Source organism: Erpetoichthys calabaricus, chromosome 4 (genome assembly GCF_900747795.2).
Source record: "Erpetoichthys calabaricus chromosome 4, fErpCal1.3, whole genome shotgun sequence".
Lineage (NCBI taxonomy): Eukaryota > Metazoa > Chordata > Cladistia > Polypteriformes > Polypteridae > Erpetoichthys > Erpetoichthys calabaricus.
Window position 1 is genome coordinate 66,400,532 of NC_041397.2, and position 139,990 is coordinate 66,540,521.

At 38.1% G+C, this 139,990-nt stretch overlaps 2 protein-coding genes across 4 annotated transcripts in view; one reads left to right on the top strand and one right to left on the bottom strand.

Annotated features, from left to right (window-relative positions):
• uggt2 (UDP-glucose glycoprotein glucosyltransferase 2) overlaps positions 1 to 55,118 on the top strand; it is a 638,028-nt gene extending 582,910 nt beyond the window's left edge. The window contains exons 33-40 of the mRNA XM_028799549.2: positions 13,624 to 13,719; positions 14,041 to 14,125; positions 27,511 to 27,693; positions 28,170 to 28,330; positions 44,685 to 44,799; positions 46,054 to 46,170; positions 53,334 to 53,478; positions 54,767 to 55,118. Coding sequence (XP_028655382.2) covers positions 13,624 to 13,719; positions 14,041 to 14,125; positions 27,511 to 27,693; positions 28,170 to 28,330; positions 44,685 to 44,799; positions 46,054 to 46,170; positions 53,334 to 53,478; positions 54,767 to 54,789 — 925 coding nt within the window. The 3' untranslated portion in view covers positions 54,790 to 55,118. The remainder of the gene's footprint in view (positions 1 to 13,623; positions 13,720 to 14,040; positions 14,126 to 27,510; positions 27,694 to 28,169; positions 28,331 to 44,684; positions 44,800 to 46,053; positions 46,171 to 53,333; positions 53,479 to 54,766) is intronic.
• Positions 55,119 to 60,407: 5,289 nt separating this feature from the next.
• dnajc3a (DnaJ (Hsp40) homolog, subfamily C, member 3a) lies at positions 60,408 to 120,965 on the bottom strand. 3 transcript variants are annotated; one of them, XM_028799551.2, is made up of 12 exons: positions 120,773 to 120,965; positions 105,710 to 105,820; positions 102,543 to 102,667; positions 96,510 to 96,584; positions 79,413 to 79,565; positions 76,985 to 77,166; positions 74,445 to 74,564; positions 73,419 to 73,524; positions 72,887 to 73,007; positions 67,132 to 67,264; positions 66,278 to 66,426; positions 60,408 to 65,760 (listed from the first exon to the last, which is right to left on the bottom strand). In XM_028799551.2, exons 1-12 carry the CDS (start codon positions 120,852 to 120,854, stop codon positions 65,603 to 65,605), a joined length of 1,515 nt encoding a protein of 504 aa, XP_028655384.2. In that variant the 5' UTR covers positions 120,855 to 120,965; the 3' UTR covers positions 60,408 to 65,602. The 3 variants fall into 3 exon arrangements, with proteins under 3 accessions (XP_028655384.2, XP_028655386.2, XP_028655385.2); XM_028799553.2 differs by having other exon boundaries at positions 120,916 to 120,943; XM_028799552.2 differs by lacking the exon at positions 120,773 to 120,965 and having other exon boundaries at positions 105,714 to 105,820.
• Positions 120,966 to 139,990: the final 19,025 nt, after the last annotated feature.

Consider the following 139,990-nt stretch of genomic DNA (forward strand, 5'->3'; position numbering starts at 1 on the left):
CACAAGTTGTTTTCTGCCTGGTGTTTCTTGTGGCCATAGAACATGTTAAATACAGTAGACACCTGACTTTGTACTTATTTGCATCCTTTAACCCATAAAAAATTCTGCATATGACATTCATGGTATATGACATATTTAATATCTACTATCCCTTTCTTAGCAAGTGGGACAAAGGCAACCAAGATAAAGCAAAAATCACACCCCACTCCATTTTTTGAGTACTTTTAGTTTTCCTGGAACAAAAATTAGCACAAAGGAGCTAGCCAATGTGAATGAGCAGATTGTAAGGCGGATGATTGTTATCTGTCTCTGACCCCTGAGGATACTCACCAAATTGAGTCCCTTACTGACTGTTTTAATGAGATCAAAGCTTCCTTCAGGTTAATGAAAACAAAACTGAGCTGGTAGTTTTTGGTAGTTTTGATCAAGTTAAGAATTTGAATCCTGGCTTTTGGAAATATATCAAAGTTGGCTGTTAAGAGATCAGGTTTTATTCCTAAGTCAGAGCTCAGATTTGTGCTTCTGATAAATTCAATTGTCAGGAGCAGCTTTTCTCATTTCATGTGAATTTCCAAGCTTTTCTTACTTTGAGGGATTTAGAGATAGTTATTCAAGCCTTTATTACCTCACAATTCGATTATTGAAATGCACTTTGCATGGGTGTTTATTGCTCTCCATTACACTGGCTACAGTTAGTGCAGATAGCAGCACTAGGACTATGGTACTACGAAGAGGCATGTATTTCACCAATCTGGCCACTCTCTTGTTACTTTCTGTGAGGTACAAAGCTCAATTTAAAAGTTTGTTGTTAGTTTACACAGCTCATCATGGTTTAGTTCTCACTGAGCTTCTTTGTGTGGTATCAGCCTCAGGATCTTTAAGGTCTTATTCACAGTCACTTTTGACTTTTCCACATTCTAAGCAAAAAGAGCCCGGGCCTTTTCATTAGCTGCCCCGTGGCATTGAAACAATCTATGTCTTTTCAAACAGACTGCTTTTACCTGTTGGTACCGTTAAGGCATGTTTGTTTTCTAAGTATTTCTTGATGAGTAAAAGTCAAAGTTTGCCAGTATTTTCACTTGTTAATTTAGATTGTTTTTCAGTATATCCATGCAAATGTGTTCTTATACTGTTTAATACTCAGCCCAGGCTGACTATTAACTTGTAATTTGGTATCTTTCCGTTTACTTACCATTCTGATTTAAGAGTGTGCATTTTTTTTAAGCCATTGTGTATCTGTTTTTACTTCATTGGTCCTCATTTATGTTTTATCTAACGTCTCTTTCAAAGACAAGCAGTGCTTATTGGTTGAGTTTTGTAGATCTGAGACTATCCATAAATTCTGAGGAACTGTTATTAGAGTCTCATGGTTGTGGCATATATCCCTCTGTTGAGGAGCAAATCCATTATAACAAAATAGTAAAAGGTTTTAGGAGGTGAAAAATTTACATTATGAATGTGATAATTAAATGTGATATAAAATGATGAAAAAGACGTTTAGGACCTGTTATAATTCAGAAAAACTCTTGAGTAGTCAGTCAGAGGTGGAAATTTTTGTAGAGGGTATTCTTTTTAGGTTCGATGAAAGTGTTAGTAAAGTACCTGTCAAAACAAAATGTAATACAAGGTAAACTTTATGGGTTTTTAATTGAATAACTTTGATGTGATATGAACATAGTTTTGTGAATTCTGCTTCTTGTGAGAGCCTCTTTTATCGCCTGGATAGGTGTACCTGTATTGCACTTGTGTCTAACTGGTACAACTCTACTTGCAAAGGAGCTCTCGTTTTTGAACATTTTGAAGAATGAAAAAAAAATGCTTTTCTTTGCTTTCTTTTGTTTCATTTGTTTAGCTTATCTTCCACATTGTTCTCATTGTCAGTGCTTTGAACTTGAGATGGTGTACTAGGACATCCAACTGCAATCATTTTGACAGACACTGATTCACATTAGTATTAGAGCTTTAAAGCTTTCCTTTTATAATCTATATGAAAGTTGTTTAATTTTCATCTTTCAGGGACACATTCCATCAGAAATAAGAAAGGCAGGTAGCAGAGCTACACAGCTATAAAAACAAATTAATACAGGTTTATTTAAGTTACCTATAAAGACTACTTTATCACAAGTAGTAGCTAAGTAAGACAGGTTTCTAAACTAACAAACAGTGATAAATATGGTCCTTGGTATATTAATATTTAACTTTAGCATTGCATACAATGTCACAGAGTAAAATGAGTATAGTAGGTACATTGTTGGGCTTTAAAGCACAGCATTATAATTTTGGTTTCCATCTGGGACACATTGTATGACCCTGAACTAGTCACTTAACCTGCCTCTGCTTTAATTGCAAAAAACTATGTAAGCAATTGTAGTGTGCGCTGATCTTGTATGTTACCAATGGTGAAGATATTAACCAAATGTATTATAATGCAACAACAATGTCATCTGCATGCAGGGCTGCGAGATGGTCTGCAATGAGGAATGTTTTTCTGTCATTTCTACAACCTGTCTAAATTATTTCAGTGACTCTTCAGTATTTACTGTTTTTTAACTTTTATTTTTTGTATTCGTCTTTGTACTTGCCGTTCTGATTATGGTCTGTTCTTAATTGTAGAAAGGCTGATGCATTCTTTCTTGTTTCTTACAATAATCACACTGCTACTGCAGCAGAAATGAAAAATTTTGAGTTCACATTCATGACTTGAGTGGTCTTTTCTTATTTTTTATATTAATTTATATTCAAATAATTTAAATCACATTCTTCAGCAATACTGCCACCATGCCAAGTGACAGACAGTACATTTTGTATAAAACAGGCATGAGGAAACTTTTCTAAAAGATTATGAAAGTCTATGCATTATCTATAATTAGGTTTTCTTTATCTGTATTTGTAATAAAATGTGCTTGTTGTAGAAGAAACTCTAAAGCCACATCAGAATAATGTACACTAAACTTAAATTAAGTGTTCATTAAAGTGGTGTTCAATTGCTAAATAACACTTTAATTGCACATTAAATTGTTAATTACCCTCTTCAGCTACCTTACCTAAAGCCTCAGTGTAAATCATATGGGAATTAATAGTGCGGTTACTAAGACACAGAGCCACCAGCTGTCCCGAATGTTGGTGAGTGTGTGTGGATTTTTCTTTTTTGTTTACAATATCTTTTTAAATCTAAGTGATAGTGCAAATGACGGATTTTACATGTTACCCATCTTCATTAAAAAATCCCAGATAATTTCTGGATGCTCAATATCCCAGAGTTGCCATTGAGCCTGTTATTTGGGTTAATCCATCAAAACCACTGTTACAAAGCACATTTAGACATCTTGAATTTAATTAAAACTATCATGAATAGAGAATATATTTTACTAATGTCATAATTTTTACCCGCATTTTATAAGATGTGTTAACATAGATCTTTGAATCATTTTCTAGACCTTTGAATCTGAATCATAGTAGTGTGTTGATGTTAAATGTTTGTTAATGTGCTATTATGAAAGAATAAGGTTTTGAATGCTATCTAATATTTAACACCATATAATCCTGTTCAGGTTGGTGCTTTTCTCTTTGATGCATTGCAAGGAAGGCAAGTGAAGTATTCTATTATAAAGTTTTGGTATAACAGAATCTCAATACTGTCAGTCAGTCAGTCAGTCATTTTCCAACCCGCTATATCCTAACACAGGGTCACGGGTGTCTGCTGAAGCCAATCCCAGCCAACAAAGGCGCAAGGCAGGAACAAATCCTTGGGCAGGGCACCAGCCCACCACAGGGCACACACACACCCACCCGCACACCAAGCACACACTAGGGACAATTTAGGATCACCAGTACACCTAACACCTGCATGTCTTTGGACTGTGGGAGGAAACCGGAGCACCTGGGGGAAACCCATGCAGACACATGGAGAACATGCAAACTCCATGCAGGGAGGACACGGGAAGCAAACCAAGGTCTCCTTACTGCGAGGCAACAGCGCTACCACTGCGCCACCGTGCCACCTCTCAATACTGTATGTTGTTTAAAAAAACAAAACAAAAACAAGGATACCCCATTTATTAGCAGTTCAAGCTAAGCCAAAGTAATAAATAGCTTATGGCAGACAAAATTGTCTGCTTATCCCCTGCTGTCCTCTCTGTCTGCTTATTAAATGATGATCACTTTTCGTGTTGGTGGCTTTTTTATTTCGTGGTACTGGAATATGCAGCGTCAGAGGTGGGGTTTGAGATGACATAAGTGTTCCTTATCTGGGTCTTTCTGTTGAGATCTGAGGACAAAACAAGAAAAAGGATTATTGGCTGCATTACTTGCAAATCCTTCCCTGTGCACTCATTAAATCAGTCCCCCAATCCGACCCTCCAGGTTAACATATTTGACAATGTCAGCTGACAGCTGAGTATATAGTAATCCCTCGCTATATCGCGCTTCGACTTTCGCGGCTTCACTCTATCGCAGATTTTATATGTAAGCATATCTAAATATATAACGCAGATTTTTCGCTGCTTCACGGGATTCTGCGGACAATGGGTCTTTTTAATTCTGATACATGCTTCCTTAGTTGGTTTGCCCAGTTGATTTCATACAAGGGACGCTATTTGCGGATGGCTGAGAAGCTACCCAATCAGAGCACGTAGTTAAGTTCCTGTGTGCTGATTGGCTCAGCGACGGAGCACAGAATTCAATTCCGCTGCGTTAACCAGGAAGTCTCGTCTCGCTCATTCAGCATCAACGTGCTCCTGCTACTGCTTCATTGGCTGTGCCCAAGCGCCAACGGAAGATGCTAACGATTTCCAAAAAGGTAAAAATTTTGGATATGTTGAAGGAAGGGAACAGCTACACCGCTGCAGGATGCCATTACGGAATCAATGAGTCCACGATTCTTTTTTATTTAAAAAGGAGGAAAAGAATATAAGATCTATGGCCACAGTGTCCTTTAACCAGGGTGCAAAACGAGTTGTAAGTGGATGTAATAAGGCAGTAGTCTGGATGGAATCTGCTTTAGGGATTTGGATTGAAGACTGCCAGAAGAAGAACAACTGCGGTGCTACACAGTCGCCTGAAGAGGCTCCTTTAGAAGAGCTGTAACGCTATCCTTTGTTGTGCAGTAAAATTAAACTCATCGTTATCGTACAAGTCGTTGTGTCATTGTTGGTGAGTAACATGATTAATTATCTATGTACAGTACTTATTACATGTACATAGTTTAGTATCACTGTACACACATTTTACTGTATACAATTTTTCTTGCATTGTACGTATTTATTGCTGGTGGCCTGCCTGTCGTAATGGCTGTAACATATGTGATATCGGAGACGCTCGATATCTTTAAAATAATATTTGGGTTTTACTGTATATAAACAGTGTGTTTACATACATAATTTCAATGAATCTTACCTAATATCTAAGAGAATACAAAGGGTTTATGCTGTATAATTGTGCGGGAAATGTTTATAAGAGTGTGGGTGAGTTTATAAGGGCTTAAAATATATAAAAATAACCATATGAACATATGGTTTTTACTTCGCGGATTTTCACCTTTCGCGGGGGGTTCTGGAACACAACCCCCACGATTGAGGAGGGATTACTGTATCATTTAATTTAATGCATCATTACATCAATCATGTTTTTGAGTGTATTATTTCATTTTTACTATAGTCATTAATTTTTGTGTTTTTTTTTAATGAACACTATTCTAAAACATTTCATAAAAGCTTTATGATAGCATTATATGGAGAAGGTGGAAAAACAAACGCATTACCAATGGCACATTATATGGAATGAATACATACACCATCCATTAATCAAGGTTTCAAAAGTTGCCAGATCAATCATCAATAAGTACACCTTACTTCTATTTCTTACAAAGTCATGGAAAGTATAATTAGAAATTTACAAGATCTACATGAAAATAAAATACTGCAAAAAAGTCAGAATGAGTTTATATGTGAAAAACTCTGCCAAACCGATTTGTTTTGAGTTTACAGTTTAGTTTAAGTAAGTCAGCCTTTTAGCAGAACAAAGTTTTCCATTGAACCATTAAGACGTTGTTCTCCTAACAAGAGATATTTTCTCCAACGACCCAAAGACATGCTGTTCAGGATGACTGACAAATTTGAAATGTACCCCGGCCTGAGTGAGAGTGTGCATGTGTTTGTTAGTGATCCATGTGATGGCCTGTGCCCAGTGAATTGTGTGAGGCTCAACTGGACTAAGTGCGTTTGAAAATGTCATGTTACATTCGTACTAAAGGAAGCCAAACAACTCCTGGTCACAGAATTCTTTGTTGTAAAAGCCTTGCACAACTCTGCATAGTACCACCACTGACCTACTTCATGTTTAGCCCAGTATTAAGCTGTAATTACTGTAGCCCATTTCATTTCATCCAGTCAAATAAGCATGAAAAGCAGGGGATTACATATTTAAACAAATATTATATTGTTGTAGTATCCCAGCACCAGGGCCGTCTTAACGCATGGGCATGCTGAGCAGTTACCAGGGAGCCCCGCAAGCATAGGGGCCCCATGCTAATCTATGTATGTTTTGACTTGCTGAGTGTTTGCGTACATGGGGCCCCAGTGCACTGGTTTGCCCAGGGGCCTATAATGCTGTTAAGACGGCCCTGCCCAGTACATAATAAACACAAAGCATATTTCGTTAAAGTATAAAACTCCCCTAGTCATTATATATAGTAACTAACAATGTATCAAATGTAATTCATGTCTTTACCAACTCAACTGTGAATATCTTATGATTTTGTTCCAATTATATGGATCAGGTCCAAGAGATCTTCCCAGCTTTAAATCCCAGCTTCACTTAGCTGTGGTATAAAGCCAACTTGGAGGAGTTGTGAGTTTCCACTGCATATCCCTCCCTCTCATTCCTCCATGCTGGCTGGAAAGATGGCTCTCCATATGTTGGCATAAACAAGCACAACATCCGAATGCTCTTGACACATGCTACTTGTAGGATAAACGACAAAGGCTGTAGCAGAGCCTCTGAACTGCATGACAGATTAACTGCAGTTGGCATATGAGTGCCACCCCCTGAAAAACAAGCGAGGTGTCTGTGATACCAGGAAGAAAAGCAATTAGATAAGTCAGCGCGTGTGTCAGTACTATTCTTCCATTTCTTCAAGGAAGCACACTTTCCTCACCTTATTTATTTTAAAACTTGATATCCTTTGAAGAATCAACAAGATACTCCTGAGGTTAGAAAAAACAAAGATTCCTAATCCAATTCCCATTTGGATTTTACATGCTGTTCATCTTAAAAAAATTCATAATTAATCACTTGATTTCATATTTTATTCTAGTACACTATGTCTTCTGTTTTGTAATACAGTACTTTAGACCAGGACCAATTCATGGTAGTACTGACTATAAAATAACCATAACTACACATTCCTATCTAATATTCATTACATAATATTTTAGTTGAATATCACACAACACTGATTTATAACTTCTTGCAACTACATGCTCTTCAGACCTATGGTGATCATTTCATGGAAATCAAGTCCCAGTGACAAAAAAAAATGGCCAATAAAGCATTTAACATTTCTTGTGGTTATTTTTGTGAGAAACATGTTATTTATTAAACCAGAAAAAGTTTTTATTTATGTTTATTGCTTTATTTTCTTCAGATGAGTCTCCACTGGAAAACTAGTGCATTTAGCAAAGGCATATAATCCTGTCTGTTTGTTGAGTCTGTTATTTGTTATTATATGAGGAGAAAGATTCAAACAGTACATGCTGTAGGACAAAGGGGGTATTGCCCTTTCTGCTGGTTTTTAGTGGCAAACAAGGCCTTTAACACAGCAGGTGTAACAGGGATGCAGAAATTCAGCTGCACCCCTGACCACTGCATTCCTAAATGAATGGTGGAACTGCAGCTTGTACCAACACTTTGGTCAGCGCTGTACTTCAACTGATAACAAAAGTGTAAATAAGAGTTGAGCCAACACCTTGGAAGAGACTACCACAGACAAATAGGCACCTAAATGGAAATTTGTCTTATGTTTGCAACCGAAAACTGAACTGAGTCTGAATGTGACGGACAAAATAACATGCCTATGATCAGGCACTGGATCTGTGATTGGAAATGATTTTAGTGTAATCACCAGAGGTTACACCTACCTTAACAACTAGCTACATTCATCTCTTCTCTCTCTTTGGGGACCTTGAAGCTGTCAGGCTACTGTCTTGGGGTGAGCTGAACCCTGACAATCTGCTCTCTTCATGAGTTGAAAGCGAACGAGTCGCTTTGTCAAGCTAAACTCTATGCCACTGACTGGGCCGAGTCTGAGAAGACTGAAAAACAGCATTACTTCGAGAAGGGAACTTCAAAACCTACACTCTTGTGCCAGAAAAAGTAATGCTTTTAACTATGAAGTTGCAGAGGACCCAGAAAAGAGCCTAACATCAAGCCACGGTAGGTATCATTACACCACAGACAAAGGACCATGTAACATAAACCTCCACTTGAACTTGGAGCAACAGCACTTCACTTCGCACAACATCAGACATCATCCTTAAAGCCTTGGTATAGTAAAACTGTTTGTCTGTGTCAAGATAAGTTAGAACTCTATGCTTGTATGTCTCGTCTGTCTTGCACCCTTCTTGTATGGCAATATATATGCAGTTATCATTTTTGTATAATTCTTGTGTTTATGAATAAATTGTATTATTCTGTTTTTTTTTTGTTTTTTTTTTAATAAGAGTGCTTCCACCCTAATATAAGTCTAACAGCCAGAAACCCCTCTTATAAAAAAGGGTAAGGAAAATACAATGATAGATAGATAGATAGATAGATAGATAGATAGATAGATAGATAGATAGATAGATAGATAGATAGATAGATAGATACTTTATTAATCCCAATGGGAAATTCACATTCTCCAGCAGTAGCATACTGATACAATAAATAATATTAAATTAAAGAATGATAATAATGCAGGTGAAAAACAGACAATAACTTTGTATAATGTTAAATGTTAACGTTTACCCCCCCGGGTGGAATTGAAGAGTCGCATAGTTTGGGGGAGGAACGATCTCCTCAATCTGTCAGTGGAGTAGGACAGTGACAGCAGTCTGTCGCTGAAGCTGCTCTTCTGTCTGGAGATGATACTATTTAGTGGATGCAGTGGATTCTCCATAATTGATAGGAGCCTGCTGAGCGCCCTTCGCTCTGCCACAGATGTTAAACTGTCCAGCTCCATGCCAACAATAGAGTCTGCCTTCCTCACCAGTTTGTCCAGGTGTGAGGCGTCTTTCCTCTTAATGCTGCCTCCCCAGCACACCACCGTGTAGAAGAGGGCGCTCGCCACAACTGTCTGATAGAATATCTGCAGCATCTTATCTCAATGGGAGCATTACCAAATTATTTAATTAATTACTAGCATTGCCAAAGGCAAAACTGATAATTAATTACCTGATTGGTTAACATGAATCTATCAGTTCTTTTTCTCACATCCATGCACAATTTCCTACATTTATTTCTGGGTCGGCCAAGAAACAGAAATCCCTCATTTTCCAACATTAATTTTGCATCTCCGGATGGAAAGTTAAAATCCCTCACATTTCCTACAAAGCAAAGCCTGAATTATGCTTGGAAACATGTCTGTATGTTAGATCACATGCTGTGGGTGTAAGTGGGTTGTTCAGGCAACACTTCGAGACAAGTCATTGCCACTGAGCTCCTGAGACAAAACCTCAGATTGGCATCCCACAAAGAGTATGAAACATCATGTCTTAAGCCAGCGTTTCTCAACCTTTAAATATTTGCGAACCGAGTTTTCATAACAGTTTTAATCGCGCCCCCCTAACGTTTTTTTGAAACCCTAATAAAATGTATTCCTATATTTTTTGCTGCCGATACACCACTACAAGTTTAAAATTTCCCTATGAATAGTTAAATTACACAGCATATGGCAACATTTGTGCCCCCTTTTTTGTTATGCCCCACAGTTTGAGAACCGCTGTCTTCAGCAGTTGAGCAAATAGAGACATGGCTCTAGAGACTACTTGGGCTTTTTACTGGTGGGGTGTCTGTTCTTTGCAGTGGGTTCACATTCCATACACAACCCTGCTCCATACAGTCACTCCTTAGCAAATCCAAGTCACAGTACCAATGTAACCAGGTTAGTTTCCTTCAGGCTGCATTTCCAAGTAGGTCATCACAGATCACAAAGTCAAGTTTGGAATCCACTGTCTTAGTTAATTGAGTTAAAGGAGAACTCGGTTCAAGTGACTAGCTGGACTTTTCCCTGTGAGGGTGTCAGTTTGAGCCTCGTTTCATAGGCTTACACACACTAACATAGAAGATCATTAGATTTATTGATGTGAGTGCTTTACAAAAGACCAAAATAATATGTACTATATATGGAGAGCCATGTTCAGTGGCCGTGTGCAGATGGAATATCCCACTGGTCATGGGTGGCATGGTGAATTACTAAATAAAATGCTTGCCATAATTTTAACATCCCATCATCTGTTCTGATTCATTTCCAAGTTTGAGCTCTATAGTTTCAAAATCATACATGAAATTAATGAATATAAACTTTCAATAGTCCATAATTATTGTGAATATGAGAATAGTATTTGTTGGGAATACAAATAAAAAAAGTTTGTTTTCCAGTGGTGATAAGCAATATGAGGAGGTAGGATGCCAGTTTTGTAAAAGTGAATAACCTCAGTATTAGGGAAAAGCATATTTTTACCTCATGATCTTCTCTTTAGAATGTGTGGTTTTTTGTTTTTTTTGAGAGTTTGGATTTGGTCCCCATGAGGCTATCTTTGTGCAAGATTTAAGAAACTGAGTTCCCTTCATCTTTTGTAGCAGGAAACACCAATCGATTTTACTTGGACAACTTTCTTCCTGTTAAGTTTACTTTTTTTTTTTTTCTCTCACATACTACTTTGAAGAAATCCTATAATGAAAACGTAGGATGTTTTAAGTTTTGTAAAACTTAAAATTGAAAGTGTATTCTACATGCCAAATGTGTTTTCTTTGATGTAAAATCCATTCAAATGTTTTGTATCATTAGGAAGTATGAAGTCAGTATTTTCTTGCTTATTTGTTCTTTCCAGTGTTTAAGATTTTAATTGGTGATGTTAGGAGAAAAACAGTTATAAAGGATTTTTTTTTTATTTACACTGTGCAAATATACTATACCCACATATTACATCATTTAACTGTATTTATAAAAGTAAAAAGGTATAGTAAAAGTGCAATGCTAACAATAGAATATTGGTAGCTTTAAGAAAAGGGGAGCATTTATCACAACAAATATCAATACCAAGTGAAACATTCAAATTTAAAAATGATTGCTTAAATTGTATTCATATATTCCTTGCACAGTTAACCCCATATACACATCATACACACCCTTACATTCATCTTGTTTACCCAAAAATATTTGTCACCCATATCCAAGCCGAATCTAGTATTCTAGTATTATACTACATTGTGTATATGAGACAAGTGCTTTGCTTGGACAGTCACACTGTTTGCTATAATGACTGGAAACTCTCTTTAGAAAGTGACCAAGTCTTCTGAGGTGTTAACAGGAGATGTAGGCCGCAGTCACTCGTGTTTTGAAAAAACATTTTCTGAAATAGTGCTGTTGCTTACCATCTCTTTGCTACTTAGAGTGATTTACATACAGGCTTAGTTAATTAAAAGTGCTCATGTGGTTTGGTTATATTATGTTTACTGTGAGGATTGCAAGCTGTACAATAAAGTGTTTATAGCTTGATTTCATTGCTTTTTTTTAATCTGTTGACGGTCATATGGATGATCCATAAAATAACAATTTCTTAAATTTTACTATATTTTGAGAAGGCTGTCCAACTCATCTACAGTAGAGTACAAAAGTTATTTCAACTGTCACAAATCCCAAAGACTTGTTTTTTCTGTTGCTTACTGATTGTGTTATGTTTTTGGCTATCATTTAGATATTTTAAGGTCATCTTCTTAATATTTCTGCATGGACTTTGGCATGTTCTTCATTTTTTTCAGGCATAGTCGCCATTCACACGTTCTTGACATTCAATGAGTAATATAGTGGCCCTGTACGCAGTAAAAAACATAGCAGCACGCATTTGTTATGTCTGAGTTTTGGGGTAAAATATAAAATGATCACCTGCACAGTTCTTACAGTTTTTTGCAGAAAATTAATTCAATTAAATGTTTGAAGGGTTAGGAAATTTTTCCTCAACTTTGACTTTCATTTGTGCTTTGGCTAAGTTTGTTCTATCTTCCCACTTTTATTTGTGAATTTGAACATTATTTCTTCCTGTCTCATGATCTGGTTCTTTCTTGGAATATGTACTTGTATGCACATTTTTGTGTATTTTGTGATTCATTATGTCAACCTCCCATCATTTTTTAACTCATTTTGTGTCAGCTTGTTTCATTTTTCCAATATGGAACATGTCATTAGGCTTCCACTGCGACTCCTTTTATGTTACAGCCATTGTTTGTTCCCTGGCTTATGTATATGTTCCATTTTATTGTTATTTAGGTTATTGTTAAATTATTGTTTTGCATATGTTTTTGTTGTTATGTAAATTGTGTTAATATTGTTATGTTTATTTATTATATAGTATTTAAGTATTGTCTACTTTTTATGTTCCTTGTGTTTCAGGGTGAAATGATCAGGGTTACCCAGATATCACTGCTGCTGGGATGGCCCTCCACCTTTATATTCAGGTGAAGGAGAAGGTCCCAGTAGAGTTTCCTTGAGAGTTGTTAGCATGATTGTCATTTTGAGTATTATATAGGTTTTTCTGGTGTCTAATTATTTTTTGCTTGGATTCTGTGCTGGGAGGCACGGTGGCGCAGTCGGTAGCGCTGCTGCCTCGCAGTTAGGAGACCTGGGTTCGCTTCCCAGCGTGGAGTTTGCATGTTCTCCCCATGTCTGCGTGGGTTTCCTCCCACAGTCCAAAGACATGCAGGTTAGGTGCATTGAGGAAATTGACCCTATTGTGTGCTTGGGGTGTGTGTGTGCGTGCCCTGCGGTGGGCTAGTGCCCTGCCCGGGGTTTGTTTTCTGCCTTGTGCCCTGTGTTGGCTGGGATTGGCTCCAGCAGATCCCCATGCCCCTGTAGTTGGGATATAGCAGGTTGGATAATGGATTAATGGATGGATTCTGTTCTTGATTTACAGATTTGGACTTGTTTGCCTTGGGTTGTCATTTTCGACAGGTCTTTTTTGCTTAGTTAGGACAAAATGTATTGAAATTTGGTGGATATTCTCTGTCCTACTCATATCTATACATTTGTGAACACATATGTATTCTGACATACTGCACACTCAGAACTGGTTATCTACCAGCTGCAGTGATCATTATAAAGGACCCTCTGTAGTTTTTAAAAAGGAACACGAGAGCTGGGCACCCTGAAGACCATTACTCCTGACCTATGATAATGTGTTGAGTGATCACTCAGGCCTAAGAACGCCCTTGGAACTTGGAGGTTAACTACCATGACAATTGGTGGAGAAAATAAAGGTTAACTGATGGAATTAATTTATTTCCTCTTTCTTTGTGTCTGCCCAGAAACTATGTGAGTTCAAATATGTATGTTAATTTTTTTTTTACTAAACTTAACTTACTGTTCCATAGCTTTGAAGAAGAATCAAATAATTTGGAGAAGAAAAATGCAGATGTTCTGAATGTCTTCTCAGTAGCATCTGGGCACCTTTATGAGCGGTTTTTAAGGTGAGTCCTTTCTGTCTTTATTTTTACAACAAAACTAATATATTTTTATGGCAGTAATTAATATAGACATTGATTACTTTTTCTTGTTTTTATCCACTGTTATTTTGTCAGCATTTAATATTTCAGTCTTCACTAGTATAGACATTTAATGTACAGTATCTGATTTTAGTGCCAATGAAAGTAAATATTATATTATGCAAGCATAGTTTAAAATATCTTCATATTTACTTTGTTAATGTAAGAAAAGGATCTGTTTCAAGTACTGTGATATCTTTAAAGTACTTTCATAAACTATGAAATCTTGTCACACCTTCATTGCAGAATAATGATGCTTTCTGTTTTGCGGCACACCAAAACACCTGTGAAATTCTGGTTTTTAAAAAACTACCTCTCCCCAACGTTTAAGGTATGTTAGCTCATGTTACCTCAGATGTAGTTACTAGAAACTTCATTGATAACAAATGAGTCCTTATAATCTGCCTTTACAACTCATCTGTAAATGTATGCACTCTGAAGTAATTGTGCTGAATGAGTGGTGAAGACAGCAACATCAACGATAAATGTGGCTTTTCAATAGCTTCTCCTGTTGCCTCTCATTCTTTACTTATGCTCTTCCCTTTTGACAGCAAAATGGCATTATTTGGTCTTTATCCTTAAAAGCAAATACTCTTTAAAGTGTAAATCTTAAGTGCAAAAAGGATACCACGTTCAATTGTTTTTTATTACTGTAAATGTCTATGTAAATGTTACTATTTTCAAAGAATGGATACATAAGGGTTTCACTCAGCAATCTGAATAACCAGACTGCTTTCTCTTTAAATTCTATCATGTTTAGGCCTGTCATTGGGGACACTAATGCAAGATAAATCTTGGAATGTAGCTTTTTTAGTATATGGTATTTTTTGTTTTTTTCTTGCTTCTCTGATAAACTTTTTAGCTGATGATCAATTTGTTGTTTTTCACTTTTATATTGTTATAGTCATAATACTTTAAATTTACTGTGTATTAAAATGTTTTGCTGATTGAATGATTGAAAAATAATAAATACACTTTTAGCCACACCATGCCACCTTTGGTAATTCATAAGTTACAATCCTGATCACCATTATTGGCATCCATGAAATTTAAGTATAACATGTAGAATATCTCCTGGGAAAAAAAATAATATACTGAAACAGCTATGGTCTATAGACATTCATGTTTGATATAGAACAGCAAATGATCAAACAACAATTTTAATAAACAATAGGAGGAAAAAAGTAGAAGAACTGAAAGACTGTCATGACACTGGTATTGGCACCCTTTAAATCAATGTGAGAACAATTATTACATTTGACTCATCTGAAATTAATTGGAAATTAGACTCACCTGTGATAAATTCTCAGTGCCCACATGCCTTGAACTAGCCAATGAATGATGACTTTGTGCTTTAAAACGCCTCATGTTATACCCTGTTCCTTTTTCACAATGGTGAAGACAAGGGAACACTCTGAGAACATCAGAAATGCTATTATCATCAAACATAAGTATGCTAGGGGGTATAAGGCCATCTCCAAAGACCTTGGTATCCCCATTTCAATAGTGCACAACATTATAAAGAAGTTTGCTAAGCATGGATCTGTCAAAAACCTCCATAGTCATGGAGGAAAGAGAAAAATTGATGAGAGAAGTCTTCAAAGGTTGGTGCAAACTGTTGAAAAACACCACGTAAAGCATCCAAAGACCTAAAGGCTGAACCAGAATTATCTGGTACCATATGCTGCACACTAAACCAAGAAGGGCTTTATGGGAAAAGGCCAAGAAGGACCCCACAGCTGAAGAAAACACACCAAAAGGAATGACTGATTTTTGCCAGAGAGTGCCTGGACAAGCTACAGTCCTTCTGGAAAAAAGATCAGTGGACAGAAAAAAAACAAACTACAGCTTTTTGGCAACGCACACCAGCAATTTGTTTATAGACAGAAAAATGTAGCTTTTTAGTAAAAAAAAAAAAACCCTACGTAAAGTTAAGCATGGTGGAGGATCCATAATGTTGTGGGGCTACTTTGTTGTCTCTGGTACTGAAGGCTGTACCAGATTGTATCACAGGAAATATGAAATCAGAGGATTGCCAAGGTGTTTTGAGTGAAATGTGCCAACCAGAGTAAGAAAACTAGGCTTGAGTCAAAGATTATGGGTTCTCCAGCAAGATAAAGACTCAAAGGAAAATGATAAATGTGTATTGGGATACTTAGATTACAAAACAGTATAGGGAGGAAATAATATACAATTATATAATTTTAATATAATATGATTTATTAAGTGATATGTTTATAAAAAATCTGTTATAATTTTATATAGTTTTAAAAATGAGGCCCTAAAGCAGCTGAGAAAGTAAAATCACTGTCTTTATTTATAACTTCCCATTTTCTTTTTAAATTCACAAGGCTCTTTTTGACTACTGATGAAATGATTTTCTGCAGACATAAAATGCTCTTGGTCACATTTGACCTCAGAGGTGCCATCCACTTTCTCCCCTACAGTACTAAAAACTCTTTCTAATGGTTCACTACTGAAAAGAATTCACAAATAGTCAATTAACAAGACTAGAAAATAGTGACGTCTCTGTCTCATGAGTATTTTCACTATGTCATAGCAGTCATGTTAAAATGGAGTGCAATTTTTTTCCTCAATATTTGGAGACTTCTTAATTAGCCTTCTCCCTTGAACACTTCATGTAGTGTGTGTTGTTAAAGGTGTCCCATTAAAAGCTTATCCAGAGGTGCCTTTTTATTTTTTCATGAAAAAGGTATAAATTTCTGAACTGTTAATGCCACTGTATTGTCTCTACTGCATTCTATTAAAATTAATTGTTTATAGGAAGAGGCAACTTGACAGAATCATTGCTATGTAATATTGTTTTTTGCTTCTGTGGTACAGTAAGTGTTCCACACTCTAATAAATCTGGTTCTGTAAATGTCGTTATAATACCGAATTAATAGCTTATCAAAACCTGCTTAAAACTATGCATTCTATTATTAAATAGCTTCTTAACATTGTAAAACTAAATACTATTTTTCAAGAGTTTCATCTGTAAATGTTATGTATCCATTTTAGCCAACTAAGGAAAAAATAACCTTTTTGTTGTGACCAATTTCTGACAACACTGTGTTTCCAAGGTCATTGAAAAAGATTATGAACCATAATTTAGGATGTAAATCATAATTACTAATACATGCAGTTTATACTAAGATGCTGCTCAAAAAAACTTACAATAAGTTCACACACTTTGATTTTTCAGATGTTTCTTAATTGCCAACAAATGGTAAATCAAATGTTTTTAAGCACATCAAAAATCTACAGGCAATTCAACACACATTCAGCATTAAGTTATTGTATATAGTGTATGAGGCAAAATCTCAGTATACAATGCATGCATGTCATTATGTATTGCAGTGGCAGACCTACATTTTTGGGGCCCTGAAGCCTGAACTGTTATGGGGCCCCTTCACTACCAGCAATGAGGTCTGGGTAACTACTGTTATCTTCTTCAATGGGGTCATTCCATGACAGATTACCACAATGTTTGTTTAATTTAACCACTGCATCTCAGATTTTGATTAAAATTGCTGTACACAATTATCTCACATGTCTGTGTCATGGGTGTGAATAAAAATTTCCGATAGATTATGTTATGGGGGATAAAAATTAAAGTATCTTCTGGAGCCCTTTTGGGATTAGAATCCCTGAAGTTTAAGCTTCATTAGTTTCATAGTAGATCTGTGCCTGATGTAGTAAAAGGGCGGAGTGGTGGCTCTGAGGCTAGGGACCTGCACTGTCATTCGGAAGGTTGCTGGTTTGAATCCCGTAAATGCCAAAAGGGACTCTGCTCTGTAAACCTTGTAATAAATGTGATCTCATAGGCAACAAGCAAGTGCCTGCAGGGTGTAATCATTAAAATAAATAAAAGTAAATGAAGAGCTTGGTCATGTTGGATGTTTGGAATGCACTCAATACCTGAAAGTATATTTATTGTATATAGCAGTGGAGTTAGTGTAGGGCTGTGTCAGTGAGCATTTGCAAAGGGGAATAAATATATGTATTTTAAACGGTATGTACAGTATATGTGTATGGGATTCTCAATCAATGATCATTCTCCACCAGTGATTGTAAAATTTCTAATAAAGTGTCACATTTTGTGATAAAACTCTTGTCTACCTGTAGTTAATTGTTGAAACTCAAAGGTCATGAAGATCCAGTATTTCTCACAACAGCAACAGTTGAAAGAAAGAACCAACAGCTGATGATCACACACACTCGTACACTTCTACTGCCTATGACCAGACAAATTTAGCATTATCAGTCAGTTCCGTTTCTATAATATGGGTACACTTGGAGTACACAGAGAAAGTCAGTAATGAGAGAATGTGTAAATGCAGCATAGACAGTGACTAGCCTGAGACTGTAACTGGTCTTTTTAAGCAGAGGTCCTAAACAGCGTACCCTCTTACAGTCCTCAGTATATTCATTTTCATTATGTAAGGAAACTATTTTAAAGTATATGTGAAAATAAATTACTAATAACAATAGTATTTTTATAATGAGTAAACATTGTGAATAGATTACTGTTGGCTAAAATCTATGAATAGAACACTTTAGGCTATGTATTTTCTATGTATTTGCTCATGCTACTGTACAGTCTTTCAAGTAACAATCAATATTTTAAACTCTTCTGTTAAGCTCTTCTCCTGCTGAAATTGTTTTACTGTGATTGATCTCTTTCTAAATTCAGTCTCATGCCAGACTTGAATGATCTCACTCTAATGTCTTTGTAAAGAACTTCTCACTGAATTCATTCTCAAGCTGAGGTCTTCATTGTGATACCCCATACCAGCGGTTCTTGGCACTGTCCATTGTTGGAGCATCTAGTAGTTCATAACCAAGGATGAACCAGTGGCAAGTGAAGAGATATAGGCTGTCACTTGGTGTTTCAGAAAAGGATATACTTATTGAAGAGCAAGGTGCAAAGACTCAGTAAATAAATAGTTTGGGATGAAATCTTATATATTGTTCAAAGATTTTAAAAAAGACACGAGCAATACTCCAGGCAGAGACAACACAGAAGATCCCAATTAAAGTTCAATGCAATTCCGGTTTTCACCAGACACATGCCCTAGAAACTCTGTGCACACAGCAACAGTCACTGTGCTCCTGCATTTCTTGTCCTCTGTCAGGAAAGAAACTGTCAGCGTGCTTCACAGTAGTTGTCAGCTTGAGAAGCACATAGCGAAGCTTCTCCGGCCAGCACACAACTCTGCCCTTTCTGTCTTACCAGTAGGAGCAACCAGTCAAGAAAAGCACCGTGCCTTCTCTGCTAGATTAAAATATATCAACAGGACCAGGTATTGGCTTTTTTCGAGCATCAGGACTTCTCATTGGTCCATCGATGCCACTCTTGCACTCAAACTTCTGTCATCATTGTTTTCACCTGCCACTTATTGCTTCCCCCTTCTCCAGAGTTCTGGCTGCTTTAAAAGTCCATGAGCTGATAACAATCACTCTGCAGCCAATGCCTATGGTGCACAGATATGTGCAGTAATCAGCTTCAGTCAACTTGGGTGTCACACTCGCAGTAAGGTTCATCTCCCATTAAGGTCATCATAGTATAGGTCAGGGGTCGGCAACCTATGGCACGCGTGCCACACTTGGCACGCCAAGCAATTTCAAATGGCACGCAGACTCTTCACGTTTCCTGTATAAAGTTGATTATAAATCGATTAGCAGGGTTTCCTCGCTCATTTCGGCACTTGGGCGTAGCAGGGTACCAGCCACAGACTTATCCAGACTTGTTGTAACAGCAGTCTAAGTAGGTCAGGGGAACAGTCTATATGCGAAATCTCAGAAACTAACGACAGTAACGCCAACTAGCGAGATCAAAATTCTATTACATAAAAAATTGTGGCGCATTTGCTTTAAAACCTGTTGTGTGTATATCTGGATTTCGTTGTATACAAGCACAGATATAATTTTTCAGGTGATATTCTAACGATACCCACTATAGAACAACGTTGGTTTTTGCATTTTATAAATGTTTTCTAATATGAACATTGGTTACGACGTTCCGGTCACGTGCTGCAAATATGCAGATCTAGATCTACAAAGGCCGGATGCCGGTAGTTGAATAATATATATGGTTCATATTGATTAATCTAAATATATCCATTGTATAAAAAAACTGAGATGGTCATATTTTTATTAGTTCCTAGATCTACTTAGAAAAAACGTCAATATAATTAAGGCCCACGCTTCTAAACAAGCTGTGTACAGCGATCGGCATTATAGTGTCATTATGACTAGTTATAGCTGACAGTTTACTGACGGTTTTCCTCTCATATGCACGTATGTAGATCTATAATTCTGCGTTTACACGGACAAATTTATGTGTGTATTTATGTATTTAATATCTGAAAATCTGAATGACTCGGTAATTTAAATAAATATGCATGTGAACCGGATGTGTTTGCTGAGTGTGCTCTTAAACAATTCATAAAAAAAATTTATATCTTTGTAAAGTTTTTTGTTGCTTATAAGTAGTGGTTTATATGTAAATATTGGCATTGATATTTGCTGATTTATTTATATTTCCAGAAGATCATTTTTGTTAAATATGGCTGCAAAGAAAAGGAAACTTGATCATCGACCATTTCAAGAAAATTGGACAAAAGAATATGGATTTGTTGGACAAAAAGATCGTGCTGTGTGTGCTTTCTGTTGTGAAAGTGTTGTGTGTCGCACATCTAGTGTACAAAGACACTTTTAAACAAAACACCAGTCTAAGTTTAAAACCTCAGAAGAGAAAAGTGAAGCTATCAAAAAAGCTATTTCTGGTTTCGAAAAACAAACTAGTATTTTGAGCAAAGCAGTTGGAATGAAGATTAAAGCTACTGAATGTAGTTATAAAATAGCTGAATGTATTGCTTTGAAAGGGAAACCGTTTACAGACGGAGAATACATCAAAGAAACTTTTTTAAGCAGTGCTGAAATTTTATTCGGTGATTTACCAAATAAGGAGATTATATTCACTCGTATTAGAGAAATACCAATTTCTGCAAGATCAGTTGAGAGGCGCATAACTGATTTAGCTGAAAATGTAACAACTAAACAAATATCTGGATTAAAACAATCTCAAGTATTTAGTGTTGCGCTTGACGAAAGCACTGATTTAAACGATTTGTCTCGCTTAGCCTTGGTTGCAAGATATCCTGAAAATAATCACATTTATGAAGAGTTGTGTTGCTTATTACCACTTCATGACACAACCAAAGCAGAAGACATTTTGACTGCATTTATTAGTTATTTTGCTAAACATGACATAGACTTAAACAAGTTATTCTGTGTGACAACCGATGGTGCTGCTGCAATGGTTGGCAAGAAGAAAGGATTTGTAAAACTTCTTGAAAATCATGTTGGCCGCAAACTTTTGAATTTTCATTGTATTATACACCAGGAGAGCCTATGTGCAAAGACCTCATCTCTGAATTTGGTCTCTGTGATGACAACTGTTGTTGAAATAGTCAACTTTATAATTTCTCATTCTTCACTGGTTCACAGGCAGTTCAAGTTTCTTTTACAAGAAATTGAGTGTGAATATGGAGATCTTCTGCTACACAGCAATGTTCGCTGGCTTAGTCGAGGCAAAGTTTTAAATAGATTTGTCAGTTGCCTTGGAGCTATTAAGGTGTTTCTTAATGAAAAAAAGAAACATTTTCCTGAACTGAATGATGACAACTGGGTGTTAAAGTTGATGTTTCTGACTGACATAAGCACACATTTAAATGAACTTAATCTGAAATTACAAGGACAGGGACAAACAGTACTTGATCTTTACAGCTATTGGAAAGCATTTACAATGAAACTAGACATTTTTTCCCGTGATATCAACATCAAAGCATTTAAGTACTTCCCGAATGTGAAGAATCTCTCAAATCAATTTGAAGTAAATGTAGATGAGCTTCAAGAGTACATTGAAGCACTCAAAGCAGAATTTGATAAACGAAGTAAAGACTTTCACATTCATGGATCCTTATTTTCGTATCTCATTAAGCCTGATATAATTGATTTGGAAACTACCCAGTTGGAACTATTTAGTTGGATGGATATTGATGACTTTGAAATGCAACAGATTGACTTCAGATCTTCAGAATTATGGACATCAAAATTTGTTGAACTACGGAAGTCTCTGGAAAATGAAAATCTAGAAAAGTCTGCAGCTATTCTCAGCTGTTGGACATCCCTTCCGAATTATTTCATCTGTTTGAAGAAAATTGCTTTTGCTCTTCTTTCAGCTTTTGGATCAACCTATTCCTGTGAGCAAATTTTCTCTCACATGAAAGCAGTGCTAAATCCACAACGTAGTCGCCTAACGCCTGAACATTCAGAAAATTGTGTCAAACTCAAAGTGACAAAGTATGTTGTTGATATTGAGCAACTGGCCAAGACCATGCAAGGGCAAGGCTCCCATTAATAATAAAAAAGTTTTTTTAAAAATCTTTCAAGAAACTCTATTTCTTTTAATGTTGTTTACAACTTTACATATTATTGAATATCACTATATATTAATTAATTAAAATATAAAAATAAAATATATGGTAAAATAAGAATATTGACCTCGACTTGTATAAAATAATATGTGATGTTGGCACTCTGAATAATTTGAAACCTTAAGTTGGCACACAGTTAGCAAAAGGTTGCCGACCCCTGGTATAGGTCATGTATACTGAAGTCTTTACACTCTAATGCTGTCAGTATATTCAATCTCAAGTCAGCTGCTCAATGCTAGCTGATCTTACAATAAGGTCTTCATGCTAAAGTTGCTCTCATGCCAAGTTCTTATTACAAAAGGTCTCAACTTGAGGTTTTCATACTAAAGTTGATCTTGTACTAAAACCTTTATACTAGAGCTGATCTCACATAAAACACTATTTATTAAACTCACTCACAGGTTGAGGTCTTCATGCTGAAATTGATCTCACAATAAGATGATCTTATTAAATTCATCACATCCTGATGTCTTTATATTTCATCATTGATTTGTTTGACGTCTTCATGCTAAAGGTGATCTCACATTAAGGTCTGCTCATAGCTGTACAGAACTGATGCCTTATGAGTTATCTACAAAAGCCTAATAAGGCATCCACTGTATAAATGTTCAATGGCTAGAATTAGCCTCTGAATATAAAATTAGCTGCACAAAAAACAGATGCTCAAGTAGTTCCTCTTACTTTCTCTTGACCAGTTTGGAAGCCCCCAGTTGTGATAATTAAGAAAATAGCAATATAAGCACTGGAGATACTGTATGCTGTACCTTTTCAAAAGAATAAAAAAAATTAAATAATACGAACAGAATTTGTGCTATCACTACAAACCACAAAATGTTGAAGAAAGTGCTGTATTTCTGAGCTGCAGAAGAAATGTCTAATGCAAAGTGTTGAGCTACTCTAGTGGTCATCTTTTGATAGTACAGTGATGATGTTCAGGCACAGAAGCCAATACTAAAAAGAAAATTTATTAAACTTTGCAGAACTACTTTAGTTTTAGTGTCATCTTTGGCTGCACTTGTTTCTCCACTGTAATAAACCACAAACCAGTGTTTAAGATGGCTATCAATCAAAGGGCGTATTTTCAGTTTAATAATTGAATTCAGGTTTGGTGAGTCAGCATGACTATTTTACAATAGAAGTCCTGGAGTCTATAAAAGTCTGAGGCTGTCGAAGGATTGTGAGGGGGGAAAAAAAAACCGCTATAGCTTTGTATTTAATCCTGTGAGGTTTTATTGACTTTAGATGAATACTATATCAAGCCGAAAGCTCCTCGATTTGATGTTTAGAATATCTCTATGATACTCTCTGCCGGTAAAAGCTATTAAGTGTGACAGGGTGGGATATGCTAGTCTACTGTTATGTCAAGAATAACTGTAAAGCATCTGCAGTGCTGTTTTAAAGGTGCATTGATCAGTGGAATAAATCATAATGTTCCAGATGATTCATGTTTTAATATTTGGATTTTAAATGTGAACTCCTTCAGCCTCGAGTCTATGCAAACAAAGAAATGGTATGAGAGACAGAGAATGTTTTTTTTCAATATTATTATTTATGAACCCAAGAATCTTCAAAGCAGGAGAACTTTGTCTTGATAGTATTGCTTTTTTACTGTAGTTACTTTTTCACACTGTTCTTTTGTGTCTTTATAATCTTTCCTTTAATAATTGGAAATGCATCTATGAAGATAGTAAGCACAGTTATATAATTCCTACAGAAGACAGGGTGGCCTTGTCACACACCATGTAGGTTTTCTCTGGCTTCTTTAGCTCGCCAACCACATCTTAAGGTTATTCATGATGGGTTGGCATAATGACGTTGCTATCTCATAGATCCAAAGACCTGATTTTCTGTCACATCCCAAGACATGAGTGTCAGATCCATTGATATATCCAGCTCACCACAGCCCAAAAAATTAGATTGAGGAGCCTAAATCAGTATATGAATGGCACCATAACCAACCTTTGCTGTTACACTGTTTTTACAGATTTCAAAATGTGGGCAAACTAGTTGTAGTAGTAGTAGTGGTATTGTAATGTGTGTACAGTGACTTCGTAATTACTAGTTCAACCAACATGCAACATGTCACTAATCTCCAGCGTCATGATAAACTTCATTTAATGTAATAGAAAGCATAACTTGATTAATGTGATTTCTAAATATTCTACCAGTTCATGAAACCTTGTGGAAAAATTTCTGAGACAGGACACCTACATAAATGGAAATTTAATGCATTCAAAGATTTGCTTAAGAATTCCATCCATTTGCTTTTCTCAAATTGTTTTATCCTATTATAGATTTCCACAGGATCAGAGTCAATCAATTCAGTACCTATAACAAATTCCACCAAATCTAATATTTTGTATGGCCTCCAACATTTTCAAGAACAGCATCAACTCTTCTAAGCATGGAATAAATAATTTGGTGACATGCTACCATGTCCCTCAAAAATGTAGTAGTGGCCTTGGATGTATGTTTTGGGTCATTATCATGTTAAAAGAGTGCTTGGCAACCCAGGATACAGGGGAGATGGTATCATCTTCTCCTTCAGTATTTTTCAGTACATTTGTGAATTCATGATGTCATCAATGTAGATCCAAGATGGTGCTGCTGAGTTTGGCTGATATCCTGGTCACGGAGTGGTGGCTTTGAGGCTAGGGATCTGCACTGGCAATCGGAAGGTTGCCGGTTCGAATCCCATAAAATGCCAAAAGGAACTCTGCTCTGTTGGGCCCTTGAGCAAGGCCCTTAACCTGCAATTGCTAAGCGCTTTGAGTAGTGAGAAAATAATTATTATTAAAGAATTTATTAAGACTGTGTGTTTACTTAACTTCTTGGTTCTTTTTCATCACATTGCTTGCATAAATTACCACTGCTTTGATTATGTATGACAGGGGAACACTTTTAAACACTGGGAACCAGCTTAACTCACCTATTTTGAGGCAATCTACCTGTTGACCCGTTGTGTCCAGGTGAGATTCTCTGTGAGATTGTAAGTGATGAGGGGAGCAATGAGGGGTACAATAAAAAGGTGCTACATGAGCCAAACCGCAACAATGGAGAAAGAAGCACCACGGCAAATAAGCCAGTGTGCACAACCGACTGAGGAATAAACCATGTCATCCTCCTCTGCCATGTATCCTGCGAGCAAATGTCCAGTTACTCGTAAACAAGATGGATGATGTCCAAGCCAGGATGAAATTCCAACAGGACATGAGGAACTGCAGTGTTCTTTGTTTGATTGAAATGTGGCTTTCACCTGCAATACTGGACCGAGCAGTAAACCCATTTAAGTATTTCTCTGTCTTTCAGATGGACAGAACAGCTGAAGCATGTAAAGTAAAAGGTGGATATGTCTGTTTTATGAAAAGCAATAAATGTTGTGATCCTAGGAACATTTCAAGTCTTTCTCACTCCTGCTCTGCTGATCTAGAACATATGACACTTATGTGCAGCCCTCATTACTTGCCACATGAGTTTTCAGCTATTATCATCACCTATGTCTATATAAAACCTCAGGCTAACATAGGTAAGGCTTTGTCTAAACTCCACAATGTGCTTAGTGAACAAATAATCAAGATACCTCATACGGGTCATGCCAAACTTTGACCAGCATTTCACATGCCCATCCAGATGGGGAAACACACTGGACCATTGTTATACTCAGTTTAAGTCAGGCTACAAAGCTCTTTCACAACTGGCTTTCGGTAGGATGGGCCATGCCGCCATTTTCCTTCTCCCCGAGTATATACAACATATCATGACAGAGCTTCCAGTGACAAGAGAGCTCAAATGCTGGTATGCCCAATCAGAAGCCATGCTATAGGATGCACTTGATGATGTTGTCTGGGATGTGTTCCGGTTGAGCTCTAACAATGTTAACGAGTTTGCAGATGTAACTGTCAGCTTTGTTGCTATGCTAGCGGAGCTTATTGTTCTCAGTACAATAATCCTCAATTCAATAATAATTGTAACAATAATGGTGCAATAGAAATATTACCAGTACAGAGCAGAATTCAACAGTCTTGTGATATTTCTGTTCCATATGGTGCCATTAATGTCAGCTTTGAATGAGAGGGGGATTTTATTTGTTAAATACCTCCTTTAATGATCATGTATCTGGCGGTCACCTGTGTGAGGATTGATTGGACTCATCTGTTGTTGAATTCCTGTTAATTAGTATTTTATCAAGTGTTATTAAGAAGACCTTCACTGGAATTTTTTGTTAAAAACAGTTCAGTTTTGTTTTTTGTGCTGTACTGATAAATCTCATTTGCAACTAATAAATCAAATTTGCTGGACTGTTTTATGGAATAGGATCCCATAGAAAGCATTCATTCTAAAGGGAGATTTTTTTGAAAAACCTTTGGAGTGTTCTCATTTAGGCTGGGCATTTTAGTTACTTTTTAATCTAAAGTACACTTTTCATTGGATTGTGTTGGCTTTCCTCAGCTCCTTTCTGATCCTACTCATTGTTTTTATTACCATCAATGTGCAGTATTTTGATAGTCAATAACCTTCAATAAATATGAATCATTGTGAATCAATATTTTCCTTCTGCCCCCGAATCATACATTGAAGGAGAAATATGGCTGTTGCTAAATAGAAGATAATTCAGTCTACACGAATGACACAATGATGAGTTTTAATCTTTGTTAAGGCACTCAGTTTTAAATTGGTTGTAAAATAGTATTTTTCTTGTGGAATTTTCAGATCTAGGCCTTGAATTTTGATAATGCATAAAATATATGGGTTACAAAGAAATGACATCCTTAAGCACAATGTGTTTAGAATATGAACAAAGCAGCTTCAACAATGAAAGTGTTCATTTCACACACGTGCACAACTACTAAGATGAAGGGAAACCTTGAAACCTTTTTTTTTTTTGTGTGTTTGCTGACTCTGTGGTTTAATGCAAGTCCAATACTTCTGTAAATGTCATTACTTTCTTTCCTCTTCTTTTCCTTTACATAATGTACCAGTTGTAATGAAGGTGCCCTTTTATTCACAACTAGGCCTTACCAGGAATAAAAGGTCACATAGTTTCTTTGTATCATAGTCTTACAAAGGGGTGTCTTAACAATTTTCATCAATTTACACATTAATGAAAAACAGAATAAAATATGTTAACTGAGCACAAGAGTACAAGTACCATTTTAAAAAGAGCCCAGAGGTAAAGTGTTTGTGGTTTTATTTTGTTTGTTTGCTATTGTAGGAGACGATTCCTCACATGGCCCAGGCATATGGTTTCCAGTATGAATTAGTGCAATATATGTGGCCCCACTGGCTTCACCAGCAAACAGAGAAGCAACGAATCATCTGGGGGTACAAGATCCTTTTTCTAGATGTGCTCTTCCCGCTAGCTGTGGATAAAATCATCTTTGTGGATGCTGACCAGGTAAAAATAACAACATCACAAAAATAGATTTGTTGGTAAACTCACAGATACCAACAAAATGATAGAAACAACAATAGAGAATAAGAAGTGGGCACACATGGTATCATACGCCATGGGATTACAGATATAACTAAAGGGGTAACAAAAGTGCACCTAAACAACTTTCATTTTGTAGAGCAAGGACTTTAAATGATTAGTGAAATTAAATTATCATGTATAGTTAAGTAAATAGATACAGTAGAAAATGAACAAGCATGGTCAAGGCCACACAGTGAGCCACTGGAAGTGAATAACCCTACTGCCTAATCTAATCACAAATCTTACCTTCTGCGCTTTAATGCTCATTAATCTACCGTGGATATTTTTCTGCTGTTTAAAAACAATAAAAGCTATTTTCTGTCTAAGTTTTCAAGTGTTGCCATATTCTTAATTCATTTTATGAGACACCATCTCTGTTTTTGTTTTTGTTTGTGTAGATAGTGAAAGCTGATTTGAAGGAGCTGAGGGATTTCAATCTGAGTGGAGCCCCTTATGGTTACACACCTTTCTGTGATAGCCGTAAAGAAATGGATGGCTATCGCTTTTGGAAATCTGGATACTGGGCATCCCATTTAGGAAAAAGGAAATACCATATTAGGTAATGTGAAGCAAGCCAATGCAGTTTAAACTGTAAAACAGATCCTCTTGCCTCTCGATTGCTTGTTTTGCCATCGATATCTGCTATGAAGGCGTACAATACACTATTTCCTTTTTGCACTGTAACCTTTGCTGACTGTCAGTGTTTCTGTCATAGTGAGGTCAGTGAAAGATGTTCTGTATATTGTCATTTGACTGCAGATGGGCATGGCTTTTAACAAAAAGATTGTTCTTTTGGGTCAGTGATTCACTGTAAGCATTACTACCAAAACGTTAGTAGCTTAAACTCATCAGATCACTTGCAACGCAGTAATGGAAATCTGAGTTTGGTAAAGAAGTGAAAACAAACAAATGCAAACAGATTTCAGTGCAGTAAAAAATAACAGGAGTTTCTTTCATTTATTGGTTTAATTTTTCATTGCTGACCTGAAACTGGGTCGTGGAGGCGACAGTCCTAGCAGTCCCGTTCCCCAGCCACACTTGCCATACTGTGGGATGCCAAGGCATGCAAGCCTTGGATCTTTCCTGGAGTCTCCTACCAGCTGGTCATGCCCGTAAAACCTCCATAGGTAGGCATCTGGGATGCATCCGTATCAGATGTCCAAACCACCTCAATTGGCTCTTCCTGAGGCAGAGTGTCTGTGGCTCTACTCAAAGCCTGTCCCAGATGTCTGCGCTTTTCACCCTATCTCAAAGGAAGAGCCCAGACACCCTGCAAGGAAAGCTTATTTCTGATAAGTAGCTTTAAAAGTATTTTTTGGCAATCCTTTTTCATATTTGTAGTGTCTGTATGTGTATGTACAGTGCATCAAGGAAAGTATTCACAGCGCATCACTTTTTCCACATTTTGTTATGTTACAGCTTTATTCCAAAATGGATTAAATTCATTTTTTTCCTCAGAATTCTACACACAACACCCCATAATGACAACGTGAAAAAAGTTTACTTGAGGTTTTTGCAAATTTATTAAAAATAAAAACACTGAGAAATCACATGTACATAAGTGTTCACAGCCTTTGCGCAATACTTTGTCGATGCACCTTTTACAGCAATTACAGCCTCAAGTCTTTTTGAATGTGATGCCACAAGCTTGGCACACCTATCCTTGGCCAGTTTCACCCATTCCTCTTTGCAGCACCTCTCAAGCTCCATCAGGTTGGATGGGAAGCGTCGGTGCACAGCCATTTTAAGATCTCTCCAGAGATGTTCAATCGGATTCAAGTCTGGGCTCTGGCTGGGCCACTCAAGGACATTCACAGAGTTGTCCTGAAGCCACTCCTTTGATATCTTGGCCCTGTGCTTAGGCTCGTTGTCCTGCTGAAAGATGAACTTTCGCCCCAGTCTGAGGTCAAGAGCGCTCTGGAGCAGGTTTTCATCCAGGATGTCTCTGTACATTGCTGCAGTCATCTTTCCCTTTATCCTGACTAGTCTCCCAGTTCCTGCTGCTGAAAAACATCCCCAGAGCATGTTGCTGCCACCACCATGCTTCACTGTAGGGATGGTATTGGCCTGGTGATAAGCGGTGCCTGGTTTCCTCCAAACGTGACGCCTGGCATTCACACCAAAGAGTTCAATCTTTGTCTCATCAGACCAGAGAATTTTCTTTCTCATGGTCTGAGAGTCCTTCAGGTGCCTTTTGGCAAACTCCAGGTGGGCTGCCATGTGCCTTTTACTAAGGAGTGGCTTCCGTCTGGCCACTCAACCATACAGGCCTGATTGGTGGATTGCTGCAGAGATGGTTGTCCTTCTAGAAGGTTCTCCTCTCTCCACAGAGGACCTGGGGCTCTGACAGAGTGACCATCGTGTTCTTGGTCATCTCCCTGACTAAGGCCCTTCTCCCCTGATTGCTCAGTTTAGATGGCCAGCCAGCTCTAGGAAGAGTCCTGGTTGTTTCGAACTTCTTCCACTTATGGATGATGGAGGCCACTGTGCTCATTGGGACCTTCAAAGCAGCAGAATTTTTTCTGTAACTTTCCCCAGATTTGTGCCTCGAGACAATCCTGTATCAGAGGTCTACAGACAATTCCTTTGACTTCATGCTTGGTTTGTGCTCTGACATGAACTGTCAACTGTGGGACCTTATATAGACAGGTGTGTGCCTTTCCAAATCATGTCCAATCAACTGAATTTACCACAGGTGGACTCCAATTAAGCTGCAGAAACATCTCAAGGATGATCAGGGGAAACAGGATGCACCTGAGCTCAATTTTGAGCTTCATGGCAAAGGCTGTGAATACTTATGTACATGTGCTTTCAATTTTTTTTATTTTTAATAAATTTGCAAAAATCTCAAACTTTTTTCACGTTGTCATTATGGGATGCTGTGTGTAGAATTCTGAGGAAAAAAATGAATTTAATCCATTTTGGAATAAGGCTGTAACATAACAAAATGTGGAAAAAGTGATGCGCTGTGAATACTTTCCGGATGCACTGTATATATATATATATGTTTACTACACATTTGTCTCTTTTCTCCAAACATTTTTTTAAATGCAAAATACTGCTTGAGTAAACACAATACACAGTATTTAAATGGTCATTTAATTTACTAAAGGAAAAATTTCACAAACCTTTATATCGCCCATGTGAAAAAGTAACTGCCTTCTAAACTTAATACTTTGTTGTTTAACCTTTAGTAGCAATAACTGCAATTAAATGGTACCAATAACAGGAAATCAGACTTTGGCACCTTTGTAGAGAACTTTTGGTGCACTGTTTCCTACAGAATTGTTTTTATTCAGCCATATTGGAGGAGTTTCAACTATGAACTGTTCATTGAAGTTTCCACCACAACATCTCAATGGTGTTCATGTCAGGGCTTTGACTAGGCCACTTCCAATTTTTTGTTTCACCCGTTCAGTGTTAGACCTGCTCTTGTGCTTCTGATCTTTGTTCTGCTACATAACCCAATTGCGCTTGAGCTTCTGATCACAGTCTAATGACTTGACATTCTCCTTCATTACTTTCTGGTAGAGAGCTGAAATCATGTGCCCCTCAGCTATGGCAAGTCACCCAGGCCTGAAGCAGTGAAACATCCACACACCATTACACTACTACTACTACTACTATGTTTGACTGTGGGCATGATGTACTTATTGTGGAAAGCTGTCTTAGCTTATGCCAGATGTAACAGGACCCATGTCTTCCTAAAAGTTCCACTTTTGACTCAAATGTCCACAGAACATTATCCCAAACATTTAGGGGATAATCAAAGTGTATTTGTCAAATTTAGCAGTGATTTTCACTGGGTAACTCTCCAATGGATACCATTTTTGCCCAGTGTCTTCCTAATGGTGGAATTGTGTATGCTGAAATGAACTGAGCTGAGAGATGCCTACAGTTCCTTAGATGTTCATCTGTATGCTTCTGTGAATCCTTGGATGAGTTTTATCCATTTGGAGATGATGGCTCTCATGGTGGTTTGCTGGAATCCCAGAGTTTTAGAGGCTGCTTTGTAACCCTATCCTGACTAATATATTTCCAGTAACTTTCTATTTCAGGTGTTCTGGAATTTCTTTTGAATGAGGTATATTATGCTTCTTGTTGAGTCCTTTTAACTAACTTCACATTGCTGGAAAGGTTCTATTGAAGTGATGTTTAGATTCAATCTGATTTGATCTGTTATCATTTACAATAAATTCAGCTAATTGGTTGATTGAGTGACTAAGGAGGAAATTAATTTTTCTCATGTTGGTTATATACTGTAGATGTTGGTGATTTTTTTTTTGCTATAATTTAAAAATTGTGTAATGTGCTTACTCAGGTTGTCTTGTATTATTTTAAACTAGCTGAAATACCCAGCGTTGCCCGGGAGGAAAATAAAGTTTTTTTTTTTTAATTGTTTGAGAAAAATATAATAAGAAAAAAACACAACTTTAAAAATAAAAATAAATTAACAATGAAGACTCACTAATGTGCTTGTCTTGCGGTCTTGTATGTATTTATGTTATCATCCAAATGACGCTCTGAACCGAACAGCTCTATTTAATTTCAAAAGCAACAGGGGTGCGGTGGTGCTCAAACAGAAAGAATGCTGGCAGTCACCTCTAGGTCGCCCTCTGGTGGTCGTTCTGAGTGTCAACTGGATGATAATATGCATACAAGACTGCAAGATCACTCCCCACCCTACCCAGAAGGGGGTGGGTTAGGGTTGATTTCACCCTACAGTATTTTTAGTCGACCAATGAGAAACGTGTACCAAGTTTCATGAAAATCCCACCAGCCGTTCTGAAGTGATTCTGGAACATACATACACACACACATACATTGTCTTTTATATATATAGATTTAAATTTGTTAGAGAGCAGAAACAAATGTTCAGAATAAGCACAAATAGAGGAAGTCACGAAAGGGCAAATACTTTTTCACAGCACTGTATATAAAAAAAGAATTGTCTGGTAATACCCTCAAAGTTTTAATTCATGATCATGTAATTGCATTTAACTCAAGAAAGGCTTAGGCGGAGTGGTGGCTCTGAGGCTAGGGAGCTGCACTGGCAATCGGAAGGTTGCCGGTTCGAATCCCGTAAATGCCAATATGGACTCTGCTCTGTTGGGCCCTTAAGCAAGGCCCTTAACCTGCAATTGCTAAGCACTTTGAGTAGTGAGAAAAGCGCTATATAAATGCAAAAAATTATTATTATTATTAATTTTCTTTGCCAAAAAAGTAGAGAGAAACCGATGTCTCTAGAAAAATGTTACATTGATATTAAAATATCTTATGAAGACTTACTGTGCTTTGCAAGCCCATTCACAATAGTATCTGATCCATTTCATTTTTATATTGTGAAAGGAGATCTCAGAGGAAGACAGGAATAGTTCGATCAGTCAGTCTTTATTCAGTCACAGATGAGTACATGGATTCTGTGTTGCAACGCAGAAGAGCAAAGTTCCTCTGTTTCAACCGGCTTTTAATATTTTTCCTCCCTCCCCCTTCCCCTTACTTATCAATAAACACAATATGTTTATCTAAGCATTTAATCTTACATTGTGTAAATCGGCTAACCGTTTCTGTTTTGTGTACATTGCAAAAGGAGCCCTAAAGAAGGAAAAGTTGAGTTCCATAATAAGAAATTGTCCTTGGTCAGCTTACTGCACCCTGTCTTATGACAAACACCTGTATGAATAACCTGCCGTTATAGAAAAAACTGCTTTGTAAGTTTATTTGTTTGTTTTTTTTTAATCTCTTAGTAACTTGCAGTTAATTTTTTTTTTTTTCAGAATATATATATACATAAAGCAATATCGAAATTTTCCACTACTCTTCAAAGCAGAGCTGTAATGCAGAGCCTAATCCTAGACACAGTAAAAGTACTCGTACACTCAAAACATCTCTCACTTATGCCGCACTGAGCAAATTTAATGTCTCCATTTAGTCCAACATACACATCTCACAGATGTGGGAGGAAACTGGAATATCTCGAGGACATTAAAGTATCAGAAGATAAAAGGAACCTAAACTACAAATAGACTACAGATCTGGGAAGATATGAGCAATTGTTGTATTTTTAACACTTTGGCAAAACAGTGTTATGCTCAGAATTCTGTTTTAAATATATCTTACTATCAAGTTTGAAAACCCTTTTTTTTTTTTATAAAAAAAAAAAGGTTTGTGGTAACACATTTAATTGGCACAACTACCACTTCTTTGTGGGTCTGCTGTGTTCTCCCACTACTCATAGGGGCTTCATCTCCAAGTTTTAAAAATGTTCAGCTGACATGGCCTGAGTTATCACTGGGTGAGTGGCCACTGGATGGGACAGTCTGCTGTCCAGTCCTAGGTTTGCACCCATTACGGTCAAAACACTGCAAAACCAAACAAGATTTAGGAGTTCTGAAAATGACTGAATGGTGTTACATAGCAATTTTTAAGAAAAAATATTAATGTCCTGGTGAAAAGTTAGAAGCACAACATTGCAGCCTTCATCGGTTATGTTCCAAAGAAAAGACAAATATAGGCAAGAGAGGACACATAGAGGAAAAACAGTGTATATTAAATAGGAGGAAACAAAGCAAAGGCTAGAGCAGCAGAAGATATACAGTGGCAGTCACTTGTTCAGTACAGGAGCCATTTGTGAACCAAGCTTCGCAGTGATTGTGTTCTGACTGCATTCCATTTTTGGTGTATTTGTGTAACGGATAATCAGCACAATCAGGGAAGAGCGAGGTGAAATGTGGAGCAACTGCCATTGGGAGGTCTTTCATTTTCACTGCTCTTTTATATTCCTCTGGATCAGTCATATAATATCGTTTATCATTGGGGGCTTACAATGGTGATGGGTACAACTCCTAGAGGAGTTTCAGTTGCATTTTTTTCTTTCCTTGGTTGGGGGTGCCAGACCTTTGCTGGGTATCTCCGCACCCTCTCATTGTCGCAAGTGCAGCAAATTATTGTTTTCATGTGCAACTTTATTTTTTCCTTCTGTGAGGTTTACAACATGGTAGTATGTACAGATATTTTGGTCATTTTTGCCAGTAAATGGGGGAAAAAGTTTTTGATCCTATAATGAAAAATGAAAGAATAATTAAACAGCTTTTTAACTTGGGTTGTATTTATTTTGCAGGATAGATGGGGAACAAGTTGGATACATTTCTAAGGCTCATTCTGGAAAGAAAGCAATACTTATACTGTCTTATTTTTCAGTAAATCTTGCCCAGCAAGCCCACTTTCTCTGTAGACTGTTTATACTCTTCTGGATCTGTATTACTTTAGCAAGCAAGATATAGTTAATATCATGAAATGTAACATCTGCCAACACCTGTATACACATTTTGTGTTGTCTCTGGGTAGCTGTGTGTCATTTAAAAATACAGTAGTAATATGTGGTTTACACACATAACCTAAAAGAGGTAAATCTATAATCTGACTGTAGTAGTCCAGGGACACTTTGACCACAGTCTTAGGTGATGGTTGGTGCACCGCACACGGTAACAGCATTGCCAGCAGAGCTCATGCACAATCATTTTTCCTCTTTACCTTGAACTGAAGTAGCCTAATCTGTAGCTCACTGGCCATTTATGCCAGGATTAGGGGATTAAGGAAAGTGGCATTAAGTCATACCAAATCCAATCACATTTTATTTGTCCTGTACAAATTATACATACAGTACAATATGCAGTGAAATGCTTATTATACCTGGTGACCTTTGTAAATCTCAGGTTTTTAGAATAAGAATAAGACAGCTGCCCGTTCTTAATATTTTAGGTCTCTGTTGTCATTCTCATTTAATTTTGATGTTGGTTCTCGGCATGGAATCTGATGAAAACAGTCCACTGAGCTTCAGAGATTAAGGTGTAATAGAGTTCACTTTTGGATCAGTCCTACTGCTCACTTTTTGTGATCTTGTGCTGACTTTTCATTATAACAATCTTTGCTCATGCCGAGATGTGTTTGGCTCACAACCAAGCCTTTAAACAACATTCAAAGTGATAAAACTTCCTGTTTGAGAAAGGCAGCCAATGTAAATGCCTTATTTAATGGTGCCATCTGGAGAGCTTCCAAGCATAACAACATAGATAAACAAGACACTCTTTCACTCAGGTAATTATATCTGTATTCTAATTAAATGTGTTTTTTACTTAAATAATCCCAGTACTAAGACTGCCAAGAATCTTTCATTTTTGTTCTTTAAAAAAGATTGAATTCTCTTCATAACCCACCATTACATAAGTGATCAGTAAAATAATATGTTTAGCAGCAGCGTTTCTTCATTAAGGGCCAGCAGGGCACAGCCTCAGTAATTTAACTCATTAAACTTAACTATTAAAATGTGTATTACAACCTTAAACATTTTTTTCTGTGCTCAATATAATTACTTATGTAGGAAAGTATTACTATTGTAGTGTGTCATTTTGTGTGTGTGTGTGGTGAGTGCTGCAACTCTTTGTTTCTGGCTGAGGAGCTGAAGCTGTTGGCCCTGCAGTGTTCTCGGTAGCCCTGGGTGTGTGTACACATGTGCAGACCTGAACTGTAAGGTTTAGTAAGGAGGCCATCGCCTGGATTAAAATGTGAAAGTTTGTGCTTCTTCAAATTCAAGCTTTTTCTAGTTAAGGCTATACAGCACATGACATCGAAAAGGTGTGAAGAGTCCAATACCATTTTGCCCCTTAAAGAAAGAGATCGGTTAGGAGCACGTGCTGATAGGGCGCATTGCAGCACCCACCACATGACAAACCAACTCGGGATCCCAGATTAGGACCATGCAAGCCATGCAATGGGTGACACCTCAACACCACACAAATTCAGATGGAATGGAACAGTGTGAGGAAGCCTCAATAATATGAAAAAAGATCAATTCACAAGACATTATACGGCATCCTGATTTTCATCAAGTGCTTTAGAGGACAAAACAAAAGAAGAAAGATTACATGTGCTCCTGTATGATGCTCACGTTTCAAAGAAGCACAGAGTCATCATGTAGAAAGCGCAGATCTGTATGTAGAAATTGTTCTTTTAATTTTTTGATGGCCTTGTCTTGACCAGCAAGCACTTACCTGCACGATGGCTGGTAGTGCTACCAGATATGCATTTTGCAGATCAAAGCGGGCATTGCAGTGTAGTATACGTGTTCCTTCTGTTTTATTGTGTCCTATTTCACCTCAGACCTGTCAAGCTCTAAACTGGAGATGTTGTTGTTTCAGCTCATAGCTAATAGATTTTCCTGAGCAGTGAGTGGTTGCAAGAATCTCATTTTACTTAACGTTTAAATTTAGATTGCCATATTTTGTCAGATGATGATGTCAGACCAGGCATCAACATCTCATTGTTTGATTGATTTTTTTGTGATGTAAAAGGTATGTGATCTCACATATCTCATTAGTCTTTAGCAAAACAAGCACATACAATATATTATTAGTTAAGGAAGTTTAGGTAAACATCAGAGAAGTGTGCACACAATTGGGAAAATTCTAGTACGGCCCCACCAGACTTTTCATGCCATAAACACCACTGATGTTTATATTATTATTAAAGCTCATCTTACATGATATAAAAAGTGTGAATGTTATTTATATTTGGAGTATGCAAAACTAAGTATAAGATAGTAGGATGGGACAGTGGGTAGCACTGTTGACTCACAGATCATGGCTTTGATCCCCATGTCCAGTCGTACTTTGTGCACATTCTCCCCATGTGTGGGTAGGTTTAGCACCAAGTGCTGCAGTGTTCCTCCCACATTTCCCCAAGACATTCATATTCTGGTGTTGCTGGCAATCCCATACACTGTATGTGTTGTGTGCTTGGGGTCGATGGACTGGCACCTTGTCCAGGACTGTTTCCTTGTGTATGCTCAGTGGGATAGGTTTTAGATCCTGTGACCCAGACCTGGATTTAATATTTCATCTTTTACCTAATTAGCACAGTGATCAGATACTGTTAAGAAAGAAAGCCAAGTGACATTTTGATATACATGTCATGACAATATTTGTGTGTATATTTTATACTAAAGATTAACATAAAATAAACAGATTCAATTGCACACCTCAGTATTCAATTGCATTTGACCTCTTTATTTTTCTTATGATATTCCATATTGTTTCACACTAGTGAGATATTAAAAACACAAAATGGTTTGTTATTGAAGATCTGCCAGTAAAATAAAAACACTCATTATACAAAAATTGGAAAATATTGGCTGGTACTCATACTGATGACTTGCATTCAGATGTTTGCGATTACATTCAGTGCATTAAAAAGTCAGTTTGATTTCAACAGCCTTGTAGGATTATCTGTTGTGTGCCCATTCCTTAAAAACCTGGTGAGTGAAGAATGTGGATTGTTCACAAAAAATATTGTCAAAGAATAATAGCACAGAGTCCTTGGCATTTTTGCAAAAACTGACATATTGTACAATTAGTTGAAGCCATACCTTGCAAAGTCAACTCGTTGCAGCAAATGCCTGGCCATTGTGCCAATGGTTTGTATCAATTTGCTTTTCTTTTATCTGGCGCTTTTCAGTCCAGTATTGGTGATCCAGAAAATCTTGTGTGTTGGGAGGGTCACAGAATCCCCTGAGTTGAAGTATTTTTCATATAATCAAGAATAGTAGTATTGGAAAAATGCCTTAATGCCTCCTGTATATATTCAGATATAGACACTCAAATAAGAAGAGCTACTGCCATACCCAGAGACAACCTTCTGGAATATAAAAACAAGGACAACAAGAACTGCATCCCCCTTGTTGTCACCTATAACCCACATCTTGAAACACTTCAAAAAATTATAAAAGAACTTCAGCTAATACTAAATAATGATGAAATGCTGAGGGATGTATTCCCAGAACCTCCCCTCCTGACATACAGACAACCACCAAATTTGCAGCAACTAATTGGCCCGAAGCTCCCTGAGTGAACCAACAGATAATGATACATCTCCCTGCCTACAGAAAAGATGTGCTCACATTTATAATACAGATTGTGTAGTTATACCACACTGCCGACTAGAGCATCTCATAAAGGGCTCATTTTCCTGCAGATCATCCAATGTGGTCTACCTATTTCTGTACATGAAAAGTCCCGACGCTGTCCTCTAATTTGGGAGAAACGGGACAAACACTCCGCCAAAGAATATATTTACACGGGCTCCACATTAAACATGGCAACAGGGATGTTCCTGTAGGAAACCATTTCAGCAGTAACGGACACTGTGAGAAGGACTTTGAAGTCACAGAGCTAATGGGCAACTTCAAATCACAGTAAGAGAGAAAGGAATGGGAAGTTAAACTGATGCTAGAACTGAACACATTACAACATGGTTTAAATAGTTTTATGACAAGATTTCAGAATTACTTACATTTCTCTGACTGATCCAGGCAGCCTGACTAAAGATCCACATTGTATGCAAAAACTCATCAAAAACTTCAAAAGACTTTGTTGGACAGTTATCAAAAGATCTTGACTATATATTGTTCTCCTCTCCTACAATTCAGCAGCTAAATGAATCTTAGACTAGAGAGACCTCTTATTTTTTTTACATTGAAGGTGACCCACTTAAAGGTTTTCCAGTGCTCTCTGTCCGGGTGTCTACAGTACAGTATATAAACACAGGAAACTCCAGTTTCTGTATTAAATCTTACCTGAAGAACGGGCCTGAACTAACTAAGTAAAATATGAATCATTTCATAGCATCAATGCACAGGTAGGTCTTTGTCAGTGACAATAACATATGTGGTCAGTCAGATTGCGCAATTAGCCATTCGGACGAGACCAAACTCTTCAACAAGAGTGGCATTCAAAGTTGCCCACCACACCAGTGACAGAATCTGTAGCTTTTTTGTTGGTTGCTAAATGCGCAAATGTCTTCATATAAATGTTCAGTATATTCTAGTAATTCTGAAGTTTGTTCTTGCATATAATTTTCACTTTCTGCCAGATGCACTTCACATTGCTACTGAATACATAATTGTTTGAAGTGTGACAATCACATACTAGTACAAATTTAGTCAAACTTGGCAATTCAAAGAAAACGTTTTTTAATTTGAATAGTGCGATTAATATTTAATCATGCTATGCACAAATTCAGTATCACAGTATACTGCTACAGCTTGCCATACAGCCTCTCTTTCTTTCTTAAACATTTCATGTTTGTGTTATTATTGATCCGAGTATTACTTCTTGTTTAACTTCTGAAAAGACCTCCACTGTCTCTGTCCACTGTCTCTGTTATATATTCTTCTATTTTATATTAAATAGTAAGTAAAATTATTATAGCTATTATAAACTCTAAACTTTTCCAAACTATCCCATAATAAACCGTGCACCCATCTACTTTACATTTAAAGCCACAGGCACTCAATCTGTAAATGTTACACTCTCATCTGTGCTTCTTGGATGTCCTCGATGTTCCTTTCGCGAGGCTGATTAAATATCCTGATTGTGTGTCTGAGCCTGTCTTGCATTAACAAGAAACATTTGGGGTTTGTGGAGCCAACTGGCCTGATAGTAAAAGGAGGCTTATTCAAGGAAGACTAATTCAGCTAAGTCTCAATTTCATAATCCCATGGTTCTCGTTAAATCTTTTTCATTTGTTAATTACATTTCTTTATTGGCTTGTGTTAGTTTAATACATTTCACTGTGTTATGTGCTAATTATGTTATTCATTTTAACGGTAGTGGGCAGGAGGAGAACCCTGAAAAGCTAGCAACTCTCAGGTTCTGTGGTTAGTCAGAGCGCATGTCTTGAGGGCCACTTGATGCTCAGACGCCGTGGCATTCATTTCTAAAAGTGTGTTCTGTTTATTCAGTCTTCTGTACTATTTAATTTTGTATTCTTCTTCTAATTTAGGCTTTTGTTATTTGGATTTCTTTTTATTTTAGAATTTAGCTTAGTTCATCTCTCTTTTGGTTTTATTGCCTTTGTTTTTTATATTCTTTTTTCTTTGGGTTTCTGCATTTTTAATTTTGAAGTTTTTTTTGATATTTTGAATTCATAAATGAAGAATGTATCTTATATACAGTATAAACATCTGCGCGTGGAAATGTGTGTGTCTGTCCGGCCCGGAAGTGAGAGGTGGAGTTGGGCTAAGGGCTCCACCTCTGAGGATACGCAAGTGCGGCCATCACGTCGGCAAAACGAAACCTCCGAAGAAAGAGTCACTCGCTTAACAGTTAATACAGGAGAGAGGCGAACACATCGCCAAACGGTATCTCTTTTACTTTTCCTCCCGCCGCTAATACACAAGCGAGGCGAGCATGTCTGCAAAATGAAACCTCCGAAGAAACTTTCAATTACCTGACATCTCGACATTTCAGTTTTTTTTTTCTGACAATTTCAATAGTTTCTAAGACCCTGGGCTTTTTACAGCACGGGCTTACACAGCTAGTTATTTTATATTTAGAATTTCATATATTTTGTTGTACTGAATTAGCTTTAATTATTCCTTTATGTTTGTAGAAATGGTTTTCTGACAGTTGTGATAAAATTCATAGCGCACAACTCATTGTTTCCAGCTTCCCTGATGTCTGTCTGTGTGTTGCTCTTATTTACCTCTAAGGGTTTTAAGTCATGTTGAGCACCATCAACAGGCCAGACTATGTGTGGAGCATAAACTAATTCAAAGAACTAAATTGTGCAAAGCATAAACTAATTAAAGGACCTGGAAGAAGTTCTTAAACATGATTGCTCATTACAAGAATACATTCTTATTACCTGCATGATATTATGGTATGAAAACAATTTATGATTGTAATATCAATGGGACCTCAATGAGGCATTCTGTATTAGTGCAGATTCCACACCCTGAGTGGGAGTTAATCGTGCCATGAAATTTAAAGTTTTATTTAGGAACTTTTGGGATAAAATATAGTTGAAATAAAACAGGAATCAAGTTTAGCATTGCTGCTCTTAGTTCCTGTGTAACAGTGCACAAGTAATGGCTTCTTCAATGCTCTTCCTTGTAGTAAGATAAGACCCATAGTCATGTGTCACCCTGGTGGTGGTTCCTGCCGCTACTTCTAATTTGATTTGATTGTGTTTTTTCCTAAGCCATTTTTGAGCAAGGTTGGTTTCTGGTCTGTCACCTTTGTTGGACCTTTGCTAGTCTGGTAACCCTTTACTGAGGTTTTAGTGACTTTGCATTCCTAGAATGCTTTTGTTCCATGTCATCATACATCTGATAAGCTTACAGTTAAATCTTTATTTCTCCAGCATTACTAGCATTAACTGTTTGGATTTGTTGTTCTAAAACCGATAGTCCTTGTCTTGATAAACTATAGTTATTCAGTGGACAGAAGAGTGAACCAGGAATGAGTGGGGTGTTAAGATCTTTAAGAATTTATGTTTAAGTTTAGAAAGGCAGAATGTCTTTACAACAGGGACGGTACCTGTGACTTTTGATGCAGTGCCCACTACTCTCTCCAGGCTACTCATCGTCAATTGATATATCAGACATGCCAAGGGTCCCCCAACAGAGATTGAGACAGTCAAAACAGTTTCTGTAAGGGAACGCTAAAGGAGCAGAATATTTTCAGAGAATTTTGCAGTCTTTGTGTACTAGGGTATGTTGTACCAAGGCCTTGACATTTACGTCCCTGGTATCCTGCTAGTTGATAAATAAATGTGAGAGAAAATAGCATGGCATGATTTTTGTGTATACACATTGATGTTGTCTGACAAATGATTTATGTAGTGTCTGATGAGTTCTTTAAGATTTAAATTCATCTAAATTACACCCATTAATGGGCAAAAGTAGATGGCATTTTAACATGAATTTTCAGTATAGAATAGCTGTACAGTAATCCCTCCTCGATTGTGGGGGTTGCGTTCCAGAACCCCCCGTGAAAGGTGAAAATCCGCGAAGTAGAAACCATATGTTTATATGGTTATTTTTATATTGTCATGCTTGGGTCACAGATTTGCACAGAAACACAGGAGGTTGTAGAGAGACAGGAACGTTATTCAAACACTGCAAACAAACATTTGTCTCTTTTTCAAAAGTTTAAACTGTGCTCCATAACAAGACAGAGATGACAGTTCAGTCTCACAATTAAAAGAATGCAAACATATCTTCCTCTTCAAAGGAGTGCGCCTCAGGAGCACAGACTGTCAGAGAGACAGAGAGAAAAAAGCAAACAATCAAAAATCAATAGGGCTGTTTGGGCTTTTAAGTATGCGAAGCACCGCCGGACAACGCAGCTGCAAGGAAGGGAGCAATGTAAAGGTAGCCTTTCAGCATTTTTAGATGAGCGTCCGTATCGTCTAGTGGTGCGAACAGCCCCTCTGCTCACACCCCCTCCGTCAGGAGCAGAGAATGTCAGAGAGAGTGAGAGACAGAGAAAAACAAACAATTAAAAATCAATACGTGCCGTTCGAGCTTTTAAGTATGTGAAGCACCGTGCGGGAAGCATATCGCTTGACAAAACAGCCACATTTAAGCCCAGCAAAGAAGAGAGCAATGTGAAGGTAATCTTTCAGCATTTTTTGAGGAGCGGCCGTATCTTCTAGGGGTGCGAACAGCCCCCATGCTCACAATATATTTGAGGAGTTTTATTTAATAGGTAATACGCGCTCTGGTTGCGTAGCTTCTCAGCCATCTGCCAATAGCGTCCCTTGTATGAAATCAACTGGGCAAACCAACTGAAGAAGCATGTACCAGAAATTAAAAGACCCATTGTCCGAGAAATCCGCAAACCAGCAAAAAATCCACGATATATATTTAAATATGCTTACATATAAAATCTGCGATAGAGAGAAGCCACGAAAGTCGAAGCGCGATATAGCGAGGGATTACTGTAATGCAATAACCATCAGAATTGGCTAACATTACACTCTTAAAATTGAAATAAACTCACTACACCAATTACACAATTAAACTCGAATCAAACACCATCCTTAAATATTGACCTGTGAAACCTGTTTAATGTCTCCACACCAACATATGCTGAGAACACAATTATCGCCATCCACTCGGTGTGCACTCTTCAGAGTTTTTGAAATGAGAAGCCAATTAGAGAGAACTTTTTAGTAACTCCCAAGCGAACATCAAGACTCTTATCAGTCAATTCATATATAATAATAAACAAAGGATAATATTGGTGAGCTTTAAAGGAAGGTTTTAATGTCAGCCTTTTTGGAAGAGGCTTATAGTTTGAGATGGAATTAAACACATTTTTTGCAATGCATTTTACTCCTAGAGTTGAAGTTTCGTTGTCATGTTGATCATTTAATTTTATTTTGCTGCATCTGTTTCTCTTATGCAACTCCTGTTTGAGGATTATTATTATTATTATGGTTGTTGTTATTGTTTTATGAAAAATGAAAATATGACAAAATAAGTTTTAAGGCCATGACTTTATATCAATCTAAATAGCACAAATTGAAAAACAAAACAAAAAAAGATTCCAAAGTAGCTTACAATGCTTTTTGACAAGCATTCAGAGTGTGTGTTCCATTACATGTTTATGATGGGTTCAGAAAGATGTCAGAGTTTTTAATGCTTTGCTTAAATTCAGAAATGCTTACGATCCTCTGCTCAGTCGTTCAATAACAACGACTAATCTTTGAACTTAGCATTGTCATTGATTTGCTACCAGAATTGTGGCCAAACTGAATTAGTATCATTCATGTTTTAGCCTATTATTGTTTGCCCTCACAAGTTTATAAGAAGTCAGCGCCCTTGGGTTTCATCTAGAATGGTCTAACAGCAACTGGAGTCTCTACTTTGAGACAAGATGTCTTTTTGTATCACATCTTTTGTTGGGGGAACACTTGAAGGTAATACTCAGCGATTATGGCACCAAAAAGTGGCGACACATGCAGGTACAAATGTCACTATACTCTGTACATATGACATTATCTATAAACCCATTGTAATTTCTGTGTTATTCAGCTTTAATAAATGGAGATATCTTTTTTCCCCCCAGTGCTTTATATGTTGTTGACCTAAAGAAATTCAGGAAGATTGCCGCTGGAGACAGACTCCGGGGTCAGTATCAGGCCTTAAGTCAAGATCCAAACAGTTTATCTAATCTGGATCAGGTATGAAGAACATTACTCATTTTCTTGAAAGCTTTTATTTTTTTAAATGTTGATAATATGAACCAAATATTCTCCACAACCATCATAGTAAGAGTAGAAAGTGTGTTCTATGTGGGAACCAGTAACCACTTCACTTGAAAATGTTACGAATGTTTGGAGTTACCTACAGAGTACTACTACGTAGGTCACATGGATATCTTTTAATTATGATGGCATATCGTCGTTAGCGAGCTTCCTGGACTAAATGGTGTGATCTCACATTTGTAAAAGGTTTTAAATAACCCTGAAAGGGATGTCACTCCTTGGCATAGTACACTGATCTAGTCAATGGACAAACTTAAAATTGTCAATCTGCTTAAACTGAATGCCATTTTTAATATGGGAGAAAAAGCTACACAGTGATGGGAAGAAAGTGCAATAGCTGTCCTGCCATGCATCCCTCAACCCTCTGGAGCCCTCTAGAATTACGACAAACAGTGTAACACTTCAAACCTAAAAACATTTTTGAAAAACAAATGTCAAAAAAGTTCTGCAAGGTGTGGTGATTTGGTGAATTTGACTGGACTGCTTTCTGTGCCAGTGTTGCACATGACTGCTGCAGTGCAGCTCGACTAGAAGTCACTAATTGAACTAGCGCTCAGTTCTTGCATTTGTGGGAGTGTTTGTTTAAAGTACATTTCTGTAACCAGAAGGTCCGGATGCAGTCCCAGTTTTCCCGCAGTAAAACTGATTTGAGGGCACACAGTGGTCTACTGGTTAGAACTGCTGCCATTGGCTTACAAAGTCCTGGGTAACTACCACAGTGTGTGTACACACGTTCTCATGTGTGAGTTTACAAAACAGATGGATGAAGGGAAACAGTATTTGATTTGCATACTTACACACTGTTTATATTCTAAGTTCAAACCAGTGGTGGCTGAGTACATGTTTAAGAGGTGTCCCTACAGAACATTTTACACATATGAGGATTTGATTACAGCATCAGAATTTCTGAAGGTCCGCAGGTAACAAACTGAAACGACTGTGTGCCAAGTGCCTATGTTAAATCATTCCACATTGACAATTGCAACGCCTCCGTGAAAATTACTTTCATTTTGGGTTAGATTGTTAGGTGTTATGACAAGTTTTGACACAGTTATATAGTTCTAAGTACACCATGTATACTGTAAGTTTAAGTGATCTGCAAATAGTCAAGTACGGGTCTGATTTAATACATTCAGTGCTCAAAGACTTTTTTTTTTTTTGCTTGTATAGGATCTTCCCAATAACATGATCCATCAGGTTGCCATCAAGTCTCTACCTCAAGAATGGCTGTGGTGTGAGACCTGGTGTGATGATCAATCCAAGACAAAAGCAAAAACTATAGATTTGGTAAGTATAAAACAGTGATTTGTGGTTTAAAACCTTAGTGTGAAATGAGGTGGTAAAATGTGAAAGAAAGATGAGATTCTAATAACTACTGAAGTAGTTTCTTCATGTTTATTCTAAACTAGCTGGCCCCTGCGGCTCCACCGGCGTGGTAGTGAAACAGAACAAACTTTAAAAATCAATAAACAAACAGGCATTGCTAGCTAAGCAGATACACTCCAAAATGTAGAGGTACACCGACTCAAATGGAGGCTGGCGAGTGAGTGAGGAGGGCCCTGCCCGACTCCCTACTCCTGACGTCACACTTCTCCCTCCCCTTGGCCCGCAGCCTCTGTCTCAGATTAGCAGAAATATATCACTCCTGCAAGTGAACTATGATTCTTAGCGTGATGAGAGAAGTCGCAAAATCAATCGGAATGTTCAAACAAATTATAGAAAAAAAACAATCTAAATCCGTTAAGTAGTTCTCTCGTTCACTAGCTAAGCGGAGGTAAGGTACACACCCCAAGGCTGGTGCGGCAGTGAGGAGGGCCCCGTCCCCCATCCCCTCAGCCCGCTGCATCTCTCTTGGATTAGTGCAAATAAATCAGTACCTCAAGTGAACTATGATACGTAGCGCAATGAGAGAAGTCACAAAATCAACTGGAATGTTCAAACAAATTATAGAAAAAAACCCAATCTAAATCTGTTAAGTAGTTCTCTCATGAAAAGCGAACAGACAGACAGAGGGTGGATTTTATATATAGGGAGATAACTAGTTAATAATCTATGTTGTCTATCTGAAGATATTAGAGATCCTATGTCACAAGGCTGCTTTTGGTCCGCTCTGTCTGCACTGGTTTCCTCTGACTGCTCCATGGCTCAGTGTGAGTGGGGCTGTACACATACTGGTGGTCTTTATAGTGGACCAGGGTGCCATTCAGGGTGACTCCCTCCCAAAGCAAGTGTCACGTCCATTCTCTAATTATTTGCTTCCAGTTTCATTTTTAGCAGCCCTTTTCTTGTCCTTTCATGCTAATTTTTTGGTTTTGCAAAATAACATTTCATGTGCCCTGTACTGGATTGAACAAGTGAAGACATTGGAGGGGTGGACATGTTTAGACAGTGTTGCCCCTGTTATCAAACAATACTGCCAGTCAGCAATTCAGACAACATTGCATTAAAATAAAACAAATACATATTACCAATATTTGTACCCATTCAGATTTCTTGCCACTGCCACTAAGCTCTCTTCCTCACAAAACTTTATAAATTTGATGTCACAATGCATACATTTCACACTATAGCTAGTTACTAATTTATCAAGCAGACATTTTAATCAGCAGACAACAGTACAAAAATATTCCAAGTACATGGAAGATTTGCTCATTTTTCTTGTACAAGCATGACACAGAATGAGTATTTCAAAGACAGTTTAAATAAAGTTGCCTTAAGGATAGGTGATACTGTAGACCGATATTTGTGTAACGTCGAATGAAGTGTTATATTAGTGCAAAGCATCATTTGAGCAGAGCAGACCATAAACTAAACGTACGCTGTACAGGAAATCAGGTCACCCTGTTGCACTGCTGTTTATACATCTATCAATACAAATTTACATATGCATGGAGCATTTTATACAGTACATCTGCAGTGTATTTTAAAGAATCAAAGGGAGTTCAACACAAGAACAAACCCTGGGATGATAATCAGTTGCATAACACAACCAAGTACACACAAACAGACACTCACCCATATCAGATCGGCAAAGTTTTACATTTCCATGTATTTGCTTAGTCGACACTTTTATGCAAAGCGACTTATGAAAGAGGGCAACATAATCGAGTAAACATCACTCTGGGGGACTGTTTGGAAGCAGGTGTTACAGGACATGGAGCAGACGTGAAGAGCTCACAACAAAATACAAGTGAGTTACAATTCCTAAGTTACAAAATGTAACTGACTGATGTTCAGTAAGACTGAAATTCACCAAACAAGAGAGTCTTTAAATGCTTCTTACACACGTTGCGGGAGTCCAGATTTCGAGTGGAGTTGGGCAGCTCATTAAACCTTCTAAGAGCTACACATGAAATGGGTCTGGACTGAGATGTAATACCACACAGAGATGACATCAACATCATTCAACAGAAGACCTAAGAGGTCAAGCAGGAGCACAGGATCTCTGAAGTGTCTGCATGTGTGTGTATGTATATATGTATATATATAGTATATAGGTGCTGTCCCATTGGCTACTGTGTAAGCAAGCATGAAGGATTTGAACTTAATACGTGCCACCACAAAAAGCCAGTGTAGTAGTCTGAAAGGAGTTGTGACATGTACCCACTTAACTTCACCCCAGACGTGCCACTGCATTTGAAATCATCTGCAGCACCTTGGTGACACATGTTGGTACTCCTGCCAGCAGAAAGTTACAGTAGTCCAGACATGACATAAGACCAGAGCCTGGATCACGAGTTATGCTGCATACTCTGTCAGATACAGTTTGATCTTGTGGATATTGTACAGTCAATCTGCAAGACCAAGACAGAATAGCAACATGGTCCCTGTAGGACAAGTGGTCATCAATTATCACCCCAAGGTGGTGACTTAGCAGGTGATAGTAATAATGAGTCAGTCTAAACAGAGATGGGGTGCTGAACAGATGGGCATGCTGGGACAACAAGAAGGTCTGTCTTTGCCAGCTTGTGCTGGAGATGCTGTTTGTTCAGCCACGTTGCAATATTAGTGAGGCAAGCAGAGATTCTAGCTGATACCATGTGGACCTCTGGAAGGAGTGGCAGGTACAGGTGCATATCATTGGCATAGCACTAACAAGAAAATTCATGGGACACAATGAAAGGACCTTGTGAGAAAATGTATAGAGAGAAGAGAGGAGGCCCCATCACCAATCCTCAGGGCACCCCAGTTTTTACCTGGTGCACCTTTGACATCTCGTCATGCTTGGACTCAAGGTAGGATCTGCCCAAGAGGTAGGACTCGGACCACCTGAGGGTAGTCCCAGTGAGGCCAAGGACAGAGAGGGTAACTAGCAGGATCTGGTGACCATGTCGAAGCCAGAGGAGTTAGAAAAATGAGGATAGAAGGTATGTTGATAGCTCTAGCCTGCCGTAATGTGTGGACAACAGTAAGTAGAGCCGTCTCTGTGCAATGGGCCCTCATGAGACCTGACCGATTAGTATCGTCATCTTGTTCAGCATCACTTTTATCAGATTTAAAGAGCGGCTTAGTTACCACATAGGTCTGCATGTAACTTGTACATACCAAAATGCTGATATACCAGTCCCTTGAAAAAAATTCATCCTATTTATAAACTGCTCGAAAAATTAAAGGAACACTTTGAAAACACATCAGATCTCAATGGGAGAAAAATCCTGCTGGATATCTCTACTGATATGGACTGGGTAATGTGTTAGGAATGAAAGGATGCCACATCATTTGATAGAAATGAAAATTATCAACCTACAGAGGGCTGAATTCAAAGACAAAGTGAAAATCAAAGTGAAAAAAATGATGCATCAGACTAGTCCATTAAAATGAAATTTCATTGCAGCAACTCAGAATCGTACTCAGTAGTTTGTATGGCTCCCACGCACTTGTATGCATGCCTGACAACGTTGGGGCATGCTCCTAATGAGACAACAGATAGTGTCCTGGGGGATCTCCTCCCAGATCTGGACCAGGGCATCACTGAGCTCCTGGACAGTCTGAGGTGCAACCTGCCCGTGTCAGATGGACCGAAACATAATGTCCCACAGGTGTTCTATTGTATTTAGGTCAGGTGAGCGTGAGGGCCAGTCAGTGGTATCAATTCCTTCATCCTCCAGGAATGCCTGCATACTCTCGCCACATGAGGCAGAGCATTGTCGTGCACCAGGAAGAACCCAGGACCCACTGCACCAGCACAGGGTCTGACAATGGGTCCAAGGATTTCATCCCGATACCTAATGGCAGTCAAGGTGCCGTTGTCTAGCCTGTAGAGGTCTGTGCATCCCTCCATGGATATGCCTCCCCAGACCATCACTGACCCACCACCAAACCAGTCATGCTGAATGATGTTACAGGCAGCATAACGTTCTCCACGGCTTCTCCAGACCCTTTCACGTCTGTCACATGTGCTCAGGGTGAACTTGCTGTCATCTGTGAAAAGCACAGGGGGCCAGTGGTGGACCTGCCAATTCTGGTATTCTACGGCACATGCCAATCGAGCTCCACAGTGCCGGGTAGTGAGCACAGGGTCCACTAGAGGAAGTCGGGCCCTCAGGCCACCCTCCTGAAGTCTGTTTCTGATAGTTTGGTCAGAGACATTCACACCAGTGGCCTGCTGGAGGTCATTTTGTAGGGCTGTAGCAGTGCTCATCCTCTTCCTCCTTGCCCAAAGGAGCAGATACCAGTCCTGCTAATGGGTTAAGGACCTTCTACGGCCCTGTCCAGCTCTCCTATAGTAGCTGCCTGTCTCCTAGAATCTCCTCCATGGCCTTGAGACTGTACTGGCAGATGCAGCAAACCTTCTGGCAATGGCACGTATTGATGTGCTATCCTGGAGAAGCTGGACTACCTATGCAACCTCTGTAGGGTCCAGGTATCACCTCATACTACTAGTAGTGACACTGACCGTAGCCAAATGCAAAACTAGTGAAAAAACTCAAAGACGAGGAGGGAAAAATGTTAAACCATTCCTGTTTTGGGGTCATCTCATTGTTGTCCCTCAAGTGCACCTGTTGTTAATTTCATTGACACCAAAGCAGCTGAAACTGATTAACAGCCCCCTCTGCTACTTAACTGACCAGATCAACAGCCCAGAAGTTTCATTGACTTGACACTATACTTTATACTTTAGATTAAAAAGCGTTCCTTTAATTTTTTTGAGCAGTATATTTTAAGGAATTCATTTTGGCTGTAAAGCCTGCAGCTTTATTTAGGCGAAATAAAGTCTGTTTTGCCTTAGCACAGTAGAAGGGTGTGATCATCTCGGTCTTCCCGCTAGGTCTTCTGTTGAAGACACTGTTAGCGTAGGCACTGAAGATTTGTTCAAGTCGCCTGTAATACAAACAACCTTCAAACCACAACAGGTGCTCTGACGCTGTCTCTGCCTCAGTGTCAGTGGGGTGCGGATCGTATACCTTTGGTCAGGATCTCCCTTTGGTAACTGGGAACTTCAGTGATGGAGTTTTAATAAAATAGATGCAGATGAGAAACACGCTGGAGGTGAACTCCAGAGAGTCGCTTTGGTATGGATGCATTCATAGTACCTCCGGTTTGTTATCAATTATCGAAATTCTCTCATGACAAACATTTTGCCTTTTAAATATGAACATTAATTGTCTCAATGAATATGCAAGAAGAGGTTTCACCCAGGGAGTTATCTTAAGCTAACCTACCAATAGGTGCCACACCGCATGACAAATTGATAAGGCTTTCACAGGACGTTCAATCACATACGGGACAGGTAGAAGGCAGCTGGATTTGCTGAATGAATTACAGCTACTGTATTCTTTAGCCTGCCTAATGACTAATGTATCTCCATTGGTCACATTTAATGTAATCAGCCTTCCAGAATGAGCCCTGTTTTGTCATTACGTCCCTGGGCGTACATATAACATATTAATGTTTGATGTATTAGCACATTTCTGGACAGGTTGCTCTTTAAAGTGTGAAGATGGATGATTGTCTATTTGGGGAGCCCAGCTAGTGATCTGAATAGTATACAGCAGCTAGTCTAGGCAATCAATTCATTTGTGCAACAGTAAATATCGGTTAGATCTGAAGTGCATGCTAGACTGCCTGATTATTTTTTGAATGTTATATTTCTTGGCAACTTTTATGGGAAGACATTTTAACTGTTAGCATGACTTAAACAAGGGGATTCATGACTACATATAGCTGAATGATGATAAAAAGGTCTGTCACAGCTAACTACAAAGAGCCATTGCTTTAACTGCTTTTAGGACTCGGACCCTGACGCCTTTAGCTACATACCTGTCACATTTCTGTAGCATTCTACTTGTAATCCAGAGCTGCTTGGGCCTCATCCATAAAGCATAGAAATGAGTCTCATCCGTAAAATTACAAAAGACGTAGAGGTTCATGTTAAGAATGTGACTGCACGTTTGACAATATTGAAGCTATGGCCCGCCATTTCATGCATTCAGCCAAAGAAGCTCAGTCCTTCTTTGTGATTGCTGTTTCCTCATTGTCCTGCAGATGTCTGGGATTTCATTTAAGTGCTGTTTGGAAATGTTTTTATCAAATCCTCACCCAATCATGACTAGCGTTTCGAGAGCTTTCATGTTAGCACTGCGCACAAGGGCGGTACAAACCCTGGACGGAGGGCCCGTTTATCTTAGGGCACACTAGTATGTGGACGGTTTGGAGTTACCAGTTATCCTAACACAGACAGTTTTTGAGATGTAGCAGGAAAACTTGAGTACCTGGGTGGGAGAACGGGCACGGATCTACACCCAGGGCTCGGGAGCAGTCAGACAGCAGCAGCAGCAGTCGTCCCCAAAGTGTTTCAGATCCAGCCTTTATCGAGACCTGGCGACACAGCAGTTAGCCCTGCTGCCACGCAGCCTGAACAGACAGTTCAAATCCCAGGCTGAGCACTCTCTGAGTGGACTTTGCCCCTTCGTACATCCATGTGGCTTCTGTTTTCTTGCGCATCCCAAACAATTACAAAATCAGGATGGTCCTGTAGGAGCTAGAAGTGTGCATGAGATGATTCCTGTCTTGGACCAGAATGGCTCCATAACACTAAATATTTGAGTAGGTGGGTTCAAGAAATGGAAGGCTAGTTCATAATTTTAAATTTACACATGTAGAAACCTCCGTCCATTTTGTCCATTCTTCATTTTCCATTACAGTGTATCGTGAAGCTCGAGCTGTCAGGATGGGCTTTGATGTTGCTGAATTTGAATAAGCAGGTTTGAGTAGTGAAGGAATGAAGAAATGTGCCATCCAATGGCTTCTTCCAGCTTTACAGAATGTCTAAGCAACATCACTGGCGCTGGGCACGTGTTTAGCGAGTGTTGCATTCCATTTTGAGGCTGGAGATTGAGGTTCATAATGCATTTGCTTTACATGCTTCAGCTGGTCGCCTGCTTTATTTAGTGCACCTTCCTTTTGCCTGCTGATATTATTTATCTTGTTCACTCCAACTTCTATTTCAGTGCAACAACCCCAAAACAAAAGAACCAAAGCTGAAGGCGGCCATGCGCATCGTGCCAGAATGGACGGAGTATGACGAAGAAATCAAGCAGTTACTGAAGCAGGCTGAAGGGCAGAAGAAACGTGCAAAATCAAAATCCAAGAAAAGTAAGTCAGTGGCTGACATGAGCAAACACTTCAAACTCCATTTCTATCAGGTGGTCCTGCTGTGCATTGCGACTTCCATGTGGCCAGGCGCAGTGCTGGAGTTCGAGCGAAACAGCCCCTCGAGTCTGTCCTGGGGGCTTCACTCGGCTCTGCTAAGCTGTTGCTTTCTTCACATTTCATTGAAGTGATGCCATTGCCTGGGACTCCCTGGCTCTGCTACCTTGGCTTTCTCTTACTTTTGTGCTTTCCAAATTATCTCACAGAATAAGAAAACTTTGGAAAGTGATGCACACCCTGCTGGGAAAAATATGTTCCCATTTTCCACCAAATATAATTGCTTAGGAGTGTTTCTGGGGATGCTGACTGGGGAAAAAAGATGAACATGTTTATTAAATTGTGATTTAAACAATATCTATATATTTTTTTGCCTTTAGTGGCTTTGCTAGTTAGCATATAGTGGAGTGATTGCTCACGTTTGGCACCTTACAGGGTGTTCAGAGGGGGAAAGTCCTTGCTCTCCATATTTTACTGCTGTTCTGCCCTGCGATCACGAGAGGCCTTCTGAAAGTCTCGCGGCACTAATGCAAAGTCTTTATCGGCAAGGAATCGCTCAAATTATTATCGAGAGTAAACAACACAGTTGGACAGCAATAGTTTCAAACGACTAGAATGTCGAGTCCTTTTATGTTTTTCAAGGTTGTTGCATTAGTATATTCAGGGAGAATCAAAAAATAAATGCATCTTGCCCTCTAATACCAGTACGTGTGAGCAGAGGGTCACATGGTCTCCCTGCAGGATCGCTCCACTAACTTCTTCATTCCTGTTGAGAAGCAGCTTTTTGGCTGCTCCCATATCCATTTGGGCAGGTGTGTGAACGGCCGGGTGGTCATTTTAACACAAGCATCAGTGCATCTGGAGAGGCAAATTTCAATCAAACATCTCCTAGGTCAGGTCAGGGTCATTTTATTTGGCCAAGTCATTTTTTTTTTTATTATGTATGTGAAATTCTCAGGGTGTGGGTATTCATTCAAAAGAGAGCACTAACTGTTGAAATGTCAGAATAACGTTTAGCCTGTCATTCATACCTGCTTGGTGTGTCCACTCAGTCCACACAAGCTGAGCCCACGACTTAAACATCCAAGCGTGGCGTTGTGTTTGTATCAAAATGACCACATTATCTCGTATTGACCTTTCATTGAACGGGCGTCTGAGTATTAACAGATGGACACGAACGACTCTCTGGTTTTGTTTGCTAAAAGACATTCTGTCTCTGTTTTTCATTTCACAGATGTCGCCCATAATGAACTTTAGCAGATTGAAATGTCGAAAGAGACATCTGGAATTGTGGACTGCGCCACTGCTGCTTTTACAGATTACCGCTGGCACCGGTGACTGTATGCAAGTCAGCAGGATACAAAGGGAAAAGGTCATTTGGATGATGATAGTCGTTCTTTTTTAATTTATTTATTTTTATGTTATGCCTATTGTTTTCTTTATGTATACCATAAAACATTCCTCATATAACCCCCAAAGCCCTTAGCTCTGGCCAGTTCGGTACGTTCCCTTAATAAAGTGTCAGTTTCTAATATTTGCCTCAATAAAAACCCCAGGGAAATGGATGATTTTTGTACCACATGGAATGAATACTCGGCCGCAGTTCTGTTCCTATAATAATTGAAAGTCGCAGCTTTGGGTGGCCCATAATACATCAATTGTACATCGACTGTTGTTAACTTGAACTTAATTAGATTTACTCCAAAGACGTCAGGCTTGTGACCTTCATAACCAAAGTTACAGACCACAAACTACTTCATCAGAACCACACACTACAACTTACAATGCATCTAAGAGGAGAACAGGCCATTCAGCGCAGCGCCGTCAGTTTCGACACTCCTGATCTCGACAAAATAACGGCCAGTCACATTCTCGAGGTGTGGTCCGTTCTACAAAAAGATCTTCACTTCCCACCAATTCTCTCCCATTCCTCCGGTGCTAATCTGTCCTTGTAATGTGGAGGTCGAGGTCCATTGACTGTTTCTCTTTTCATTTATTACTAACAGCATTCAGTCCAAATCCATACTTGTTTTTGGTTAATTCTAAAGCATACCATCTTAGGAACCAAAATATGATGACAGGTCAACCAGCCATTTATTCCAGGAGCTCACATTTCCATTATGAAGTGACAAGGCAGAAGAACCAATTCGGCAGATGTAGGGCAGCAACCAGCACTGTGTGGCCTGTTTGGACACACTGACATTGATGCCCACACTCAGTGATGCCAATTTATCCTCAGTAATTTACTTATTTAAAACGGGAGAGGCAACCGCAGCAAAATTCTCGAGCCACAGGTAGTAACGGCAAACAGGCCACAGAGAGGCAAGGCAGCAACAGGCCTGAGTTTTGAAACTTTGAACTCATTCCCACTTAGATGTGATTAGCTGTTTGGGTCAACATGTACAGCGCATCTGGAAAGTATTCACAGCGCATCACTTTTTCCACATTTTGTTATGTTACAGCCTTATTCCAAAATGGATTAAATTCATTTTTTTCCTCAGAATTCTACACACAGCATCCCATAATGACAACGTGAAAAAAGTTTACTTGAGGTTTTTGCAAATGTATTAAAAATAAAAAAAATTGAGAAAGTACATGTACATAAGTGTTCACAGCCTTTGGAATGAAGCTCAAAATTGAACTCAGGTGCATCCTGTTTCCCCTGATCATCCTTGAGATGTTTCTGCAGCTTAATTGGAGTCCACCTGTGGTAAATTCAGTTGACTGGACATGATTTGGAAAGGCACACACCTGTCTATATAAGGTCCCACAGTTGACAGTTCATGTCAGAGCACAAACCAAGCATGAAGTCAAAGGAATTGTCTGTAGACCTCCAAGACAGGATTGTCTCGAGGCACAAATCTGGGGAAGGTTACAGAAAAATTTCTGCTGCTATGAAGGTCTCAATGAGCACAGTGGCCTCCATCATCCGTATGTGGAAGAAGTTCGAAACCACCAGGACTCTTCCTAGAGCTGGCCGGCCATCTAAACTGAGCGATCGGGGGAGAAGGGCCTTAGTCAGGGAGGTGACCAAGAACCCGATGGTCACTCTGTCAGAGCTCCAGAGGTCCTCTGTGGAGAGAGGAGAACCTTCCAGAAGGACAACCATCTCTGCAGCAATCCACCAATCAGGCCTGTATGGTTGAGTGGCCAGACAGAAGCCACTCCTTAGTAAAAGGCACATGGCAGCCCGCATGGAGTTGCCAAAAGGCACCTGAAGAACTCTCAGACCATGAGAAAGAAAATTCTCTGGTCTGATGAGACAAAGATTGAAGTCTTTGGTGTGAATGCCAGGCGTCACGTTTGGAGGAAACCAGGCACCACTTATCACCAGGCCAATACCATCCCTACAGTGAATCATGGTGGTGGCAGCATCATGCTGTGGGGATGTTTTTCAGTGACAGGGACTGGGAGACTAGTCAGGATAAAGGGAAAGATGACTACAGCAATGTACAGAGACATCCTGGATGAAAACCTGCTCCAGAGCGCTCTTGACCTTAGACTGGGGCGACGGTTCATCTTTCAGCAGGACAACGACCCTAAGCACACAGCCAAGATATCAAAGGAGTGGCTTCAGGACAACTCTGTGAATGTCCTTGAGTGGCCCAGCCAGAGCCCAGACTTGAATCCGATTGAACATCTCTGGAGAGATCTTAAAATGGCTGTGCACCGACGCTTCCTATCCAACCTGATGGAGCTTGAGAGGTGCTGCAAAGAGGAATGGGCGAAACTGGCCAAGGATAGGTGTGCCAAGCTTGTGGCATCATATTCAACAAGACTTGAGGCTGTAATTGCTGCCAAAGGTGCATCAACAAAGTATTGAGCAAAGGTTGTGAATACTTATGTACATGTGATTTCTCAGTTTTTTTATTTTTAATAAATTTGCAAAAACCTCAAACTTTTTTCACGTTGTCATTATGGGGTGTTGTGTGTAGAATTCTGAGGAAAAAAATGAATTTAATCCATTTTGGAATAAGGCTGTAACATAACAAAATGTGGAAAAAGTGATGCGCTGTGAATACTTTCCGGATGCACTGTATATGTAAAATCCACACTGGAGTTTGCCAATCAATTGTAGCAACATGAATAATATGGAGACACGTTGTGCCCAAGCAGTGTTAGCAATCAAGAATGATCTTTTCTGAGGGGGTGGCATTAGGTCATGTTGATTGGCCAGACTGGAGCAGATCGTTCTCTACAAACAAACTGGGGCAGAACAGCATGCAGGGGATCAAGAAGTCCTCAGCACTAGAGAGACACCATGCGGAGTCCTCCAAACTAATTGTTGCAATGCTGTTCCCCATCACCCCAACAGTTCTGTCAAGAGGCGACTGATGACCATGGAGCTGGCCAAAGGGCAGTACTAAATATTAATGGTGACAGTTTTCTCAGATAACCACCTCCTCAGGTCCTAAGATGTGAAACACAAAGGGCAGGTTCCATGGTTCAGTAATACTAAAAGAAAACTCCCTTGGCCAAATCCACGTACCCCTTCTCTGAGGGAACGGGGTCTCAGTACCACATGTTTGTGCTCAAGACAACAACCCAAGCCCAGAATCACTGATTCCCAAGTTCAGTCTCGGAGGTCCACTGTGGCTACAACCAATTTTACTTTTAATTGGACTCTTCATTAAACAATGTTACTTTCCAGTCACCGTGTTTACAAAACTTGATTTAAAATATCAGTTACAGGTAGATGTTATCAACTGCTTGGCATCCCTGCTTGACATAACCCAAAGGTGTCCTTTGGCCAGCTACATGGTTATCAGCAGCTATAGCCATTCAGTGATGTTTAGCTTCTTACCCAGGTACATCTCCTGCTGGCAGAGCAGTGGCATGGACCTCTCCTTGCCACTCATGCAGCTGGCCTTTGGGTGAGATGTTAACATCTCTCCTCCTATCTTACCTCCTGAACTTCAGCCAGAAGCAATCCTGCTGACTCTGCTGCTTAACTCCACTAACTCCCATGCCTTTGAACTGGTGGTACATCAACATGCTGATAAATTTGCAGCATCCCACCTCAACAGGGCAAATGATGGAGATCGTCTTGGTCTCGCTGCACTAGGCAGCCAGCTCGGAGTACATGGATGGCTTTTACTCCCTCACTGTGAGGAGCAAATGTTTTGGCAACAGTCGACCAAATCACCATGACTGGCCACAGACGTGATGGACACCTGTCTCATCCCGCAGGAGATGGAGGTGACGTCCAAGGTCAACTCATCTTCCATTCCTTGCCAGGTACAAGGAGGCGTGTTGGAATTCTTGAGCGTTCTGCCCAACCTAATGAACTAGACTTGCCTGCTTCTCTCCAGCACTGGCCAACGTTGTCAGGACTTGGACTTGCTGGAAATCATAGCTACTGTCTCTGTGGGGTTTTCTCACCCCAACATTGGACAGATTTGGTCAGTTGGTGACCCTGGACTGGTCTGCTGGGGAGTCTGTGTGTTGTCAAAGTAAAACTTGACCCCCACACCAGGATTCAAATGTTACAAACAGAAGAGGTCTTTGTGTGTGTCTCCTTGAGTGAATATCTTCAATAGAGGTCTAAGTCCTTCAGAGATGCCATGCCTACTTGGTGATATACAGACAGGATCAAAAAGAGCCCTCGTGGACAATTGATGCACAACTTGCACATTTAACCTTGCCTTTTAAAACACAGTTGGTCAGCACTATTTAGTAAAAATCATCTGGCAGGTTCCACAGGAAAAAAACAGTTTTCCATTAAGAGCTTCATGACAGAATTGTCATGAGACTGTCTGCAAGTTCTTCTTTGTGATTTCTAACAGAGTTGAAAATAAATCAAAGAACATCAGTTTGGAACAGTAGGTGAGAAGTTACCTCACTGAACCTTCAGCATTGCAGTTAACATACAAACGTTAGAATTTTCACAAAAACAGGCCAACGAAGCATGTCAATCCTACTCGCCCAAGTTCTTCAAAATGATGTCAGATGAAGTTTTGAAGATCCCAAAAGTCCTACTCTGTACTTGGTATGCGTCTGTGGTTCTCACTGTGGGAAAAAAAAAATCCTTTCTAGCATTTCTGCCACACCAGAACAAAGCTTTCAAGGAACGGAACACCAAACTCTTCTACGAAACATCAGGTTTTGGGGTTGCATTGCTGCCTCGAATCCATGAAGAGCTCAATGAACTCCCAGTAAAACTGCAGCTCAATGATAGAAAATTGTTTCTCAGTCACAGATCATGCATTGCAACCTCCAGGAATATGTGAAAGAAACATCAAAAAGCACCCAAGAATGGATGGGAAGAAAACACTGCGGTGCTCTGAAGTGGCCTGCTGGGAGTCCTGATCAGAATCTCACTGAACATTTGTGGAAAGAGCTGAAAGTCACAGTTGGGAGAAGTTGCCCATCAAACCCAAGAGAACTGGAGCAGTTTGCTCAAGACGAGACGAGGGGGCCAAACTGACAGTCAAGAAGGGTAAAGATGTCACTTAAAGTGCTTAGTTATCATCTTAAAAAGGGTGTGATATGAAACAGGAGGCTAAAGCGATCAGTACTTTTAAAGGATATAACAAATGAAAATGTCTGGACATAAATCAATAGTAAATGCTTCTGTTATAAATGTAACAAAGAATAGCGGATACCAAAAACGTTTATCGGCTTCAACTTCAAAAAACAAAAAGTGTAAGCGTAGCGATATTTTTGGCCCTGCCTGTCTGAGTGTATTAAACTGTACGGTTTACTCTCCTTTCAGATTGTAACTTACTTGGAATGTCCGAGTCTATACAATTGTAAACTTGGAATTAGAAGTAAATCTGTAAGTTGACGGATACAGAAAGAGACACACGAACGGCAGCCGGGGGCTTTGGCTTAATCTTACACAGTAAACTTGAACAGAATACAAGTGGCCAGCCTTAAAAATAAATGTCTTTATTAGATATTGTTTTACATTTCAAGGAAACAACACGGTGGGTCCCCATGACAGCAGTATACCTACAGCTCACAGGCTTTTAGCTCCTTGCATTTTCCAATCTGGAACTCTCTAAAACAGAACCCCAGATCACAGGGAGACGGCTTTGATCCCAACAGTGACAAACATCCACCACAGCGGCAGGCGGAACATGAAATAAACTCCTCCAAGTCCCCAAAACCTCCTTAATGGCCCCTTAGCCGATACATAGCATGACGACAAACAGTGATGTCAATGGCAGCTCCATATTGTTAAGAATGTAATCACAGCAGCAACTGTTAATTCAGCAATCAAGTGTGGGCTTCAAATGAGAAGCAGCAGATGTTGTGCTAACTTTGAAATGGCCGGGATGTACGCCGGATGACGGGTGTGTGCAGCAGGGAACGTGAGCTGCAGTACATGAGACATGGATGAGTTGTCACAACTGAAAAGAACCGGCCAACTGCTGCCCTGCTCAGGACTTGTCCAGGGGTCATCTGGGGGTCCTCCAGGCCCAGCACAGGGCGCACTACAAAGGGTGGGGTGGTCCTGTGGCCAGCAGCAGCATGGACAGTGTGGACCACTTAGCATGAGCTGCAGACGTAGGATTACAGTTCTACTGTAAGCGTTTCATTCTACAGGGCGACTGCAAAGTCAAAACAGGTACGGCTGGTGCTTTGTACAAGGTATATAAACATATTATCATTTAAAAATTCAATTTGACCTTTGTGTCATTCTATTATACAACCTACCAGCATGTATAAAATAAAAACAAAAATCTTTTTAAATATGAATTTTTACAAAACAAATTTAGGAACAAGAAGGAAAAAGTTTTACATCATATAAAAATGTCGCATACACACAAGGACACTTTGTGCCAGTTAAAAATGTCATCCTTCAATAGCACAAATGTCACATAAAATGAAGATGACAAACCGTGAAGACCGGCTTACCGTGCTGGTGTATCATGAGAACATGAACAATGGACGAGAAGACCGGTCACAGCACAAAAGTCAAAGGCAGCCCTCCAGGAGCACTCTGGGAGAAATCATTTCAGGCGAGCCGAGCCTAACTCAGAAACCGATTCAAGTATTTGAAGGAACTCTGGATATCCACTTTCTGCCTGCAGTGGCCCTTTGGATTTTGACACGTCTCCCTGGTTCAAATGGGTCTGCACTGGCCAGCCATCCCTCCACACGGTCAGAGGTGCGTGTGCTGCCCTCACTGGGAACGATAAACAGGCCCAGACTGAGTGTACGATGGGCGGACATCCCACCGTTCAGCTTGTAATGGAAGGAGGCAGCTCTTACAATGGATGGATTGAGGTATCCATCTTCGGCGTGAGACTATGCACAGAATACATGATGGTGGACTGTGGAGCCAGATTGCTATTTTTTCAGGTAGAAAGCCATTTTAAAAAGCCCTGGTAATGCACTCTTAACCATGAGGATGGCTTCTTATGGAGACGAGATTGGAGGACCACAGCACTAGCTAAAGAAAAACAATGACTTCATAATACAGAGCCTAAATGCACGCATGTTCACATGCCAGGCACACGGATTAAGAAGCACCAAGAAATGTTCCGTTTTATAATAGAAAACACGCTTATTTCACACCTCTAACTACAGTATGGACAGCAGCTATTCTGCATCTGAAGTGTTAAAGCTGCTCTCGCCATTCAGCTGACACAGCATGCCGTCTTCCAGCATCTGTTGTAAAATTTTTAATGTTCATGGCATGCAATAAATGGTTCACTTCTCACTCTAGCTGGGCTTATTACATCTCGACATCCATTGTTAAACTGTCACAAACCCAGTTCAGGGTCATGTCGGCTGCAGCCCATCAAGCACAAGACAGGAGCCGACCCCAGATGAGGCAGCACTGCAGCGGTTTACTCCAGACACGCATGGCGCCGGCACTGATGAATGGGCTCTTTTGTGTCTTCTGCGTAAATCTAGTCGTGGTAGTGTAGTGATACAGTCAGATGTAGGCTTCTATGTGCCTGGCGGTAAATCGGAATGGCTTACAGGTCCGCTTGCAGTTCTCCTCCTCCTGGGCACAAAAAGTGAGATCAGTAATTTAGAAGCTTTGGCATCAGATACTTTCACAGGGTCACAATGTAGCTTTGGATTACAGCACACCTCTCATGATACACGTGGGTAGTGACATCCTTCACCTCTTCTAGAACTCTGTCATGGTGTGCTGGGCTGGTAACATCAATTCAGGAGAGGCCCACCGAATCAACAAGCTGACTGGAAAGGCAGGCTCTGTGGTGGGACGCACTCGGGACCTTCCTGACATAGCAGTGGAGGAAAGAATGAAGATAAACCGCCAGCCTCTCTCAATAATACTGCACATCCCCTCTATGACACGCCGAATGTTGGCCAATGGATTACTCAGCAGAAGCGAGTCGAGAAATGCTACGGGGGCTCCTTCATACCAACGGCGATACGCCTGCAGAACCCCTCGCTGTGACTGCTGTCTTTACCAAAGTCCAAAGATTTCTCCCTTTTTAATTCTGTGTGTATTTTAGAGTGTTGTTGGTTTGTTATATTTCTTAAGCTTCTGTGGAAAAATTCTATTTATCTCAAGAGAGGATATTTTAAGTACATTCTACACTTAAGGAGTTCCAGGAGAGGGCAGCCATGTGGGCTAGGCTAGCTAGAAGTTTTACTGCTAAACACTCGAACCCCCAAAATCGCTAGCTGGAGTTTTTATTTCATTCTTCTCTATTGCCCTCTGGCCAGATGATCCTATGGCCGAAGTCAGGTGCTCTCTTATTACTGTTTACCGCACTGTTACAGGTGTGAATAAGCACTCGGAGATCACCTTCAGTGAAGGGCGCTCGGTTAACAAGAAAACACGGAGCTAAATTACAATCCTACGACGAGTGTCAAGCAGCACCGCACAACAGTGGGGCGTCCGCTCTGTTAGACCACAACTCTGAGCACAAACACATTCACACGTATCCTTCAACGCACAGGACAGGAGATCGGTCCCTGATGAAACAAATGGTAGCTTTAGTATCCTTATCCTATGTAACGTCAGGGCTGCCAGCATCCTGTTTGTGTGGAGTCGGATTGATTTCTCCGTGGGTACAACTGAAAGACTGTCGTGTGTTAATCTAGCTGGGCGAGTGTGTGCAAGAGCGGACCCCCCCAAAAGGCTTGGGCTGGGCCAAACCTCCTAGGACAGGCAGAAAAATGAGATTGGACAAGAAATGCTAAAACATCGAGATCCAAAAATGGTAACACTTGGAGCTTGCCTTTGTGTTATTTATATCATGATTTTAAAGCTATTAATAAGAGGAGGTATTCACTTTTTTATTTAGTTACTTGTGTTACAAAGCTTTTTAAATTCAAGACAACCCAGAAGTAAAAACTACAGTTAAGGAGACCAACAAATGGTGCATCCGCACCACTAAAACAACCCTCAATGCTGCCAAGGCATGAAAATTTGGTTCAATAAGAACCCAGTACCATATACAATGATTAGAATTTGGAATTTTAAAATTACAATTAAATAACTTCATTAAAAAACTATACTTTATCATTAAAGTGCTCAAAATGAACCAACTGACAATTCTTTAGACACTTTGTTTCCTTTTGGAAGTGGGCCCTCCCAAATCCTCAATTCTAAAAACAGTTTTCATTAAGTATTATCACTAAGTATTATAACTTTCCTGTTACTTAACACTTGTGATATTTGGCAATAAATAGCTAATACAGCATGGCCAGACATACAATTGTACATTTCTGAACATCTGAGTAAGTCATACTGTGAATTGCTCCAAGTGTGTGAGGACGCTGCACACACAGTCCGGAAGTGGACCCTGTGGAAACCTTACTAATACTGTACATACTTGCCCAGTTTCAACATACAACACAAGGATTCAGAACTGTACTTGGAGAATCGCACGAGTGTGACAGAAAACACAGGGACACACATTTAAGTTGGTTGGAAAACCAACAAGGACCGAGAACAAAACACATTTTGCCTCATTTCCATAAATCTTAATAAATTCATATTTTTTTGACATGACCTTACTCACCTTTAAAGCATCATTTAAAAAAAAGCCACAAACTGAAGATGGTCACACATACAATGACGTCAATACAGGAGAGACACACACCAAGATGACGTGTCCTCACAATAATTCAAGTCTGACAACAGGAATTACACAAACTGGTACCATTTCCATGGAGTCCTACATAATTGTGTCTCCTCAAATTCATTTAAATGTTGCCACAACTTTTTTCTTTTGTCTTTCTATAGAAGACTGAATTATTAGTAATGTAAGCTGCAGATTTACTACAAAAAGAAAATTCGGTAGTTAGAGCACCTACAATAGTAGTTCTCTCCATACTCTGTTTTGTGAATATTATCGGTATTAAATTAAAATATGTTTCTTAATAAGCCAGTGGTACAACAATACAAGAATCGGTATAAATGTACTGCCTGCATCAGAGCCTCAGTACGTTTTCTCCAAGACAGACAGAATATCCGCACTTAACAACAAAGACTGGCATGGCTGTCTCCGGCCTGAGATACTTGCGCTCCAGTTATCCTCGAACCTAAAGTATCCAAACACTGATGTGTGGCACCAACTGTAACAAGTAATTCACGTCTATCCAACATTCACGTCTTTTATGCCGATTTAATTGTGGTTAACTTAGACCCGTGTGTGTGCAAAATTTAATAATGCAAAATTTGGAAGGATCGCTCTTTGTTGTCACCATTGGAGCTTTCTGAAAGGGGATTGGTGCATACAGTATTTAAACTAGGGTAGCTAGTGCAACAATTCTCTTGGATTTATAAAGGGCTGGTTAATTATGCTCACAAAATATTGGTTTATAATAAATAAAGCAGCTTTAACTCGTACTTATTTTGATTGGAAACACATCCACCGAGATGCGCACAGCAGTAGTGTTAGCCAGCAGCACAGAGGCAACCAGCAAAAAGGTCAAAAGTCTTCATTTTGGCCTCACCATTCACTCACTTTAAAACATTAGGTTATTTAGAAGGGTTCACACAAGCAGCAAAGCAAGCCTGGATTGAGGGAAGTTCTAAATTGCATCTTGTGTAGCTATGACCCTCCATTTGGAACAAAACAGAGGAGCAGGGGTCCCACTCCAACCTCTACCCTTCTGCTTTTCCGTTTCAGTTGAAGTGAAATTTGAAGTTGAAAGGTCCTGAGCCAAAAGGGTTAAATCCCTGAAAGTTGTTCCAGCTCCGGTAAAAGTGCTGACCTCCACCTGCTCCTTGCTGACTTTCTGGGTCCAGAGGATCTTCTCCAGCATCAAACTTCTTCCTCATCTCTGCAAATAAAAAAAAAAAAAAAAAAAAGTTGTAATATATATTAAACGCACACACACACACACAGTAAATAAATCTAAAGAACCACACACACGATTTGAAAATATAAGCGAGACGGTTATGCAAACTATATGTATGGAAAAAGTTCAAATGAGCAAAAGAAATCCAGACAACACGTAAAGTCAAAAATGGTCACAAATTTGAGGTAAGAGGGTCCCAACATTTGAGCCCAAGGTCCTCCGACACAATTGTGAGCAGCCCCTAATAAGAGCAGCTAAATGATGTACCTTCAGATAGTGGAGACCTTGGAGTATCCGACATGGATGAGTGGATCTGGAACATCCCAAAGGGGTTACTCCCACTTCTTTAGCATTGAAATTGTAGAGGAGAATTACAGAAATACACTCAAACCTCTGGAGTTCCCAAAACCATGTCAGTGCTGTCCGCTTCATAAAACAAAACTTTGAACGAATTCTGAAATAACAACTGCTATGTTAAAACTCCCATGGGTGTACTTACCTGGATCAGTGAGCACCTCCTTAGCAGAAGCAATGTCAATAAATTTCTTCTCTGCCTTTTTCTTCTCTTCTTCATCTTGGAAGTTATCTGGGTGCCACTGCTGCGCTAGTTTTCTGTAAGCCTTTATAATATCCTTCTTTTGAGCATTTCTGAATTTTTCAAACAGAATTAGGTGAATTAGAGCCAAGAATATGTAACAGGCTGCAACACCAAGGCCATCTTTTGAACCGAGGGTTTGCACTTAAGGAAGTAAAAACACATTTCAACAATCTCTCTTTCAAACGGCTAACAAAGGAAATCTGTTCCTAAATGTGGAAGTCTTAACAATTTCCTGCTGGGCATGAAAATGAATTAAACGGGAAGCAATTGAATGTGTAATTTTCAAGATCTAGTTTTCCTGTTGTACAACATGTCATCTGCCTATTGTAGCTGGTTTAAAACACATCTTTAAATAGCAAACTCTGAAGGCAGTCAGCAGCAGACTCCTGCCATCTTTCATTAGGTAAATAAAGTCTGCTTGCTGCTTATCATATTGATGCCATCTCACGATGTTTGGCCTCAGATGGATTTGTTCTCTTAGTTTGTTTGAAAAAAAGAACGGGCAACATCCAGGTATTTGGAGGGGACTGAGGTTAAAACTGAAATGGCTTCATTAACTGGTTATGTTAGATGGACTTTGCTTCATTGTTCTCACGGTTTCTCTTGGCATCCCTGGGTACAGACGGATTCTCAACATTTCTTTACAGTAACTAGGGTGCTATTTTTTGCAAGTTACCATGAATGCATGTTAAGCAAGAGTTGCCAGTAAACGTCAGCTTTATTAATGTAGACCCACCTAGCACTTTAGCATTTACCTCTTCACTCCTAATATTTTATAGTAGTCTCGCCTCTCGGACTGTTTCAGAAGTCGCTGTGCCCTCTCCAAACCTTCAGTTACCTGACGATCGTTCTCACTGTGGTCACGAGCAGTTTCAAAATCTTTCACAGCTAGGAAAAGAAGAAAAAAAAAACAAACATTTAAAAAGCACCTTTTAATCCTAAAGCCAAAGGCCAATGGATAAATAAGTAGCAGAAGATGACAAAAACATACCAAAAATAGTACTGTAATGTGAAAGAAAGAAATTAAATTTAAAATTACTGGAAAATGGTTTGGATAGATAAAAAAAAGTCTCTTTTTGTCTAAGCCACCCCATGGAATATGATGTACATCAGGCGAGAAAGGCACACGATTACGGTAATAACCAACGTGGTCTTGAGACGACCAGAATTTCCCAAGTAACAAATGAAGTTACTGAATGAGGTTCACTGCCTTGAAACTGCCGGCCTGTTAAGCTACGACACCCCGAGTTCACTTGTAGATTCGAAAGTGATGTCACGTCGATAGAACATTAAACGTTGTGCTTTGCTCAGGGAGAACAGTTTACATATCTTATAAGTCTTATTTCCTATACCTAGGACTTTTAATATGGTTAACTAGTTTTTTGGGACTTTGATGAGATTTAATTCAAAAGGTGTGTTTCTGGAGTATCCCATTTCTCTAAAGCCGACTGGTGAAAATTAAAATAGATTGAAACATGTTATGCAAATGAACCCAGCTGATAAAAAGAAGCTTTCAGTCTGTCACGATGCTTTGAAGAAGACACATGGGGGTTCCACCGATAGCTGCAAATAAACAACAGCCGTGTTTGAATTTCACATACAGTGCAACGATGCTTCAAGACTCTTCTTTATTTTATATTTTCCACAACAGTTTGGTGCCCAAACCAAACTTATGTGCTCATCTCACTGCAATCCCCTGCATTGTCACAGATCTGGGGATTTTTCTCATCAGTAAGCTGGATCACCAGAGAAATTTCTAGTTGACGCGGACTTAGCTGGCTGATGAAGACGTTCCTGCTGGGAGACTGGCATGTTGACCGGTTAGGCTGGATGGGTGAATAAAACAGGAACTCATGGTGAGTGCTATTTAAAAAAAAAAAAAAGTGCTTTTGCAGATTTCACTGCAGCGGTCCATTATACTAGGGTTTTGAGAGAGGACTACATTTAGAATTCAAGTCCCCTATGTCTTCCTCCAGGTAAGGGTTCAAGTCCCTACTCAATTAGGGAAAAAACTCTGTGTGGGACCTCCTCTCTGCCTAAGAAAGGGGATTCACTGGGGTACACTGGAGATTGTCGGTGCCTTTTGAACTGCAACATTCACCAAAAGTGGAGTGCCACCACTGGGGTCTATTAAGAGACTAGAGGTATCCCAAACTCAACCTTGATGGGGTGTACAGGGAAGGCAAGCATTGTGTTACAGCAAACGTATTTCAAGAGATACTAAAACCAGAGATTATAGGGAAGAAGGAAACACTCTGATACTCAGAATTAAAGCCAGAAAACATCACACTAAAACAAGAAAAACTGGCATAAGACACCAGATAGTAAAGACATCTTATAAAACACTCCTCTGTGTCCAATGGACTGGCACCCTCTGCAATGTGAAACCTTATGTTGCACCCTAAGCTGCTGAAGGACGGGCTTTAGTAACACGTCAGCAAACTCCTGACAATGGAACTTTAGCCTTAGCTTGCTGAGTAAACCGCTCTTCCTCTTTACATATCATGTTTTTACCAACAAACCCTTGGCACTTGAAACACTCTCCTATAATTAACACCACAAATAATAAGAGAACACCAGACTGTAAGGCAGGAGTATATTTCTACATACTTTGTACAATAATAATTTAATCACAATACATACATCGAAGAAAGGCTTTTTTGAGGACTATTCCTGTCTGCAGGCGATACTCACAGGAGTAAAATACTGAAGAACACAGGTTAAAAGTTAAAGCCATTCGAACAAGTCCAAAATATAAAAGCATATTCTAAGATTTGCTTTATTTGATCTTACCATATTTTAAAAAATTACATATACATATATTATATACACACACACACACTAGGGGTTCCCCCCCTGCTCGCTTCGCTCGCCAACCCCCCGGCCTGCACTACACACCAGCCACTTCGCATCTCTGCCACTTGCATTGTAAAGAGGGGGGCTGGACGCACCCCAAAGAAATACAGTCGCTCCTCTGAGACCCTATCTTAAACGGTGATACAATGGGAAACAAATACAGTTTTGTTTTTTGTTTTTTTTACCTCCTCTTTGCTTGATCGGCTGCTGGATTGCTGCTTCTGCTGCCGTGCCATGTAATCTGCACCTTGTGCACCATTTCGAAAATTTAAAAGCCTGTATAGCAGCTATCCTATTCTGTCTTTTATTTCCGGCCCCAGGCGTGGTTAAACCTTTTGACACAAAGTCTCGTCTCACGGGACAGAAGTTCTTGATATTTTTTAGTTTATAATTTAAAAACGGAATAAGAATCTGAAAATCTAACAACATCACATTAAAGTTCGATAAATTCTAATAGAATTATACCAAACATATATATGTAGGTTTTAAAATAAGCCTGATTTAAAGCATGACAAAAAAGTGACATACACACACAGTCATATGAAAAGTTTGGGAACCCTTCTTAATTCTTTGGATTTTTGTTTATCATTGGCCGAGCTTTCAAAGTAGCAACTTCCTTTTAATATATGACATTATAGCCTTTGATGAGTGTCTGGATTCTGGATGGAGGTATTTTTGACCATTCTTCCATACAAAATCTCTCCAGTTCAGTTACATTTGATGGCTGCCAAGCATGGACAACCTGCTTCAAATCATCCCATAGATGTTTGATGATATTCAAGTCAGGGGACTGTGACGGCCATTCCAGAACATTGTACTTCTCCCTCTGCATGAATGCCTTTGTAGATTTCAAACTGTGTTTTGGGTCATTGTCTTGCTGGAACATCCAACCCCTGCATAACTTCAAGATAATGTTCAAGCATCAGTCACAAAGTTGAAGAATTTGTTGATATTGGGTTGAATTCATCTGACCCTCGACTTTAACAAGGGCACCAGTCCCTGAACTAACCATACAGCCACACAGCATGATGGAACCTCCATCAAATTTGACAGTAGGTAGCAGGTGTTTTTCTTGGAATGCGGTGTTCTTCCACCATGCAAAGTGCTTTTTGTTATGACCAAATAACTCAATTTTTGTCTCATCAGTCCAAAGCACTTTGTTCCAAAATGAATCTGGCTTGTCATCTGCATACGACAAGCGACTCTGTTTGTGGTGTGAGTGCAGAAAGGGCTTCTTTCTCATCACCCTGCCATACAGATGTTTTTTGTGCAAATTGCGCCGAATTGTAGAACGATGTACAGATACACCATCTGCAGCAAGATGTTCTTGCAGGTCTTTGGAGGTGACCTGTGGGTTGTCCGTAACCATTCTCACAATCCTGCTCATAATCCGCTTCTGTATTTTTCTTGGCCAGCCAGACCTGCTGGGTTTAACACCAACTGTGCCTGTGGCCTTCCATTTCCTGATTCCGTTCCTTACAGTTGAAACTGACAGTTTAAACCTCAGATAGCTTTTCGTAGCCTTCCCCTAAACCATGATACTGAACAATCTTTGTTTTCAGATCTTTTGAGAGCTGCTTTGAGGATTCCATGCTGTCACTCTTCAGAGGAGAGTCAAAGGGAAGCACAACTTGCAATTGGCCACCTTAAATACCTTTTCTCATGATTGGACACACCTGTCTATGAAGCTCAAGGCTTAATGAGCTAATCCAACCAATTTGATGTTGCAAGTAATCAGTATTGAGCAGTGACATGCATTCAAATCAGCAAAATTACAAGAGGACTCAAGTTTTTGCACAGCCAAGTTTTTCACATTTGATTTAATTTCATACAACTAAATACTGCTTCACTAAAAATCTTTGTTCGGAAAACACCCCAGTACTCAGATGTTCCTAGGAAATTTGGTTGAAAGTAGAGTAAATTATTATGCAGGCTGAGAGGGGTTCCCAAAGTTTTTCATATGACTGTATACAGTATATATACAGTATATTTGAATAGATCCTCTAAGTGAGGATTTAATTTTTTTCCCCCAATTTTAAATAGTGTAGAACATCAGTTACCCACTTACTTATAACAGGTGGGCCTGGAGTCTGCTGTTGAGCAAGATAAGTCTGAGTGCTAGTAGTGAGGTAAAGCCGATTACAATCAATTTGTCTTTCTGCACTTTAATTAACCTTTGATTGTTTGTTCCTTAAACCACTTCTTAGATTAACCCAACAAGTGCTTCAGATTCTGTACTAGAAAGATGAAATTCAATAACCTTCAGCGTTCTGGCAGATGGTTGCAGGTGATGCCAAAATAAGTTGATAATTGGAGTTCTGAGTTTTGGCCTCCATACTAACTGAAGTTTCTGTAACTGAAGAGGAGCAGCCCCGTGGTACGAGATATATTGGCTTTCGACCAAACATATTTTTTGGAATAAATATTGCGGTTCCTCACCTTGGTCTCAGACCTTAAGATATTTTACCCTCAAATCTCTGACACTGAAGGAGTTGTCAGAAAAGCCCAAATATTTTCTTTCTATGAGAGATGGCTTTCAACTTAGCATCAGACCCCATGGCTCCGACTTGAGAATGTGCACAGCAAGTTTTAGCTCCTTCAGGGAAATCCAGCAGCAGCCGGGAAGTTCATTTACTGCTAACTGAAAATTGCTTCAGTTATGTCAGATGAAGGGAAAATTTCCCTTGTATATGAATTGCAATGAAAGTGGTTCACTGCGGTGGGCTGGCGCCCTGCCCAGGGTAGGTTTCCTGCCTTGCACCCTGTGTTGGCTGGGATTGGCTCCAGCAGACCCCCTGTGACCCTGTAGTTAGGATATAGCGGGTTGGATAATGGATGGATGAAAATGGTTCATTGTAAATATCACTGTAAAGAGCACACACACATTCAGGTAAACAAGTGGGCAATCAGTTTTTTGGTTTTCTTTTTTCTCCCCCTTTCTTAAAAAGTGATTCATTTTGTTTTTTTTCCCATTTGCAATACTGACAATTTTTCATTTTGTAAAAAGTGAAAATGCTCTGACAATTTTTCTCAGATTCGACAGAGCTTCGTGGGGGAAGAGTTTCCCAGGAGGTTATCAGTACATCACACCGCTGCTACCTAAAATTTACAATACGCTAAACTTGCTCATTGCGGCATAATATACCAAATATATCATTGTGTTATAAGATAGTTATCAGAGCACTGAGCTTAATTTGACTGGTTTAAATTCCCTGTATTATTACCTGGATTTACAATACTAAAATAAATAAATCAATGAATCAATCACCAGGAATTCTTTACATTAAACTACTTGAGTAAATCTTACAGATGAGTGATTAAGGATTTAATATGTTTTAAAAGTTAATCAAATTTGGGTGAAAACAGTTAATCTTTAATGTACTGCACTAATTCAAATGTGTCTGCTTGCTGGGCTCAACAGGTGCCATCTAGTAGTATTTGGCTGAAAGTGGTTTTTGATTTGACACTTTTTACATTTGCTATAGGAAGACAGAATGCAGTAACAGTGACAAATTGCTTAACTTTGACAATTAGTTAAAAATTTGTGCTCATGTAGTTCTCTCCTCCTGTCTACCAATGAGTAGGTCGTGCATCACAAGCCATGACGGCAGACTGTTGTGTTTATTACAAGCTAATGAAAGCTACACCTCTTACCTTCTTTGTACTGTTCATCCAGAATGTACGCTTCAGCACGGTCCTTCAACGCATTCACATTCTGAGGGTTTGAATTCAAAACTTCTGTGCATACTTTGATTGCTTCAAGTGTCTCTTCATTCTTGCAAAGAAAAAAGGCTTTGAATTTTGATTTCCATTTTGAATGGTGGGGGATATAAAACAAAGTTCAACTACATCAAGTCAGTACTATCCAATTATTTTAATTCATGGCACATTAACTTGGGCACATTCTGCATGGCTTCCAGGTTACGCAGTTTAGGAGGACCTCGAGTTTTACAAAGATCAAATGAATCTATGCAACAATCAACTTCTTAGCAATATTATCTCATGAATTTAATTCTTTCAGAGCATTTATTATAGAGGAAAATGGCTTTCGGTTACTTGTGTTTGTTAGATCAGAATACACACAATGAAAGCATTACTTAAAAAAAAATAAATATTAAAAATGAGTTAAAGATTGTGGGAAGTTTTTTATGCATACTAAATTCTGAGGTATATTTCAAACTCTTACTTTTGACAAACAGTGGCAGATTCTCTCCTTAGCTTGCATTGTATAATGAAGTACATTCGGTTCTGTCTTCATAACAAGTTCATATTTATTTATAGCTTCAGTATACCTGTTAAGAAAAAGAAAAACTACCTCTATGAATAGATCATTACTGAACTGTAAAACACTGCGCAGTGCCTCAGTGGGTTTACATTTTTGTGAAGTAAATCTCAATCTACTTATATCAAAATGTAAAAAAAAAAAAAAAAAAAAAAACACCAAGATTACAGATAATATTGTAAATGCTTTTATAATTGGTGGCGAGCTTAAATTTGTAACATCAGCAAGTAATCCGGTCTCCGGTGGGCTAGCTCAAGATGGCCTGCTTCAAGAACATTATAAACATTTATGGTGGTGTTTTGGCTGCAACAGGTGTTAACTAAGAAATCAAACACGTCCAGAGCTATTAACGGAAAAGTCTACAGGTGACAAAGCAGGTCAGTCTCAACCTTTTGAATTTTCCTACTGTGGTCAAACTTAAAATATACACAGATAACTGCATGTTCAAGGTCGAGCAGCCAGTGCTTACACAGGTAGTGTGAGAAATACCCACACGGGGACGTCTTCAGAGAGCCACTCAACTACCCTAAGTGACCACACATGCTGTGTCTGTCTTAAGAAATATTAATACAGCGAGCTTTAGCAACAATAACCCACTGTATATGGATTAAAGCAACTTCATATCAATTTAAAGCAAAAATGCTCTATTTAAAGTAAAAACGGACTGTTCAGCTTGTTAAAACCAATGCTACAAAAACCACTACTGGGCCATAATAAAAATTTATTAAACATTTTGCACATATACAAAGGAGAAGACTTGGAAAGTTTTATGAACCATCTATAACTTTATTTAACCTTTCAATTTCAAAAAAAAACAAAAAAAAACACACAACACTTCACAATAAACTTTAACATACAATATGCATCTTCAAAACAAGTGATTATTTTGTAAATATTAAAAGGCTTTGAAGGAAGCGCCACCACTCTTACCTCTCATCTCGGATCAATTCCTCTGCAGACAAGATCTGCTTATTTAGTTTCTTAACTTGTTTATAATGGCTAAAACACTGCTTGTGGTCTGGGTCCAGTTTTAGACACTCACGGATTTCACTGTTACAGGTAACAGAAACAAAAAAAGAAAAGAATAAGATCCAGAATGGGTCTTACAATAAGTTAGTAGCAGCACATATTTCTTTACAAAAACACTCTTTATTTTTGCCAATAACAGAGTAAGAGTAATAAACTTTAATACAATGTCACAGATCTGCAGGTTGTCCAAAAGGCTCAGATATTATGAGCTGCAAATATGAAACAGTCATAAAACAATCAAACTGACAGCATAATCAGAGTTTATTTACAAAAATACCAAAAAACTGCACTGTACTTGTACTTTGCCAAGATCATTATAGTTGTAAATATTGTGTGTGTGTGTGTATATATATATATATATATATAATATATATATATATATATATATATATATATATATATATATATATATATATATATATATATATATATATATATATATATATATATACACACACACACATATACACCCACACACACACACACATTTGCAGCTGGAGATCCACAAAGGGAGAAAAAAATGAATCACGTATCATAAAGTAGTTTTTATTCCTGAGCTTTCAACCCCTGCCAGGGGTCTTCATCAGAGGATAATGCTTAGACTTACAAGAATCAAAGGCAATATACTGTATAGCAACACATTACGTGGAGGGGGTGGGGGGGGGGGGTATTGGGTGTATAGTTTATTTATTATGAACATGTTCTTCTTAAGTTTGCATATGCTGGATTTATGTCCAAGTGTCTGTTGATGGCGTTCTCATTTGATAGCCAAGATTCGGCCAGCTCTCTGGCACTTTTAGTACTGGCCTTAAATTTTACTTGTACATTGTCCCAGTTAAATGTATGTCCTGTTGATTTAGTATGCGTGTAGATCAATGAAAGTGAGTCCTTTCTTCTGATGGCGTTGCGATGTTCCTGTATATGTGTTGCGATTCTTTTTGAAGTTTGTCCTATGTATACCGCTGAGCAAGATATATATACACACACACACACACACACACACTGTGATGGATGGCTGGCTTCCTATTCCGGCCCTCACCCCCAGGCCGCCAGGAGGAGCTCTCCCGACAGCATGGACGAGCCCCGAATTCCAGCAGGGCCTCATGGACTATGTAGTTTTTATGCACAGCCCTGCTGGATACCTTGGGGTCCACTGGGAGTCACTGTCGGGAGGCCCGGGGTCTCATATATGCCCTATAACCCAGAAGTGCGTCATAATCCCGGGACAGGAAGAAACAACATGCTTCTGGGGTGAAGATAAGGACTGTTTACCCTGACCCGGAAGGAATAAGGAATTGTGGACTGTTGGGCAGGAACACCTCCGGGTCAGGGTGTATAAAAGGACTCTGGGAAAGCCCAGACACTGAGCTGAGCTGGGAGGTTGGGTGGAGCGGAGGAGAGAGTATTGTAATTGGTTTGGTATTTATATGAGTAGTGTGGAGTGGAGGATGCTTTGTGCACTGTGTAATACGAAAATAAAGAAGTCTTGTGCTTTTACCTGGTGTTTGGAGTGGTACCTGAGGGTTCAAGAGGTGGATCGATACCTCTACTGCTACAACACACACACACCCACCCACCTATATACACACTACTGGTCAAATGCTTTACAACACCTCAGTTTTTCTTCAAATTTAAATCCGTTGAAATGCAATGAATGACCTAAAATGGTGAAAAGTTAAGCAGAAACTGAGGTGTTAGAAACATTTATACATAAGCAGTCAAAAGTTCTACATCTGTCTGCCTACAGTATATCTAGAGAGAGGGACAGAGAGATATCTAAGGGCTTTGATCGATACTCTGAAACAGGCATAATACTGTGAGCTAAAAAAAAACCCCACACACATACATCCCCCACATTAAATGCCAAGGAGTATAAATAGATTTATAGTCCATACATACATAATGTTGTGTATTTAAAACGATAATTTTGGAAAACAAAAACCTTTACAGAAAAAAAATGTGATCTACTACAACAGGTTAAGGAAACTTCAATGCAACGTTTTCCAAAAACAAAGCTCTCACATTTTCGTCAAATTACAGGGTGAATAAAATAATGAAATTAAAGTATAAAAAAATACATTTAATTCATCAAGACTTGCAAATATTGCATTACATTTTTCCAGGTTTTTAGTTGTGCTTTCATACAACACTGCAAAAAAAATAAAACGCATAGCCAAAATGAGCCACTTGGTTTGCAGGTTTAGTTCTAACACTTTAATTTACTCTAAATTAGTGACCAGTTTTTACTGCTAATTAGCTTCTTTTCCATTCATTTTAATTGCTCTGCTTGTTAGGACTCGGTCTTCTAAATTGCTTCTATTTTCCTTAAATGGCACCCAAACAAACATTATTTTTGTTCTAATTTCTATAGCCAAATTGTACCAAGCTTTGAAATTGCATTATACACAACTATTCCCTTTAAGCAACACAATATTCCTTACTTGAGTGACATTTCGTGGTCTCCCAGCTGATAGTAGATCTTACTGACTTTAAGGAAAGCTTGTGTGTTGTCATTCTTCAGCTTTGATGCTGCTTTCAAGTCGCCGATTGCTTTCCCTAGTTCTCCAAGACTTATGAAACAATCGGCTCTATGCTCTCTTAGAGCTGCATCCCAACTACAAGTCTGAAAAAGTAAAACGCTACAGTTAACAACCACAATATAAATTAAATGTGCACACACTCCTCTTTGCACAATTCACATAAAGAAGCCGTGTGGCAAGTGCACATTTTCACGTTGCAGACATCATGAATCGGTAATTGAAGACCCCCAATGGCAGAATGAAGTCTTCACTGACAAGTGAACCGACTATTAAAACATGAAACTGGAGAAACTGTATATTCAACTCTACACACTCAAGAACAGCAAAGTCTTGATTTTTGCAATAAATCCAATAAAATCACTCACTGATGTTGATCAACTAACTATGTCTTATCATAAACTGTACTGTTTATATGCAGGACTACATGCTGTGATATACCACATCTTCACTCTTTGTGTTTCACATTACAATATTTATGCAGACATTTATCTTTTCTGCCAGTGCTATAGATGGCACTTTAAAAAGAGGATCAAGTTCAAATATTAGACCAATATGAGCAACGGCCTTTAGATTAAGAAGTACATGGTTTATAATGGATGAATTAACAATATAAAAACTAAGTTTAACAATGTACACGGTTTACACATCTGTCATACCTCTTAATGGTCTAAGCAGACATTTTCATGCCGCTGCCACTCTTTGCTATAAGAGCTTGGTACAAATAATGCATAAAGAAGGTAAGGTCCCTAAAGGTTTAGCAATTATGAGAGTACCTAAGCACTAAAAAACGAATGCCACAAATTAGAGACTTTTGCACAAATAATGCTATGGAAATCTTATATTTTTACACCAAATTAGGCATCAATAGAAAAAAAAAGTTTAGAAATGTCCACGATTGTAAAGTCCACATTAGTTCTGCAGATCTAACTTGTCACAGTTGTAACAAACTGACCTATGCTCTTTTCTCCTTTAAGTCTACAGAACCAGAAGCTTCAGAATGTTGGAATGACACCAATAAATGTTCTTGTGACCCAGTCAAGTGTGACAGAAACCACAAAGGAGCTCATCAGATGCAAATATTACTGCTTGACACCAACTCAACAAGCACACCGTCGTCTGTTCCAATCTCTCTAACAACTTGATGATTATCAAAATGGTTTACTTTTCCACTGCATACATTAGGTAGTCATTTTCTAAATTTCTTAGATGATATTAACTATCCACATAATCTAAGGCCTAGAATATAACCTGACCAACAATGGGATTCCCATAAGAAATATCAACTGTAGAAATCTGCAGAGTAGCAAGATATTTTTAACTGCTAAATCTCTGCATTCCACCAATTCATTTCACTTTAAACTCCACCATCTCTCCTCAGGCTTTTATTCCTTTCATTTCCACACTGCTGTGCTGTAAAGGGGGCTTCTCTTTATTGATAAGCCAAAAATGCTAATCAAAGGAACTAAAAGAACAATTTGAATTTGTTTCAGGACTTTCATGATCAAAAAAAAAAGAAAGTTTATGTTCACAACAAAAAAACAGTGCACCTAAACTCAGTACAATTTGAAAAACACTTACTTATCCTTTTCATATGAAACTGGATATGCACTTACAACTAGTTATCAGACAGATCAATTTCTAGTTACACACCAGAGAATTAAAAAAAATTTGAAAACTACTCTGTCCACTGCAAAAGGGTTTTAAATAACCAAGTAGAGTCCTCTTTTGTTGAAGATTTTGCTCTTGCAGCCTGATGTTGCCTGCAGTTGCCATGAATAATTCAACTCCTTCAATGTAAAAAGACACTAATGAAGGCAAAACCAACATCCAACTAATAAAATCTATGGGACAAGCAAAACGCTTCTGCCTTGATTTTACTGTTTGATCAAGTTTAGACAAAAGGTTTCAAAAGGGAAGTGAAAAATTAAAACACCCTTGACCAAATCTTTTCAATTAGGATTACTAACTTAATGTTGTGAGAAAAGAGAGAGTGGGAGAACCGGAATTACTTTGCAATAAAGTTAGTGAAGAAGCAAACGCTTTTGGTAAAAAACAATCTTGTTTCAGCAAGTTCTACATTGTCTGTAAGCAAACTATGGATTCAGAGTTATCCTTAAAATCTGAGATTTGCTATAAACATGCATTGTTGACAACCATTTAAAAGCAAATCATTAACATTAATATATATTGTATGCATCACACTTTCATTTTTTACAAAAATCTTTAAAAATCTGCATCAAAAGTCTAAATAAAGTCACAAAGAATTGGAATAAAGCTACAAATATTTTACCATAGTTTGCTTATGGGAGAAGCTCGAACGTTCGCTCACCTCTATAAGTTTATCAAGGTGAATAACCGCAGAACTGTAATCCTCTCTGCTCAAGTGAGTCTCTGCTTCAACCAGGACACGTTGCATTTCATCAGATTTAACAAGCTGGGCCTTTGCTTCCTTCTCCTCCTTATCACTGGGGTTAGACTGGAGCTAAAAAAGGCAAAAAAAGAAGAGACAAAATTAGACAATTAGCGATATTTAACTTAATGTGTACACAAAATGAGTCACGCTAACAGTTAAACTGATATTAAAGAGTTGAAGAGTTCCCCTGACGTAATCTCCAGAAATTGATAAGTAAAAAAATGTAATCTGGAAGCTTACTCAAACAGTTATTCTTTCACTCATGCTGCTACAACTATACTTAATTTCATATCGAAGTTCAGATTACGAGTAAGGAGAGAAAATTAATATCATACTAGAAACTAGGGGAACAACAAAATGATTGATAGGAGGAAACAACCACCACAGTCAATCAAGAGAGTACTGACCAAGCATAAATTTAGTGTTTGAACAGTAGAAGTGTCTCTAAAGATCACACAAATAAGCCCATTTTTGTTAAAAAATTATTCATTTTTTTGAATTAATCAAAATGTCAGTTGAGCCCAGATTAATAAACCTATAATCACCTTAATTAACCGTGATGCAAGACTAAATGGAAATCAGAGAAAAAATCTGTCTAAATATCACTAGACATATTCTTCCTGATGCCTCAGTTGCCCTAAAATTTAAACTGGCACTATCAATAAAGTCGTAACATTTAATATTGTTATTTTAAATAGCAGATATTCAACACAGGATTAAATGTTTGTCTTTGCAGAACTGCCAATAAATAAAAGTGCAATCTCTTGTTGCAGACATGTATTTATAACCACAGCAAATATATATAATAGAACTTTCATCTTAATAAAATGCTAACAGAAAGACATTGTATATAACAAACTGCTTTTATGTTTCAACTGGAAAAATGCTGTAAATTGAAAAATTATGGAATTTAAAAGGTGTCATTCAGAGTTGCAAATTGGCAAGTATTTACTCCCTTTAGGAAAAATCAAATTTAAACTCAAAATCAACCAAGAATGAATACGAGTGATAAATGCGCCAAGCAAGGAATCACATACTCCATTATCTACAATGAGATCACAAACACTGCAGAAATACACACTGCATCCATGTTCTAGGATGTCAGCATAAAGCAATAAAAATGAATAAATACATTCATGCCATTGACACTATAATGCGTCCTTTATGGATCATGCAAGCGTTCTGCTGTCAGAAGCCTTAAATGTTTTCTTCAATCATTTAGAAAAGTAAACTGAAAATAACCTATAATAATCATATTTTGAGATGTAATGGGGCATATATTACAAATATGCCTACATTACTCTTGGACCTTTCTGCAAACTCAGCTTCTGTTCAGATTCATGAATAGGTTCAGAGCATTACAGTCCCCCGATATTACAAAGAGCTGACCCAGCATGATTTCTCACATATACACATTATTACAGCAGCTTTCAATGCATAGCAGGACAACCTATTTGATCGTATCTATTGATTTGCCTTTTTGAATGCAATACAGAGCTTTTTCCACTCTTAAATATCCACTTGCAGAATAAATAGAGCACCATTACCGTCTGTCATTTGCTGAATAAAAGATGTTCAACAACACGACTTTAATGACACAAAAATTATGTTCACTTTGCAAGTGACTGAAAAGCAAAAGGCAGAATAAGCCTGAATGTAACTGGCTGCTTGCTTTACGATTCTGATTGAATACACTTGCACGGACAGCATCGTGCCTCATTAAGTGTTTATTTTCATCACAAGAATTTTCTATAGTAATTGGAAACATCACCCCGCACCAAACAACCACAAACAATATTCATTTTATAAGAAAATATAAACAAAATTTAGCAATGTTTGCTTGTTGATAAAATTGTTTCCAAAAACCCAAATAAATGGCAAATTATCTGTTTTATAATGAAACATTCTGCATGCTCAAAACAGAAAGCATTAAAATGGAAGCTAGGGAAAAACATAGAAAATCGAACATTCTTTCAGAACAAAAATTGGCTGCTGAATATTTAAGTATTATTTAAGTATTATTTCAACCAAGTGGGCAGAAAAAAAGAGAATTGGTTTTCAATCAACGGTACCTTGTACTGTACACAACATGCACAGCAGTGAAGTTTCTATGCATACACGCAGACCAGAAGTCATCTAATAGATCTGACCTGATGCCAGATTCTTGCAGAGCAAATATTCTATGGATCAGGCCCGCCATAAATTGCTCCCAATTTTATAATGCCAATCACAATTTCACCAATTAGCTCAAAAAGAAAGAGCAACACGTGCTTCCCTACATGCCATATGAATACTGGGTCAGCACAATAAAGCCTTCACTGATGTGAAAGTATTAAGAGTGCATTCTAGGCATTTTATTAGAGCTTGATAATAAGCCAATGGATAAAGTTACTGAATCTTTGAAATCCACAACTCTGTAAGCTGCGGCCACTGCATGTCATATTCATGTCTTCAAAGAAATTTTTAAAAGATTGGGGATATGATAGATAGATGGTGTCAGTCAGGCCAACCATACTGTATATTCATATTCACTGATGAATTGACAGACATTAGAATTACGTGGAACAACTGGACATTTACGTCAGCAAGGTGCCAAAGAACTTTTCCTTTTTGCTCAAGTCACACTTTTGAGCAGTTTGTGCTGCTTGCTTTTGTAGGGGAGACTCGCTACTCAGAATGTTTCTAGATGCCGACTTTATAACTGAAGCAGTAAATGTGGATTCAAGTTTTTACACACACACACACACATTTTATATATATATATATATATATATATATATATATATATATATATAAATAATACACACACACACACACACACACACACACACACACACACAACAACAACGTTTATTTATATAGCACATACAAATTTATATAGTCTATACAAACAGTACCTCAAAGTGCTTTACATAATGAAGAAAAATAAAAGACAAAATAAGAAATTAAAATAAGACAACATTAGTTAACATAGAAAAAGAGTAAGGTCCAATGGCCAGGGAGGACAGAAAAAACAAAAAAACCTCCAGACAGCTGGAGAAAAAAATAAAATAAAATAAAACACACAGTGCCATGAAAAAGTATTTGCCCCTTCCTGATTTTTTTCCATTTTTCTTATTCTTAACACTTAACTGTTTCTGATCACCAAATAAATTTAGTATAATACAAAAGACAACCTGTGTAAACACATTTTTTAAATGATCCTTTAATTTATTGAGGGAAGAACGTTACTGTGTTATCGTCTGATTACCCCTTACACTTGTCAAGGTTGTTATTGGATTGGTCTACTCCTGCACCCTAAATAATAACACACACACACACTCAGACCCTAACCACAACAGTGCCCTACAAATGACTCACACACACAGTTGGCTAACTTTTAGCACTTTAAACCACACAAGTGCTATAAGAATAACACAACTTGTCACTCTCTCAGCACATCAAGAGACTTATTTATTATTGGCACAAACAACATATGATGTTTTAAATAGATCTCAGACCTAAATGTTACTTTTGGTCTCCAGGAAAATATTAAAACATACAAAGACTCAGCAACCTTGACTATAGGCCATTTATCAGCCAAGAATGCCTTACTTTATGTACTGTTCCCTACTATTGAGTGGAGCTCTCACTCTCAGCCTTAATAAACCTCGCAGCACAGAGGTAATGGCAAATCTCTGGCTGCACCAGGTGCTCAAAGAAATCTACCTTATTATTTCAGTCACTCTAGACCAGGAGTGGGCAAAGTCAGTCCTGGAGGGCCGCAGTGGCTGCAGGTTTTTGCTCCAACCCAGTTGCTTAATTAGAAAACAATCCTTGCCAATAATTAAATTTCCTGGCTTGTTAGTGCTTTAACTCTGCCATGTCAGGCCATTCACATATCCTAGATTTTTTTTCCTTTCTAAGGATATCATCCAAATGATATGAAGTCTAAAATGGACTGTCTTTTACTTTTTTGTTTTCTCTTTCCTTCCAAGTATTTAATTATACCAAATAGTGCACGATAAATACACACAGGTGTAAATGGTAGCAAACTAAAAGCAGAAATGCTGGTTTCTTTTGTCATTTGCATCTTATTGCTAATAAGGAGCAATTAAAAAATAAGAAAACAGCTGTTTAAGACTAAAATAAGCAATAAGGGTTCAAAATCTTAACGACCGAGACAACTAAAATGAAGCAGAAGTGTTACTTGAGCAATAAGGGCTTCTTATTAAGCAAATGGGTTTAGAACAAAAACCTGCAACCACTGCGGCCCTCCAGGAATGACTTTGCCCACCCCTGCTCTAGACATTAAGACAAAGCACAGAAATATGAAAACAAATTACTATTTATTAAAGAACAATACTAAGCAATAGAAAATAAGATCAATAGTAAAGTCTGTATAAAATAGTCTTAAAAAGGCTTACTGAAAGGAATCAGTGATGTCAAGGATGAAAGTCCCAGGGCGGCGTTTGATTTAGCAATCGACGTTCATGAAAATGCTGTTAACTGACGATCTGATGAAAACTGGTCACACGTGTCTTTGTTTCTTTTCTGACGCCGCTCTTCCGTCGTTGCTGTTTCTCTTCTTCTGACGTTGCTTTCAAATGAGGCATATTTATTATAAAGTTTCATGCCATGGTTTCACAACACATAATTGTTGCATGCACCTGATTGGCTGGTTGTCAATATGATGGATGAATTTTGCTCAGACTCTTTAATCTATCTTTTCCCAGATAATAGTTTTTTGATGTTGCTTAAAACATCGCCATGTCCGTCTTTCCCAGGTTGTAAACCAAATTGTTGTCCCAGATGTCCATAAAGTATCAATATGTTGTCCATCCATAAAGTAATCCAATAGCCTTGAGGTATCGGCTCAGTCTTCCTTCCCAGGCTTTAATACCAATTTAGCACTATGCTGTGAACAACTGTTATAAAAGTGAGGTGTAAGGGAAGAGGATATTTCTTTTTATTATAATGCCTCCTACATCTGAATTCATCTTGTTGGGATTGAGCAAAATATAATAATAAAAACTGTACAGAATAATTTGTAGATTTTATACACCATGACAGTTGCCCAACATGTGAAAAAGTCATTTTCTCTTATTTAGTCAATCAATCAATGAAACTAATTTAAAATAATGGATTAAATCAGACTAGACCCACCCAAGCTTGAATGCTAAAAGCCCTTTTGAATCTAAACATCACTTAAATAAAGTTTTTCCAGCAATCTGAAGTTGACTAAAAGTTCAACACATAACACCATGCTGAAATCATAGGAAAGCTCCTGAAATACATCATTCAGGTATAGGGTTACAAAACAATCTCCAAAACCCTGTGACTCCAGCAAGCCACCTTCTCCAAATTCAAAAAACTTGGAACAGTGTTAAATCTGTCCTGGAGTGTAAAATGACTCCAAGAGAAAACTCATCTGGGAAGTCGCACACGTTGATTACTACCAATACTTTTGGGATAAAATGTCTCTGGACTGAAGAGTCAAACATGCAACTTTCTGGAAGACATGGACCCCAATACAACTGACATAAAGCTAACACAGCTTTCCACAATAAGAACATCATGTTCACAGTCAAACATGGTGGTGGTAGGGTGACGGTGTGGGGATGCTTTGATGCTTCAGGGCCTTGGTGACTTGCCATAACTAAGGGAAGCAGAAATTTGTCTCTCTACTAGAAAATACTAAAAGAATTTCTGGGAATCAGTCCATGATCTGAAGCTCAAGCACAACTGGGGTATGTAGCTGGAGTGAACAATGACATGGAGCACAGAGCATGTCCACCTCTAAATGACTGGACCTTAAATGGGCAGTTCATAGAAAGCCTTCCATTGTGTCTGAATTAAAACAATTCTGTAGAGAAGGGTGGACCAAAATTTCACCGCAGCAACTCCAAAGACTGATCTCCTGTTACTGGAAGCATTTGACTGCAAATGTTGCTTCTAAAAGGTGGCAGAACCAAGTATTAAATTTAGGGGGACAAGTGTAAAACTGTACATTGTGTTTGCAGAGGGTTTTTTTTTTTTTTTTGGAATCGTTTCAAATCTCCAACCAGATTTATTTCAAGTGTTATGAATAAGCAAAAAAAATGAAAATCAAGAAGAGGACACTACAGTATATGCTGTGAAAACCTGCAGCCCCCGTAGAATTCCAAGACTGGAGCTGGAGACCACTTGCATTAAACCAAATATATATTAGATCAAAATTGTTTTGCGTAGTGGCACAAATCATCAACAGGTTTATATCTCTTTATTTGGTATTGTACTGTGAACTTTATTTGTCCCCGGGGGAAAAGTTGACTTTTTACAGAAGCGCTGTAGCTGCTGAAATATATAAGGTATCATCAGGCACGGGTAAGACGCGTGTCAAAAGAATTCTCAGAGTCCAAGAGTTCGTTTTAAAGGTATTTAGGGAAAGGTAAAAGCAAATAGTCCACACAAGAATAAAAGAAAAAATAGTTACACACGTAGAATAAAAGGCAAAAAAAAGGAAAAATGTATCTTCTTTAAACTTTAGCTTTTCTTGAAAGACTTTAGTTATTTCTATTCTTAAAGGTTCTTAATTTCTTCTTCTGTACGCCTTGGCATACGGTGCGGTACTTAAGTAAACAAGTTTTCTTTACTTGTTATTTCTCACATTCAAAGAGCCCGTAGGCCATCGAGCACTGTTACGTGCGGTCACGTTTCTTCTTCTCTACTTAAAGGTTCTTAGCTTCTTCTTCTATACACTTTACGTATGGCACAACACATAAATTAAGTGCTGTTAAGTCCATATTTGCTTCAAACTCAAAAGGCTCGTAAGCCGGTTGGCACAGTGCAAGTGCCCAGGCACGGTGACGTGCGATCACGGTTAAAAACCGTATGCCTCTACACCTTATACAAGGCAAGGCTATCACTAGCTGACTGACTAATAATGTTTACTCCAAGCTGTTAGATATAGTAAGAATATACCACTGCGAACCTATTTACGGGGGTTATAGGAACTTCCCGTTATTTATGCATTGTCATCTAAGAAATATTCATGAATCTTATAGAACAAGGAAAATGGCTCTTACAAGCACTTTAAATAAACAAATAAACAGCTAGTTCCAACAGTATAACTAAAAAGTAAGAAAATCAAAAAGAAAGAACATCTGACTTGACAGTCCCAGTCACAGTGGGCGATATACAGCCTGTTAGTAAAAAGGAGCCCCATTTGCATTTCTTGACACACTTCTGCTGAATGATTCGATGGCTAAAAGTCCTCAATGTTAGCGTGTCAGAGAGAGGATATGCATCATTGTTCATAATGACACTTATTTTTGTTTTAATTTTCTCCTTTGCTGTGTCCTCCAGGGGGTCCAGAGTGTGTCAAATAATTGAGCCTGCACTTTTAACTAGCTTGTTGATTTGGTGGGCCTCTCTTAAAGTGAGGTTACTAGCCCAGCACAGAAAGTCACATTGGCTGCCATAGAGTTTTAAAAGATGTGAAGGATGTCACTACCCACATTAAAGGAATATAGTCTATAGCTAAGGAAAAGATAGCCTGTTCTGCCCTTTCTTATATGGTGTGGCAAAAGTCAATAACCACTTCCTTGGTTTTGCTGATGTTAAGTTGTAGACAATTCTTTCTGCACCATGAAACAAACCTATGCACCTAACTTCTGTACTTTGACTCATTCCCTTTATAAGTACATCAATAAGTGCAGAATCAGCTGAGAATTTCTGGAAGTGACATTACTGGGTGTTCGGTTTAGTCTGGGGTGTACAAAGTGGTACTCCAGTGTTGCTCACGTCCATAATCAAAAAGATAGTCTTGCCAACTACAGTCTTGCAGACAGACTGAAGACAGCATCGTCTCATCCACCTTACCCCTTAACAGGGATGGCTGGATGGTAGTGAAGGAGTTGAAAAACATAATCCTTAAAGTTCTGCCAGCTTTGTCCAGGGGAGAGTAAGCCCCATGGAGCAAATAGATGATTGTATTCTCCACTCCAATCTTTCACTGACAGGCAAACTGCAGTGGGTCTAGGTGGTCTACCACAAGAGGACTAATATATTCCGACTAGCCACTCAAAAGGTCTTCATGATGTGAGACAGAAGTGCCATTGGTCTGTAGTTATTAGGTGAAGAGGTGCCTGCGTTCTTTGGAAGAGGAACAAGCAGTATGTTTTCCACAACAGCACAGCCTTATAGACAAACTGAATAGGCAACAGAAGACACCACAAAGTTGGTCAGAACAGGCCTGAAGAACAAGGACCAACTCCATTTGGACCCACCGCTTTTACATTGTGTAGTTTCCTCAGGTGTCTTCTTACCTGGTCTTCAGTTGCAGTTTATAATAAAGTTTAGTTTTTTTTTTTTTTTAAAGTTTGTTTATGTATTGTTTTCTCTTTGCAGGACAATTTTTATCATTCCATATATCATCCTGGGGATTTATAATTTTCTTGTGTAGTGAGATTTAAAAAAAAAAAAAAAAATGTTTTTTTTTTTCTTTACATTTTGTGATCATTTGTGCTATGACTTGAGCACACAATGCATTTCTTCTCCAGATAAACATGTTTTGACAGAATAAGATCTGGCCTTCACTTGCATATGTAGAAGATGTTCTTTCAGTAAGGCACAGTCCTTATATATTTTATTTGAAAATAGTAAATAATGAAAAGCTTTAAATTTTTACCGCTTCAAAACAATAAAAAACTCTATAAATTGGTCGCTAGCAATTCATAACTTTCTTTCCCAAACATCTGGACATGCATTCTGTGCCGTCTTTGTGGCGTTTGGAAGTATAGTTAGGTCCATAAATATTTGGACAGAGACAACGTTTTTCTAATTTTGGTTCTGTACATTACCACAATGAATTTTAAATGAAACAACTCAGATGCAGTTGAAGTGCAGACTTTCAGCTTTAATTCAGTGGGGTGAACAAAACGATTGCATAAAAATGTGAGGCAACTAAAGCATTTTTTTTTTTAACACAGTCCCTTCATTTCAGAGGCTCAAAAGTAATTGGACAAATTAAATAACTGGAAATAAAATGTTCATTTCTAATACTTGGTTGAAAACCTTTTGCTGGCAATGACAGCCTGAAGTCTTGAACTCATGGACATCACCAGATGTTGGGTTTCCACCTTTTTAATGCTCTGCCAGGCCTTTACTGCAGCAGCTTTCAGTTGCTGTTTGTTTGTGGGCCTTTTTGTCTGAAGTTTAGTCTTCAACAAGTGAAATGCATGCTCAATTGGGTTAAGATCAGGTGACTGACTTGGCCATTCAAGAATTTTCCACTTCTTTGCTTTAATAAACTCCTGGGTTGCTTTGGCTGTATGTTTTGGGTCATTGTCCATCTGTATCATGAAACGCCGCCCAATCAATTTGACTGCATTTAGCTGGATTTGTGCAGACAGTATGTCTCTGAACACCTCAGAATTCATTCGGCTGCTTCTGTCCTGTGTCACATCATCAATGAACACTAGTGTCCCAGTGCCACTGGCAGCCATGCACGCCCAAGCCATCACACTGCCTCCACCGTGTTTTACAGATGATGTGGTATGCTTTGGATAATGAGCTGTTCCACGCCTTCTCCATACTTCTTTCTTGCCATCATTCTTGTAGAGGTTGATCTTGGTTTCATCTGTCCAAAGAATGTTTTTCCAGAACTGTGCTGGCTTTTTTAGATGTTCTTTAGCGAAGTCCAATCTAGCCTTTTCTATTCTTGAGGCTTATGAGTGGCTTGCACCTTGCAGTGCACCCTCTGTATTTACTTTCATGCAGTCTTCTCTTTATGGTAGACTTGGATATCAATACGCCTACCCCCATGGAAATGATTCTGCGATCATCCACCACTGTTGTCTTCCATGGACGTCCAGGTCTTTTTGCGTTGCGGAGTTCACCAGTGCTTGCTTTCTTTCTCAGGATGTACCAAACTGTAGATTTTGCCACTCATAATATTGTAGCAATTTCTCGGATGGGTTTTTTCTGTTTAAGGATGGCTTCTTTCACCTGCATGGAGAGCTCCTTGGACCACATGTTGTCTGTTCACAGCAAAATCTTCCACATGCAAGCACCACACCTCAAACCAACTCCAGGCCTTTTATCTGCTTAATTGATAATGACATAACAACAGACTTGCCCACACCTGCCCATGAAATAGCCTTTGAGTCAATTGTCCAATTACTTTTGAGCCCCTGAAATGAAGCGATTGTGTTAAAAAAATGCTTTAGTTGCCTCACATTTTTATGCAATCGTTTTGTTCACCCCTCTGAATTAAAGCTGAAAGTCTGCACTTCAACTAAAATTCATTGTGGTAATGTACAGAACCAAAATTAGAAAAAAGTTGTCTGTCCAGATATTTATGGACCTAACTGTATATCACAACACTTTTAACAAAAAAAACACAAACAACAACATTCAAAGTGCACTTTTTTGCTTTAAAGAAAAAGTACTCCGAGTTTACAACTTTATTGTGCTACAATTTCTTCCATTACATAGTTCCTTCATCAGATGTATAAATTCGGAAAGAGCGATACTTGGCCACAATATGGACATCTACTATTTGTGCTTTCAGTAAAGTATGATCATAATGTAGTCATTTACTTGGCCACAGTAAAAATTTACTTTTTGCTACTTCATAACAATTAAAACAGACATGGTAGCCAGTAGACCTTTCGTAACTGTATTTTTTGGGTTATCGCCGATACACTGTGCATTACTTTTATATTGTTTGGAGGCCTATTTCAACATTTACACATTCTACTTTTCTGGTAAAAGTGATTGAAATTTTGCAACTTCATGTTATTTATATAAATTACAGCACAGTATTTCTTCAAGCTTAAATAATCTGCAATAGAATATGTATACCAAGTATGAAGAATTTGTCCTTCGTTGAATCAAAGTAGCAGAAATTGGGCAAAATTAAAGCCATTGTAAACTAAAATGTTTAATAAGTGTATTAATTTCACTGGAATACATTATCTGTGCAAAGTCTGGTAGATTTTTAATCTGTTTACTGTGTTATAAAGCTGGTCTAAAAAGTGAACACACAGTTTATATATGTTCATGTCAAACTGAAAACACTGTTGCAGCAAACTTGGGAGTATAAATATCTGATCCATCAGTCTACTGGACTTTCGGTACTCACCCAGGATATTTTCTGCCAGTGTTTCTAACCTCTTCACCACTGCCTTTTCTGAATGCATTGTACATAAAACAGCACAGTTAACTCCCCTGTAAATTTTCACACACCGATTTTTTAATTTTTCTAATGGATGGGCCATAAAACCCCAAATGTGGGCAATGGAAGGTATGCCAGTGGCGTGGACATTTTTCTTGTCATGCAATTAACACTTTTTCCTTCATGTTCACACCATATTTTGAGTTCTATTGCCACACTACATAGCCAAAGTACCCCATTCTTCTCTAGCTCATCTCCTCTCCTGTTGGTGCTGCTATTAGACCTTCTTGCTCTCTTATTTTGATCTCATCCTGCCCCTCATTATTTGCTTTAACATTCTCTTCTTCCATCTCCATTCCACCTATAATGTCCTCAAAGTGTTTCCTCCATCTTCTCAGTTGGTCCCCTGGTCTCCAAACTGAATCCCTTCTTTACCCTTGCAAAACACAAATTTTAAGCTAGAACCATTTTTCCTCTGACTTTTGAGTACTCTCCCCCAAACGCATCCCCGCTGGAACCAACTCCCCTTGTCCTCTATGATGCGCTCTTCTTAGTCATGCACACTACTTATCTTTGCTTCTTCTTGTAAACCTCTACTGATGCTCTTCTTTGCAGGATTCTTTTTCTTGCATCAATGCTTCTTCTTGCCATATGTTCACAACAAACCTCACTCATATTTTTCCCTATTTGCCACTGTTATGCCTCCCAATAGTCCCCACTTTTCTTCAACATTACTTTTCCTCAAGCTCCATACATATTATGGCAACTTTTCCTGTGCTAGTTCCTTAATCTTTCTTTACGTGTTTAACAAAGATTTTTTAACTTGCATCTCCCCTAATCACCGTGCTCTCAAAAGAGAAATGTTTTGTTCATTTGCCTCTTCAGGTGGTGCACAGGCACGACCTAAAGATGTATTAAAATCTTCACATAGAATATGACGAAAACATAAATTCATTATATTGTTTTGAAGCTGAGCTCTTCTAAAGAGACACCAGTATAAACATCATTTGGGAAGAGGGAAAAGAAATTTTACTCTAGGTTTGATAATTCAGACATTTAAAAAAAAAAAATATATCTTAAGAGCAATATCAGAGGACATTAATTACACAATTATTTACTCATCTAAAAATACAGTGTTTGGTGTACCACTTAGTGTAAGGATTACATTTATAAATCTGTACGGGTAAGGTTAAAATTACTTTGCTTAAATGAATGGCATCCTATAATCCCTACCCCCAACTCCACCTCTGAAGCTGACCTATTGATTTCCATCTTTTTTGTAACTAATCACTTTCATTGCACATACTATCATATCAGTTTGTTCAAGACCAGTACTCCTCTTGGGAAAAGAAAGGCTTACAACCGCTTGAAACAGGAAATCATTCTTGGGCACAGGGGCATTTGTAGCTGCTGGCAATGTTGCAAGATAACTAAAAAAGCTTCAGGGTAAAGGAAGATTGTTCCCAGCTAGCCCTGCCTAACTTCTCAAACAAGAAAGAGAAATGCTAAAATAAAAATACAGTTCCATAGTAAAAGTACTGACAAGAGGGTCGGTAAAAGCACATTAACTAAGCAAAATGTTGGGCATCAAAATAGTGAAAGACAGAAAAATCCAAAATTATACACACACAGATCAATAAAGACTCTCCGATTAGTCTATTAAATTGTTCAGAGTGATGACCAGGATAAATAAAGCATGTAACAATATGGTGACATGACGGTTCATGGCAGCTGCTGCACTCAGCCTAGATGTAGGGGTATGAAGTGGCCACTTTATAACAGTTAATAAAGAGTAATATCTACCACCCAATCTGTCTGCTTTAAATAAAGGCAAGCCGGTGGATGGAAAAAGTGGAGTAAATAGGAGATACTAGAGCACTGCTACCACCTGCTGGTCACTGTCCATCTATGGACCACTTCTGAAATGAGGAGAAGAGCGAAATGAGAAACACAAGCATTTTTATTTAAAGACACCACAAACTATGTTTATTTTCCCCCTCTATGACCGCTACACAAACAAAACCCTAGGAAAGTGCTCCAGAAATATCATGCAATAAATAGTCTTTTATTCAAACATAAACCTACTTGATGGGGTGGAGGGAAATAAGTGTTTTTCTAGGAGAGTGCAATTTATAAAAAAAAATTTAAAAAAGATCAAACATTACAACTCTTTTTGTGAACACATTTAAAATATTAGGTTTCAGACAGACAAGGGGTTAATTTTTTATATATGGCTTTACCATTACACTGCTAAAAATCTAAACACAGTTCTGTTCACAATGTACTCAGTCCCTGTATTAAACTTTTTTTACAGCACTTAGAAATTATTTTTTGGATGTGCCCAGTTTAACCCTGTAACACAAATTTAAAAAAAAATAATAATAATAATAGATGTGCGAGGTGAAAACAAAAAGTGGGTCAGGCATCTACCCAGAACAACTGCCTGTCAAAGTCATCCAATATGAAAGTTTTCAAAAACTTACAGTTAAAACCCATTACAATTTTCCTCATATATTTTAAATAATAAAAAGCTGCATACTAATAAAATTGGACTAGAGTGTAATTAATCAAACTTGTGTAATTGGGTAGCAAGTAGGCTTTGTAAAAGGGGCACATTAACATTTATATTGTTTAGTTTGTCCTTACAAAGCAGAAACATTAAAAGTCAGAAAAACACACCGACTTAAAAAACTCTACTAGTTAACATCATAAGAATTTTGCTGAAATCCTAATACAGCTTCATGTTCCCCAACTACTAACACATATTCTCTAAACAGTTTAAGATAAAGATTTCTAATTAGACTGAATGGTACCACCAAAGAAGAATCAGCAAATGCCAGTACAGTTCTGCAAATACCACAACTTTAAAAATTAGTGAAGCATCTTCTGTTCAATGCGACAGAATTTCAGAACCACAGATCAAGAAGGACTCCCATATTATTAGTCACAAAAATACTCGGCAAAAAGTTGCATTTCGCTATAGTGTTGTAGGTTAACCAAATGCATTCCATAAAGTAACATAAGACACGATTCCTTTAATTACAGAAAATTTGTGCAGCTACATTCTGCTTGACAACTTCTCTACTAGCTATGGAGCTACCAAACCACACATGGAATGGAATTTTAGAAAATCATAGCAATAGCCATATGCTATTTCTTAAAAATTAATCTTAACAGCAGTTAGTTTCCCCTGATTATTTAGGTGGGTTAAAAGTTTAAATTAATAATGACACGGACAATTTGCCTTAACCAAGGCTGTATAAAGGGTACATTTAAAAATTTTAGCCAGATAAAAAAAGAAAGACACACCTCAAATCAGTCCTGAATGTTTTGTGCATTTCTTAACCACCTTTTATTAACCTTCACCTTCATCATCATCATCATCATAAAGTACCCACCATCACAACAAAATCAGACAAGTTGTTAAACTTGATTCTACAGCTTACTTTTGGATCCAATTTAAATTTGAGAGTGAATTTAGGTTTTGACTGTAACTGGATTTTTATATTGTTTATATGTTTTATATTATTGTTTGCATAAATAAGCATCAAATAATCTGAAAATTTAAAAAAGTTTTGTAGCCTCAAGGGAGGAGTCCAAACAAACAGGCCTAAACTGTCGCTGCCATGGTTTTACGAGACTTCTGTCCCCAACTTGGTTTTCGAATTTGTTTTTAAATGGTTTCTTATGTTTCAATTTAGAAAAACATAACTGAAATAATTCCTTTTTGTGTTTAACTGTTTGTTAATTTAGTTATTTATATTGCATTTTGGGAGATAGAGTCTCTCCATACTGTTTAAATAAAGGATTTGAATTTATTTATTTTAACTCTCCCCCAAATCCAAAGCAAATCACTGGGGCACTGAGAAAGTTTGTGTCTTCGGTTCCTTTTTTCGTTCTTCTTTGTCAAGTTGTTTTTTGTGGTTTTGTAGGAGTTTAGGAATCCAGCATGTTTTGCCTTATGTATTTTGAGGCCTTTGTTTTTGGACTCATTTAATTTTGAAAATACGCAAAGTGAAAGTTCTTGGCATTAGTTAACTACAGACAGTAAAAAGAGGAAAAAAATAAAAAATAAATAATGGCATAGGTGCAACAGTAATTTCCACCTACAATTATGTTTAGCGCTGTTAATTCCAACAGCCAAATTGTATGGATGCGAGCCAGGGAAAAAATGTATTTTTTATACTCTAAAAAGGGTTCAATAACAGGCACACTTTCAAAACACCTGAAATGTGCTGCCTTCCGTTATAAATTATATGAAACATGTGGAAGAAAACTTTTTGAAAGAGAGCATTTATTCCAGCAGAAGTCAACAAAAAAAACTTTACCAAAAAGCACTAATCTAAAAATGTATTTTATAGATTGAGAAATGGCACAAGGGTCAATTGGAGTACATTAATAATGAATTTTTGTACTAAAGAAATCAAGAGAAGAAACGGCTTTATTCTCAGTTAGCTTAGGGTAAAGACATTCTTTCCATTTCAAGCCCAACAGAGAATTTTCAAAACAAGTGTATATGTATAGCTTGTCAGTGCCTGGTTCACAGATAACTGGAAACTGAGCAAATCCATAAGCATTAAGAGCAAGGCAGGACACCAGAGAAACTCAGACTTTTAGATCTGAGAAGAGAAACTATAGAACCAACAGAAAAAACATGTAGAAAAATCAGGAATGCAGAGGTAAAACACACACACACACACACACACACACACACACACACACACACACAAAACCGGGCTGAGTAAAGGGGGAAAAACAAACCCTGGTTCATGGACACAATCTAAAAACCACAAACTAAAATTGCTCAGAGTAAAAAAAAAATAAAATAAAATAAAAAAAAAGACCCCCATGGCCACATTTCTGTTCAAGTTACACCGTACAGGTACTTTTTTTGTTTAATGCCCTTATGTTTTTTGATCACATAATACACTCCACAAATGCCTTTTTCCTCAGTTACACAACATCCCAGGACCCTATCCTCAGATTTATGTATTGACACACCTAGAGCACACCAAAAGAATCCTACTGAACAGCACAGACAGCAACTGCCTACATTCCCCATGTATTTCACATTAATAATAAAGATGTGCCGCTGACTTGTGGAGGTCACTGCCTTCTGTGGTAGATTCAGTTGGGCTCGCACAAACTTAGCTGCATATTCTAATGGAAATGGAAACCATGTTGTACTGTCAGAAGCTGCCAGGTCCAGTAAGATTTGTTATAATAAAATCCCAGGATTACAGACCTTATCAGTTAAGGCAACTCCCAAAGTTTTGACAAGCAAAGAAACACCTCAGTAACTTGAGCATATAACTACAATGAAGTAGAATTAGCCAGACACTAGTATCTAGGCAAACCATTAACTACATTTACTTCCACTTCAAAAAATGACAAAACAAGTTAAAATGCCGACACAATGCAATTCACATTTCTCTTTCAAAGTTAGTTTAACATGCATAAAAGACAAAAACTTACACCACATCTTTAAAAAGATTACCCATTTTTTATTTCTTATAATTCTTATTCCCATCACACATTACTACATTTTTTTCACTGCAATCATGACATTTACATGTGACACTGCTGACCAAGTATTAAAATGTTATGAATTAAACAGTCAAGGTAGTTTGTGCATTTGAAAGTAATATGGTGATTTTGCTATGAAACTGTTAAAAAATATTTCAAGAAAGAAAAACAAAAATATATACATAAATGCCTAAAAATCAACAATTTCTGGTCTTTGGCGACATCTGCTGGTAAGCAAATAAAAAAAGGATTGATCAAACAGTATTTGAAAGAAGTCAAATGTTCAAATGATGGAGAGAAATGTAAATTTAAAAGTCACAAAGATTACATATTAAAATTCAACTTACCACTTTTTTAAAATCTTCTTCAGCCTCATCTAACTGGCCTTGTTTGAGCAGCAAATTTCCTCTCTGTAATCTTGCCTATAAAAATGAAAGACATGAATTTATTATATTCATATGAACATCACTAACACCAACTCAAGCCTGTTGGCTGCACATCATTAAATGAACATATGCAAACAGTATTAACCATGTGCAAATGTGGAGACTTTTAGAAACATTATGGCTGATGAACACAAACTCATAGGAGAAGAAAGGTACAGACCTTATCTGCCTTTGATTAATTTGGGAAATGCAGGATCGCTGGAAAATAAAATGAATGAGTTCTCAGAGTTCAGCGCTGATCAGGAACCTAGGTGAACGGAAATACAACAGCCTCGTGTGCTTCACAGAGATGTGGCTTAGAGCAGAAACACCAGACTCTGCAGTTGCGATGGATGAATTTAAAATTGTGCAGGCAGACAGAAGCAGATTTGGAAGTGGCATGATAAAAGGCAGCAGGCTTGCAGTTTGTGAATGAAAAAGGGTGCCACCCTGGACACATTACTATTAAAACATTGGTATGAAACCTGAATATTAAGCTGCATGTGGTGGGCTTATGACCTCATTATATGCTGAGAGAGGTTTCACATGCCATTGTGCTAGCAGTTTACATGCCCACCTCGGCAGACACGACAATCACAACAGACACAGTATATTCTGTAATTAACACATTTACTACTTGTCATCCCAGTGCTTTCATTACAACATCTGGGGACTTTAGCCAGTTTCACTGTCCTCCATGCTCACCAATTTTTACCAGTTTGTGAACTGCACAACAAGAGAAAACAGGACACTGGAAAGGTTGTAAGCCAATGTTAAGAGTCATAACTCAGTTGCTTTGCCACCTTTTGGCAAATCAGACCATAATTTGGTTCAGCTCATAAGCTGCCAACCACCACCAGGACCATATAGAAACAGACAGCAAAGGCTGTGGAGTCTCGGAAGGATGTCCTTGAAAATACTGACCGAGACATACTTTGTGAGTCACATGGCCAGGATACTGAGGGACTCAGCCACTGGATCACAGACTATATCAAGTTCCGTGTGGACAACATAATCCCCAAAAAGACAGTGCACAGTTTCCTCAACAACAAATCATGGATCACAAAAGACTTAAGCCCTATTAAATAAAAAGGAGACAGCCTTCAGGTCTGGAGATGAAGATGAAATAAAGCTGGTACAGTCAGAATCCTGAACGTGAAAGCCCACTAAGACAAACTTGAGCACACGTTACAAGAAAACAACATGAAGCTAGTATGGAATGGGATGAGGACTATCGCTGGCTACAAGCAGGCAGTAAAATATGATGGGGAATGGAACAAGAGCAGAGCAAATGAACTGAACCAGTTCTTGAACAAGTTTGACTCATTCTAGTCCGTACAGCCCTCCCACTAGCCCTCTGTGAGAGATCAGAGGAAGTTCTAGAATCCCAACTGCACGACTTTCCTCCCCAGTGACATCACACCTGCCATCTCCGGCTCTTCACCACTCTCTGGACTTTGCGTCTCTGCAGATGAAGTAAGGAGAGACCAGAGAAAACTCTGCATAAACAAGGCTTCAGGGCCGGATGGAATCAGTCCCAGGATGCTGAAAACATGTGCTAACCAGCTCTGTGGGGTCCTACAACACCTGTTCTCCCATTCCCTGAATATACAGAAGGCTCCCCAGCTATGGATAACACCCTGTGTGGAAGTGGTGCAGAGCTACAAGTACCTAGGGTTCCATCTACAAAAAAGCTGACTTGTCTAACAACACAATGGTGCTGTATAAGGGCCAGAGCAGACGGCACTTGCTAACGAGACTCGGGTCTTTTGAGGTGTGCGGCAAACTACTGGAAATATTCTATCACTCCATAGTAGCGAGAGTGGTGTTCTACGTTGTGGTCTCCTGGGGAAGCAACCTGAACACAAAAGAAGCACAATGGCGGAATAAACTTATCAGTAAAGCCTGCACCATCACAGGACAAACTCTGCACACACTGGAAGCTGTTGTGGAAAAAGAGGATGGTGGCAAAATTGGTTGCCATCATGACAACTCCCCTCCATGAGTCGCTCTCTTGGAGCACTTTTAGCCACAGGCTCATTCCAGTACAGTATGCTAAGAAGCACCTCTGGGCATTGTTTCTGCCTACCACTGTCAGGCCAATTAATGCTTCCTCCCAGGGCATTCATTAAGTTTATTTTGAAATATCTTAGCAATATACATTTACTTAGTTTTACTTACATATTGATTGATTGACTGACTGACTATTACAGGTGCTGGTCATAAAATTAGAATATCATGACAAAGTTGATTTATTTCAGTAATTCCATTCAAAAAGTGAAACTTGTATATTAGATTCATTCATTACACACAGGCTGATGTATTTCAAATGTTTATTTCTTTTAATGTTGATGATTATAACTGACAACTAATGAAAGTCCCAAATTCAAATCAAAGGATTTTTTTTAATACAATAAGTCTCTCTATTTTACCGACAGAAAAATACCAAACTTACTTAAAAAAGCCTTCTTTTCCCCCCTTCTAAAGGCTAACCTGCTGGGACGGTAGCAGCTGGTAATAAAGAGGTTAAACACATGCGCAGTGTGCAATCAACTGAAAATAACTGAACAAAAAAAAAATTAGAGGTATGTATTTAATCTTGTATGTGCCAAGGGCTCAACTGCACAGCTAATCAGAAAAGTGTGCAATCCAGGAACAGACACATGATTAAATCGAGTGTCAGTTTAGTTTTAGTCCAGTTATTTGCTACAGATATGTTAAAACAGTGTGAACAGGTAGCACAGCAGCTAGTTTCCATAATTTGAATCTTCAGAGATGCACCTCGAGGATAGAAAAAGTGGATGAAGGTTATTTACTTCACAGCACATTAAGAACTAAAAGTATTTTCTTAATTAAGAAGTAGTTGACCACTATATTTAAATTTAAAATAAGCTTATTAGAATTTATGTTCTACTCTACACAACTCTAAAACAGACATCCTAAGAAATAAATGCCTAAAATAAGAAGCACTAAAACCTGCATAATAAAATAAATAGCACGGAATCCTGCTTTATGTTAGCATCTTGATCTGGAATGGAGTAGTAATGAATGCTGCAATATTCTCTTTTCTTTTGGTTCAAGGAAATACATTTATTTTGATTAGAAATGTGTGTCTTATATTGTTACTAGAAGGAAAATGCAAAAGTAACACTGTAACAAGAAATATTTTACAGTAAGTAACATTTACTTTTGTAATTAATAATTTTTAAAAGTAATGTTTCCATATACAGTGGAACCTCGGTTCACGAATGTCTCGGTACACGTACAAATCGGTTTACGACCAAAAAGTTCGCCAAACTTTTGCCTCGGTTCACGACCACACACTCGGTATACGAACAAGCCAGTTTCCCTTTTGGTTTGTGTGCGCTGATGATTTCCGCATGTGTTGCATTGTTCTCGGTCAGACGTGCGTGCGTGTTTTCGCTGTGAACTCTTTGTGCTCTATTTCATTTCCCTTCCAGTTCGTATGCGCCGATTACTGTATTTAAGCACGTGTTCAGCCTCTCCCTGTTCATTGTTCTCAGTCAGACGTGCGTGCTTTACCTGTGAACTCTTTGTGCTCTACAGTATTTTGTGTGCTTTTGCAGTTAACCATGGCTTCTAAGCAAGTGAAGAGTGGTGAGAAGAAAGTTTTGCAGAAAATTGAAATCGAAGTAAAGAAAGAAATTATTGAAAAGTATGAGCGTGGCGTTCGTGTTACTGATCTTGCCGCGGAGTACAAGAAGTCAAAATCTACGATTTCGACTATTCTAAAGCAGAAAGAATCTATTAAAGCAGCTGATGTTGCAAAAGGAGTTGCAGCGTTAACCAGGCAGAGGCCTCAAGTGCTGGAAGAGGTGGAAAAACTGTTGCTAGTGTGGCTGAACGAGAAGCAACTTGCAGGGGATAGCGTAAGCGAGGCGATGTTATGCGAGAAAGCCAGGAAGATTCATGGCGATTTGCTGCAAAACTATCCTTCTACGAGTGGCGAAAGTGAAGAATTTAAAGCCAGTAGAGGATGGTTTGAAAGGTTTCGCAAGAGAAGTGGCATTCATAGTGTGGTAAGGCATGGAGAGGCTGCTAGTTCCGACGCTGAAGCTGCGAAAGAATTCGTGAAAAATTTCACAAATTAGTGGAGGACAAAGGCTACATCCCGCAACAAGTCTTCAACTGCGACGAGACCGGATTGTTCTCCACCCAGTTCCTCCTCACTTCATGCCAGAACTCGACTCATGCAAGGTTAGTTTTCTTGGTGGTTTATGGTTAGTTTTTGTATTACGGATTTTTCAAATGTTCATTTTTCAGTTTGTAGCGTGAATGGTTGCAATGTTACTTTTCTCTTTTTTCAAATGTTCATTTTTTCCCTGTGCTTAAAACTCAAAAAAAAAAAAAAAAAAAAGTTTACAGCGATCAGGTAGTAAGGCTATGAGCGTGAACTCCTGCAATGTTACTTTCTTGCTTGCTTGTGGTTGGTTTTTTAAATAAAGTTCGGATTTGTTCAAATGTTCCTGTTTTTTCCACCCGTGCTTAAAACTCATTTAAAAGAAGTGTTTACAGGGATCGAGTTGTAAGGCTATAGCGCAAACTCTTGCAATGTTAGTTGTCTCTGTTGTTCAAGGTTTTCTCAGTATTATTCAATGTTTTCACATTTAGTTTACTATTACGATGTACTTGCTATGGTGTAATTAACTATATTTGTGCTTAAAAATCTTTTAAAAAAATATATTTACATACAGTTCGTACGGTCTGGAACAGATTAATTGTATTTGCATACAATCCTATGGGGGAAATTGCTTCAGTTCACGACCAAATCGGTTTACGACCAGAGTTTTGAGCGAATTATGGTTGTGAACCGAGGTTCCACTGTACTGGTTATTTGTGAACATTTATTTTATGTATCTGGATATGTGGTTTAAAAAAAAAAAAATTCCTTGAACAGTCAGTGTAAATAAACTGGTGTGCTTAAGCAAGCTGCTGAATAAACAGAAAAATCAATACTTTATTTTTCCATCTTCATAGCTTTTGAAGACACAATTATTAATAGAACCAAAGTGTTAAACTAATTTGCATTGTTTAAAAAACACACAACACACACACAGTGCTGCCCTATTCCTGCAGGTGGTACACCAGGAGCAAAGACTGAAAACCCCTGGCTTAAAGATATCACATGACATTTCATTACATATTGTATGTGTCAATATTCTACTGTAGATGTGCTGCATGTGCTTTGATTAATAGGACTACTATTACATAAAGTCATGCAGCAGTAACAGAGACCCAAGATTAGGTCCACTTAATTGCGTTAGGTTTATATTAGTGAAGGGGGGTCCTGATGCAAGCTACTCCATTAACAATGGCTGAAAATATTTAAAATTTACAATGCTTGCTAGCATTTAATGTACAACTCTCAGATTGTTCAAAGAAAAAAAAACTGATACAGTACTTGTAAACTTAATGCAAGCTAAGTAAAATATCATGGAAGTACAACATCCTTGGTTTATTACTTAAGAGCAAAAAGTGCACGATGCCACGGTTTAAAACTCTGTTAGGCACAAAAATCTGCGTTAGACTATAATCTATGAATGTACAATTTGAGTTATGCCCGTAATGAAACAAAAATGTAAAATATCAACTACTGTTATTTAAGGCAAAATGGATCATATCAGACTGCAGACCTCTAAATTAAGCGGAGGAAACAGTGCTAAGAGACATTATATAGGGAGGTTTGACAATTCTTCCACATCACCTTCACATAGTACAAATGTGTCAAGTATCAAGGATTTATTTGAAAGGCACAGTTCTTTGTAGTTTGAGCAGCTAAACAGTCACATTTACAGGGACCTACTGGGCATTACTGAACTGTTAAATATGAGACTATTTGAAAGACATTTTGTAATTAAATCACAATTAAAGATTATTATAGTTTGACAGCCCCAAAACCTCCACACAGAACATAGAAGAGACACTGTTACGTACCGATTTAAAGTCAGGCTTAAGTTCAATCACTTTGCTGAGATCTGGTAGTGCCGATTTTGATTTGCCCATTGCAAGATACACAGTGGCTCTTCTGTAGTAAGCCAGGTAATTTTTTGAATCTAGTTCTGTCAATGGAAAAAATAAATTAATAATTAGAAGGAATTACCCAAGAATACAAGCAACTTAAGTTAGAATTCAATGTTAACCAAAAAGAGAATTAAAAAAAAAAAAAATTGTGCAAAACAGACATGCAGTCTAAAAGACTACTTTACTCATGAGCAGAACTTTTACAGAGTTAAGATGAAACGCACAAGTTGGTGGGGTAGCGTTTTGGAGATTCTGCACATGCATATTTTCTTCAACTACGCTTTAAAAACTAAATTTCCATTCAATTAACCCACTTATCCAGGGTAGGGTCATGAGGAAGCCAGTGACTATGAAGGCAGTGTGGTGCAGTGGTGAAGGCTTTGGACTTCAAACCTTGAGGTTGTGGGTTCAAATCCCACTACGGACACTGTGTGATCATGAACAAGTCACAGGACCTGCCCGTGCTCCAACTGGAAATCCAAAAGAAATGTAACCAATGGCATCATAAACCTTGTAAGTAGCCTTGGATAAAGGCATCAGCTAAATAAGTAAATACAATAAAAATATCCCATCAAGCATCAGGTGCAACGCAGGGAAAAGCCCCTGGACAGGGCGCCAAGTCAATCATTTTAGCAATACACTTAATTGACTTTTCGACTGCACTAACAAATGAGAATTTAAATATAACAATTTGCTTCTATAAAGATGAAGTCAATGGTAATATGCACACCAAATGTTTGACACAAAAAGTAGGTAACAGCCTTACTGAGCAGCTGCCTTCGGCCATGTAGACATTAGGACAGGTACACAAGTCATATGTTCTTGATAAACACACAAAACATTTTATGGGGGTGTATTTCACCCATAAAGCTGTTTGGGCCCTAGTAGCACATTTCACTTGTACAATGAAACTCGGTCAAATGGATTTATCTTGCATCTTAAACAATGATGGATAAAACGCAACTAAGGGTGGTACAGAGCCCTGCAGCATTGGGAGCCAAGCAGAAGTCACCCTATGCAAGAATCCAGTTCATATCTGGACACAACTCCACAAGTATACACTAGCTCATATGCAGCTAATAAACTGTCACCAATTAAGCTAAACACAACTACTTTTTAGGAAGTCACTTGACAGTAGTAATAAATTACAAAAAGTGTCGACCAATAGGATATTTAAATATATAAAAAGATTAACCTTGACAAACCTAGAAACTTTAACTGAGCTGTGCAATATATACCATGGCAGTGTTCTACTAAAAAAAAAAATGTGATTAGTGGGTGGCATGGTGGCAGACCTGGCTTGGGGTTCATTTTAGAGATGTGGTCCTAATAATGTAAAGTGTCTCATTTACATTTCCTGGTCACGGCATATGTGATGGGAAATGAAAGCAAAAAAAAGTTACACTACCGAATTAAAAACACCCCTAAAGGCATCACAAAATGTGCTAATAAATGAATTCAACAGACACAACAATTTGAGGATTTTGAGTCTTTGGTGTTACAAATATTTTAAAATACACAAAAATGTGACCTCGCTTTAATGTAATAAACAAAAATAAAACTGCAAGAATGTATTTGCTTTGAGGGGCAAAGGGGCATTAGGCTACTGCTTAAAGGCAGTGTCAGATTAAAATCTCAAAACATCTCACAACAAATTTTAGGTGGGAGGGATATGTGCCTAAGGCCTGCAATTGCCAACTCTCACCACTCCTCAGTTGTTGGAGCGGTCTCCTGATGTGAATTAAAATTTGATCAAAGAGGACCATAGTGTAAATATTTCTTGATTTTCAAAAAGCTTTCATAAAATGTACCAGAGTCAAGTGATCATACTAATAAAAGTTCAAGGTGTATTGTATAGGTGGAAAAACTTGTTGAGACAAAGGAGGTAAAGGGTTACAAGAAGGATGAAGTTTTTCTTCCTGGAATTAAAGGAAATATTAAAAGTTGGGTTTTGTTATGAATCAATAATAGACCTGCTGCTCTTTTAAAGTTTATACAACAATCTCAATGAAAAAATGTAATGAACTTGTTAATTTAAAGAACTGGTCATGTTTAGCACTAAACTGGTATTATAGTAGAGCAAAATCTTTAAAGATGGTCCAGGATGGAATTCAGACAAGGGCAGATGATGTTTCGCATAAACACACAGAAAGTAAAAACTAGATTACTTAATAGGAAGTCCTAGGCTTTCTAGGACTTGAGTAGCATAGTAAACTAGTCACTCCGCACATCTCGACGGTGTATAGAAGTGATTAAAGAGACCAATACATTGTTAGTTTACATAGATGGTGTGTGGAATACAAGTCAGGAGCAATTACTCTTAAGTGTACACTGCATTTGTGAGGCTTCACCTGGAATAAGTTTAATATTTTTTGTTTAGCAAAGTGAAATTTAAAAAGCAACATGACAGAACTCTACGTTATAAATTGAACTAGTAAAGTAAATCTAATAGAATTTTAAGTAGAACACATTAGCAGAGATGGCAACAGAGATGGCAACCATAAAAGTAAAATTACCAAGTAGTGTAGACAGTAGTACTTTGGGGACTTTCAAAATGTTTATCAATCCCAATATGCTGAACATTTGCAAAATATCAAATAATGCTGAATGACCTATTCTCATAAAATAACTTATCTTTAAAATAAATATTGAAGTCCCTTCCAATTTGAAAATTTTCTTCTCTTTTATGTTAAATGTGACACCCATTTTAAACATCAAAATCAATCTGGACAAGTATGGACATTTCCAGGAGTCACTGGAGGAAAGAATTCTTGAAAGGGTATGATGAACTTCTGGCTTCACACTGTTAATATTTGTAGACACTTATAACCAACATATACCAATGCATATATTAAAATGTACATAGTTTTTTTAAAAAGAAGAAAATATGCTTTAGGCTAGTGGTACACTGCAATCTTTATTTTAAAAAAATAAATAAATATGAATATGTCTTTGAAAGTGAAAGTTAATTTGTAACAATTCTGTACTTTAATCTGTACTCTTCTACACTAAGTAACAATACCTATTATACAACAGTTCAAAAACAAACAAACAAACACCACACACGCTTAGATACAAACCTACAGCTGAATGAAAGTGAGACAAAGCATCTGCTAGCTGTCCAGCAGCAAGTAGTTTCTTTCCCATTTCAAGATGATTTTCAACTTCTGCATTCCTACTGCATTTCACTTCTAAAAAAAAAAAAAAAAAAAAAGAGTTGAAGATGTATTATAATAGTTTTCTGTTCTGAAAAAAAAAAACTAAGATTAAAAGGAGAAAATACAAAGGAATAACTAAACCCAGACATTTTAATAAACAACCACTTTCTAAGGATTAAAATGTGTTAGTAGTGAATGATTAAGGACACCCAGCCACAAAACAAAAGGTTTAAAATATGGTTAGACCCACTGAGCACTTAAACCACACAGAAAAAAAAAATACAATACATTTTAATAACCTGCAGTAAAGTATGTAAAAAGACTACAGATAACTTTGTCCATAGGAGACTTTACATTTACATCCACACATTTGTATCTTCCACACTTCAAAACTATAAATGTAACGTAAAATCAAACTGCAGCACTTCCTGTTAAATTCCCTAACCGGTCCATTTATGGGCAACACTTATTGGCAGATTTACAGACATTCATCTACTATTTGCTTGCACAAAGTTCAAGCTATTGTAGCCTTTCCAGTTGCTTCTTCCGATTGCTTCTAAAATTCAAGAAAATTAGTGCATTCAAAGTATATTTACAAACATGCTTGCACCTAAGCATTACACTTATGGTGGAGGAGCTTTCAAAAGGGCAACTGGCAATTTATAAACCACTAGCTGTGCTACCCGTCTATTGTAAGATGACTGGAGCCGCTTATTCTTGAACATGATACACACAACTGCACAAGGGTAAAATCTATTTTTGCCATAGTTTAATTCTTGCTTTTCTTACTGATCGACTTTGATGGTCATCTAAAATTTTACAGGAAACTATATTTAAATTGAAACAGATAAATCAATAGGAATAATGTAAATTTTGAGCATACCTTATAATCTTATTATTAGAGTTTTGTGATTTTTTGTTGTTTACGCCAGCATTTCTTTAAAAATGTTTTTCCATCACTTGTATGATCAAGCCACTACTTCTTTTTTGCCCTACCAATAGCAGACAATTAAGCTATAAACACTGAATCATGTTTTAACATATTATAAACAGCAGTGATGTTTACAGACTGCACATTCAGGAGGTCCACCCATGCAAAGACGGAAACGTTTTACATCTTGGAGTTGTTTTCTCTACTGCTTGAGGTTTAACAAAATAACTGGCAGGAATATGTTTTGGAGGGATCTTAAAACAATCATGGGGGTAGGTGATTAATGTCTACAGACATGAATAGATGTAAGCCATTTTGGTGGGCAGAAGGGAGGAGGGCCCCCTTTAAAGTCTGCAAATGTAGATTAGAATGTGTGACACCATTTCAGTTTCTCTCCTTCACTAGTTACGTGTAATGCTTTTAAACAGGCAAAAAAAAGGCTTACATAAATTACTTGTATCAAATTAAGGAATTATTTGAGAAATAGGAAATGCTTTGAGAACTCAATGATGGGACCAATAGATTGTCAGTTGCTATCTGTTTATCTTGTAGCATCATGCATTTAACAAACCTGAAATGACAAGAATAATAAACTTTATAAAAACGGAGCCATACATAGCCCCAAATAAAGGAATGGAAGCTTCACTTTCTTCCTGGAATGGCTAGGAGCATGGCTACATTTGTCCATCCAACCATCCATTTATTTTCTAACTGACAATGGGATTGCTGGCAGCCAGTGTCTAACCCCGCTGCACTGGCCACAAGACAGAATCCAACCTTGGAACGGACACCACCCTCATATACACAACTGTCTACAGCAAAATTAGCTGCTTCATATATTCATTCCAAAATAAAATTGTTAATGTTTTACAACTTCATTATTGACAAGGTGACATTTGTATGCCTCAGCGCATAATACTTTGAAACTGGATTCAAAACTTTTCGCAGTAACACGACAAGTAATGTATTAACGAAAATTTCCTAAGATAATTGCCCTCAATTATAGTGCCAAGGGTTAATTGGGCTGCATCAGAAGTAATCTGCAGGTAATTTGAGTATTTTTCTGCATACAATATTTGAGTTTTAATCCCTCTACCCAGGGGCTATTAGTTCACAAGAGCTCCTTACTCTTGAACATAATATACCACATCATCTTCTAAGCATGCTTAATCTCAAGCAGGGTCAAGGGAAGCTGGAGCCAAACCTGTAATGTCCAGATTACCTACAGCTGGCATAGTCATCCTTGAACCCAGGACATTGACAGGCATAAAACCAAGATGGGCTGGACAAAGAGGACACACACACACACACACTCAGCAAGAGAAGGTGCAAAGTGCTTAGTCTTTTTATTTATAAACAATAAAGTGTTCCAAAACAAAGTGCAGTGCAGTTTCTTCAACAAATAAAAAAAAAATAAATTAAAAAAAAAAAAAAAAAGTTAAAAACAGGATCTGTGCCTCCTTCTAAAACCAAAGTATCCTCTTCACCGATCACAAACTTCTCAGCAAAAGGGGATGTCCTGCAGCAAGCCCAGTCAACCTTCACATGGCTCATGTCCTCACCACCATCCCCTCAGCACCCACAAAGACACCACAAGCGCTTAACTAACTGCAATCCCTCTGTATTCTAGGAGACTTCCCAGAGTGGTTGCCCTGCGAATGCCATCCGGGACACCCTTCCTGTCTCTCCTTTTCCATTTATTGATCCTTCTTTGGCTTTTATTGGTCATTGCAAAACATAATTTTTAATTTAAACAGGTAATTAAGAATAATGGGAATTTTGGATATAAAATGAATTTTATCCTGCAGCAACCCGCCATTCTTTCAAGTTTACGTATACAAGAGCTCTCAAAAATCTAGTAAGTCTTAAAATTTCTGTATATTTTAGACAACTGAATAGGAGCACTGTGTGTACCCAAGGAGACCACTTGCTAACCACATCTTTGAGTTTTTGCCTAACTTTACTTCATCTACTTCACATCTATTTCTAAGCAGCTCTCTACCGGATCTTTTTCCATTGCAGGGTGGCGGCCATTTTTCACTTGCTGCAAGCCCTATTTCTCTGCGAGTTTACAGAATCGGCATGTACTGTACAGCAGGGCAGTTCTGCTTGCAGTGTTCATTTCCATGAACTGCACACCCCATTTCTCCATGCAACCAAAGTTGACGCAAAAAAAAGGTTGCACACTGCATAAGAATACCCCCAATATTACAGCTATATTACTAACAAATACTGAGAAAAAGAAAAAAAAAAAAAAAGTGTTGGCTAACTTCTCCTATTACATCACCAAATTTCAATCAAATAAAGCAAGGCATTTTTGAGATTTGGGGGTATTTACTGTATATACTCACGTATAAGTCCAGTCTTGAAACTCGAAAAATTGACCAAAAAAAAAAAAAATTAGACCCCAACTTATACTCCTGCTCAAAAGTGCAACACTTAATTTTTATTTATTTATTTTTTTTTTTTACATTTTCTTGCCTCCTCCAATATCACATCAGTTTCTCAGATGCACTGAGTTTTGTTGCAGCAGCGCAGTTACAAATTTCTATTGCTACTTCAACAACATTTAATTTAAAACCAGCTTCATATTTTCTTCTGATCGACTGCTCCATCATAGATAAGAGATGCTGTTATGACAAAGGTAGTAGGAGGGTGTGAGATACAAAAACCACACACAAATCAGTGCAAACGTCACTTTGGAATAGTTCAGGTATTACCGTGTGGTCACGTAGGCACAATACATAGGAGAGAAAAAAAGAAAGAGTAACCATGGAGCACACTGCCCTATCAGGTGGGAGTTCGCACATCATAACCTCTTGGAGCAATAGCGCGAGTATTCCACATTCGACTTATACGACTGACATTATAAAATACCGGAAATTATACAGTACGATAAAATCAAGTTCCGACTTACCCTTAAATAATGATATACAGAAATGTTATTTCTTAGCAGATACCTACTGACTTAGATGTACCATCCTGCCAAATTTTAGCTTTTTAACTAAACAGGAAATAGTATTTTTGCTGATACAGAGACAAAGAGTGAGAGAGTTTTGAATGGCACAGAAGCAAATAAGATGGCATCTCCATTTAGGAGTAATGGCTGCATGAAGAGTCCATCCAATTCAATGATGGACTCTGCATTATTGCAAAGGCATAAGCAATAGCACAGTCAGTCATTTACATACAGTAGCTTGAAACAAAACAAGAAGTGTGCAGTAGTTTGAAGAAAAGCTATTTTAACAGAGATTCTGAAATAATCTTAAATTGACAAAATTTCTCAAAGATAGATTTAAGGTTGGGACAAATCTATAAAACAGGGAGAGATTTCCAAAAACAAAGCATCAGTTGTTCGTTATGTTTAAAATATGATTTAATGTGACATGCCCATTTAATATTACTCTTCACTAAATGTTACTAACTAGCAAATATCTCCACAACATTTTGATTTAAACAAATTTCACAACAGCAAGTGCCACAAACCTGGCAAAGTGATTTTCTGACAAATCTACTGTGAAAAGTGAATGGTTATGAGAGCAACTTTAAAAGTTTAGTAAATGAAACAGTCCTGAATTACGTAGGTTGAGTAAATCACATGGTAATGATAAAAATGTTTTAAATTTTTAAATGTTTATTTACTGATTTTTCAGTTGTTGAAGAGAAAATGTCAGTGAATGAATTAAGTACATGCACATCATTAAGGAAAATCTAATTATCTTATGATCATATTATTATATAATCTGCAGGCTATTACGATTTCATTTTGATCAAAGCAGTAGGATTTTATGAAGGCCCAGTTAGTATTGTAAAGCCACATTTTCTTTGTACCTACATGCATATACTGCAAGTCAACTATTACTTTAACTTTATAAAAAGTTTTATAAACTGGTAATAGATATACAAGCCAGAGAAATTCACCCCATACCACTGTGTGGATCTGAGGGGTGTGGCGAAAGGAGTATACAGGCGCAGAGCATATAAGCAGTTCTTTATTTTGCCAAAGATCTGCTCACACATGAAGTGAAGAAGAAGTCAGGGTTCACTGCCATAACAGCCATTTGAGAAAAACAACAGTACAGCGGGCCTCCAGATTAAATGAACTTTAGCAAGGTGAAGCTAAAAAAAATCTAAAAAAAAAATAAAATTAAAATATTCAACCATCCTGGATGGATTTCTATGGGAAGAGGAGGACAAAACACACACACACAAAACAACAACTGCCCCACTTGCAGCACAGTGGGAAAAATTTAGACAAGTCAAAAATTCAAGCAACTGTATATCTAGTATATGTGTAAGGTAATGACAGCCCTACGTCCGCTCTAAGAGGCACACCATTCCGTAGGAAAAAAAATAAACTAAGTTTTTTTTTTACGTTCACTACTTTAAATCACTGCTGAAAGATTACATTAGCAGCATCATTTTAAATTTAAACCATTTTTTTTACTTTACTGCATTTTTTTTTAAATAAAATATGAACACACACACACATATATTATATATATACTAGTCATTTAGCCCGTTACAATAACGGGCGTTAGAACAGTAGTGCATAAACATTAGTAAGAACAGTCTATATTAAATGGCAAGGAATTTTGACCTCATTCTTTTTGTTGGTCATATTTTTCTTTCTTTCAGCCTTTCTTTTGTTGATGTTTACTTGCTGAGCTGGGCTGCCGCCATGTATTGTGTGTCTTTAATTTTCTGTGACAGTAATACTATCTTGTACGTCCGCTGGCTTGTACGTCCGTAATATACCTTTAATTTTCTCTGGCGGTAATACAGGCGTGCGCGTCGGTAATATGCCTTTACTCTCCACTGACAGTAATACTGGCTTGTATGTGGCTGTAATATGAGTCACTGTATTGTGTACCTTTAATTTCTTCTCGCAGTAATACTGGTATTTCCGTAAAACGCCTCCAACTTTCTCTGACAGTAATATCGCGCATCGCACCGTGCCCCACGCATGCGCACTTCACCAGAAGACAGACACACACACACACACACACACGGACAACTGGACGCACACAGGGATTTTATTAAAGAGGATATATCACACACATATACATACACACACACACACACACAGTGATCCCTCCTCGATCGCGGGGGTTGCGTTCCAGAACGCCCCGCGAATGGTGAAAATCCGTGAAGTAAAAACCATATGTTTACATGGTTATTGTTATATACTTTAAGCCCTTATAAACTCTCCCACACTCTTATAAACATTTCCCGCACAGTTATACAGCATAAACTCTTTCATATTCTCTTAGATATTAGGTAAGATTCGTTGAAATTATGTATGTAAACACACTTTATATACAGTAGAACCTAAATGTTATTTTAAAGATAGATATCGAGCGTCTCCAATATCACATATGTTACAGCCATTATGATAGGCAGGCAACCAGCAATAAATACATACAATGTAAGAAAAATTGTATACAGTAAAATGTGTGTACAGTGACACTAAAACGTACATGTACCAAGTACTGTACGTAGAAAATTAATTATGGTTACTCACCAACAATGACACGACGACTTGTCCGATAACAATGAGTTTAATTTTATTGCGCAACAAAGGAGAGCATTACAGCTCTTCTAAAAGGAGCCTCTTCAGGTGACTGTGTAGCACCGCCGTTGTTCTTCTTCCGGCAGTCTTCAATCCAAATCCCTAATGCAGATTCTATCCGGACTACTGCCTTATTATGTCCACTTACAACTTGTTTCACGCCCTGGTTAAAAGACACTGCGGCCATAGATCTTATATTATTTTCCTCGTTTTTAATATAAATGAACTGTGGACTCATTGATGCCATAATGCCGTCCTACAGCAGCATAGCTGTTCCCTTCCTTCAACATATCCACAACTTTTACCTTTTCAGCAATCGTTAGCATCTTCTGTTGGCGCTTGGGCACGGCCACTGAAGCAGTAGCAGGAGCAGATCATTTTGGGGCCATAACAAAGGGCTTGACTATGCACAAAGATAAACACAAAAGAGCACAAAAAAAGTTAACTCTTTACACAGCGAAACACGTTGATGCTGAATGAGCGAGACGAGATTTCCTGGTTAACACAAAGCAGTATTGAATTCTGCGCTCTATCGCTGAGCCAATCAGCACCCAGGAACTTAACCGCATGCTCCGATTGGGTAGCTTCTCAGCCATCCGCCAATAGCGTCCCTTGTATGAAATCAACTGGGCAAAACCAACCGAGGAAGCATGTACCAGAAATAAAAAGACCCATTGTCAGCAGAAATCTGCAAACCAGCAAAAAAATCTGCATTATATATTTAGACTAGCAAACTACCCACGCTTCACAGCGGAGAAGTAGTGTGTTAAAGAGGTTATGTAAACATGTATATATATACACACACACACACACACACACCCATACATACATACACACAGTATATGCACAAAGCACCACAGGATTCAGAGTGTGGACCGAGCTGCAGGCTATGGACGTATATATGTACATAAGTAGGGTTCAGTTAGCGTTGATTTCTTGAAGATGGGCCCATTAAGTAACAAAGACTGTTGGAAAGTTCAATATGGCGGCCGACAGTGGAGTCATACCACCGAAATAAGTACTGTACATCGGTTTCGGTTAGCGCAGGAAAGCCGCCTACCAAATTTCGTGAAGATGGGGCCATAAATAAGAAAGTTTAACATGGCGGACGTTGTCGACCGTTACGCGTAGAATTTCGAAATGAAACCTGCTTAACTTTTGTAAGTAAGCTGTAAGGAATGAGCCTGCCAAATTTCAGCCTTCTACCTACACGGGAAGTTGGAGAGTTAGTGATGAGTGAGTCAGTGAGGGTTTTGCCTTTTATTAGTATAGATGTATATGTGTAATTATATAATTACACATAGTTTTGGCAGCCAAGCGCTTTTTTTCCAACCTAGAAGACCTCTCTTGAGATCCGTTTAATCACCTCGTTGATTGCATGTCTTCCAAGGTAGTTTCAATACCCATTTCCTGCACAGAGTCATCTCCCCTTTTATGAGTGACTGTGTTAGTGGCCGTACTTCGTACAGGTCTTTGAATGTACTGAATACTTGTAACTGGTGTCGCCCATCGGCTACTTTCGGCAGGGAATGGAAGCAATTGTTGAGTAACAAAAATTATTTGTAAGTGATTTTGCATTGAAGAAATAGTAAAAACTTGATCACTTGGGTCAATACCTAAAGAAATACACACAGCAAATGCAATTGAGAATACACCAGAATCTGTATGATTTAATTGTTGCTGTGCGTCTTCATAAACTATGGGAGGTTTGTAAGAAAACAAAGCATGAAGGAAACGAAGCTGCTCTTCGTTGAGGTTGAATTTTTTATCAGCGTTTAAACTGTCATAGACATGAATTACAGCACCATCATAATAGGTACACACCCAGTGAGTCACTCGTTCAGTAGCTGCAGAAGGTAATATTTGAATATGTTTTGCATTTTGTGGAATGGGCATTATAGGTATGTCAGGAGTCCACATTAGCAAAACCTCTTGAGGTTGGAAAATTGTATGCGCAGCTAAAATTTCGTTGAATTTGCTCATGTGATCTGTTGATAAATAATCATTATATACCAACTCATTCATTGCAAAATCTGACAGTGGTAAGATCACTCCTTCCATAACACTAAACACAAACACTAAGTAGACACTAACACTAAAAAACGGCAACACCGCCGGGAAGAACACTAAATGAGATAAAGTAAAAGTCTACTAAACTTCTTGATTATAACTGCTTTATTATAGCAGGTGAGGGGACGCTGGCGCACGCTTGTTGTTGCCACTCCTCCCTGTTAACAACTCTTTTCGCAAAAATTCGCCTTAATTCTGCATTTTCTTACGCTTGTTTAATTTCGTTTATTGTACGTATAGTTCGTGGATACAGCTGACTCGAATTGCATGGATTTGGCTTAATATTTACAGATTTTATGGACTCCACTTTACTGGGAACAGCGGAGTCTGTGGATCACGGGACGAGACCGACGAACATTTGTTTGTACCTGGCAATCTAGCACTTCGGGATGATCGGTCTCCGTGATTATATTCGCTATGCTGATCTGCTCCCGTTTCATCTTACAGTACTCTACGACCAGGAACTGATCTGATGTTCATACTAACCTGGCTTATGGCTCCGGGGCGATCACGCCCGAAATTACCAAGCATTACGGTTTATGGCTGTGTATTGGAACATCCAAATCCTGCTTCGTCCTCCTGCTGTGCTTTCTGCTGCTTGCTATCGCCGCTCACCTACGCTACCACACAAAATACCCGCGCTTCGCAGTGTCGAAGTACTGCTTTAAAATTTTAAATAATAAACGGAGGGAAAATATACCAATAATTATTTGTTAAGGATCTCTTTGTATACCATGTTGTCAGTTCACCCCTCCGGTTGTAATATGACCAAGCTGTGCGCGGAGCTTACTCTTGAGCATGCAACATATAGTTGGCTATGTGAAAAGCAAATCAAGAACGGCAAGACCACGCCAGCTGCGGAGCTCAGCTTGGAGCGAAATGAAGTGAATGAAATGAGGTGAATGGGAGGGGAGATGATCACGTGACTCCAACACCCGCCTTAACTCTCCATCCCTCCACAAACACAGTCTCTCAGATCCCAACTCTCCTTTACATATATAGATCAATAATCACAATACAAAACAACAATCCTCCACTCCCAGCAGCTCCGTCACATACCCTCCCAACTCCGGCTCAGCTTGCTGGGTCTCAAAACAGTCCTTCATATATTCCATGACCCGGAAGTGCTTCTCCTCTTCTTCCGGGGCAAACGCCACATCATCCTTCCTCAACCATCCTGGAAGTACTGTGGGTTTCGGTCCTTGTGACTCCGAAGTACTTCTGGGTTGTAGGAGAAGTATAAGTCCTCAGGTTCTTTGAGCTCCCCCTGGTGGTACCCATGGCACCCAACAGGGCTGAGAAAATTGACTCCATGTCTCATGATGCTCTGCGGGAATCCGGGGTACAGTTACTGTCCAGGGGAGCTGCCACCTAGCGTCCTGGAGGAGGCAGTGTCCTGGAAAGGCTGCCCTTCTACACTCTTCCTGTTCTGGAGCTGCCGGCCGTCTATCACTATCCATCTAATATTATATATATTATATACAGGTGCTGGTCATAAAATTAGAATATCATGACAAAGTTGATTTATTTCAGTAATTCCATTCAAAAAGTGAAACCTGTATATTAGATTCATTCATTACACACAGACTGATGTATTTCAAATGTTTATTTCTTTTAATGTTGATGATTATAACTGACAACTAATGAAAGTCCCAAATTCAATATCTCGGAAAATTAGAATATCAATTAAGACCAATGCAAAAAAAGGATTTTTAGAAATGTTGGCCAACTGAAAGGTATGAACATGAAAAGTATGAGCATGTACAGCACTCAATATTTAGTTGGGGCTCCTTTGGCCTGGATTACTGCAGCAATGCGGCGTGGCATGGAGTCGATCAGTCTGTGGCACTGCTCAGGTGTTATGAGAGCTCATGTTGCTCTGATAGTGGCCTTCAGCTCTTCTGAATTGTTGGGTCTGGCGTATTGCATCTTCCTCTTCACAATACCCCATAGATTTTCTATGGGGTTAAGGTCAGACGAGTTTGCTGGCCAATCATGAACAGGGATACCATGGTCCTTAAACCAGGTACTGGTAGCTTTGGCACTGTGTGCAGGTGCCAGGTCCTGTTGGAAAATAAAATCTGCATCTCCATAAAGTTCGTCAGCAGCAGGAAGCATGAAGTGCTCTAAAACTTCCTGGTAGACGGCTGCGTTGACCTTGGACCTCAGAAATCACAATGGACCAACACCAGTAGATGGCATGGCACCCCAAACCATCACTGACTGGAAACTTTACACAGGACCTCACGCAACGTGGATTCTGTGCCTCTCCTCTCTTCCTCCAGACTCTGGGACCTTGATTTCCAAAGGAAATGCAAAATTTATTTTCATCAGAGAACATAACTTTGGACCACTCAGCAGCAGTCCAGTCCTTTTTGTCTTTAGCCCAGGCGAGACGCTTCTGACGCTGTCTCTTGTTCAAGAGTGGCTTGACACAAGGAATGCGACAGCTGAAACCCACGTCTTGCATACGTCTGTGCGTGGTGGTTCTTGAAGCACTGACTCCAGCTGCAGTCCACTCTTTGTGAATCTCCCCCACATTTTTGAATGGGTTTTGTTTCACAGTCCTCTCCAGGATGTGGTTATCCCTATTGCTTGTGCACTTTTTTCTACCACATCTTGTCCTTCCCTTCGCCTCTCTATTAATGTGCTTGGACACAGAGCTCTGTGAACAGCCAGCCTCTTTAGCAATGACCTTTTGTGTCTTGCCCTCCTTGTGCAAGGTGTCAATGGTCGTCTTTTGGACAACTGTCAAGTCAGCAGTCTTCCCCATGATTGTGTAGCCTACAGAACTAGACTGAGAGACCATTTAAAGGTTTTTGCAGGTGTTTTGAGTTAAATAGCTGATTAGAGTGTGGCACCAGGTGTCTTCAATATTGAACCTTTTCACAATGTTCTAATTTTCCGAGATACTGAATTTGGGACTTTCATTAGTTGTCAGTTATAATCATCAACATTAAAAGAAATAAACATTTGAAATACATCAGTCTGTGTGTAATGAATGAATCTAATATACAAGTTTCACTTTTTGAATGGAATTACTGAAATAAATCAACTTTGTCATGATATTCTAATTTTATGACCAGCACCTGTATATTTATATTACACAGTACATACATACGCACACATAACCAAAGTGCTACATTATCTGAACAGCTGAATAATTGCCTACCAAACACACTGCTATTTAACACATTCAGAAATTAACACAAGGTGAGATGCTTCTCCAATGAGAATGCCACAACTAGCTGCATGTCAGAGACCAAGGTCTCTGAAAGCCAGTACCAGTCTAGATAACAGCCATTTTAGATAACTGAGATTTCCTTGTAATTCAGGGAGGAAAAAAAAAAAAAAGGAAAACAAATAATAAAAGGAGATATGGTAATATGGTTTTAGCTGTGAATAGTCTGTACTCAGAAACAGAGAGACAGAAATGTAAATGTTCCCATTTAAAAAAAAAAAATTAGGCTGTTACTGTACAGTATGTGGAAACAAGAATGTTCAGTAGGCATTATTGGAGTGAACTGCTGTATCAGTCGATTACCTTAAAGGAAAGCTAATGCTTCAGATAATTTTCAACATCAAGTTCTTTAGTACAACTATAGTATATAACTACACTTGCACATATAACATCTGTGAATTCCAAATAAATAACTGGCTAGTGCTTCTTTGTTTTCAGTACTGAATTATACATTCTGTTTACCCCAGAGATGATTTCCAAATTCTTTTACATAGCTTTTCAAGAAAATCTTATGAACTTTTTTTCAAAATCTAAGTGCACATCACATTTGTGTCATTTTTTAAAATAAAGGTTTCTAAAGGTTTATAGATTTAGCTTTGAACATTTGATTACACAGTAATTTTTTTATTAAATAACTAACAATTCTGTAACATTGGGTTAAATTTTCTAACACTACAAACATATTGGTTTACCTTCAATTATTCAAATTGCTTAGAGGTCTCATTTAAGATCACTTATCCCATTATTCCTTGCTACAGAAATATATCTTAGTCACACAAATTTAAAAACAAACCTCTCTGTATATCAGGAAAATACATCAACTATGTACCAACATAGGCAATAATGAGACTCATTTTAAAACTATGAACTACATTGGTGTTGGTTTACTGTGAAGAGAAGACTTTAATGACAACTAGTCCTGAATGTTTAAAAATGACACTTCTTTGCTATCAGGAATGGGTATGTCACTCCATTGTACAGTAAAAGTGCTTTCTTTGCCATAAAAGTTAAAACAAACCAATTCATTAACATTTTTTTGTTTTTAAAATTATGTTTAAGAATTGAGAAGCAGTTGCATCTTGTCACTACCTGCTTCAAAAATGAGCTAAAAATATAGATTTTCTATATAGCAAGCAATGCTCTTGGAATGGATGCATTCTGTTAAAAATGATTGCTCCACAAGAGTCTCACCTACAAATAATTATAAAACATTAAAACTGCCATAACGTTACTGAATACAACTGGCAAAAAGCACCTTCTGCATACTGTGCAATTTGCATAAGGACAATTAAGTGACATGTTCAAGAAAACATAGCAAAAGGGAAAAAAATATATATATAAATCAATAAAACACACACACTATATTATATATACACACATTTTCAAATACGCTTAACATGATCTGGGCACAGGGAACCACACACAAGCTCTGAAAGCTACAAGAGAAACAAGTCAGGAACAGGGGACATCAGTACATGACATGCAGTGTGTTTATTATGAATCAAAGAGGATTTTTAAACATAATACTGCATTAAGTAATGGTTGTACTCAGTCTATTCATTTTGTGATACTTGCTTAAACTATGTTGAGAGCCATAAGCAATTAGTTTTTAATCACGAGTGTCACGAGAGAATAGCTGTGATTACTGCTTCCAAGAATAGACCCACCCCACCATCGGTTTATTTTTATATACTATTCAGAAATTAATCAATAAAATGCTGATTAGCATACTGGAAGACAAAACTGATCCGCACCGTTAAAAGGCAGTAAAGTACTTACATTATCAAGTTCAGTGGAAAAAATGAACACTAGCAATTGACAATTTGACAGCAACTTAAAATTCTCTTTGTACTTACACTTGGTATAATCACTATGATATATAAAACATTGATATTTGCATCCGCAAATTCCAGTTAAATGATAGCTTAAGAATATTCAGCTTTATATAATAACTCCCTTAAGTGATAGCACAAGGAAAGATGGGCGACAGTGGCAATGGTCTGATTAAATATTTTCCATCAAAAGACTTTAGGAGTTAATACCCCATAAGGTGAAATACGCATTTTAAAATTTAAGAATTACACCACGCCCCTTCGTAACAACTGCTTTATGGAACTTTGGCAGAATTGCTTGTGCCTCATAAATTCAACTTAAATGTCTACATACTGTACAGACACACACAATTATATATATATATATATATATATATATATATATATATATATATATATATATATATATACACACACACACACACACACACACACACACACACATCCATCCATTATCCAACCCGCTATATCCAAACTACAGGGTCACTGGGGGTCTACTGGAGCCAATCCTAACCAACACAGGCGCCAGCCCACCGCAGGGCACACACACTCACACACCAAGCACACACTAGGGACAATTTATAATCGCCAATGCACCTAATCTGTATGTCTTTGGACTGTGGGAAGAAAGCGGAGCACCCGGAGGAAGCCCACGCAGACACGGGGAGAACACGCAAACTCCACGCTGGGAGGCCCCGAGAAGCGAACCTGGGTCTCCTAACTGCGAGGCAGCAGCGCTACCCACTGCGCCACCCCACACACACACACACACACAAAACTAGGCGCCTAAGCACCTAGGGTACACCATTAGTCTACGAAACTTGTAAATGGATACACAGAAATGACTTCGCAATTTAGAAGTCATGTTTGCTACTGGAGGAGGAGTTCTACTTTATCAAGTAACGTCATCCCAACCCTTAAACACAAACGTTTCTCGTTCGTACGAGGCACACGCACGTGAAAAGAGCAGACGATACACTGCCCCGTAGTACAAATCTCGTACTTCCATTTGTCCGCGGGTGTATTTCACGGGATGGAGGCTGGGGGTGTTCTCACCTGAGAAATCGCGGCAAACAGCTGTCACTTACATAGATCAAAGAGTTTGGTCATGGTGGCATCACACACACTTAAAGTATTACCACATACACATATAAAATTGTTGACAAATTGCTGCCGCGACGAAATGAGATTACTGTCACAATCCTTCCCGTATCACGCTCAGTAGCATCACCAAATCCCTACTAGCACCTGGAGCTCAGTACACACTGCCGGATTGCTTATCCTCAATATGCACACATTTGCAACACTTAAGTATTATTAAAAAACTAAAAACTCTTACCTTCGTATTGCAAATCTATCACTACAAGCATAAATGGAAGATAAGAAAATATATTCTTGATGCGGTATTCAAATGACACCATCGTCGTATTAATAATATTTAATAAAATTCAGAAAACTATAGCAGTAATACTTCAACTCTACCGTTTGTAAGCATGCGGTTCCGGATAAACACAAATCCTGCCCACTCAGCCTTTAAAGTTGTCCCGAACTTCGCCTCGCTAGATCGTGGGCGGCTGTGATTGGCCGGAGTCGTTCTAAGCCCGCCCATCGTGTCTTGTTCAACTGCGTGGAGCCACGGCAGCGTTAGCGCACACAGAAAGCGGCCCAACTGCTCGCTGGGATAGTAAGCCTTGGAGGAGGGAATTCGAAGAGTGTGATCTTACGCTTTAAAAGAGCAGTCTGTCCGTCACCTGGGGCTTAGACCGTAGTTTAATAGGTGCTTATTAAGATGTTAATTCAGTGTCGAAATATATTGAAAACTGAACATGTTAGCAAAGGCATGCTTATATTTTTCAAACTCAGTTTTGAATATTGTTGCTTAGACTGAGCATATCTTAATTGAGTACAAAGTATACTGCTTATTATTTTTTTCAGCTTTCAAACCTTTTAAAACTCAACAGAAGTTGGCTGTTTCTACCAACACAACACGATGTGAGGTCAAGTGATTTTAGAGTTTTGCATCTGGTAAGGGCAATGAAAGATATAAGGTTATCTTATTGTCTAGCTCTATAACAAAAGACAGGTGGAAAAATAGTTTTAAAATTATCACATTTTTGTTTTCCTTTGGAATATACAAAAAAACTTTACACTTTAGGATTTTTGAGTAGTAACATATTGCATTATGCGTTTGAAAAAATGCAATTAGTTGAATCAAAGGTTTTCAACATAGTCTGCATCTATTTAAGATGAGAAAATAAGCAATATGAAGGTTTACCTTAATAAAAATGAGTTATGGCGTTGACAAATGCAAACAGCTCAGCTCTGAAGGGAATAACATGCTGGTTACACTAGGAACTGGTTTCAATATACTAATTGATTATATAACATTAATTTATGTTTAAAGGCTGGAGTCAGCATGTCCACCCCAGTGCATTCAATGAGCTACCAGTATGTGTAGGTACAAATACTTAAAATAAATGGAGAACACACTACACTGTACAGTATATAAGAAAATGGATTGTACTCCCAATTTGAATTTCCATATGAGGATATTCCTATCCTCTAAGTCAGTTTATTTAGTTAATGTTACAACATGGTTGTCCAGTGACTTCATTTAATTATCATGTTAGTCAGATGTAGCCCTCAGCAAGACAAACTCTTCAACTTCCTTAACCTCAAAAATGTGCCAGTGAAGCGCCAAACAAGCTGATCCTGGCTTTCCATCAAGTTTAGGCACATGGCACCTCTGTCAGTTGCAAGGTCTTGGAGTACATATTGTGTTACATATCCTTGAAGAAGGATTACATAGTGGTTTTTGCACTGGTGTCTGAGACACCAAGCAGAGCTTTCCTAACAGGGATGAGTATCTCGGAATGAAACCTGTTTGCCAAGGATAACATCATTGGTCAGACAACAGCAGATAAAAACACATTTTGGTTCATAGATTGACAAAGCTGGAAGGTAAAAGGTTCAAAAGATTGTGGCTAGAAGAGAGCAGATAAGGACAATATTATCTGTAGCATACATCCATAACTACCAAAGGCTATGATATCTCCTAACAGTGTGATTTTTATTACTCATGATGTTTGTAGAGAATTATTTTTGTAAGAGAAAAATTGATTCTGCAAACAGTGTTTTTCATTTTAACAATTAAATATGAATTGGAAGAATAAATATTATTTACTAAGACAAGTTATTTTTAGAAAAGAGCTTAAAAATATGTTCAGTGAAATATTACAGTTATAAGATTCAGTAAGAAGCCACAAGGTGGAGCTCTACCTGATTTGCAGAAATGGTGTATATTCAGACTTTTTATACGGTACCATGCTAAACCTGATCTCAAAGCATTTTCGGTACCCAGTTTTCCAGAAATAGACATTTGTACATTTGTAAACTCAACCAAAATCCATAGCATTGACTGAAATTAGAGTATGGTGATTTCAAGGCCAAAATATTTACCCTTTTACGTGAATAAGTGTACCACGTTAATGTTACATGAACAGTACATTTTATTCAGCAATATAAAAAAGATATTTGAAGTGCAAATCAATCACTTAAATTCAGTAAAATTTGAATTTATAATAAAACAGATTTTTTTATTCCAGAATTTGAAATACATATCAAAAAGGAGTTATAATTTTTTTTCTAGTATTACACATTATGGTCTTTTATGGTAAGACATATCGACCTCTGCAATATGTCTAAAACCTAAAATAGAAACCTATCAATTCATTTTCTAAACCACTGTACTAGTTTAGAGATGCACTCACAGAGTTCCCCACAACCCTCACAGATGTTCAATCTGATGCCCAGATGCAAAAACAGACAGCAAAAAATTGAAAATGATCTCAGCCTCCCCTCGACCACGTTCCAGCCAAAAAAGATTTGCTGTCATCACAAATGTTAAATATGAACATTTTTCAGCCTTCTTTAAAATTGTCTGTCGGTCTGCATACAGTAGCTGAAAGGTTTCCTAATCAAATGTCTCAGGCATGTGGCGTTACTGAGGGTGTACGATAGCAACAACAGGAAATAAACCTCAGAGATTTGGGAAAATAAGGGGTCACAATTTCTTTAATAGGTCTTCCATTTGTGACGCTGGCTGAAGGAAAAGGTGAGAGTAGGTAAATCTGAAATGTGTATATGAGACTTTTCTGTGGAAAAATCTCAGAAAACTGGAAAAATTAGGGGCTACAGCTTCTTCAGGAATGTTATGGTTCTTCATTTTCCACACATCATCTCAGCTCCACTCTACAAATACAGTATTATTTATTCTGTTCCTATCCTCTAAGTTAGTTTATTTAGTTAATGTTACAACATGGTTGTCCTGTGACTTCATTTAATTATCATGTTAGTCAGATGTAGCCCTCAGCAAGACAAACTCTTCAACTTCCTTAACCTCAAAAATGTGCCAGTGAAGCGTCAAACAAGCTGATCCTGGCTTTCCATCAAGTTCAGGCACATGGCATCTCTGTCAGTTGCACGTTCTTGGAGTACATATTGTGTTACATATCCTTGAAGAAGGATTACATAGTGGTTTTTGCACTGGTGTCTGAGACACCAAGCAGAGCTTTCCTAACAGGGATGAGTATCTCGGAATGAAACCTTTTTGCCAAGGATAACATCATTGGTCAGACAACAGCAGATAAAAACACATTTTGGTTCATAGATTGACAAAGCTGGAAGGTAAAAGGTTCAAAAGACTGTGGCTAGAAGAGAGCAGATAAGGACAATGTTATCTGTAGCATTCATCCATAACTACCAAAGGCTATGATATCTCCTAACAGTGTGATTTTTATTACTCATGATGTTTGTAGAGAATTATTTTTGTAAGAGAAAAATTGATTCTGCAAACAGTGTTTTTCATTTTAACAATTAAATATGAAATGGAAGAATAAATATTATTTACTAAGACAAGTTATTTTTAGAAAAGTGCTTAAAAATATGTTCAGCGAAATATTACAGTTATGAGATTCAGTAAGAAGCCACAAGGTGGAGCTCTACCTGATTTGTAGAAATCAAGGCCCCACAGGGGTGAGCAATAATTTTTTATGGGGGGACACATGAGGAAACCAACTTGCTGATTTGGGCCAAGCACATTCTGTCAATTAAATTCAACTGTTACATTACAGTAAACAATTAATTTTAAAATATTGAACTATGGAGCACACACTGGATCCACGCTTTAGCAAGCTTTTTGACACAATCTAGAATTTCTGATTGTGTAAATCAAAAAACAAAATAAAAAATACATTTTACTGCAATACTCACTGATAATGTATTTTATTGTCTCTGTACCTTTGACAGCTTAGTGGGAAACATTAAGTCTTTGATGGTCATCAACTAGTGCATTGAAGTCAGATGTAATTCCTGATTCACAACCACAACAGACAGATGGGCATCACTTAGAGAAGATCTGTACCTGGATTTGTTGAATTTCATTACTGAGAATGTCTGTTCACATAATTTATGTATGTTGATCCAAAAAGGACAAGCATTCTCTAAGCGAGTCACCTCAAGTGTGGGAAATTCTTCTTTTGGAGAGAATTGTAGAATGTCAGTAATGGCACTGACTTGAAGTGTTCTGCCAACAATGCATCAGACTGAAGGTCTAGAAGTTCAAGTTGTAACTCACTATCTATAACACATGTAAAAGGAAAGGAGATGATCAAAATTTCAGTTTCCACTGCTTTGAAATCTTCAGATCATCTAGAAAACTCACCATGCAATGCCTGGAACATGGCTGTATATCTGTTAAGCGGATCAGCAGGTAGCTTCCTCCCTCCCAGTGTGGGACGATGTGTCAATGTGTTTCTCTCTACTTGTTGAGAGAAAAGCAGCAGCTTCCTCGTGAAGGCCTTGACTAGCTGTGTGTATCATGTGCAAAGAAACCTGCATGTTGCAATTTTGTATTCAGTTCATTCATGACTGCAGTTACATCAACAGCAAATGATAAATCTGACAGTAAATCAGTGCCGGGATGGGTTTTCCTTTCATTTGACCAAACTCCTGAGTATCTGATTTCAGAGCCCAGACCTGTTTGGGCATCTAGTTTAACCACCTGACAGCTATGTGGTAGCCTAGATCTGTGTGATCAATCTCATGCTCATCCAATAGTATAACAGTTTTTTACTTCAACATTTTTTACAACTTCAACCTCATGATTAATTTTCAGCACTATTTGCATTGCACTTCTTGGTGAATAATACGATATAAAAATATAAGTTTTTGGGCTGGGTTAATCTCAGCCACTTTGTCCTGCATCCTTTTTAAAAGTCCAACATTTTTACCTGTCAAATTAGGAGAACCATCATTTGTCACACCAGCTAACGTTTGCCACTGTAGTCCCAACTTTTGCATGCATGTAGTAGCTTCAACAAAAAAATCATTACCAGTTGCTGCCCTGTTCATTGACTGCACTGAAGCCAGTTCCTCTGTCATTTCATAGTCTTTCGTTATTCCTTTCATGAAAATCAGCTGCTGCACTATGTCACGAACATCACAGTTCTCATCCAAGGACATGAAGTTGACATTTTCTTCCATGCTCTTCAGCTGTAGTTCCAGATTCCCAGCAATTTCCTCAATCCTCCTTGTAGCCGTTCACCATGATAGGGACAGATTTTCAAACTTATCCTTCTACTGAGGGCAGAGGTCAACTGTCTACTCCAACAAGCATTCTTTTAACAAATTCTCTATCAGAAAACAGTTTGCTTCTTTTAGCAACTTTTTGAGTTAATCTATAGCTGTTTTTTAATGTTCCTTCCTTTGCTTTATGAAGCTTTGTTGTGAAAAGTCAAGCAAAATGACACCTTTTATTGGCTAACTAAAAAGATTACAATATGCAAGCTTTCGAGGCAACTCAGGCCCCTTCTTCAGGAAGCTTTGTAAAAAGTCTCTGATGCTTTTGCAATTCCTCTGTAGTCCTCACCTTCTCCTCTTCAGATTAGCTTCTGTATTTTTCAGCATGTTTGGTATCAAAGTGACAACTCAAGTTGTAGTCTTTGAATGTAGCGACGTTCTCTTTGCATGCCAAACAGACTGCTTTACCACTAACCTCCATGTAAAAATACTCAGGAGTCCAGGATTTGCTGAATGATCTGTTTTTCACATCGACCTTTCATTCTTTACCGTAAATTTTGATCTGCGTCTGAATGGCCACATCTCACTGTGATGCAGACTGACACACCCAGACAGGTACTTGCTGTCAGTATCAGTATACATAAACAGGGAAATGGCATGTACTTCACAAAATTTCATTTGGTTTTATAAATTGGTATGTGATTAGTCTTACCTCTTCACGGTCCAGACAGAACAAAATCACAGGCCACATCTGGCCTGTAAGCTGTACAATGCCCAGGTCTGCCCTAGCCTGTAAGTGATTTTGAGTTGAGCCAAAGGTACTTCAGAAGTACTTATAAAATAGGGTTTAAAAGGCATTTCCTGACAAAGCTATTGAGCTTGGAGTCAACAGTGTTGTGGGTGACAAGGGCTCAGCTTTTGAGTATAACAGAGGCAATGTTGGTTTAAGGAAAAGGTGAGGTAGGTATGGATGGATTGTACACTGTATGTGATTCTTTTGCGGATATATGGCACAGCCAACTCACTACAGATGGCTACAGATGGACCACAAAGGCTCCAAGATTTATGGTTTCGTATTATTTATACTCCTACCTTGTTAGTCAACTCTTCTGTGTTATTTTCTATTAATAAAGTACTCATTTACCTGGGATTACTTGGTGTTCATTTGGGTTCAGAATGGGTAAAATTAACCTCCTTTTGGCCACTTAGTCCCTCGTGCCATAAATTTGTTTTTTCACATAGCTTCACAACAACAACAACAACAACATTTATTTATATAGCACATTTTCATACAAAAAGTAGCTCAAAGTGCTTTACATAACGAAGAAAAGAAGAATAAAAGACAAATAAGAAATTAAAATAAGACAACATTAGTTAACATAGAAAGGAGTAAGGTCCGATGGCCAGGGTGGACAGAAAAAACAAAAAAAAACTCCAGAAGGCTGGAGAAAAAAATAAAATCTGTAGGGGTTCCAGGCCACGAGACCGCCCAGTCCCCTTTGGGCATTCTACCTAACATAAATGAAATAGTCCTTTTTGTAGTTAGGGTTCTCACGGAGTCACTTTTCACAAACCTCAAGACATAATTTCAGTACTTTAACAGAGGCAAGTTAAATCAAAAAAACAATTGGGCACAAGTCACTAGAATCCTGAATCAAACTGCAAACACTTAATTAGCAATTCATTGGTTAACTAGCCTAATTCAAAATGTCATTTTGCTTAGAAACTGATACCAAAAAACAGTCCATTGATTAAGTCTTACAGGATTTTGCACAAAGCACTAATCTATTTGGAAAAGTTTCTTTATATGGACAGACAGGTTTTCACTCCATATGCCATTCTCACACATAAACATTATGCTGAAATAATTATTTTAGCACATTGCATTTTAATCTTCAAATCTTTATGCTAAATCACAATAAAAATAGTGCAGCTATTCTAACTAGCTAGAAGAAAGAAAATTATGGATGGTCTTCTGGAACTTATAATGAGCTAATAAGAACTATTAATATTAATAATAATATAAATAATCTTAAAATCCATAACACAGAACACATGCACTTGTCCTACGTTTTCTTGCATGGTGTAGCCTGGCTTTCCTCTTCCATATTCTAGTTCTACTGCATTTTGGACATAGAGTGCATTGCTGTATGTTGACATTATTCCAGGTAACTTTCATTCATTCAGATACTTTCTGAATGTGGTCAGAACAGAGAGAGAGAGGGTGAGAGCTTTTCTCAGCAGTATCAAGTGCAAGGCAAGAACCAACCCTGGGTAACATATATTACTCCAGTGCACATCTTCTCCAGTGTGGGTATGTAAAAGATGTAGTGGCAGGGAAGATAATTTGCAGGCAGTTAGCATTTGTAGAAATTGTAAGAAATGGGTGCACAATGCTGCTGTAGTAGTAATTTTAAAAATCATCAATGAATTTGTTTTGGAGGAAGTATGGAAGTCCTGTAACTTAGGTGACATGTTGAGTGCAGGGGGACTTACAAGCACAGCAGTGACAGTGTAGGTGAGAGGTACATGGAAGACATTTCTCCCATTCTATTCTTATTGCCAAAGCAGTCAATCTGGCATTAAAGGGAAATGTTTATGAAGGTTGTGGAGAAATAGTATGCTCTGTGTGAGTGAAGCATAGTCAATGAAGGCAGAACATGAAGCTAAGTTGGAAAGAACAGAGATGAGAATAATCAGGTGGCTGTATGAAGTGTCAGGGAGTGACAGTAAAATTAATGCTGAGTTTTGAGAAGGACATGGTGTGAAGACAATAGGTTTTGTGCTAAGAATAAATAGACCTATGTGGTTTCAGCGTATTGAGTGAAAGGCAGAAGATGACTGGATGAAGAGGTACATCTTGATGGAGGCAGACATTATGAGCCCTAGACAAAGGTATGAAGAAGAAGATATGATTCGAAATGTTGTCAGGTGACATGCAGAAAAATGGGTCTCAGCTCAAAAGATACTTGTGATCATAGAATGTGGAAGGAAAAATATTTAATTGCAACTAGCCAACTTAGGTAAACCTGGAAAATGGTGGTTAAACTGGTGATGATGGTGAAGATGATGATAGTGCTTATGACATATGTATACTGCTCTTTGTCACCCTGGAGGTCTGTTATTCTTTTGTTAGGACTCCACCACTCCATGGCCTTGCTCTGTTTATATATAAGGAAGGTCTGGTATAACTGATAATTTAAATTGTCCCTTAGTATTCTAGGAAAAATGTATAAGTTTCTACATCACTCCCTTCTTCCCAGGTGCTGTTTTCCTGGTTTAACCTGGCCATAGTCTTATGGAGGAAGAATCTGTGAAAGATAAACCAAGCCTAACACTGTTTAGGAAGAAAAATAAAAATAATACATGTCTGGTTTGTCATTATGAAAGTTTTTAAATGGAGCACAGTGATAACAGTACTAGGCATAATCCATCCATCCATCCATTTTCCAACCCGCTGAATCCGCTGAAACACAGGGTCACGGGGGTCTGCTGGAGCCAATCCCAGCCAACACAGGGTGCAAGGCAGGAACCAATCCCGGGCAGAGTGCCAACCCACCGCAGGACACACACATACCAAGCACACACTTGGGCCAATTTCGCCAGTCCACCTAACCTGCATGTCTTTGGACTGTGGGAGGAAACCGTAGCACCCGGAGGAAACCCATGAAGACACGGGGAGAACATGCAAACTCCACGCAGGGAGGACCTGGGAAGCAAACACTAGGCAAAATCTCTAAACAATAATGTAATATGTATTGTAGTATTCTACCAAAACCAGTACGGACACAATCAGTCTATCAATTTGTTTTCACTGTTGCACTCAATGGACATCATATGAGTATAACAAAGAAAGCAGCCATTGATGGATCCTCAAGTTCCTGGAAGCACCGCACTGCATCACCATACTACCTACAATGAATTACAATAACATGTAAATTGTTTAATAGTAATATTGGGCAACAGTATTTTTGAGATATTTAAGGTAAGGAAGACAGATGTTTCAAAGTAAGGAACTTATACTTAATAATCATGTTGCCTGATAATGGTGCACATATAACAATAATGACCCTATAAATCTATATCAAATTATATTTATAATAAGAAGTACTTGTGAGTAATCATATTGGCAGCAGCAGAAAAAGTGGAAGTGAACAACACATTTCTCAGTAACAAAGTTAACCTTCCTTTTTATTTTAATTTATAAATAACTTAAAGACACCACAATCCTCACTAAAAGAAACTATTTTACAATGCCTGGAATGATATGAATACCAACTTTGAAAGTTTTAGGTCTGTGTTTGGTAGGAGGACTCCTTGTGACACCTCTCTACACCTACAATCACACAAAAAAGGTAAAAAGGTAGTTACAATGACACCTTTACGAACAAATATAACTTGCAGGAGGTGTGGTCACATGGAGAAAAGTACAAATTAACAAAAAACAAAACCACCAGCCTGGCTCACTCTAGAGGTCTTGAACCCTGACTCCAATTTCAGATGGATCCCCTACCCGCCCATGTCAAAATTTAAACTTTCAGGGTCTCCAAAGGTAGTTCCCAACCTGCTCACACTGTTTAACGGACTGCTTAGTCCAATGTTTTCCTTTCTGTGTTCATATGCCCTCTAACGGCTAACTGGTGCTACCTCCTCTGGCACTTTGTCCATGGCCTTACACTTTATTAGAGGATATCCAAGTGCATCTACTGTATTAGACTTACAAAGCAGAAAGTTTCATTTATTAAGCTCTTAACAAATAATTTGTTTATGTTATAAAGGAATTATTGATTAATATATACAATAGAAAACCATTAAACCCACTGTAAATTACGAAAGCTTATTATTGGTCAATAGTTAACAGATTCCAGTGAAACTACCAATTTCACTTTGTATTGATACTTGTACCTAAAAAGGTAATGGTATGAAACTTTGAATGTGGGTCATATAGAAATTTTGTTATACCATTTATAGTTTTGGTAAATGAAAAAATAAATATAAAAATGTCACTTGGTTTGAAAAACATGGATTTTATTCCATGAAAAATGTGAGTACTGGGGTGCACTCATACAACCAGGGATAGAACGCACACTTAAGCCTTTCCATTCCTTTATTAACAACTGATAGATAGATAGATAGATAGATAGATAGATAGATAGATAGATAGATAGATAGATAGATAGATAGATAGATAGATAGATAGATAGATAGATAGATAGATAGATAGATAGATAGATAGATAGATAGATAGATTCTATCTATCTATTAGAAGGGATTTTCTGTGATTTAGGACTGCCATTCTTTCATTCCACAAATGACACATACTACATACTTTCATAAGAAAGCTATGGGTCACGTTATGAAAAAGAGTTTCTCTGCTCTTCTTCATTGTTTGCTTTCACTGGACAATGCCTTTTGTTGTCCTCCCTTGGTGTGTTTATATATATAATTCTTCACTGAGAAAAAGAGAAGTATACATTCTGAGGAGTTCCTCACATTAGGAGCTATTAGGAGTTCCTCAAATGTTCCCCTGAGCTTTCTCTGTGTTCCCAAGCCAGTCATTATGAGAAGGAGGAGCTCACTGAGACAGCTATAAAAATGTAATTTGCTTTGGAAAATATGCACTAGAATATGAATTGTTTGCAATATCGGTAATATTATTGTATAGTGTCTCTCTAGAATTAAATTTTAATACATTTTTGTACACAATTGAAGTGCAAAAGGATATACAGTATATGTTTTGAATACTAATCTTTTTCTTGTTGAATTTAAGAATTTTTATAATTATTAAAAATCCTGCTCACCTTGTTTGATCAAAGGCAATTAAAAGAGAATTTTATAACAAAACTAAAGATTAATTTGTAATATATATATAACCTATTTCATTATACTCAATGTATATCTTTAAATTTAATGTGTCCATTCATTCATCCATTTTCACATCTGCTTAATCCAGGCATATACTCTTCGGAGGAAAAGGAAACAGCAGGGCTTAGTGATACAAAAACAAGTTAATACACACAAATAACCTAATTAAACATAAGAAAGAACATAGCAAAATTGCCTCTGGTGACGCATAAACCAACATTATGGCAGACTCTACCAAGGAGAGAAAAATGTTGAACGATAACCCGCAGACAGTGAAAATAACAGAAGCTCCTGTCCAATATATTGTTCTGGACAATCAACCACTGTTGACTGTTGATAGTGTGGGATTTCATTGGCTCCTGAACATGTTGGAACCAAAGTACAACATTCGAAGTTATACCAGCTTAACTGCAAAGTGGAGACATGAGAATTTCGTTCTCCCATACAGGCCAAGTAATAGCAGATGAATTTCAGAAAATGCCTGGCACCTGGGACATTCTGAAAAGTTACGTGCATGTTTTGGTCCGCAACAATGCCAAAAATATGATAAAAGGTATTGATAATACCTGAGTCAGAAACTTTCTCTGTGTTGCTCATACACTTCGGTTGACTGTGGCATAGGGTGTTGTGTTGTGGATACTGTGACAGTCAGGTTTAAAACAGTTTATCATTTTAAGCATTCCAACTTAGAATACTCCCGCTTAGAGGACATTCAGTATTGCCACTTTGCTCAATCTATGGTATGCCCATTTAATAGGCTATGTGAGGCACTTCAGTTAAAAGCAACACATGTGGATGTGCCACTGTTTTCTTTTTCTAGATCATGTACTATATTTAACGAGGAAACTAAATGGTATGTCATAAGATGACTTAACTTAAAATTCTAAACAAAAAAATGAACTTCACTATTTATACTACTCGTTACCTTCTAAGCTTTTTGCAATTAAGGAGTTTGTTTCAGACACAGTAAATGCCTGGTTGTCACTGTGTGTTTTAATTAATGAAATGAAACGCTCAAGGGTCACTTAATATACATACCAATTTTGGCTGATCATATTACGAGTAAATGTTTTTTATAGGCATGATGAGTGTGTTTCTTTGCAGTAGAAGGTATCTGATGCATCTGTTTTCTGACAGAATGGATCATTGCTTCAAAATGTGAAACATTGTTGTTGTAGAGTTTTGCTATATACTGTAACACTGAAAACAAACACTTAACATAAAACTTACATGTTGGTTTTGCTGGTATGTGTGTCTGCTTCAATATTGAGACTACTCTACATTCAAATTGTTTATTTTACTGAAGCAATGCTATTTTTACTTTTGTCTAAGAAAGATCACATATTTCTATCCCAATTCATTATTTAATATTCCATATACTCACTATCAAAAAATGTGTTCAACAGAATATATCTCATTCTCCCATTTTCCATTCTCACAGATAGATAGATAGATAGATAGATAGATAGATAGATAGATAGATAGATAGATAGATAGATAGATAGATAGATAGATAGATAGATATTCTTTTCTAACTGCAAGTGTAAGCAATAGACTGTCACAAAATTATGTCCCAAATCTTTACCATGAATATGTATAAATAAATTTGAAGAATTCATTATGAAGTACTTCTTTAGAGTAGCTAATTAAAAAAAATTAATTGGAAAATTTTTTAATATTAAATATGTAGCATTCTGGAACAATCTCTTCAATTTCTTACATAAATTGTCTTTACATATCAAAGATTTTGTTTTGATTGGACATAAAACTGGCATGCATGTCATCATAAAAACATTTTTCCTGTTATAGATATTAAGTATTGGTTCTTTTCAAACATTAATACAGCCAAGATGTGGCCAAGATGCAGCTGGAGAGGATTATGTGACACGGCCTGCCAAAAGTCCCTGGCAGGACCAGCCAAGTAGTAGTTTGGAGCATATGTTTAATAGACAGTAGATGCAAATGCAGTGGCATCAATGTGCTGTGTTCTAGTGGCTGTTACCATACAATAGAAAACATACCTGGGAGAGACCACAGTTTCTATTTCAGAAAACAGTTAAGTACTATTCAGTTAACAAACTGTGGTTCCTCACTTTGCCTCAGATGTCAAGGAAGTATGTTTTAGCCCCATGCTGTAAGGCAGAGAGTGAGAGATTATTTAGTGCACTGTCACATATTGTTATTCAAACCAGAAACAAACTTACAGCTGAACATGCAGAGATGCTTTAGTTCATCAAAAAGAATTTGCCACTTACCTTCCCAAAAGAGTCAGAGACCTTTCTTTTGGCAGGTGTTCCCGAATGACTTTTGACCTGTATACCTTTATGCCACTAAGATAACTATCTTAAAAATGGGATACCAGTAAGAGAAATGTTCTTGTTATGTTTAGCAAAATTCCTGTGAACACAGCGTTGTGCTATTATACCCCATGTTGAAAGACTTGAACCAATGCTAGTTTGGTTTATATACCTTAATTGCATGTGATGTTTATTTTTTTGCTGTAATATCTGAGCCATTTTAAAAAATGGTGTTGTAATCTGTTCTATGCAATGTAGTGCAATTTTTAATTATTTTATTCCAAATTATGAGTTGTGTTAACAGTGACTGTGACACTAGAGGGCACTGTCACTCCTCAAATCTGATAGACAAATACCCAAGACACCAGGTAAAAGCACCAAAAGGATCTTTTATTCCTTCTCTTCTAACAGTGATGCCTCAAAGCACCTTCGCCACCATATAAAACACTAATAAACACAATATAAATCTCCTCCCAGCAGCTCTGTCACACTCCCTCCCAACTCTGGCTCGCTTGCTGGGTCTCCAACAGTCCTTTATATAGTCCTTGACCGGGAAGTGCTTCTCCTCTTTTGTTCACGTGACTTGTCAGCACCATAGACATAGAATTACTAGATGCCTCATGACCAGCAGCATCGTACGTCAACGTTGCCGCCATATTGCGAGTGGCACTGCTGTGGAGTTAAGTAATGGATAAAGATGCCTCACACATGTGCTGCTTGGGATTGTACAAACCGCTGTACGCTCCAAACCAGATCACATGGATTACATTTCATAGGTAAAGCTGAACAATTGTTTTGGTTATATTTAGCCATTAGAAAATCCCGTTTTATAATCTTAACTTTAGCTACGCCAAGCTAAGCTAGCAAAGCTATGCATTTATGTGCTCAAGTGAGCCTCCAAACTACGTTTTGGCTAAACGTATTTTGTCACTAACTATGTAGATTGTTGTTAGGTGTTAACATTTCTCAAACTTTGAAAGCTTCCCAAAGAAATCCACCTCAGGAAGCAGTGCGAGGTAGCCCTTAGACGGGATTTTGAGAAAGCTGTCCTGTGATGTGTGCCATGCTAGTTTGGTAACAGATGCTGTACAGGCATCATATGATCAAAGCTACCACTTGCTCACATTAAAAAACAAAGGAGGTTTGATGATTCCTTCTGAGGGTACAGTCAATGTGGTCAAAGTAGCTGAGCATGTTATCCGTATCTTTTATCAATCAGTTTGTTCGGCTGAGATTGGTTCAGATGATGTGTTTTTTCTCAAGGAGCACATTGAGGAAACACAGTTTGAAACTGACAACCATCATTTTATGCTCATGTCTTTACTTGTGTCTGTCTTCCACAAACTAAGGCTGCACAATATTGCCAGGCTGAATACTCTCAAATTACAGAGTGGCAACACACGGAAAAAGCTATGTAAGTCAGTTATGTTTCATGGATTTTAGATCCTATCCTGTATACAGTATATTTAAGTAACCACATTATGTGTGTGTGCGTGTGTGTGTGAGAGACAGAGAGATTGAGAGAGGAATGAGTGAAATGTTTTCAGAAATTATTAAGCCAATTTGTATACAATAAAATTATTTATTTTTGTCATTGAGTGTATCATTTCACTGTTAAAAGAAATACAAACAAAGATAACTGGCAGTAACAGTGCAAAATACACAATTGGTATGCCAGTTTGAAAAGATAAGTTTTGAGGGTAGTTTTAAAATGTGTTATTGAATCGAGCTGAAGTATATGAGAGGGAAGAGAATTCCAGAGTTGACGAGCACTATGAGAGACGCTCGAGCTCCCACAGAACAGAGTTTGATGTGCGGTACAGAAAGTAGAGCTGCAGATGAGGATCTGAGTGAGTGAGAGGGAGTGTAAGTCTGTAGGAGATCAGTGAGGTTGTGGAGAGCTTTAAATGCTAAGAGTAGTATTTTGTATCGTAATCTGTAGTTAACAGGGAGTCAGTGAAGTTGAGAGAGAATAGGTGTAACATGTTCAGTGGATTTAGAACAGCAGGTTATTATCCTGGCAGCAGAATTTTGAAGAAGTTGTAAGCAATGGATAAGTTTTTGTGGGATACCAGATAGAATAGCATTACAGTAATCTATAGTGAGGTGATTAGGGCATTAACCAATACTTTAGTACTGTGTTGCATAAGAACAGGACAGTCTAGAAATGTTTTGGAGATGGAAGAAGGCAGTCCGAGAAATTTTACTTATAAGGGAGGAATTATTTAAAAATAATAATTATTATTATTATTTAATAATTGCCATTATTAGTGTATAAATGGATATAAATAATTTAAACGATTCACCAAAATCTGTTGTATGTAAGCGATACTGTTTTAAACATTATTGTTTTTTCATCAGAAAATCCGGATTCCACGTTTACCTGTATTAGTTTAAATGGCACTTTTGCCACTCGTAATATGGCGTACGTGCTGACGTATCATGTCGACTGGGCAACTCAGTGAATGCTGTGTCTATCTATATATGTTTATGGTCAGCACTTCCGGGTCAGATGGAGGATCACATTTTTCTTCAGCCCGGAAGTACTTCTGTCCTTCTGTCCCCATGACTTGGGAGTGTTTCTGGGCTATAATGGAAACCAAAATCCCCTTGTCTTTTGACAGCTCCTCCTGGTGGCACCCACAGCACCCAGCAGGGCTGTGTATCAGAACTCCATGTCCCATAGTGCCCTGCGGGAATTCGGGGTACCACTGCACTCCATGGAAGCTGCCATCTAGTGTCTTGGGGGAAGCAGTGTCGGCAAGTTGCTGCCTTCCCCCATCCTTCTATTCCAGGGGCATCCCGGCCGGGTTGAGCTGCCGACCGTCCATCACAAGACGTTGACAGTTGATGGACATAATAAACAAATACTATCTTCCAGCCTTCAGTCGCACTACAATGGTATCTGTATCAGCGAATACTGTAAAACAAGTATCAGTACTTGTACAAAAATGGTATTGGTGTATCCCTAATTATTATTTTAATTTCCGTAGAAGGGAATAGTTTTCTACAGGATATAATTAGTGACGTTTCACATAGTGAAAGTTTTAGACTTTGGATGGCCATAATATATGTATTGCAGTTTTATGATACATGGAAGTACATGCTTTCTAAAGAAAGCTTTGAAATCGCACAGGTTTTGAATTGTACTTTCCTCAGTGTGATTATTAATAACTAGCCATGGTACCTTTACAGGTAACAGAATAAATAAAAAATATTTGCTATCTCTTTCCCCATGTATACTTTCAGTGCCTTTCGTCTGTATTTTCGTGTATATGAACTTCTCTTCACTGGCACTCCCTCTCTCGTGTGTGTTCACTTTAAGCCTGTTTCTGATACTCTGTCATCACTTTCGAGACGCCTTTCTCACCTCCTGTTCAGTTTTATACTTTCTATCTTCAAAAGCGACTCTCTCAACATTCACCTTTACTCTTTGTGCTTCTCACACTCAGACTGTCAAATGTAGTGAAATTTTTTATTTTCATTAAAATTTTGTGTGTTATATTTATAATAAATAATAAAACTAGTCGAGTGGAGGAATTGAATCTACCAGGTTGTTTATTCGCTAATATACTGTATATATAACATTTATTTTATACAACATGTTTTAATAAACTTTCTCTACTCTCAGACTATTCCTTCTGCACATAACATTTTATATTGACATTCTGATGTATTCTCTTGCATATTATATTAACTTTACCTTTATTTATTTTACTTGACTATAATGTGTAGCTTTTCAACTCTTACAGCCTGTCTACTCCCATTACACTTTCTGTTTATTTTTACTTTTATAAAATCTTCTCAGTGTTTATTTGTTTAGTAGCTGTGACACATTATATAAAGATTTCTGTGGCTAAAATACATTTACAAAATGAATATAATTGGAAGAAAAAATGTATTGTTTCATTTCCTTAACATTGAAATCGTCCTTTCAACAGTGTCTCTGCTGCCTGCAGAATCGCGCATTAGAAAATCATCTCCAGCTAGGAATGGCAGCAGTGGTGATTTCAGATATAGTACTGAAATTTGAAACATCAGCAGGGGTAGCTTATGTCTGTTGGTGATCAAAATGGTAAGAAGAAAATGCAGAAATATATGTTTCATTTTTTTTTCTTTCTCAGCTAAATATGATGTGTTTGTATTTATTTTTTAACTCTAAATACTCTGGTTTTCAACACTTATTCCAAACACATGCAGGTTGGGCTAGTCAGATCTGAGGCACTATTCTCTCCTGTGCTTGGCTCCATCTTGGGCTTTGTTCCTCATCTACCTGCAAGACCTTCCTTGCTGTATATCATCTAATATTGCTATTCAGTTCAGTTTTCTTGATTTTTCCCCATAGGAATGTTTCATGAATCACTCATAGTATCCCATTCTCTGTTCCCTCATAGCAAATCCAGTTTTTCTTTATAAGTAATAGGACGAGTCCACGTTATTCTTCTACATGATGAAATACCTATTTGGTTTCCCTTTCCATACAATTTATTTTTATTATTCTTTGCCACACCTATAATATGAAAGCATTGTCTGTGACTCACATGCATAGCCTGTCATACTCCAGACACAAAGACATTTGCTAGTGGTTCTTTTTCTTTCTGAATGCTTCTTTGGTCATTGCAGTGTTGCTTAGAATTTCTTGACAACAGTGACCAAGTAAAGTTAAAAGGGTACCTAAGTATAGCAAAAACTCTTCCACCTCTTTAAAATCTCTTCCTTTTCATCTGTAATATTTAGCCTTCCATCATCTTTCTTTGCTACTTTCATCACCTTTGTCTGTTTCACAATACTTTTCACCTCAGATCATTTGCTGGTTCATTTAGGTAGCGACTAAAATGTATAACCTTTCTCTGCCAAATGTGAATAATCTTACTATAATTCTTGTTTCTTTTAACATTTCTTCTACACTCACTTTGAAAAATGATGGTGATAATGCTTCTTACAGTTCATCCAATTGCAACATCATCTGATTCACAATTGACTATATGAACTGTTCCTTATTAACTTACAGTATGTGTATACAGTAGATGGAACCAATTTTCATTTTATCACTGTTTACAGTATTCCAAATTATTCTATAAAGTACCAGTTAATAGACAACTCTAAACAGATCCAGTATTAGTGAGCATGTGTTCACATGTGCTCCCTGTCTGGATCTGTGCCACGTTCAAGCCTGGGATGATGATAATAATAATAATAAAAATACATTTTATTTATACAGTGCCCTTCCTATGTTCTGGGATAGACTCTGCCTCTCTGTTATCATGAAAATGGGTGGGCTTTTCTGACTTAACAGTGATCATTATTGTGATGTCTTGTAATTAAACTCAAAGTGTTAGTTAATCTGCTGTGTATTAGGCTAATACACACCCTCTTAGAAAAGGTTCTGGTTTGAGTGATCAATTCCTGTAAAGAAGTTCAGATGTATATTCAGTGGAGAGAAAATAAAGTGGAAGATGGTTGGTGAAGAAGAGTCAATAAGAAGATAGAAGACAGAAGAGAGAGAAGATGGAAAGGTACAGGTACAAGGAGATACTCAGAGTAAAATAGTGGGGCATCCTAAAACGAGAATAAAGGAATTGTCAGGATTGCTTTTTTTTTCAGGAGTGTACCATGCAAACCCAAACAGCAGGCTAAAGGAGGATTATCAATAATATTAGCCTGATAGTGTTTTGGTAAAATGATGTCTGATGAATGCCAAGTTACTGTTACAAAATCTGTGTTTTACTATATGATACAGTTCTTGAAGATAACACATTATTCTTTAAACAAAACTATAACCCAAAGACTAAAACCTTCAAACCCCACAAACAAAT

Coding starts and splice junctions, on each gene's coding strand:
- dnajc3a (XM_028799551.2), bottom strand. CDS start 120,854: ATGGTGTCATTTGAATACCGCATCAAGAATATATTTTCTTATCTTCCA. Junction 105,821..120,772: donor GATAGATTTGCAATACGAAG/GTAAGAGTTTTT, acceptor TTTTTTTTTTAG/AAGTGAAATGCAGTAGGAAT. Junction 67,265..72,886: donor GGATGAACAGTACAAAGAAG/GTAAGAGGTGTA, acceptor TTCTTTTCCTAG/CTGTGAAAGATTTTGAAACT.